At 35.4% G+C, this 144179-nt stretch overlaps 6 protein-coding genes across 6 annotated transcripts; 3 read left to right on the top strand and 3 right to left on the bottom strand.

Annotated features, from left to right (window-relative positions):
- Positions 1-49173: 49173 nt before the first annotated feature.
- fermt1 (FERM domain containing kindlin 1) lies at positions 49174-75230 on the top strand. The gene is made up of 15 exons (XM_006625936.3): positions 49174-49260; positions 55010-55167; positions 58444-58677; positions 63266-63409; positions 63834-64023; positions 64553-64655; positions 65598-65705; positions 66911-67042; positions 67923-67972; positions 68803-68927; positions 69735-69841; positions 70426-70650; positions 71227-71351; positions 73625-73766; positions 74828-75230. Exons 2-15 carry the CDS (start codon positions 55023-55025, stop codon positions 74999-75001), a joined length of 2004 nt encoding a protein of 667 aa, XP_006625999.2. The 5' UTR covers positions 49174-49260; positions 55010-55022; the 3' UTR covers positions 75002-75230.
- Positions 75231-79571: 4341 nt separating this feature from the next.
- On the top strand, positions 79572-87338 carry LOC102695832 (leucine-rich repeat neuronal protein 4). Its single transcript, XM_015351328.2, has 5 exons — positions 79572-80173; positions 80700-81351; positions 81925-82102; positions 82719-82832; positions 85318-87338. The coding sequence occupies exons 2-5, from the start codon at positions 80721-80723 to the stop codon at positions 86222-86224; spliced, it is 1830 nt and encodes a 609-aa protein (XP_015206814.1). The 5' UTR covers positions 79572-80173; positions 80700-80720; the 3' UTR covers positions 86225-87338.
- On the bottom strand, positions 86801-91886 carry crls1 (cardiolipin synthase 1). Its single transcript, XM_006625999.3, has 7 exons — positions 91009-91886; positions 90387-90524; positions 89896-90025; positions 89348-89433; positions 88959-89027; positions 87658-87749; positions 86801-87303 (listed from the first exon to the last, which is right to left on the bottom strand). The coding sequence occupies exons 1-7, from the start codon at positions 91687-91689 to the stop codon at positions 87213-87215; spliced, it is 1287 nt and encodes a 428-aa protein (XP_006626062.1). The 5' UTR covers positions 91690-91886; the 3' UTR covers positions 86801-87212.
- A 335-nt stretch (positions 91887-92221) lies between these two features.
- On the bottom strand, positions 92222-109071 carry mcm8 (minichromosome maintenance 8 homologous recombination repair factor). The gene is made up of 19 exons (XM_006626000.3): positions 108958-109071; positions 107360-107575; positions 107049-107144; positions 106681-106763; positions 104842-104991; positions 104193-104296; positions 103430-103628; positions 102519-102604; positions 100917-101065; positions 99541-99739; positions 99220-99250; positions 98674-98814; positions 97837-97978; positions 96710-96905; positions 95366-95585; positions 94948-95157; positions 94494-94570; positions 94051-94240; positions 92222-92889 (listed from the first exon to the last, which is right to left on the bottom strand). The coding sequence occupies exons 2-19, from the start codon at positions 107550-107552 to the stop codon at positions 92797-92799; spliced, it is 2559 nt and encodes an 852-aa protein (XP_006626063.1). The 5' UTR covers positions 107553-107575; positions 108958-109071; the 3' UTR covers positions 92222-92796.
- A 227-nt stretch (positions 109072-109298) lies between these two features.
- Positions 109299-118409, top strand: trmt6 (tRNA methyltransferase 6 non-catalytic subunit). Its single transcript, XM_006626001.3, has 11 exons — positions 109299-109538; positions 110061-110191; positions 110869-110978; positions 111335-111426; positions 111968-112051; positions 112697-112821; positions 113176-113513; positions 113902-113987; positions 115619-115721; positions 115808-115894; positions 117302-118409. Exons 1-11 carry the CDS (start codon positions 109429-109431, stop codon positions 117461-117463), a joined length of 1428 nt encoding a protein of 475 aa, XP_006626064.2. The 5' UTR covers positions 109299-109428; the 3' UTR covers positions 117464-118409.
- A 1486-nt stretch (positions 118410-119895) lies between these two features.
- Positions 119896-132727, bottom strand: chgb (chromogranin B). Its single transcript, XM_015349393.2, has 5 exons — positions 132485-132727; positions 131914-131960; positions 131700-131793; positions 126044-128199; positions 119896-120355 (listed from the first exon to the last, which is right to left on the bottom strand). Exons 1-5 carry the CDS (start codon positions 132528-132530, stop codon positions 120272-120274), a joined length of 2427 nt encoding a protein of 808 aa, XP_015204879.1. The 5' UTR covers positions 132531-132727; the 3' UTR covers positions 119896-120271.
- Positions 132728-144179: the final 11452 nt, after the last annotated feature.

The raw sequence follows: 144179 nt of genomic DNA, 5'->3' as shown, positions 1-144179 counted from the left end.
ATGGAATCGCGTATCTAAAGAATTTAATAACGGTATGATTATATTCGTGTACTGCGACAGGGCTGTGTAGGGCTGTTTCGCCTCCCTGTTCATGCGAGTTGTCTTGTAGCCTACTGGTCTACGTGCGTGACTAACAACGCATAGATTGTGTGTTCGAATCCAGCTGGTGTTGGACTTTTCTTTTAACAAACATTTCTTCGAAAAAATAGAATAGCGATATTATGGACAATCAATTGACTTTTATATTTCAAAATATCGCAACATGATCGATTCTAAGTCAATTTTGATAACAATGAATAGTCACCTTCTTCCCTTCTGACAGCGGTTCCTGCTTCTATTGTGTGTGTGTGCAACAGAGTAAATTTTTATAGAGAAATGGAGGCTGGACAGTATGAGTTACAATATAAACATTTATATTGATTTAAATCGTGTTCTGATTTAAATCGCAAACGCGTGTTTAATTATGTGTTTTTTAATCATAATCAGGCTAATGCATTTCTACATTTTCTGTATGAACCAGCTTAGAGGTTCATACAGAAAGACAGCTTGTGTTTAAATTGAGTGTAAGGTAATTTATGCTTCTAAAGACATGGTCAGCATTTATTATTGTACAGTGCTGTAATCGTTTTCTGTGCCTAGTCACATTATTTTATAGCGTTTTTATTGCCTTATTAAATCCGGTGGCGCTGTGTGTTTCCTGACTCCCATGTCACATGGTCTGTGATTGAATCCCATGGAATTATGACTTTATTTTTTAACAAATATTTCTTTGAAAAAATGAAACGTTTCCCTTGGTCAGAGATTAAATAAAACCTCACTCGCACCAAACAAATTTATATTTCTAAATATCACAACATGAACATGTGGTTATTTCGAAAACGTTTGTACGTGCTCCTTCTGACCATGTTACTGTTTACCGTTACTGACCATATTAAGTTTAAGTGCCTGTGGGCACTTTTCCTGTCCGTGGGGGGTGGACCGTCTTTCATTAGAAGGTTAGTCTGTTCTACTCTGAGAATGTAGGGGGGTGGGAAGTGCCCGCGGTCATTTAATTAGTATTAAAATCTTAGTTATCTTTCTAGTTCACAGGTTTGCATGCATAATTTAATTTTGAAAGCCACTGAGACATCAGGTACTACTGTTGTATTTATGAAAAAGAAACAAAACAAAAAACATACTAACAACTGTGCCATCCTACTCCTTAGTTTATACATTTTATTATTCATAAACAGTTAACATTGTTAGCAAAATATTTTGAATTATATTTAACCCTATTTTTTCTTTAGTTTTGTATTTAACTTATTATATGATAGTCAGACTTAATGTATATTTGAACAATGAAAATATATTTTTACAAGATTTTACATTAAGCACTTAAAATTAATATGGTTAATAATAGTAAACTGTAACATGCTGTAACAAGATCGGTTAAACTGCTAAGAAAATCCTTTCAGAGAAAATGTTTCAGGTGTGAAGAACAAACCTGTTCCCACACACCCTGCCCCCACTACCATTAGAATATACACAAACATTTTAGCGTTTCATTCTGAGCAGAAGACCCTCACACCTGAAGAGTGCTGGCTGTGACGAATTAAACCGGTTTTACAGGTTTCAATCACAGATTGGGACTCAGTAAAGTAACACACAGCGCCACTGGATTTGATAATACTGTACCTAACCAAAATCCGCAATATGGAAACAGAACCTGTGTAATTGTTGATAGATGATGTACTCGTAACATTTTTTCAAGACGAACTACAACATTTAAAAAATGTTTAGGGAGAAATGGAATACTGGTGTGTATTTTTTTCTTTTCATGATAGGTGTCGCATTTTAAATCATTTTCGTAGTTAGAAATTATGAAACGCCCTGTTAAAGGCAAGGAAGTTTTTATGCCCGTTGAAGTAAAACAAAATGCCTGACAAAGTATGGCTTGGACAGATTCCAAGTGCTTGTACAAATGTGCTAAAGAAATTATACTTTGAGTATACAGCTTGTCCAAAGTCATCCATTATTAATACTATTAGTAATATCTTCAGTAAAGGCTTTGATGCATAAATATTTCTGATAAAGGTAGGTTGTGTACTTTTGTCCAACTGAGCAATCTTGCTTTCATAAAATATACCAACATTTGAATGACTGATGATTAACATGCTGTAATACACAGTTCAAAATTAAAGGCTCGAATGCTGTACATGAGAGGTTAAGCTCCCCCTGGCGGTTTTACAAGGCGACGCCGGATAGCTAGTCACGTGACACACGTGATACCGCGTGATACCCCGGTGGGCGTGTCGCGGTATGCCGTGAAATACCTCACCCATTTTGAATGGCTGCATCTGTATAACCAAGTTAATTTACGAAACGGTCTAAATGAATGATATACTGAACGTATGTCCTCTTGATATGTGTAACACTTTGTAACTGATTGAATATATACCTTTTGTATTCTGATAACCCTCTCGATAAGATCTGTTAGGTTTACATGCATATTCTATGTATTAATAAATGTATCCTCGTGTATTAGTACCTGTGTGTGCGTTGTTTGAGTTATATCGCATGGTTGGATTCTAAAGCCCTCAAAAGAATCAACTTTGTGATTTACTGCTACAATTAATAATTGTCTCAGTAAATGCCCAAACCCTACAGAACTGGTGCCTTCAGAGAGCCACTATGATTACATATTTGGCGTCCCTGAACCGGTTTTCCCTACAGGAGAAATGGAATACTGGTATTTTTCCTTTAAAGTACCGATTCCTGGAATCTGACTGGCTGACACCCTTCTGAAGTGGTTCCATAAAATCTGGTATACGGAAAAGAAAGCATTGATAAATACAAGTGTCTTTTAATACACTCTTTGCTGTGCTCTTGAGGATCCTTGTGATATTTTGAGCTCTAGTTGAATGATAAGTGTCGCATTTTAAATCATTTTCGTAGTTAGAAATTATGAAACGCCCTGTTAAAAGCAAGGAAGTTTTTATGCCCGTTGAAGTAAAACAAAATGCCTGACAAAGTATGGCTTGGACAGATTCCAAGTGCTTGTAGAAATGTGCTAAAGAAATTATACTTTGAGTATACAGCTTGTCCAAAACCATCCATTATTAATACTATTAGTAATATCTTCAGTGAAGGCTTTGATGCATAAATATTTCTGATAAAGGTAGGTTGTGTTCTTTTGTCCAACTGAGCAATCTTGCTTTCATAAAATATTCCAACATTTTAATTACTGATGATTAACATGCTGTAATACACAGTTCAAAATTAAAAGCTCAAATGCTGTACATAAGAGGTTAAGCTCCCCCTGGCGTTTTTACAAGGTGACGCCGGATAGTTTCCGGCACAGCGTCAAATGACGCGTGATACCGCGACACGCCCACCGGGGTATGCCGCGAAATACCTCACCCATTTTGAATGGCTGCATCTGTAGTGTATTACTGAGACAGCAACATTTGTGAGGTCAAAGTTAGATACACATCAACAAAACGGACAATACTATTGCAAGATCCAAAATAATATATTTTAATTTTCAGATCAGTGAACATAACAATCAAATGAGGCTTAGTTGTAAATGTGACTAATACTGTCAGATAATACGACATCACTATAAGAAAAAAAAATACTGTCTTTTATTACTTCTACTACTCATTATTTTTATTTACATCTTTGTCTTCTTCACATTCTTTTCTGGGCCCAAACTATGCAGTTACAGATATATTTATACATTGACAGAATTGTTAATGATATTGTTTTGAATTACAAGTAGACAACTCCTGAACTTTTAAGTGAAGAGGATGTTTGTACAGTGTTTTTCTCTTTTATGCCCTGTGGGGATGATTAACTGATGTTAACCCAGTCCATGTTGTGTACTATTGCTTAAATGTTGAAAAATATGGCAGGCATGCAGAACAAAAGAGGTCAAAGGAGGTCAAAGGAAGAATTTAAAGAGCACAGGCATTTCGAAAGAATCGGTAACCACTTGAAGTGAGGACATACATGCAATAATTCCAATAGGCAGCTTAAGTGAGTGACCTTGCAACATCATTTGGAGGGTTCCAAGCTTCAAGGGGATATGTGTTCAGTTTGGGCTGTAATGCAAATGTGTTTTACTGTAAAAAAATTATGTAGACCTGATGAATATCAAAATGTGAGCATTCTAATCATCTTTGGCAAACATGCATGCCAAAAATACTGATAAACAGAACTGTGAATCTGATGTCCCCCTGTTTTTTTTTTATTTGTCTTATTCTCATCCACTGCAATAGAAAATAGAGGAATTCTTATTTTCATTACTACAGTTATACATAAAGCACTTTTTTTCCTCTTAGTGTTAAAGAACAAGAGGAACATCTATTTTCAAAAGTGTGACAGTTTATCTTTCTATCACTATTAATATTTTAATGTCACAGAATCTTCTTTTCCATTACTTTTCTTGTTATAGCACGAGAAAGGATATCAGAAAAAGCCTTTAACCCTGTAACTAAAAGACATTAACATTGTAACTTGCATAATTAACATTGTAACTTGCATTCTCTTTTCTTATAAAGGTGTGGAAAAATACAATCAGATAATATTAAACAAACAATACTACTCTATTGTATCCTTATTTATTATTTTAATGCTCAACAATTTGTATTTTGACTCTGGCCAGAATCATTAGTACTACGTATTTCAAATATTGCTTTCAAATAAAAACTTGTCAACTCAAGGCTGAGAAAAACAAAAACACAGAACAAGACCTATTATCTGCCAACTCAAGCAGCTGGAAAAATATTAATTGGCAACCGAGTTGCTCTTTAGTTGCTATTTAGAACCCTGTTCTGCTTTGTCGAATCTACACTCCTTCCAACACGTGTGCATTCTACTCAAGGAAGATTTATTATACAGCTGGTTATCTTAACTGGCTGTGTCTCCAAAACAAAACTAATTTTGCTGCCTATTATTAAAAAAACACAAGATCCTCAACTCCTTCACTATTTCTTCCCTTTTGTCAACAATATAGCATGGATACCAACAACATTGTATTACCTAACAACACATTCAAAATTATGCTGTTTTAATTATGAAATCATTTCATAATATTACTGTCATTTGGCTTATTAAATATAATACTGTGCACCGGAGGCATGTCTTTATGTGATGTCACTGCTGGGGTGCGTGCAGCCGTGTTTACATCTCTACATCAACAAAAAGCCTTAAGGTATTAATTTGTGAAATGATTCTTAATAAATAATAAACTTGACACCCAGGAGAAATAGGATCTGGGACTTGGTTTGACAGCTTATTGCTTACTTGGCTTACAACCTCATCAACCGGTCGTCGACTTCAGGTACAGGGTTTCGAATGAGCCCACAGCTTACCAGCTGGGGAAACTATTAACAGTTGGTCAGCACCACTGAAGTTATCCTACAATTTTTGGGGAAGCTAGTGGGCCATTGGGACTCCATATTGGTATCGTGAACATTTCTTTCCTCTGCACATTATAGTCGATTTATGTTTTTACATTCCACCTAGCATGCATCAACATGTAAAAATAAACATGAAGCTTAATAAAATACAACAGGAGTCAGAACCTCATGCTTTGCGGTACCGCTCAGGTGCTGCACATGCTGCTAGTGTAGACTGCAATAAGAGCATCAGACAGATGATAGAACCCATTAAAAAACTATAGATTAGGAGTTAGGGGCCCAGCCCAAGATTTCAGCTGATGATTCTTCAGCATGTCTATGTGTTCTACTTATTCTATGGAACACATTATTTGTCACCTGATTTTACTGAATAGGAAGTGCAGCTGTAGGTAAGTACATACTTGACAAAAAGTACTTACCTGCTTTCTGTTTCCTAATCAAGTTATGGTATGTCGCTGTGATTCAAACAACAATAATAATATGGTGGTGTGGTAGTTAGCACTGGTGCTTCACAGCTCAGGGGTGCTACAATTTCTTCTCATGTCATAAGACATACTGATACTGATACTGCTACAGTGCCAACCCCAACATCACTGGGGTACATCGTCAATGAAGGAGTGTCTTTTCAAACAATATTCCAATTTCAGTTGCTGAATCGTGCACTGAAAATGGAAGGCATATACTGTAGTTATTAAAAACTGTATCTGTTTTCCAACAATAAAGCAGTGTCGTCAGAAACAGTCTTGTGGTCAATTTTTGTTTCAAGCTGCAGCTAGCAGTTAAAATTCCTTATGTTTCATTGGTTTCAAATAAAGAAGGAGGGAAAAAGACATGGGCTGAATACTTGCAGCATGCAGCTAGGAACAACTTAAGATAGATTTTAGATGGATATAAAGATATAAACTTCTGACAGACTATTCTTTGCTTCCTAATTCTTTGATAATTACTGTTAACTTGCCTTTAGGCCTCAACTGAAGGAAAATGGTACCCATCTTTGCAACTTTATCTTTTTCATCAAGACAAATAAACCATGGTAAATTGTTACTGTGTTGTAACTGTTGTTACTGTTATTGTTACGACCTGCCAGCAGCCATATTGCTCTGCAACTCACAACTGGCAATCCACTGAAGCTAAGCAGGTGTGAGCTTGGTCAGTACCTGGATGGGACACCTCCTGGGAAAAAGGATGCTTCTGAAAGAGGTGTTAGTGGGGCCCTCACCCTGTGGTCCACGTGGGTCCTAATGCTCCAGTATAGTGACGGGGACACTATACTGTAAACAGGCTCCGTCCTTCAGATGAGACGTAAAACCAAGGTCCTGACTCTCTATGGTCATTAAAAATCCCAGGGCATTTCTCAAAAAGAGTAGGGGTGTAACCCCGGCGTCCTGGCCAAATTTCCCATTGGCCCTTACCAATCATGGCCTCCTAATAATCCCCATCTTGAATTGGCTTCATTACTCTGCTCTCCTCCCCACTGATAGCTGATGTGTGGTGAGCGTTCTGGCGCACTATGGCTGCCGTCGCATCATCCAGGTGGATGCTGCACATTGGTGGTGGTGGAGGGGAGTCCCCATTACCTGTAAAGTGCTTTGAGTGGAGTGTCTAGAAAAGCGCTATATATATAAGTATAAGTAATTATTATTATTACTGTGCATGCTAGTTAAGTATAAAAGATTACTGTTTCAGCTTTCCAACTGTGGCTTTGTGTAAAGCGCACTGGTGATTTCTGTCTCATTTTCCTTTCAGAGTGGCTACATCTCCCAATCATGTACCATCCCACTATATTTGTTGTTGCAAAGAACTAAATAAAACATGACATAACAAAGATGAAATATGTTGTTTTATTTTTAAATCCTTAATCTGGTAGATAACTTGATTGGTAATATTGTAAGTATTTGAGGAACTTGATAATATGTTTCTCTACACATCTGCCACTATGACATCCGGTGTATATGATTTTTCTTTTTCTGCCCAATTCTCATGACTATAGAAAAAAGTGAAGCGTGGATTAAAAGTACGAATTTAAAATAAACATAAATACAGTTCCCAGTGTTTTGGAGAAACATATACATTGGTGTATGTAAGAAAATGTGTAAGATTGTTTGTATGGAAGAAAAATTGTCAATAATTAATTCACATTAAATCTACTCTATTTGAATTTATTACTGATCTGTATCTGTTTGTTGTACCAAAATCCAGGGAGAGAACTGAGCCAGGAAAAAAATAATTCTAGGGATTTTTGTGCCTTTTCTGTGGTTCTTACAATAAGCTATTATTAAAAGATCAGCATTTGAACTATTAACATTTATATGTTTGGATATGCTGCGTTTTCTTCCGTCTGTTTTCAGTATTTGCTTGGCGGCTTGTGGTGAACCAGAGCCTAACCTAACAGGCCCAGTACACAAAGTGAGATTACACCTTGTATATGATACCAGTCTATCACAAGACACACATGCATTCACCCACACACGTACAAATTTAGAGAACAATTAACCTGCACAGTGTGTCTTTGGACTGCCGGAAGAAACTGGAGTATCCCAGAACAATGCATATTTTGCTTTAACTACTGGGTACTATGGATATGATATTATTTCTGCTTTTATTTATAAACTTCCTGGAGTGAATAAAATGAGATTCGGTTTCTCAGAGTGTAAATCACTATGGCTCTTTTGAATTCTTAGCCTGCTAATGTTTTGTACTGAAGGCACGTTCAGCATTCAAGAAGGTGTTGGTCTGCAAGTACAACATTCCTAAGGATTAACCACAATTAATTTTTAATCTGTTTTTTTTCCCGTGTGCTAAGCATTCCATTTAAGTTATTCAATTTACATATTTATGGTTTTAATACCCTATTACATTGCACACCCTACACAAAACATAATATTAACTCTAATCCTCTAATTAATGCTCTTTGCTAATTGGCACTCACTTTGCTTTCCATTAGGTTGAACTTTCCCTTGAAAGTTCAAGAAAGTTTTCTGAATTGATCTGGTACTCTTATTCATTTATTTATTTATTATACTTTGATTGTAAAACCTACAGCATGTGTGTGAAAATGTCTCAGGCTTCATTTGTTAGAGGTCTGGTTTTCCCTTTGCACTTATTAATGTTCATGTAATGACGTAAAGGGGAACTCAAGAGAATTTTAATTTAGGAGCTCTGTATCTTGTGTAACAATAGAAATAATAATAAGCATTTTCTTTGTCTGAACTGTGATCTTCAAACAAGATACAACACGAACAGTCGTGTAAAAGATGTGCGTCGATTCTTAAATACAACTTTCCATTTCCAGCATTTCCAATAACTGACCACTAACATAAAGAAATCTGAAACACATGGCAGGAGGAGACCGAGATTGAAAGCACATTGCAAAAAGCTATAGATTTTAAATGTTTAACTGCAGGTAAAATTAGACAGAAACTAACAGTTCTACTGTAAAATGGTTTAAATCCTGAACTGATCATTTAGAAAGCCATAAATTAATAATCTACAACACATTTATTTATTCAGTTATTTAATGTGCGAAGGTAGCGAGAGAAAAACAGCAGTGAGAATATGGAGACTAAGTGAAAATGTACTGTGGATTGCTATAATCTGACTTAAGAAGAGTGCTCTGCAGTTATTGTTTTACTCATTTTCAAACCTTTTCCTTTTTAAATTAGTGAAGAACATGTAAATACAACTATTTTTTTTAATAATCGTAAATAATGTACTGTATCACATATGAAGGGTTTAGGGATACAAGGAAGGGGGAATAGATGAAAATGAAAGTTTTTTTATTTTATGATAATATTTTGTACTGTTTACTTCCCCAAAATAAAATGTTTTGTTCTATTTTTCGTCTTAAAATAATCTGAATAAAGATACATTACTTAAATTGAATAAAAACTAAATTCGGCTAGAATTGACCAGACTTTACGCTGTAATTATTTTTTATAACAACTGTCTGAATGAAGAATGCACACTTTAATTAAAGATATAATCAAGCAATGTAAATGTACAGTACTACTGTTATTATTCAATACCTCCATGATATTTCTTTGTCATGTGACTCTGCAACACCTGCTTGATATTTCATCTCACCTCTTGCTGCCACCTTGCTCCAGGCCTCAGGCTTTAAGCTCTAAAGTCCAAAGCAAATGGCCAAAATAAATGAACAAATGCATGTGCAAAGTTACATTTTATAGTATATTTTCAGTCAAATGGAAGAGGTCTCCTTTCTGATTAGCATGTTATGCTACTGGCTCAGTTTAACTTGGAGCATTTCATATTATTGCATGGTAACAATTTTAGTGAGGGTAGGCGGAAGATTATGGCAAGAAAGAAAATAATTAAATACCTGATGATGATAATACATTGCTCCTGCTTCATTTAAGTTCCTCTGTAGGTCTAAACCATTAATAAGAGCAGTAATGGAGTGCTGAAGGCTTGGGTTCTGTTACTGTTCTGCTGCTACTACTTTGATGGTTCCAACTATATGCATCTTCGGTGCTCATTAAATATCATAAAGAACCATGATCTCAGTGCCTGACGTGGAATATGGGAACAAAGGACAGTGTGCTCCCCATACCACACTACTGGACTGGCTTTAAGGAATGTTTGTGACTGTAAATTAGGTCTGGTGTTCTCGTATTATGTTTAATATCATTTGTGCTGTTGGTTTCTGTTGTATGCAATTCCCTCCCAAATGTTTAGTTTTTTTTCCAGGGAGAGGAGAGAGATGCATTCTAGCTTTAAACTCACTGCTTCTCTGGATATCTGATTTAATATACTGTATAACAATGAGCTATCTCTATTGTAACACTATACACGTTATAATTTTATACATTTGATTTGTTCACAATTTAATAACATAAGCAATTACTGTGTAATAAATTTAAATTTAGACTTTCCATGCATAACACATTAAATAATGCAAAAATAAATTATGGAATGATGGAACATCAGGTAAGTAAAGAAAAAAACATTTATTTTCTGTTATACGTGTCAATACTTTTGACGAAAGTGTATTTTGGAGTAAATGTAAAATCTAAAATAACAATCAAGGTTTGTATTTCTAAACTGTTTTAATGTCTGAATTCTCTAGTCCTGACATTTATTACAAGGTGACAGCTCTTTGTAAGATTAGCATCATTAAAAACTGTGATAGACAATGCTTTAAGACATCAAGCTAATTGTAATGTACATCACGTTTTTCATAAAACAATTCTAATCTGATTAAATTGAATCATAAATACATTATTTATATTCAACTGTTTTAAATGTTAAACTTATTTTTAAAACTAAGGATGTTATGTTTTCTGATATTTTTCAGTCATGGATATTAATCTTTTGGTATATTAAAGTAACTAAAAAAAACTCATAAAAGTACAGTATACAATACAAATACAATATAAAAAAATCAGTAATATGAATGAAGAGGAAGAAAGCAGTCCCAATATATATGTACAGATTATATGCTAAGTATAGTAATACATACCATATTTTCTGTATGTATTGGGAATAACGTCTAAAAAGAATCAAGATTTTGTCTCTGTTGTAAAACTGCATAATATTTTTTTAAAAATATTATGATATGCTTCTGGAAATCAACAAAATCCTGATAATACTACTGTAAATTATTTCAGTTTTACCAAACTGGACCTTTTGGGGAATAGGGTTGCAGCACCATCTGCTGTTTAATATAGCCATTCAGTTATACTTTTCTGACCTTAAATGTATCTCACTCATGGAGCGATAATGATTTTATTATATTTCTGTATGTTAATGCCTTACAGCGGCAAGAACATGTCTGTGAACATTGGTTGGTTGATATTCTTGTATATTTGAGATGTAAAGCATAATTAGAACTTCACATTGAAAGATCAAAATAATCGGATTAAACATATAATACAAATATCAAAGGTATACCGAGTGTAATTTAACAAAATGATAGAAAGAAAAATATCCCAATGTGAATAAGTATGTGAACCTTTAAAATCAGTAGCAGCTCCTGGAGCCAACTTCATTGGTTATCAGTCGGTTGCCTCATCTTTTAGGAATTTTGGCCCATCTTGGCAGAACAACCAGTACTGGGTAGAGTCAGAGTGGCGGTGAATAGTTTTCATTTTTTGGACTATCTGTGGCAGTGGATAGAGCCCCAGATGATTTGAAATGGTTTTGTAACCCCCTTCAGATTGAAAAACTTGAATTACTGTTACCCAATAATGTAACCACCTTATTCTAATTACCCTCTTAATTGTGCTTAAGCAAACTAAGGAGTTCACTTATTATTTCGGATGCACTGAATATTATTATTTTTTCTACTTCATGCACCATTCTTTCTTAAAAGACAAACAAGGCTTTACTCTGGTGTGGCATGGTTCTTTGAAAAAAGACCAGTTTTGATTAAACACGATTATCTTGCTAAGAAATTATAATTCCCTAATTACATTGGAGGTTCTTTCTGAGCTTTGAACATTGATCAATTTTAGATATGCAATATATTAATGGAAAGGTTCGTGACTCACGGTCACATAGTGGGATTGTACTGCACCATTTTGGCCTTTTTCTGATTTCTGAATTTATAGTAATATTTTATGTCCAACATAGCTTTGAGGAAGGACCTTTTAGAAAGTAACATAATTAACATGCATTGTTAGTAATTTCAAGAAGAATAATTTCTGAAAGGAGGAATGAACAGAACAATAAAAGGGTCTTTCTAATCCTTTGTGCAAATAAGTAGATAACTCTCCAGTGAGCGATAGCGTCTCCCAGTTGAAACGCTATAACAGAGGTTAGTTTACATGCATGTTCTGAATGCACTCAAGATACTTCAACGAAGTCAAATAAAAAAAATCACCTTGGTCCTGTTTGTGTGCCCATGGACTGACCTTCTTGTGGATGGGCAGTCCTACTTCTCGCACATTCTCTCCCTTCTCACCTTTCACTTTTAACGTAATGAAAATAAAAGCTTATTGTGAAATATTTGTAAGTGTGGCATGACATTCTGATTTAGCCTCTGCATAGAGAAAAATTCTTAATGAATGAAAAAATACAGAAAAAATAGTCTTGTATTACAAACATGTATATACTTGTGTTCTACACAGTAGTGAGGCTCCTGACATGGCATGTATACCCCAACACACTTACAATCAGAGCACCTCATTTAGACCCTCCTATTCCCGTCCCTTATACAGATAAAATCCATCATTAAGTGTATTAGTATGTGTATGTGCTGTATGTAGTTTAAAGAAGTATGAAAACAGTAATACAGCAAATACAGTACTGTACAGTATACAAAATAGATAAAAAATAATAATAAAATTTAGGAACCAGTCACCATAATCCCCTAGTGCACAACAGCATAACAAATGTATTTTGAAATGATCAATTGTACATTTTTAAAAGAAAACTATGATTAAAAATAGCTTGCAGACACGTGTAGTAGTAACATTTAACCAATCAAGTTGCACTGTACATTTATTTATTTTTTTAAATTTTATAAATGTATTCTTGCTCTTACAAAATTTAAATATTATTATTAGATTATTCGTATGGAATTTTTATGAAATACTGATTCATGAAAATGTAGACCGATCACCTTAATCCATATTTCAAAAGTGAATATGATTTGTGCAGTATCCTCAGGGATTATGAATGAAATCGGCATAGTTTATAAAATAGTATTTAAATGTGTATGGCTACTTTGTTCATTTTAATTACTTTGGTTGGATAGAGCTCATTTGTATCGCCCCTCTGGGGATTTTTGTAGTCCTCTGACATGCATTTTATGTCTTAATGTAAACAGTGAAATGCACTTCTCTGTACCAGTTCCAGAAACTTCATTGACATCTATTAAGACTTAGTCTTTGAACATTTTTTTTTCATTTTGTGCAGTTAGCTAGATTTTCATATCCTGTTTAGTTAGTTAAAAATGACCAGTTTTTAAAACATGTACCGTGACTGAAACTACCGGCTTGATATCTAAAAGGAAGTGCACTTTATTTACTGTTGGTTCAGATATTTATTTATTTTTTATTTACATAGCCGAGGTCATCCTTTCAGAAGAAAGTTCAGGAGTTACTGCAAAACTCAAGGAGTGAAATTCATTCATTTCCATTCACCATTCAGAAAGAAAAAATGCAAACAATAATTAATAAAAACACAATATCTGACTTAATAATATTTTACTAAAGATACCTATGGTTACATAATGTTATTGGAACATACACCATGTAAAAATATATTCAAAAATTAACTTTGAACTTATATTTCTCATTTGTGAGTGAAGCTCAAAACTGAAATACTGGACTTTTGTTTGAGATTTGTATTGATTATGCAAGTTTTATAAATGGTGCCTTTTTCCCTCCACAGCTCAATGTAAGGTTTGTGAAACCTGGCTTAATATTTATCTAACCTTTTAAAGAGTTATTATACATGTATTTATATGATTAAATTGGTTCATATCTAAAATGTTTGAGAATATCTTTACTACAAATTACAGCCTGGTTTGATTTATAAATTAACTTAAGTGTTTATTTATTTTTGAGAAATATCAGTACACATATCAATTGTGTACTTACTATACTAATTTATAATTATAATGACAGAATGTTTACGACAAAATATATAGTGCATATTGTATTGACTTGATGCTTTTCCATTCAAATCCAATATTTGGGCTAAGTGCAGTATTTGATAAAAAAAAGTTCCATTCTCATTCTGAGGTATATACAGTACAATATATGGTGGCTTTTTCCCTTACCCCAAAAAACACATTTGTATAAAACAGAATTGTAAACTTTCAATTTTTTTCAAAGAAATCTATGTCAGTTAAGTGTTCAACCACTGCTGATTTGAATTGAATAATCGTGCACAACAATTTCCCTATTTTTATTGTTACTCATAGCTTTCTGTTTATTTATTAATATCTCACATCAGATGGAGAGCACTGACTCTCCAAGAGTAGAACTGATCACTTGTTCCCTCAGTCTGTTCTTTTCAACAGAGAAAAAGAAAAGAGAAAAACGGATCCTGCTTTCATTTTCTTTGTACAGTAATTGAATAACATCCTAAACCAATTTATATGGGTTTAGATGCAGTTTTAAAACTCTCTTCTGTCTCAAAAGGTCTTTCATTAAATCCTACAATGTGTTTCAATTTTGTTTCCTTTGTTTATCTTAGCATAGGAGGATGCAAAAATGAAATTAAAACATGAGTTACATGTTGTCTACTTTATGCTGCAGTATAGTAAATAAGAGCTTCCAAGAATTTTCTCTTTATACGAACATAAAAAACTGACTGGAAACTGAGACATTTTGCCCACCTGGCTCATTAATAATAATAGATCCATGGATCTCAACAAACCTATTTTGGCTATGTAGCTCCATCTAGACATTCACAACTCTTTGTGAACAGAAGTGCTTCCTTCCTGTTTTCAGTTTTTAAGTGTACCTTCCTATTATTGCCATTTGTGTTCTCGTATTTGTGTTTCACTGTTGATCTTTGAATCTGTTTTCAATGATTTCAGTCAATGCCCTTTTCTGCAGCTACCTATTGGAACGTTTCCACTTGCAAAACTATCACCAGGGAAAACAGCCCATGAAGGGTTGTCTAATTTCAGCCTGCACTATATGTGACCTTCCAGGTTTATAGCTTTTTCAGCTTTCCAGTGCTCACACATTGAACTCTAATGAAAAGCCTGAAACATGACTCTAAAGTTAGGCTATCAGCGTGCGTTTGCCTTACAGTAAATGTTATCGATCTCTGAGCCAAAACCAAGTACAGCAAAATACACCAATTAAGAGGAAAAATGATTAGCGGTATATGAAGTGAAGTCAGAGGTCTGAACTTTATGACAGCCCAGTCAAGTATGGATTGCTTCCAGCTCCTATGAAACACTAAATGTCACTTTATATCAGGCTTCTTATTGGTAAAGAAACTTGTGTTTGTATTTTAAAACACAGTTGTATTTTACCATCAAGTTGACTCAGCTGAAAAAGCAGGAAATGGTGATTAACCCATATTTGCGAACTGAGGTGCAGGTGCTGAATTGTGACAGGGTTCATTTCTCAAACATTAGGTGAAGGGGAGAGACAGAAACTTCAATTATTAGCACTGGGGCAGAAAAGGAACAGAACATAGAAGTGAACTTGGATATAACCTACATTTACATCAATCAATTTAAGCTATTTGATCAGAATACCTTTGGGACATTACAATACATTTAGTATGTGTTTATTAATAGTGTAAGAGAAAAACAAGTTAACCTTATGAACTTTGCCCCTTCTAAAATAGTTAACTTCAGAATTAGGTATAGCTTTGGTAAAGAAGTGAAATCATGGGAAAGGACTAAGCAGTTATTTTAATTCCTACTCCACTTAATGCCATACTATAATAAAATATAACAAGATTAAAAAGTAAAGAACTTGTTTTGATAGTCAAGTTAAACCAAAGTATGGTTTTGGTAGAATATGATCCATACTACACTAACTGTTTTGAGCTTATAGCTTGTGAAATGGCTATAATTTAAATGCAATATTTAACACAGATTTTTAACCTTAGGAAAGAATAAACAGTATTTAAACGAGATGTGATGGTTTGGAATAAGATATCTAGTTTTTGAAACTGATATCCTGGTTTGTTTAATAAAATGTCAGTATAACTATAATATCACGATAGCATATATTCTTATAACTTATATTCTTATCATAAAACAATGTGTTACTAATAAAACATGCTAAATAAAAATACATCTTTTGATATCTTCACATTTCAAATAGAAAGTTGACAGTCAAATATCTTAACCTTTTGAGCTCATCCATTTCACAACTTTCCTAGTTGCTAATTTTAGTACTTTTTTTTATTTAGTACATAACTGTAAAGTATTACACTTAATACAGGAAGGCTTTCCTGTCCACTAGAATCCTCCATCTCATTGAGGCTCTAATAAAAATATATGATATAACTAAAGAAAAAAATATTCAGTTTATAAATGATAATGTTTGTGTATCAAATGAATAAACAGTAGTCCACACAGACTTCATGCTTTTATTTAGAATTTTGTCAGATGTTACTTACATTAAATTGCTGCGAGTTATATAAAGGTTGAGAATCCCTTTGGTAGTGTATTTTTAGCATATTCCATATGATTCAAATATTTGTGTTATTTTAAATGAAAGTCTGTGACAGAAAGTAAGCATCAGCATGAAAGCTAAATTGTTACATACACTTACATCATTTTGACAGAAATCACTGTATAAACAGTATGTGGTTTAAGTGATATACTGTTAAACATCCTTTTCCTTGCAATGATATTTGAGAAGTGACCAGGGACCACAATCTGGATGTATATGGCAAAGCTGTAATGTGCTGATTAATGTCCCTTCATCTCTGACACATAACACATGGGTTATATTAGGTAAATGCTGAATGAACTGCTACGTGTCAGATTACTGTGCTATTAGGTGACCATGAGTCAGAGCTATCGGGAATGTTCTGCTGTTTATCCTGATATCAAAATAAATATTTTCAGATTATCTATGCCCTGGAATATCTGGCCAAAGGCATCTATGATTGTTTCTTTAATAATAATGAATTATTTCTTTAATAATAATTCAAACACCTTGAATCATTAAGCTCCTATTAAGATTAAAGATGTAGCCCAGGTCTTTCAGTTCTTATTGTGTATTCCATTTTTTATTGGAAGAAGGAAAAGTGATATAAAGTATCATCTAAATAACATTGTTTACCATTATGTACGCTGTTCCTGGTCAAGAATACAATATAATCTATTTACATTTGTATAGACTTATGCACTGTGTTCATGTAACCATTTTTCAATAAACAGTTTGTTTTTAAGGGATACAAATACTATCGGATATATGTATTTTATTAAGTTGTTGTACCTTTTTCATTAAATATGCATTTGTAAACTAGTGCCATGTTATTTTTTGTCATTTTCTAATCTGCAAAGTAGAACTATAAGAGATTTGTAATAGGAGAAAATATATTACGCAATTCACATATTACTCTCTTACTCCATTCTGTCAAAGAATACAATGATTAAAAATAATATGTTAAATTATTTGTATCGTTTAATATGGTTTTAGAAAAATGAGTGCCAAAATACACACCAGTGTCCTCCATAAAAGTCTCAAGCAAACCTGAACAGTTGTAAATAATAAACTAAAAAATAATAAAATAAAAAAAAAATAATAATAATAAAGTTGATCAAATATTCAAAAGTAAAATAAAAAAGGGATGAATCTGAAAAGAAATGGATTTATTCATTTACACATGGTCCAAAATATGTAGTTAGCATGGAACTATTTCAAACAATCCATGAAATACATTTAGAAATAATATTAGATTTATTCCAGTCACCACTGTTAAAGAAGGAAATATTATTCTAAGTCAAATGAACCACTTCTTTTTAACCACAGTCTTGTAACTTCAAATAAAATTGTTTCTGTGCATGTGTAGTTCATTGTAATATATTCATAAGAGATTGCCAAATACAAATTATTATAACTGCTGGTGCAAGTCTCGGTTCATTAAAGGCTAACATAACTGAAATGTTGCAACTTTTATATTCTGATTACATTGAGTATTAATGGATGTTTTGTGAAACAGAAGCATAATGGAATTAAGTTTGCAAGTAGTAAAAGAATTGTATTTGAAGTATTGAAATTTAAACACGCGTGTCTGTTTTTACATTGTCTGAGAAGACTAATCTTAATGTTCCCTAAAGCATTACACAATGGAATATTGTTTGACTGGTATTCTAATGACATATGAATAATAAAACTGCTCAGAAATTGCAAAGTGATAAACCTTACATACATAAGGTGTGAAACAAATTTTGAAATAATTGCTGTAGTGTCAACAAAGCGTGAAAGTAGACAGTCTAACATGCATTTCATTTTCTGGCACAGTGAGATGAAATGTAGGAGGCAGGTACTGTACATTTCCAGCTAGCATTTAGGGAAGATAGAGATGAGATCAGCTGAGGAAGTACAAGCCTCAAATCCTCAGCGCACCAAAGAGAAAATAAGCCCTTGTTGAATGGATGCAGATAGGTTTTTAGCCTGTTACACCTACTTTCTTCTGTTACATTTAATAAAATACTGGAGAATTTTGTTTTGTTTACTGGTTCTATTAATATATACCTTAGATTTGCCCCAAACTGCGAAACTTTAATTTGTATTAAGCTGGATGGTATGTTGAGTTATTTGTTACAGAACGCTACAGTATCAGCTTCGTGTTATGGGACAGACAGCTTGATCAGAATATCTCACATGTTCCAAATGAGATGATTCAATGATCCCTTCTTGCCCATGGGTGCTAATGTAGCTCAAGAATCATCCCATCTTCCACATGACGTTCTACCTGTCTTTTGTGCTGTTCTAAGGTTTTGTTTATGTCCCCAGGTCCAAGTAGTGTTAGAAAGGTGTCATGAGATCAAGGCCCCACAATCAAAGATGCTCCTCCACCCTAACCAATTTACCATGGCACAACTAATTAACCAATCTCCAGCTCCCTCTTTCTACCACACCTCCTGGGACCAGACTGCTTAAGCACACTTCATTAGGTTTCCAGTGCTCGGTATTGGGTTTCCTGAGAAGAGCTTTGTTCTTGCGTTCTCAGTAGGTTCTCCCTTTGTACACAATTGTTCTCGGACTTGGATATTGACTTGACTTCAATTTTGGATCATGGAAAACGGCCTTGGTTGCTTCTCCATTCCCCTGTGCAAGCATTACCGCATAACTCACCCTCCTACCGTGCCTGAAGAGTAGGGTCCAAATTATATAACTCATCTCCAGCTATACCGGCTGACAAAAGGATCTCTAATTTGTACCGATTTCAATGTGGTAATCAATACTAATTATTCCACGTGTAGCCTTAGTATTATATATCATTAGCATTATTAGTTTTGAATTGAGTTCTACTTTATTATTTACAGTATATAAGTACAGCATTATTTTCCACAAATTCAAAACCAGTTTTTCTTTTTGCAGTATTACAATAACGTCACTCCTGTCTGAGGTAACCCATTTCACTGCTTTTTGTTTTCTGCATTTGTCTTTCCTTCTTCTATGCCGACATTACCATCTCTTCATTTAAAACATCAGAAGTTACAATAAATTACTGGACTTCTAGACGGTTAAGTTCTGTGTTTTATACTGTAAATATATGCAATCTCCTAGAATAGTTTTCATTTAGATCCTTTTGATTTGACTTTGTTTTCCTTCAAATTTCCAAGCCACGTAAAATGCTTTCAAAGTCTAGATGTGATTTCCTTTTCTTTTTTTCCTGTTATGGTCAGTCAATGTTAAGGTATTGTAGAGACCATACCAGCACTTTCAATGAGTTTAGGTTGGCTCCTATGGTAAAATGGCCCCTTCTCGACCTTCTAAATGCCAGTAATGGTTTGGCAGTTTTCCTTGGTCTCCATCAAATGTAAATGTTTAATTTTCAGTTTTTCCAGAACATGCAGATTAAAACTCCCTTTCTGATGTGGATCTGGTGAATGAAGGATGGGGTGGCTGGGTTTTCCAACATAAATGCTGCACCAGTGTTGAAATCAATAAGGTATCACCTGGTGGAGGAATCATCCCAAGACTCCTTCACATGGTCCAGTTGGATGCTCTCTTTTGTTCAGTTTGGTCTATTGTTGATCTTGTATTGTATTGTCGGGTCCATCTCGTTTTTAAGTCTTGAAGTGAATATGTCAGGGAAGATTTTTTCCCTCGGATTCCTTGTTTCTTGTTTTTCTCAGCATGCATTTAGCTTTTTTAGCGTTTGTTTAGCATGTTTAAATATAATGGCTTGGTTTTCAGTCTTATATCACTTTTGATATAACTATGCACAGCCTAATTATTGAAAGACATCTCCAGACAAATAGGAAGATTTCAGCTTTTTGTATCATTGTTTCTAGTTGGGCACTGTTTCATTTTCACCCTTCATTTGAGCGATCCACTGTTACACATTTACACAGTTGTAGATTTTTTGGTTAAATTGTCAGCCTTTGGATTCCGGCGGTGCTCTTTAATAACTATATGCTCCACAAAGCTTTTGCAGACAGTGAATACATGATCTCAAAACAGCTTTTGAATTCTATGCAATCTTTAGCAGTTTTAAATAAGTACAGGTAACTTTTTTTTTACCAACACAATACAAAGACACTAATCTCTATGTGTCGGTTTAAAGTCACTTAGAGTTCCAAAAAACAAGCACTTGCTTTTTCCTTGTCTTCTATTCAGGCCCTTAGAGAGCTGTTTGAAAGCTTACACAGAGTATCTGCCTTCTGGCCTTCAGAAGGCCAGCTAGCAGATTCATCAACTGACTCAGAAGACCTCTGCTTCCTGCTTTTGTAATATTCACCTGACTAATCATCTTCCTGTGACTGATCAGGTGACTGATGGAAGAGGCATCTTATTCCCCAAAGGTTTCTGAAAGGAAGCCATTGTATGTTATGCAGATACCCCATTTTCACATCCATTCTTATAGTGTTATTACATTTTGGTGTTACAGTAATAAGTCAAATTTTTGTAGAGCCAATTTTTTGTAGAAGAGAAGCAAGGAATATAATTGTCTGGTGTGAGTGTATACCTAGAGTAGGTATGATGAAACTTGCCAAACTTCAAGTCAGTCTGTACAGCAGTTCAAAGATGATGACAGTATGCATCTTGCAAATAAAATTGCAGTCAGGCAGTAACTGTGGTGTATGTAGGAATGCTTTAGACCATTTAGATTATTTAGATCATTTCATCATATGTTAGACATGTTGTCACTATAATGATGCTGACTGCCTCTTAAATTGAAAGGGCAAACTTTTTGAGCAGGAGTGTGCAGTGATTCAGTTTATGGTCTATTGAGGTTATAAAAATTAATGTAGCAGCTTTTCATTGGATTGTTCCTGTGACAGCATTTCTTTTGTCAAGATTGCATTGTTTTTAAAGTTTCAATTCAATCAATGTAGCTATTTGTAACACTTTAAAAAGGTTTTTGAATATACTGCTCAAGCAACTATTTTTGTTTACATAGACGTTTTTGTCACACAGTGGCTTCCCTGTGTACAGGTAATACTGCAGACAGTACACCTGTCTAGTATGAGATTTACAGGCTGTCCAGTCTCTGAACACCAACTGTTTCAAAAGTGGAAAGAAGGAAAGAAAATAAATCTAACTTTCATGCCTAGAAGCCTAAAAGGTCTTACAATCACAATAGGCTTCCATTCACTGTCTGAAATAAATGCACAAAGAGGAAGTTTTTTCAATGATAGGGAAGGGCTTTAATTAAGTGGAAGCCTGTTTATTACTAAAAATGAATAACAAAGCTCTTTAACATTTTTAGAACTGATATGTTTGTCCATTTTACATAGCAAGCTGTTAAAATAATTTTATAAAGTACAAAGTCAGATATTCCCATGACTCAATTTTGTTTAATATTTTGGTTTAATATTTGTCCAAATTCAGAGGCATAGAAATTCAACTGCTAGTTATAAACAGGGTTACAAAAACAGTGAAAATCAGGATTTTATGGTTTAGTCAATAAGTGAAATAATAATTAATAACCCCTAACTTCTAATGGATTTCCAGCAATATAACTGAGGGGTTGGTATAATTAGAGGCACATGAATTCTTTGTTCTCTGGCACAGCTTTGGTGAAAGGAGTAATAATCCAGGCACACGTGGTTAAACAAATATTTATTACAATGACACAAGACACAAATTACACTACACACAACAAACAATTAACACACAAGTAACTCTATACACAGTATTTACAAACAAGGTGTTTCTGGTCACCCAGAAAAGCCCAGACTGCTACTAAGCTTTAAATTCTTAATACCTACATGGGCTAAATAACAGATGAGCTGCCATCTAAGTAAATACAATGCAACCTGCAGTTAAATCTTTCTCTCTGAACTCCAGATGCCACAATATAAATGGGACCCCATATCCCTATCCATATAAATGCACCCTTAGCAGGAAAGACATTTCTAACTGATCTTTTACCTAGGAAACGAAGGTTCCCTAAAAGCACAGAATAGCATGCTCTTCTCTTGCTAGTTTGAAATACTTAGCTCAAGTATAGGTTCAAATACTTAGTTTGGTTTGGATGATCATGAAGTAAGGTAGTCACCTGGTGCAAGCTTCAAGTTCCAACTCCTCCGGACTCTTTTTTTTTCTTCCATTCTCCCTGCTTCTTGTTTCTGCTCTCTCCCTCTCTCCTTGTGCTCTTAATGTGATCTTATGTTGTGTGTTTTTGTACTGTTCATTGATCTTTAACCCACAACTTACCTAGGTATACTAAGGTAAGCTTTACAATTTTTTTCTGTTCAGGGGCCCACCCAGTCCTCAGCAAACATCTTCTCTACTTTGAAGTCACTTCCAAGTGTCACAGACTAAAATCTAAGAGACACTTCTCGGTCACCTAAAGCTGTAACAGTTAAAAGATAAATGTGATTGCAAAAATATGGATTGGCTTATATTAATATGTTTATTGGTCTTAACTTGTACTTTTTGTGGATAACTTTACAGTAAAGATGAGGTTTATTAAAGTAAGCATGAGTTAGAAAGCTATTTCTATTTGGAGCAACGGGCATTCAATGTGCAGAATGTAGAATATGAGGGTATGAAGACGTTTATAATAAAATGCAATTTTAAGAAAATTTCCTTAAAAATTTCAGATTACATGAAGTATTACATTTAGGAAAAATAGAGGTGTTTGCAGTTGGAATTTACAGTATACAGTAGATTTCTGCCATTGATACTACAGTGTATCTTTGAACAGTAAAGTATAGTCTACTGACCTGTACTGTACATGAGATCACAAATTATTATAACCAATACTCTTGGTTTGCACTGCATTTGTATCACTGCCAATATTGGATGATGAGGTTTCAATACTGCCTTTCTTAGAAGAAAAAAATTGATAATAAAACAGAATTGAATAGCAAATAGCATGGCAGGTCACAAAAATACCGGGGTTTGACAACACATAACCAATTTCTTTTTGCAGGAAATTAGTTTATTACCTGGCCATTTGAAATCCTACAGAAATGACTACAGATCCCATATGGTAGATACTGGCTAAAGTTCAGATATGACAGCACCACACACAAACCATTCAATGGAGAAACAATGGTGGGAGAGTCGGACAAATGTTTATAAAAGGTCATAAAGTCAACAAGAAAAACAAACAGACTTTTTTAGTTTTCAATTTGAGGCAGATAACTGTAAATTTGTCCCCAATTTAACTAAATTCTCAAAGATCACTTTGTATTCTAGAACATGGATGAGTTAATATGGACATGAGAATACAGTAAAGAGCACTTTTCCTGCTTTTATGCCACAAATACAGTATATCATGACACCAGTACAATAACAGGAAACTTCATCAATTTCCCCAATTATTAAATACCATTTATAAAATTATTACCATATTTTGTTGTTGGCAGGTGGGTTTCCACATTTTTAAAACTAATAAGACCAGCTGTAGGTATCGTTTGCAGGAATATTCCTGTACATTTGTCTGCACATTTCTTTTTTTTTTAAAGTAAATGAAACAAGAACTCTTGACGTTTTAGGAAGCAGTTAATGGATATCATTAAGAATGATAGCCAAGTCCATAAATGTATTTCTGGCATTGTGGCATGCCAGAAAAAAATACTAATTAAGGCCATATTGTGGTTCGAAGGAGAAACTAAACTAACACCACCAGTTAATTGTTAAGTATTATAGTCTGTGGTTTTACTTCTCTCCAAAATGCAGATGTTCCTAATGATTAAAAAATACTGTTTGATTTGTATAAGAACACATGTGAGTACAACTGGCCAAATAACAGAAATGAGCCATTAAAGATTAATAGTATGAAAATAATTTAACTGTTGACTACATATTTAATAACAAGAACCTTAGTGCTATGTAACTCCCAAAATCAAGGATGATGCATGGTGTATGCATATTTTCAGAGGTTCCTCATAAAAGACACATGTACAGTAACTGCCTACAAAATGAAGAATACAGATAAGGAACAAATGCACAAATGTAATGATTTAATTAGTGGAGTACCACAGGGACCACAGAGATCTGTACTAGGATAACTGCTCCTCCTAGTTTATAACAACGATCTTGATTCTGTAAGAGTTAGTAATGTAGTCAACATACAGATGCAGCCATTCAAAGTGTGCGGTACAGACACGTACCGCAGGTAATTGGCTGCGGTGTCGCGTATCATGACGCAAGATGACGCGGTACGTGATTGGTTGACCGACAGGGGCACTCGTGGTCCGTTGGTCTGTCGTAGAAAGACTTACTGCAAACGTCTTTACTGTGCCCATTGTAGATGTTGAATTTTACCACTGAAGGGAAATCTTAGTAGCTGAGCATAAAAAGAATAGGAGCATACTGTAACGCGTGTGAAGGCCATAAACAATATTAATTTTGGAACATAAACATACAGTATATAGCTGGTCTTGGTACTTTAAAGAAAAAAATACACACCAGTATTCCATTTCTCCCTAAACATTTTAAGCTTCGAAGACTTTAACTAACGTGATACCGGAGTCAACAAGCATACTTTTAGAATTTGATTAATAGGGAATATAATATGGAATCGCATATCTAAAGAATTTAATAACGGTATGATTATATTCGTGTACTGCGACAGGGCTGTGTAGGGCTGTTTCGCCTCCCTGTTTATGCGAGTTGTCTTGTAGCCTACTGGTCTACGTACGTGACTAACAACGCACAGGTTGTGTGTTCGAATCCAGCTGGTGCTGGACTTTTCTTTTAACAAACATTTCTTCGAAAAAATAGAATAGCGATATTATGGACAGTCAATTGACTTTTATATTTAAAAATATCGTAACATGATCGATTCTAAGTCATTTTTGATAACAATGAATAGTCACCTTCTTCCCTTCTGACAGCGGTTCCTGCTTCTATTGTGTGTGTGTGCAACAGAGTAAATTTTTATAGAGAAATGGAGGCTGGACAGTATGCGTTACAATATAAACATTTATATTGATTTAAATCGTGTTCTGATTTAAATCGCAAACACGTGTTTAATTATGTGTTTTTTAATCATAATCAGGCTAATGCATTTCTACATTTTCTGTATGAACCAGCTTAGAGGTTCATACAGAAAGACAGCTTGTGTTTAAATTGAGTGTAAGGTAATTTATGCTTCTAAAGTCATGGTCAGCATTTATTATTGTACTGTGCTGTAAATTTTTTCTGTGCCTAGTCACATTATTTTATAGCGTTTTTATTGTGTTATTAAATCCGGTGGCGCTGTGTGTTAGTTTCCTGACTCCCATGTCACATGGTCTGTGATTGAATCCCATGGAACTATGACTTTATTTTTTAACAAATATTTCTTTGAAAAAATGAAACGTTTCCCTTGGTCAGAGATTAAATAAAACCTCACTCGCACCAAACAAATTTATATTTCTAAATATCACAACATGATCGAATTTAAGTCTTTTTAATAACAATGAATAGTCACCTATGCGTTACAAAATATACATTTATATTGATTTGAATCGCGTTTTGATTTAAATCGTAAACGCGTGTTTAAATATATGTGTTTAAAGGTGATATACTGTATAAAAGCGCTGATTCCTATGGAGTGTGTTCCGCCAGGGAAAATGATTTAAACTGCGACACTTATCATTCAACCAGAGCTCAAAATATCACAAGGATCCTCTAGAGCACAGCAAAGACTGTATTAAAAGAATCGCGTATCTCAAGAAATTAATAAGATATAATTATATTTGTGTAATTCGTATAATTATGTAATGCCAGCGAACTCTTGTTTTTATGTCCACTATAACAGACAATCTCCTTTGCTTTTAACCGAGCGTTTAATAATTTCCTAAAATGAAAATGATTTACTTTATTTCCCTCCCGGGATCAATAAAAGTATCTATCATCTGTCTAAACTATGGGACAGAATTCTGGGGTCTCCCCATACCAGAGATTATGGTAGGGCTTCAGAATGGTGATTGGCCAACCAACAAAAACAACCATATAAACATAATACCAACCAAAAACATAGATAATGACCACAATACAAAATCAAATATATTAAACCATTATACTCTCGCAAATTCCTCCAATTATCATAATTCCGCCCCTTATGCAAAACCAAACCCTCCTCCCATCCCAGTTTACCCTCTTTATCATCCTCAAAATCTACCTCGATTTTCAATTTAAAGCATTACTGCTTACTGGGTTTTTGAGGGGGGGGAGGTGTCCTTCGCTGGAAATCTCGCCTGCTTCCACTACTCAACCCCCTCTCTGCCGGAGTGCTGGCTGTGACGAATTAAACCGGTTTCACAGGTATTCAAAGTAGGAAGTACAGTGTTAAGTGGTAGCTGGGCTACTCCCTCAATAGAATCGCTTTAACATGCTAATGCGTTGGTTTAACAGTCCAGGAGTGGCAAGCTTCCAATGTCAACTCGACTCGATTGGAAGACAATGAACGTATTTTAGCCCTAAATGAATTAATAGCAAACATGGTTTACATAAAATACATTTTTCCAAGAAAGTTTATAATAATACGATCTATAGTTGAAATCTGAGCCTAAATATAAAGGAAAAGCATTTTCAGAGAGCAATCACGCTGTGTTTATGTAGAAAAAGCGATTAAGTTTATGAGCAATCTAATTACCTATTCGCTTAAAACGCTATATAAAATAAAGTTTATTTAGAGATGAACGATCATCGCAGTTTAAATAATTTTCGTAGGAGGGCTTGGACAGATTCCAAGTGCATTTTTGCAATTTATGTTGCAATTTAGAGCTTTCTGGCAAGAGGAGACACCCAAATTATAATGTAACATGTCACTGTTTGTGCATGAACAAAGTTATACTGCAATTTTCCTTAGATACGCGATTAAAAAAAAGTTTTTTTTGAATCCTCCGCGGAACACACTCCATAAGAATCAGCGCTTTTATACAGTATATCGCTTTTAAACACATATATTTAAACATGCGTTTACGATTTAAATCAAAACGCGATTCAAATCAATATAAATGTTTATTTTGTAACACATAGGTGACTATTCATTGTTATTAAAAAGACTTAAATTTGATCATGTTGTGATATTAAGAAATATACATTTGTTTGGTGCGAGTGAGGTTTTATTTAATCTCTGACCAAGGGAAACGTTTCATTTTTTCAAAGAAATGTTTGTTAAAAAATAAAGTCATAGTTCCATGGGATTCAATCACATTTATACATTTTAGAAACGTTTCATCCATACAAACACCACAAAACTATTCTCGATTGTATTTCTGAATGGTATGTTACACTTAGTTCACTGTTTTAAATACATCTAATTAAGAAAGTTAGGTGTTAGCATAAACTATTAGCAATAATATTAAATTTAGCACTGTAATAAGTTGTTGCACTTTCCTCCGCATCTTGTAAAAATATATTTTCATTGTTCAAATATACATTAAATCTGACTATCCTGCCATCCTGTGTGTGGGGTTTGCATGTTCTCTCTGGGTTACATGGTTTTTCTCCATATGTGTGATATGACTCCCTCTCGCACTCCAAAACATACTGGTAAGTTAATTGGTTTATGGGAAAACTGTCCCTGGTGTGTGTGTGTTTGTGTCTGTCTGTCCTGTGATGGACTGGCGCTATGTCCAGGGTGTATTCTGCCTTGTGTCCGTCGCTTACTGGGATAGGCTCCAAATCCTCTGTACTGGATAAAGAGATTAGAAATGGATGGAAGTAAAGGCACTGTGTGGATGGAACTATACACAGTGTTAGAAACCCACTATGAAATGGCAGCATCTCACTGAGAATAAAACATTTTATAGTGCTGGCTTAAGGAAACAGCCTTTCCACCTCTCTTGCACATCAGTATCCATACCTAGTTATTTAAACAAATTGCCTCTAATTATAAACATCTTAATATGCTGGCTCTGTGGATCCGCATCAGCTATGTTTGCCCATTCCTTCAATTCATGTGCATCCAACACACAGTTCAACGCTAGCATCTACACAAAATCATTTCAGTATCTATGTAAACATACAGTCTGTTAACTTCATCATCTTCATCAAAAGTATGCCTAACCCCATTAGGAAGTGTTTTTGTTATCAGTGTATTCCTCAGCTATTCCAAAATTATCTTCTTCTTACCAACATCTCTAGTCTTTTATCCTGCAATAACTCAGCCAACACTTAAATCTCCAAAAGCTGCTTGTGTTAATTTCTTGAAATCACAAATATCATGTGTAAATACTGGCCATGTAATACTCTGCATTGTGGAATAATAGTTTATTTTAAAGGGAACTAGAGAAACTAAGAACTAGAGAAATCAAGAAAGGCTTTTTTTTCTAGAATTAATAAATGCACATCCTGTTCACTGGGGAAATTAAATCCACACTGAGCAATCTTCAATATGTTCAGAATATGACAACGAGAATCCTATCAGGGATGCATTATACCTGTTTTCAAGTCCTTGCATTGCTTATCTATCAGGTTTCGAGTCAACTTCAAAATCCTCATCCTCATTCAGTACCTACAGTATATGGCTTATTATCTGTCTACTCCCCACCTTTGTCCGTCTGACTCTGGTCTTCTAGCTGTCCTCAAGAACATCTACATTCTGTGGGTGACAGGGTCTTCTCTAGCTGCACCCCAGAGCTCTCAATTTGTATTCCCAGTGATATCAGTCACGTACCCTGAGTGCATTTAAATCTAACCTCAGAACCTTTCTTTTCAGAAGACTTAGTGTCTGTATCTGCTTCATTTTCTAATTTTGGTAGCACCTCTAACTACTTGTCTTTCTTATATGTATTTACTTTGTAATCTGTGGTCCTTTTATCTGTTTTTATATCTACTGTATTGCTTTGAGATGCCACTTTTAAAGGTGATATATAAAATAAAGTTTTTTATAGTGACAAAGGCTAAACTTTCTTGGAAAAATGTATTTTATGTGTTGCGGAAAAAACTGACTTGCTTTAACAAAGTATGTTTACAAATCCTTTCACCTGGCAATCTACCTGAATGCCCAACTATCTGAGAAGCCCTCCATGAAACCATGGTTGCTATTAATTCATTTAGGGCTCATTGACAGAATTGCTGTTTTTTATGCATGCTAATTTTCTTAGTCCTCACTCTGTTTCATGTTTATAGATAAGACTTTATTGATCGTGAAGGGAAATTGATGTACATGTTCATGTACATGATGAACATGTTTGCATGTTCTTTTGTAACATACACCTTTTTGTGATTTTTTTTGTATATCTAAGCAAGTGTTCCTGCATCCCTCTTCTGCACTATAGTCATGGTTTTTTTCTGTTTTCTCCGTTTCTAAAACTTTTTGCTCATGTGCATTTTTGTATTTTTTTTTAATTATTGTACTTGACATGTGTAGCGGCAATGCTTGTTAATAAGACAGAATTAAGCGTTGGTATGCTCCTAAAAGAGGCCCCATCTCACCCTCCATCTCTGTGGTGCAGCCACAGAGAAAGAATTCATGCAGGCTGATTTAAGATGTTTTCTTTTGATAAGAAACAAGCTCCCAGACGGGGATGCAATTAGCTAAGCCTGGCTATCATGATCAATGGTCATCCATTGGCGCCTATCAGTCTAGGGAGTGCCGAATGGACATCTGGACTGCATTCCTAAGTGTCAAGAGTAAGTGACTTATATCTCACCTTGACCAACCAATCAGGGACTGGCAGGGCGTGGTAATACCACGTGGGTCTCCAATGCCCGCCAAACTCTCAACCAATCAGCACACATCTGGGTCTTGATCAAAAAGGGAGCGCAAGCTCAGTTCTGAGCTTTCCTTGGCCATTTTCGCGCATCCTCAGAGACAATCACGTGACAACTGCTGTTGTCTGCAAAAGGATTTGGACTTTGTTCTAAGCGCGAGGCCGAGGATCCCGTACGTACTCAGAATTCTACCAACGTGAATGCTCCGCTTGATCAACGGCAGCCTACAGTTGGACCCTCGTCGACAACCTGAATAGCTTATTCAGAAGCAGCGCTGGACCGGGAACGAACCAGCTTCTTCCCAGGAAAAAAAATGACTTGTGAGGACTCGCGGTCACACTCTGTGCATAGAGACTTTCTACTAGCCAGCCAGACTGCTGGTAGATCCCCTCGGAGCAACGACTGCCCTGCGCGCCGCAGTTAGATTCCTCCGCCCGTCCTACTCCGAGCTGCACCTTGACTGGTTGGCCGGTAGCCAGAGGACGCCGGGACAACGCCCATTGGACAACCGCTGGAACAGAGGCTGCAACAGAGCCTGTCAGCTGGTTTGGTGTTCGTGCCGGGAAATACCAAATCCATACACAGTGGATAAGTAAACCCCATGTTCTACATTGCATCTCGAGAATTCAATTGTACCTCAACACAAGTTGTTACCAATTTAATTCATGAGTAATGTATTTACTTCCGAGTTTAGAGTAACAGTGGGTAATAACACTGATTAGCGATTTGGTAACCGAACGATATATATTGACATATATTCTCTGTTATGTATCTCTTTGTGTTTGCATCTCTTCGAGATTATATACCTTGTATATTGATAACCCTCACAGTAAGGTCTGCCGCTCGTATCCAGGCAGACTAGTATATGTTTGGTGCACAGTTTATATTAATAAATGTATCTCGTGTATTGAACCCGTGTGTGTGCGTTGTTAGTTGTTCTGACGATTGATTTTCTAAAAGCCCCAACGAACAACCTCGTGGTTACTGCTACAATTAATAATTGTCTCAGTAAACCCATCAAACCACTACACATGACTTCATTCAGCCTTTCCTGAACGTCTATGACAGGCAGAGAGAGTGCTGTTTCTGGTGCGATCTTTTGCAGCTGACATTTCACTGTTTTAAATGAACAAGAAATTAGATTGCTCATAAATCACTTATCCTATATAAATACAGCGTAATTGCCCTCAGAAAATCCTCTTTTTCTTGTTCGTTTTAGAGACCTTGATCGAATCTGATTTTAGATGTCAGAAAGGATTTCTTTTCTCTGTATTTCCTACATTGCTTTGTCGAGATTTTAACTTTATATTTAGGCTCAGATTTCAACTATAAGTCGTACACTAATTAATAGCAGTAAATACTGATGTTTTGCTCCCTCTTACCACAAAAATATATATGTTTTGTAGCTGGGATGAACTTTATTTCGTACGCGTAGCTACTACCATTCAGAAACGAAGCAGTTAAAGATGGCGGCAAATCAGACACCCAGAGAGGGGGGGGGGTTTCTTCTCGCCTCCATAACTAAAATGCCAAATAGGAGTGGCTTAAGCGACATACACAGTCATGTAACTGACAGTTTGAGGTAGCCTATCGTGTAAATTTCGCTTTGTTGCTGATAGGTTAAGCTTTCGAAACTCTGCCCCAAAGTCATGTGACTGATTTTTCGCCCTGTTTCGTTGGTTAAACGCAGTGATCACAAGCACCACCATGGTAACTGGGATGTGTAGTTTTTAATTCCGTTTGAATTATAACTGTACGTACTGTCTTCATATTTGGCCAGGGCTTTAAAGAGAAGACGCGCCAAAAAATTTTGGTGCCGTCGTCTCCGCCTTAAAGGTACCCCCGTGCTGGAAGAATTTGACCTCGGAACGTTTGCCCAGCGTACTCCTAGGTACTGTAACTGTCATGTGGATAGTTTCACAAGAATCAGACAAAGGTTTAAGCATCGCTTGTTCTAGATAAAACTGCAAAAAAAACAAAACAACAACCCATAATGTACTTCTTTGCGGCTCTGTTTGCCCAAATCATATATTCACAACGTGAAATCTAGAAAATAATATTACGTAACCAAAATCCGCAATATGGAAACAGAACCTGTGTAATTGTTGATAGATGATGTACTCGTAACATTTTTACAAGACGAACTACAACATTTAAAAAATGACTTGTATGTACTTGATATCTCTAATCAATCCACGAGGACATTGTTAAAAGCAGAGTCCCAGCACAAAACGAAACTAAAACGCATACCGTTTTGCGCTTCTTATTAGTTGCTCAAAAGTAATTTGACCGTATGAAATGCATAATATAAACCTAGAAACATATACATGAGCAGTATTTACGCACTGTAGTATCGGTGTTAAGACATACCTCTAAAATACTATAAATCAAGTTAAAAATATCTCAAGACCGATTCTGGTCATAATGAAACCATGTTTCGTGTATGTTTTCTTTAAAGTACCGAGACCAGCCATATACTGTATGTTTATGTTCCAAAATTAATATAGTTTATGGCCTTCACACGCGTTGCAGTATGCTCCTATTCTTTTTATGCTCAGCTACTAAGATTTCCCTTCAGTGGTAAAATTAGATATGAATATTCAATACTTAAACGGGCACAGTTAAGACATTAAATATACATATACATACTGTATACAGTACAGTTTGCATACGGTAATATGTTTATGTTCCTAAATCAATCTCTTTTATGAGTATGTGAAAGGCATGGTGAATCACTGTACTTTGCATGATTGGAAACAAATGCGTGATTGCGAAATGCTGTGGTGTTACTTTTACAAAGATGGTCAATGAAAAAAAGAATGTTGACCAGTGCAATACTTTGAGTTTACACTTACAGCTTGTCCAAGGTCATTCATTTTTAATACTATTAGTAATATCTTGGTTAAAGACTGATGGCCACAGCTCAAACATGAGAGGTTGAGCTTTATTAGCTCCACCTTGCGGAAATTCTGGATACTATTATTTTGCTTGTCGTATTATAGGAGAATTTACGGTAACTAGCGGTATTTACCGGTAACTCGCGGTATTTACCGGTAGCTTGCGGTAGACTGCGTACAGCGTACCGGAAAATAATGCGGTATCGCCCATGCATTTTGAATGGCTGCATCTGTAGAAGGGTAAGCAAAAACTTCAAGCAGTTAATGAAATTCAACAAGATTTAGATAAAATTCAAGACTAGGGAGATGCCTAATGAATTAGATTTAATGTGGATGAGTGCAGGGTTTAACATGCAAGTAAATTGTGGATATTGAAGCAAAATGTGGTATCACTGTGGTATCTAACATATTTCTCCCAGCCAGAGAATCAAACCAGTGTTACAGATGATTTAAGACATTTATTTTACATGCCCTAGCAGCCAATTATGTTATTAAATGAAAGATAGTTTGATTGACTAGTCCTTGAACATTTGAATGTTACTTCATTCCTTTTTTGAAATGAATCCATGCTCTAGTTCAAGGTTTCTCAGTTCTTGGAATCTTCTACTGTATATCTTCTGGTTTTCATTTCAGTGGAATCTTTTAGAACCCTTTAAATGAACTATTTTTTGATTATTTTTAATGTTTTCATCTCTCAAAACAGATTTGGATTTATAAATTAGAAATAACTGCTTACCATATGTTCGGTTTCAAAACTCACTGTGTGTAGATACTCTATATCGTTTTGATAGTCAGTTGTCTTGAATTTAAGCCACTTATCCCATGTAATATCTGTCCTTCATTGATTTCCATACCGAAAACAGCTTGGTTTGTCCGCAGAAGGGTTACAATGCAATTTAAATTACATTAACAATCAATAAAATAGTTAATTTTCATCACACAGATTTGTGGTTAATGAGCACAGAAGTGAACTGTGTGCTATAGCTTCAACACTTCTTTTTCAAGGCATTTTTTAAAATAATTTTTAAACAGCGAGAAGATAAGAATAATTTCTTTAAGTCTCCAGGACTGAAAAGAGATTACTCTGATAAAGTTCCTTGGCAAACATACACATGCAGCAAGGTATTTCTTAAACCAGCATCTGAGTCAGTCCTAGAAAACATCAATTAAGAAATTGGCTACAATACGAGTACATAACTCAAGCAATTAGCTATTTGAAGTGAAAACTTTTATACAGTGAGTTTTATACATGAGCAGCCCTGAAGCACTTATGAGCTACTCCAGCTTGTTATACTGAGTGGTTCCCAACAATGGCTGTCACATTTTATTGAACAGCTGGCTTCCATTCAATGCCTACTACTTTCCCCTTTTTTGTTTGCTGTTTTTGAATCTCTAACTTTAGTTAAAATACACTACAAATGTTATTCATTGCTGTTGTTAAAAATAAAAAATGAGACAACTGTTTAGATATAATTTGAAAGTATGGTCAGTAGGTCTGAGTTGAGCTGAATTGGAATTTACCATAATCTTTACAAAGTCTTCTATAAGGTAATGGTGTGTACAATAAAGTCTCTGTTATACAAAACACATTAAATAAATATTGGAAAATATACCTTCCTAGATTGGCAAAAAAGGTGTGCTTCTTTTTAGAAACTACACAATGTACCTACCTGTGCAATGCAATGAAAGTGAATGACAGATCATTTTTAAGGTTATTTTTTCTCTCTCTCCAAAACAGTTGTCTGTGGCCGGGGGGATTTCAGAACCTTGTCAGATTGGTAGTTTTCAGGGAAGACAATACAAGTGGTGATCTTAAATTACTTGACACTGACGGACTAAAAATAAGATACCATGAGATTTTTTATTCAAAAGCTTGGATTGCATTTTGCTATGCCAGATGCTAAATGTATTATACAATTACTGCATTTGCCAGCATTCTGGGCTGAATGTTATGAGCTTTTTATAAGACATAAGGTGCTTAAACATCTTAGTATGTGGTATTCATTAACTTGTAAAACCTTTTTCTGGTTAAGCACATTTTTATATTGATAGAGTCACTATGGAATAACTGAATCAAACAATTAAAAGATTAGTAAATGAAAACAATATGAAAACCATTATACAGTTTAGAACACATTGTTGCAAAACAAAGAACCTATACAATGGTTCCATTCATATTTCAATTTTTGTTCTGGAAATACTACTTCAATGTTTTGAGCACCAGAAATATCCATGAGCAAGACTAATTAATTCCTCTTCACAAGAATGCTAAATATAAAGTTTAGTGTTACTATCCCAAGATAAATTGAAAATAATTCTTGTGTCTTTTTTGTACAGATGAGTTCACTATAAAAACAAGGACTGGTTATAACTGAGTTTTGAAACGAATACTCAAGGTTGACTATTAATGGAAGCAAATATAATTAAAGTTAATAATTTAAAAGTAAACCACACTGTTCGCTGAGACAGTAGAGACTTCATAGAGTTCACACACCCAGAGAAAATTGAACAGTTCACTTCCTATTGAGAGTACCGTATGCTAGCTCTGCATTATTTTTGCAGGTATTTATAGTCATAAATTTATTCCACAAGTAACTAGCATTTATCTGCTTATAATATTCCAGATTTAATTAAAACTGTGATCTGCTGCCAATTATTAATTCCAAATAATGTTAATTGATAATAAAATTCCATAAAGAAGAAGAAACCTTTGTTACTCAGAAAACACCCATTAAGTATATTGTTCAGAATATGCAATCTGTTGAAGAAACAAAAATGTTTTATTTAAAACCACTTCATAGGACCAGCCATTCTAAAAAGTAAAACTGCATGTTGAAAATTTTATTTGAAACTTGCTTTCAGTTAATTTATTATTCTGTCTCTTGGTTTGCCTGTTTTGCTGCCTAAGGTTTCCACCTTTCTGCTCTATTAATTCCTTTAACCTGAATGTACAGTGCAGAACGTCTTTGGTGAAGAAAATAATTCCTTCAAATCAGTTACTGAGAAAACAGGGAAACTGTGAAATGTTGGTTAACAAGATACTGTAAGCAATAGGAGTTCAAATAACAATTTAGAGTAACATAAATGAACAAGCCATTCCAGGGACAGCATGGTGGAGCAGTGATTAGGACTGCTGCCTTATAGTGCTGGAGCCCTGGGTTCCAATATCTGTATCACATTTCCACTTATTGCACAGGTTTAATCCCTCGTTCAAAGATATAGTGCTTGGTTAACTGGCTTCTGTAAATTGGCCCTGCTGCCGGCATGTGCATGTTGGTATCTGGGTGTGCTCTGCTATTGCCTGTCAGATAAGTTCTGACTCCCCACGACTCTGAATTGAATAAACTGGTGAGAGAATGGGTGGATAGGGCTATTTTACATAATAAATACAAATTGTTAAATCAGTATGTTACAAAATCAATTTAGTGTTCTTTTCATAGACATAATAGGTAAACCCTGTGTTTTATGATAGATGAGCTCACTTTACTCAATTACTATACATACTAACCAAAGAACATTATCCAGCCGCCAAAGAAAAAAAAATATTACACCAGATTAAGAGTCCTGAAGACTTAAAGATTTTTGTTATTCTAGAAAGGCTTGCCTATCCAGGTGCTCTTTCTGTTTTCCTCCCTGTCTGTAGAAGTGTCAGTGTGGGTGCTGGTGGGTGTGACTGGTGAGACGTGCTGCCAATACATAAGCTCTGGCTGTGAGGCAATCAGTGGTCACACAATCCAGGGGCGAGAGTCATTGTTAAAGGAGGGCTCACCGGTGGCCTGATACATATTTAATGAATAGGCCTTCTGTTTTCTGCAGACAATGCTTTAGGTGGAGAAATATGAGGCAGCTCCCACCATCTCTGCTCTCCTCCTGATAGCTGGTGTGTGGTGAGCGTTCTGGTGCACTATGGATGCCATCTCATCATCCAGTTGGATGCTGCACATTGGTGGTGGTGGAGGGGAGTCCCCATTACCTGTAGAGCTCTTTGAGTGGAGTGTGCAGAAAAGTGTTATATAAGTATAAGCAATTATTATAATTATAAATTATTATTATTAAGTTAGGTTGCTGTTGGAGTGGAGTGTATTACCATCTTACAATGCTGTAGCATTTGGATTATTTCATGTATTGTGTTACTAAAGGTGGTATATCCCAAACCTTTATTATACTTGTGTATTCTTACTTGCTGTTTATCCACACAACCTATAGGCTGCATTAGAATATAAATGGTGTATTTAACAGTATGTCTGTATATAAGGATGAAAAGAGAAGAAAAGAAACAAAACATTTCAGCTGTGGAGCCTTCTTCAGATGTGTTCTCCATGCATGGAACAAACCTTTACTTGTTCCTTTGCAGCCTACACATGCTGACGCAGCTACCTACTTGAACTACTTCTTTTCTGTATATAAATATGTTGCTTAGTTGCTTAGTTGTTGTCACAACCCCACATCTCTAATAAGCAATGCAGTCATGACTAACATGGAAAGCATCTCAAAACTGATACAATTCTGAGATCGATACCATATCATCCCAAGGCTCACCCCCTTATCTTTGAATGTACAGTACTGGAGTCTCTCTTTGCCAATTAGCCAAAAACAAGTATAGTCAACTAGGAAAGATACAGTGTGAAAAGGTGGTTGTGAAGACCTGGGATTCCTTGTGAGAGATCCAAGTGATCCAAGGACAGAATGCAGTCCTGATGAATGGGGATGTGACTACCCAAGCCATTCGGAAGATGTGACAGATCTGCAGGTTAGGAGCACATTTAATGGTGTATCTGGTCAGAAGACCATGTAAAGCCTTGACTCTGATAGAGAGATATATCCCATATAGTATATTCAGGTTTAAATATCTGGTGAACATGAGAGGTCCCTCGCTGTGCGGATGTGGGTGAACTGTGGTCTCACACATCAAACGAACGTTGTCTGTTACTCGGTACAAGTTTGGATCTAGGTACAGTCAATCATGTTCATCAATGATGAAGAAAGAGTCACAAGAATTGGAAGGTAGAGTGTATAAAAAGTACATACAGTATCATAATGTCCAGCAATGAAACTAAACAAAGCAGCTGTGGACACAGCTCCAGTTCTGTGGCACCTGTGGCAGGATTGAGTACTTTCCAGTCACCTGTTCGTGTAATGTAAACATTTTTGGCAGTCTGATGTGAGCCTTACTGAGACCTATGACAAGTTGAGTGTTAAGATGATAGAGTGACAAGTGACAAGCTGTGATAATGGCTGCTATAAATGTTATTTTCAAGGCTATGAACTGCAAAGACAATTGTGAGGTCATAGTGAGAAACATTAAACTGATGGAGAGGTGCAAGCACCACGACCCTTGAAGGAGCTGGGAGGTAATATAAGTGCCCACAGTCTCACTGCTAAAGCTATAATGGTGGGCTAAAATCAACTCAAAAACTTTCAGTGGGAAGGTGTATTAGCCATCATTGAAGAAAGAGTAGAGAATGATGAGGACCACAGAAATGGAACAAAAAGAAATAAAGGCTTATACAGTATGTGCAATAAATACTCCCACTTTAAAGAGTAATTGCATCTAGTAGCAGATGGATGTGGACCTAGTAACTAGTTTGAGAAGCTTTGGCATTTAGTGACCAAGCCCGGAGCTTCAAGAATTCTGGTTGAGGATGTGACATAGTGACCCTTACCTAGATTATAATAATAATAATTACTTACACTTATATAGCACTTTTCTGGGCACTCCACTCAAAGCGCTTTACAAGTAATGGGGACTTCCCTCCACCACCACCAATGTGCAGCATCCACCTGGATGATGTTATTAGTGAGGAGGAGAGAAGAGTAATTTAGCCAATTCATAGATGGGGATTATTAGGTGGCCATGATTGGTAAGGGCCAATGGGAAATTTGGCCAGGACGCTGGGGTTACACCCCTACTCTTTTCGAGAAATGCCCTGGGATTTTTAATGACCACAGAGAGTCAGGACCTCAGTTTTACATCTCATCCGAAGGACGGCACCTGTTTACAGTATAGTGTCCCCGTCACTATGCTGGGGCATTAAGACCCACACAGACCACAGGGTGAGCGCTCACTGCTGGCCCCACTAACACTTCTTCCAGCAGCAACCTTAGTTTTTCCCAGGAGGTCTCCTATCCAGGTACTGACCAAGCTCACACCCACTTAGCCTCAGTGGGTTGCCAGTTGTGAGTTGCAGGGTTATATGGCTGCTGGTGAATTATGAAAGATTAGCAGATGGCAGAAAAATTGTACATGGCTTTTCAGTCAGCAAAGGAAACCAGCAGCTCTTTGGGATTACTTAGGTCAGAAATAAAACACTGGCTGCCCATTTATGAAAAATTAGCCTCAGGAGGCATTGAGGTGTCTAGAGCCACTTACTCCCTCCTGAAGCATTTTGAAATCTGCTTCAGGCTCAGTTAGGCACTTGCTACTGATACTTTTTGCAAGGACTCTTTTGCTTTCTGTGACCTGCTGAGCAGGTAATAAAATAAGGTTTGAATGTGTGGTCTGGTGTGATGGGGGCATCATCCTGGGAGATTGTTTGCCCTGGGTGAGCCACAGGTACAAGTATGCCATGATCTACACTACCAAAGGAGCATATCAGTCATAGACAGTGGTTAGCAATTAGCTGACCACACTGAGAGATTGTTCTGAGTAGCAGGGTATGCACAGTTATGTTAACCATATAAGAACTTCAATATTTAACAGTGATTGGAAACACCTATTGTGGTCATTATGAAAGCCTCCATAAGAAAAAATGGGAAGGGGAAAGGACAGGAGGATAACAACAAGGAGACAACATTTGTTTCCATCAACCATCATCCTCATCATCACAACAAGATTATGTTATAAGAGAGTTTCCTCTTTCTGACTTTTTTTCCAGGTAATTTTGATGAGTGCTTAAAGAGTACAGAACTCTGATCCTTATTATTCAAGAGGCTGACAGTATTATTTATTAAGAAGTTCTGATTTGCTTTATTATATCCAAAAACCGAAATGTCTCTCTTCGTTTTGTGGTCGTGCTTAGTATAGGGAAATTTGTTCCCATTCATTGTTAAGCATCTATTTAAAAAGGGACATCCAGTCCTGGGTAGGATTTGTTTAGTTTAATAGAATGCCAATTCCCTCTTTGCCTTGATAAACATACCAAATTGGTTCTTCTTATTCTTTGAATTGTTACTAATTGTAATAATTCTAGAAGTTATGATTGTAATTTCTGTAAGCTCAATGCATTTTCTACATGGCTTATGGAAGGGCATCTGAATTCAGATTTTTTTTCTTTAAATGCACTTTATGTGCATTCTGAAAATCACCACATCGGCAAATGGCATAAATCACCATATTGGCAACTGAAATAAAACTGAATATAATCTTGGCTCAAAGAAAACTACAAAGTATTCAAATAAAATCTATCAATGCAACTGTTCGTGCTATCTCAAATAAATTAATAATGTGAGTGTGAAAGGATCAAGTTGGTAGGCAGTATCTAGCAATGCAACCATGCCATCTAGTGCTTTTATACATTACAAAACTTGTTTTTTCCTTACTTAGTTTGCTGTAGAAAAGTGATCACCAATCAATATAGAAATATAAAGTCCAATGAAAGTAATTTGAAATGACCATTAATCTAACTGTTCACCTCAAATAACTGGACTACGTTTGAGCACACTGAAGACCTTCATCACACATCTCAGCATAAATTTAGTCTTTCATGCAATGCTTTTGAAAAGCACAGGAAAAAGAGGATTGAAAGAGGATTGAACAAATGCTCATTACGATTGGGTTTTGGATTTAGTTCTCATCCAAAGGACTGAGTGCATGGTGGTTAGTTAGTTAGCTTGCTAAGGATAACACAGAAAGTCACTTGCAGATCTCGGGCTTGAACCTGAAACTCCCTGTTAAGTAACTATCAGGTTATCTTACTTGTTATGTTAATTGTTTCATTTTACATGTGTTTGTGTTACAATCATATAGCAAGTAAATTTAACTTATTTGACACATTGGGATACTCCTAAATATTTTTTTAAGTACGTCATGAGATTTTGATGATTCACAAGTAAAACCTTTCATAAGCATTGTCTCCTGTATATTTACCCTGCAGTCAGACTACTGTATAGCACTCATTCCCACATTGATGGATTACAATGTAGCAACGGAGTTTAGGTATCAATGTGGGATGTGGAAGCAGATGCAGTCTTAAAACCAGGGTGGAGGATGTAAAATGGTAGCGTGTAAAGGCTGAATTTAATCCACTGATAAATTACTAATTATTCCACTCCTACGTTACCTTAGGCACAAAGATTTTAATAATACACCTACACTATGTTTGTTACCAAACACAGGAAGCAGCAATGTTTTGTTTCAAGAGTAGTAGGCCTAGATCACTAGAAGCCCACATCTGACCACTGTTAGTACAGTCAGTGATGATAAATTCCTTGATAATTGCTTGCTCACAACCTTAAAGGTGCCAGCCATAATTATAGTAGTTAACAGAACTGGGTAACACCAGATCCACTTCTGGAATCATCTCAACAACGAAATGACCTCAGAGAGTCCAAATAAGGTAGACATACTCTACATTTCTTCAGTAAATTACAATTTTGTAAGCAGCAAACTTTCATTTCCTACTTTTTACTGTCTTTCCTATCCATTATTTGCTACCCATGACCAACATTTATTGTGTGCTAACATATTTTATGTTGATAAAAGCTGGACAGGTTGCATTAGTACAACTTCTGACGAATATTTCATAAACTTAGAAATTCCGTTTTCAACTTTATGTCAGAAGTAATTACTGTGTTTATTGTTATTTGTATTATTGTTGAAATAATCTTAATGGAGGTCATTGGAGGTCTAACTACAGAACAATCATACAAATAACAGTTTTCATGTGTTCTGTACTTACAGTAGCTGTTCAAAAGTAAAACAGACTACATCCTTTCTTTACAGCATTTGCCTCTGTTATTTTTTATGAATAACATAATCTTATTTTTCTAATTTCTCAATAATATGTTTTTTCAAAAGGACCTGAACTTATGCAATGAATGAAAAACTGTATGACACATCCTCTTGAAATGAACAACTACAGCTACATTGTCATCATTCAAGCCAAACCAAAAGTTACACTAATTCCTGGTGGGGTCTGGCATGACATGTTAGTGAGAACAACTCTGGCACTCAGCAATGAAAAGGTTCATAACCCCAGTTGTAGAGACTGAGTTCAGTTTTGAGGTAACATCTTGGTGCTGAAATGAAGGCTTTTTCTCAAAGGAAATAAAACAAATAGTTGAGCTCTGTAGCTTGAGGTTGAGTTATGAATTATGAAACTACACCTTGATTACAAGAACATGACCAACATAAATAAATCATTTGCACAAAATTGTATTCATAATTATGGACTATTACATTACTTCCTGAAATTATGAAACAATGACCTACAGTGAATAGCTAAACCATGGATCCAAGAGACCCTCTGAAAACATTATATTCTTTGAGGGTACTTACTAACCTGTCAAATCATCAAAGAATTAAGGGAGCCAACAACAACGTCTGTGTCCCTTTGGAGGAAACAAAAACACAAAAGGTGAAGAAAAGCACTCAGTAAAATACCTCAGGAGTTGTAGAAAAGTTTAAATGTCGACACACATGTACATTATTGATACAGTATATACTCTATATAGACTTAAAAAGATTCAAAGGCACAGCCAGTATGCCAAGAGTCATATTTCTTTGAAAAGCACAAGTACACATTATTGAGTCATGGACACATAGGAAGTGTAATATTACTTATCTTAGAAGATTCATAATTATGTATATTTTTATGTGTTTTATATGCTGTTATCCATTCATCCATTTTCTAATTACTTCTTCCAATTCAGGGTTGTGTGGAAGGTGGAGACCATCCCAGCAAGCCAGGGAATACCCTAGATATACCACCAGTCCATGTAATGTTATATTTATCCCTTCATCCAGGTTCTAACTTTTTTTTGTTTCCAATTCAGGGTCGTGTGAGAGCCAGAAACTATCCCACCAAGCAATGGCCGCAAGACAGGGTTCACTCTACATGGGACAGCAGTCCATTACAGGGTCAAACACTCAGACACAAACACACACATTGACACAAGGCCAATTTTCCCAGAAGCCAGTTCACCTTCCCGTATGTTTTTGGACAGTGGGAAAAAAACAACACAAATACAGGGAGATCATGCAATCTCCACAAAGAGAGCATCCCAGCAACCACCCCTATGAGGCAGCAGTGCTAACCACTATGACACCATATTATATTTATTTTAATCTAATGTTTATTTGTACTGTTTATATGATTTTTGTAAGCAAAACAAATTTCAGAGAAATCAGTTAGAAAAGTATTATTGTATCGTATCTTTGGATCTTGAAGATAAATGTTAGAATATTAGAGTGTTAATAAACTGAAAAGAAGCATTTGGTTGTTGAGCTCCCAAAATGAGGCATACAATCGGGTTAATCAAAGGGTGAGACTACATTTATTTAAAATGAAAAACTTGATACACTACAGCAGTTGCATATCAAAAGCTCTGAAATTGCAGTGATCATTACTTCCTATTACTTCCTATATTCACTAGAGGGCAGTACAATTTTCATTTAAAGATGAGAAATAAGCATACTAAAGACCAACAAATGCTTATATTTTAATACATGGCCAGTTTATGTCCTCTTTATTGCAAGAAAAAAATAAATAATCACAGTTTTACATGCAATGTACAGTGTCATCCATTCTGTACCAAAGAAATTGCTTGCAACTTCAGACTGAAGTCCTGTATTTTCCTCTTTACCACCATACCACCATATCATACGGTCTGTTTCTTAAAGTTTACTCCTTTGATATGAAATTCATTGAGACATTGGCATCCTTAATGTGTTCATTCCACTTATTCTAAACTCAAAGTAAAGTCTTGCTATATAAGTATGCAGTTTAATCAAATGAAAATTCAATTTTCCATTCTGCTGTCAGCTTTTAGAAGATGTTAAGCTCCTTTCCAGCTACTAGTTTTCAGTTATAATAGTTTTTTTACCTACATTAACAAAAAGTAGCATGTACATTGAATTACTAACACATGCAGCTTTAAAACCACATTGTACCAATTTAAATGAAATTTGTTTTCATACTGTAACCATTGTATTTTATAAGCTAGAGTGTCTAAATCAAATTTGCTGACATTGTTCTCATTCTCCCTTTCCTTTCGTATTTATACTGAATTTAATCGATGTGATGAAAAATCTATTTATATTTTTAGGTTAAGTTCAAGATTATATCTTTAGTATCATTTAGTAATTTTTCCTGTGTTTTTAAGGAAAGATTTTATGCCTGGTAAAAATATATGATGTGGTGGCCTGCCGAAAATTAGTTTAGGTTGAGTTTAAGGAGCTGACCAGGATTTCTTTAGTGATGGAGAGTGAAGAAAAATCCCTACTCACCAAGCAGATGAGAGAACTATGAGTTATGGAAGACTACCTTGTCTGGTATTGAATGGGGACCAGAGCCCCTCTGGTCAAGTCTCAGACTACAGATGGTGTGAGATCATTAATAACTTCTGTCATATTAGGATTACATTAATTAGGATTCCCAGAGCCTGATTGTTTAGGAAGGTCAGTCAAAGTATGTGGTTGAGTAGTACCATAAAGAAAAATAAAAAGAATTTTGAAGAAAATTAATGAATACATTAATTACATAATACATAAATACATTATTTGTTTAGAACTGATAGATCAATCATCTAGAAAAAGAAGTAAAATAGAAACTAAAAAAATAACACTGTAAATATAAACATTAGTTTGTACATGCATTTAAAAACATAAACTAGAATTCCATGTATCTTACTGCCTATATTTAATGCTTTCATTTTCGTTTTTAATTGCTACATTATTAAATGTTAATGCAATTGACTCTATACCAATAAAACGTAATATCTGGCTATAATGTGTTTTGTTTCCGCAATAAAATAGTACTTACTGTATGCAGGAGTATGCAAGAGCATGTTCATCTTTCACTGAGTGTAAATCCTCCATGTTCTATTTTCATTCATACGGAGTTTAAATACATTTAAATCCACCGAGCATTTATACTTCAAAGAGGTACAGTATAAAAATAACCTTCGGCATGTATGTTGAATGGATTTAAATATTTGGGGAAACTTCTATTATTATGAAACCTTCTCAAATAGACATAACAAAGACAGCAAGTGACAGAAATAATGGGAATTACCATTATTACCAGTGTGTGGCGCAATTGAGCTTTTGTTTGTCAAACTATTTTGTGTTTAACTATCTCTTTTGCAGTTTTACTTCTCCTTGTAGTGAAAATGTAGGAGTAAATGGGGTTTATTTTATTTTGTACAGGTTTGTACAGGTCTATAGCTCAGTTTGTTGCTCAGCAAATTAATGTCCCCAGAATGGTGAATACTCAAGTCCTAATCAGATATTTTAATCCAGCACTGGTTTGTAATCAGAGTGTATTTTAAACTACTACATAATCCCCTTTCTTTGCCACTTTGATTGATCATTTTGGTTCATATGAGTTATTAGCCAGCGCAGAAACTGCATCACATCTGGATACACATCTGGAATAAGTTAAGCAATTGTTTAGGAAATAATATTTTCAACTTCTACTGTACTTTTAACTAGTACTAAACTAGTAACTGGAGTGTTTTCAAATGTACAACTGGTCTTTTGAGTCTGTAGCACCAGTCCAGTCTTGCACTTCTCATTATATGAGATGTTTGGCAACTAGACCAGAGCCAATGTACAGTATTTTGTCAATTTTCACTCTCTCAAGCAAGCACATCATTTGTTCCCACCTTTTAATATTGTTTAATATTTTCAAAGCAAGTTCCCCTACTCTAACATTTTGGCATTGATCTCTCCTGCCACCTGGTCCTCTTTATCTGTCACGCCTTTTGCAGCCAGAGGGCGCTCCTACTCTGTCCCTAGTTTCCTGTGCTTTGCTGTCCTTCCAGTGTCTCTCTCTATGGGGCTATATATTTCTGGGTCAATTATTCCCCTTCGCTCAGCATTGACGTTTGGATGTCCTGAGACCCGCCTAGCACCAGGCCACCGCTCTGTCCATGGCCTGAGGGCACAGGTTTCTATACGGCATTTCCAGAACTCTTGCACTTCTGAGCCCGGACTAACTCCCTGTTCCGCCGCTTCGCATAGGGTCTTTTTCCGCTCTCCTGCCATTCTGACATCTGTGACATTATCACTGATGAACGTAACACCTTCCTTTCTCCCCTCTCCCCTCTCTCTCTACTGCAGTGTTCTTGCATAGTGACTTCAACATTCACCATTCTGGCTCAGCCAATAAGCTGTGCTATTTCTTCTGCTCGTCTCTTTTCCCCAACTCATACATCAGGTAGTCAACTGGACCCGATCTTTTTTCAACCTCCTCTCCCACCCACTCTGTCATCCCTTATGACTAGACTATAACACTATTTCATTTCCTTCCTTCTCACATTCCCCTTCATTGCTTATTCAGTGGCTTGCACTGTCACATTCTGTAGTAACTTTAGTTGTCAGTCTACCCTTAACTTTGCTTTTCCCACACTCTCCTATCTTACTCCTGCTGACTAATTCTCTAAGCATTATGTACTTTAAACGGCTACCTTCACCTTCTTCTATGTTCTTAAGTCATCTTCTGATTTCCTCTGCCCACTCACCTCTTACTATGCATTCCCCACCTTTTCCTATCCCTCTGGTACTCTACTTGGTACAAAGCAACACTCAGCTGAAAAAAAAACGTAAAAAAAAACGTAATTGCTCTCTGCTTTGGATTTTTGTTGCTCCATGCTCTCACACTACACTTTAGCACCTGTCATTTCTTATCTTTTCTTTTCATATGATAATCCATTACTACTGTCCCTCTGTTGGCCCATTCAAAACCCTTCGCCCACTCCTGTATCGTCAGAACAAGAACAAGAACGAGAACGAGAATGAGAACAAGCCAGCAGCCATATCACTCTGCAACTCACAACTGGCACCCAACTGAGGCTAAGCAGGTGTGATCCTGGACAGTACCTGGATGTGAGACCTCCTGGGAAAAACTAAGGTTGCTTCTGGAAGAGGTGTTAGTGAGGCCAGCAGGGGGCACCCACCCTGCGGTTCATGTGGGTCCTAATGCCCCAGTATAGTGACGGGGACACTATACTGTAAACAGGCGCCATCCTTTGGATGAGATGTAAAACCTAGGTCCTGACTCTCTGTGGTCAATAAAAATCCCTGGGCGTTTCTTTAAAAGAGTAGGGGTGTAACCCCGGTTCTGGCGCACTATGGCTGCCATACGATCATCCAGGTTGATGCTGCACTTTGGTGGTGGTGGAGGGGAGTCTCCATTACCTGTAAAGCGCTTTGAGTGGAGTGTCCAGAAAAAGCGCTCTATAAGTGTAAACTATTATTATTATTTAGTGGTACACCATCTCAAGTCATTATATTGTATCACATATGGCCATCAGGGTGTGTAAGAGACGGCTTACCAGAGCGGTGACGTCGCTGCCCTTCCCTGTGACAGTCTGCAACTTCCCTGTCTGCAACTGGCTGCTGGACTTTCTTATCGAGAGACCACAGGTGGTGCAGATAGGCAATAAAACATCAACACCACTCACCCTGAGCACTGGAACCCCACAAGGCTGCTGTCTGATGTGCTGTCCCCACAAGGCTGCTGTCTGAGGCTGTCTGAGGTTGTCCAAGGTTGTACTCCCTATTTACTCACGACTGCACAGCAAGACACAGCAACAACCGCATCATTAAGTTTGCAGATGACACCACTATAATAGGACTGATCAGTGATGATGACGAGTCCACTTACAGGGATGAAGTTGTACAGCTGCTTAGGTGGTGTCATAGCAATAACCTGGACTTGAACATAAAGAAAATGAAAGAGCTAATAGTGGACTTTCGGAGACACAGGCCATACACTCACAGCCCACTCAGTATTGATGGAACGGAAGTGGAAACAGTCACCAGCTTTAGGTTTTTGGGAATTCACATCTCTAAAGATCTAACCTGGACTGTGAACACTGACTCTATCATGAAGAAGGCTCAGCATCGCCTTTATTTCTTGACGTGCCTCAAGCGATGGGGGATGCCAATACATGTGTTGGTGAACTTCTACCGCTGCACCATCAAGAGCGTCCTCACCAACGGGATCACCGTGTGGTATGGCAACACCTCTTCGCGAGAAAGAAAGGCACTGCAGAGAATGGTCAATATGGCCCAGAAGATCATCGGCTGCAGTCTCACCGAGATTAAACAGCTCTATGAGGACCGCTGCCGTGGTAGAATTCTGGCCATCACAGAGGACAGTCACCACCCCGGGCATGAGCTCTTCACCCCACTGCCCTCAGGCAAGAGATATAAGAGCATACGGACACTTACCACTAATTTCTTCAATAGCTTCTATCCACAAGCAGTGAGACTGGCGAACACATTTAGCCATCCCCCTCGGACCACACCTACAACATCACCATCTACCTCTTTATGATTTCTTATCTATTGCACATCTCCAGTCATTGTTTACACGTCTGTATTGTTTACATTCAAACTGTCTACATGTTTACTTGCACATTGTCTATTGTTGGTTTGTACATTGTCTTGATGCACTGTTTGCAGTTTGTTTTGTTTTTTACACTTGTTTTACAATCGAGAGACTTCTGAAAGTAAGAATTCCATTGTACCAGTACCGGTTACATATGGCAATAAAGTTCAAGTTCAAGTTCAGTAGAGAGATCTCTCTTTGGCTCACTGGGCTGGGTCCCTGTTGAGTGATGTGGGAGTCCCAGGTTTGAGCCCCTGACAGTGGGGGGCTGACCTAATGCAGCAAGGGTGCCCACCTGAACCCCTGTTGTGTTACAATAAAATAAAACAAAAGAAGTAAGAATACACAAAATAGTGCTGTGAATTAAAATAAAAGTGACAGAATTGAAAACTGCATACTGACTCTCTGTGATCTTTTAGGCTGAGAGGTTTTTTCACAGTCTTAATTACGTTTATTCTCTAATAAAAAACAATATCTGACGTGGTTACAAGAACAGCACCTAACTATATTATTAATGTGGTTTTAAAAAAAATCTTTGAAGGCTGTGTGAGTTACCTGCCTACAGTCATACAAGCTGGGCGGGTGCTTACTCAATAGTGTCTGAGAACTTTTCACTTCTTAACTAGAACTCAAAGATCGCTCTGCTGGGAGGGGGACGCTCGATACTCAGGTGAGTTTTGTAGTGTATTATTTAGTTTGCCTTTAAGGTTAATCCCGTTCTATTCTTTTTTAGTCGCTGGTTCCAATCCAAAGATACAACTTTGTTTTTCCATAGGTATTACTACGTTTTCTTTATGATTTTTAATACTATGCACATCGGAAAACACCTGAACGTACTGCAGTGTTAAAACAATGCAAAAATACATTGGGCTTTGTCCTACAGAGGTACACAGATCGATCTTCCTTTATTAATTATAAATTATCCTACTGATACAGCCCTTCGTAATAATAATAATATCTCATTAAAAGGTATTTATAATTTCCATTAAGGTATTGAACATTAACTGTATGATGCCTCGTGTGCTTTTAAAGTTTGTCATCAAAACAAAGTTTGTCCAGAAAAGCGCTATATAAGTGTAAGCAATTATTATTATTATTATCAACTTGCAGAACAGGTAGGTACTGTGTTAGTTTCTCCCCTGACGTAAAAAAGCTTTGAACACGATCTGAGGTTACAAAGAATAATTTTAGTATGGGGGTTCCAAATGGTGGGGCTATTTTTGTTCATGTTAACGTGATATGTTTTTTGTAATCACGGTCAACGTCTGTTTCATCGCGATGCACGGGGATTCGTAATCTTTTGCGGTTTCTTCCTCTATTAATATGATGCCGTGCTTCTCAAGTACCAACTTGAACAGCAAGTAATAAAATAAAACAGCGATATGTTTTCTTCTCCTACGAAGTTAGAAACGATCGATCTGGACTGTAGATATAAATAATATATAGATACAACTGTGTAAACCATTTAAGAAAACCAATCATTTCCCATTTACATTATGTGAAAAAATGTTAAAGTTTATTATATGAAGAGCATTAAAATAAGTTTAAAAACAGTATAGATGTAAAGTATAAAAGACTGGTTATGATCGCTTACCTCCCATACACTATACAGAAAACAGCTTTTATAGTTTTTATAGTTTTAGTTTATAGTCAAATGGGTAGAGTCAGAAAAAGATTTTCTTTTGTCTTTTTAAGGTGCCTATAGGCTGGGTTTGTTCTCTGAATAGGGTGTGTACCTATGACTTTTGTTTTCCCTCCAGGCCTAGATTTTTTTAAACAATCCTACTCTCTATAGAAGCCCTGCAGTGGTAAAAAGGGCTCCGCCCTGACTAACAGGGTAGATGCAAACTTTTTTTAACCTTTAAAGAACTTTATACAAACACATTTTAAAAATGTGACCTAAATATATTCAATTTTTTTCTTTAGGTATTGCTTTTTTATTGCATCATGCAGTAATCTACTGTTTTCAGGCGTTTTAACTTTTTATTTTGTGCCTTAAACAATAGAAAGAAAAGCACCAAAACATGTCTACAAACTCTGCCCACTATAATATTATACGCCATATTAGTCAGTCCACTGTTGTCATAAAGGTATGTTACAGCAAGAGTTTCTGTTCTTGCTTTTGAATTTGGTTACTTTTATGCAATATTTGCTAATGTAGAGAAAATATTATTCATTATACAAGTATATTGGTATGTTTGCAGCTGGTTCGTCTCTAATTACACTTGTTGTAGTGTAAGGTTGATTTAAGCGAAGATTTTGTGTAGGACTCCATAATACCTCATACCGAGTGTTAGTTGCTCAGTTAATGTTAACCCATGAATCACACTGCCAAGTTTTGGAAAACAAGACACACACCTTAAGACCTGTGATTTTTCACCATGACATAATGACAGTATGTTCAGTCATGTGGCTGCAGTGTAGTGAGTACATACTGTATGCAGCATCAGGAAATTCAAACCTCTTAGCTAGCCATAAGACTATAACAAGTACAGTACACTTTTGGTGAATACGTTTCAAAGGTGACTACAGTGACTACCCTAGAGTCTTTGCCTACTGGAAGCTTATTGTCTGTGTGTAATAAAATACTCTTTTTGCCATTTGTTTGGATTCTCAGTGAGATGGTGTCTTGACTCTCTAAGTGCAGGTAGCAAACTGTACTGATTATTTTTAAAAATCTTCTATTCATTTGACATTCCTCATCAAAATCTGTTTTGTCACTGAGCTGAAGTTTATAATGTACTTTTTTAAATGTGGTGTTCACAATAACTTCAGCAGCTTTAAAACCGATACATTATTACTATTAGCATTCTTTTAAATTTTAAGATATTGTTAAAATGTGAACAGTTATAGTTACATAATATAATTAACTTAAATTTAATCCAATACCTTCTTTCTGTATTTCTCTTAGAATTCAAATACTATATATGTGTGGAAAACGTTGTCAGAGAAACAAAGTGCAAACAACTACTGAAGTGAATAAAACTGTGGGTATCAAACTTTCAAAAATTGCAATAAAGAAAATGCAGAAAATGGAAAGGCCAGTTGGATACCACAGCATCTGCAGCCTAAACAGTTTCAACTATAACCTGACCAAGTCTAATATTTACAGTTCTCAGGTACGGCTTTTAGCATTTTGTAGAGTGGAGACAAGAACGACTTAACATTTAGATTGATTTGAAACAACTGATGTGATTTGCTGTAAATTCACAGTATAGACAAGGTCAAAGTTCAGACTTGATAAGGCCTATTTGCAATCTTTGTACAATCTGTGGAACATTCATTTTTTAAGTGGTTATCATTTATTATTTCTTAAAAAATATATCTTTAGGTTAAGGTGGTTAATTTACAGTTGCTGGAGTTTCATGCAACATTTATAATATGCATTATTAATAAAATCAAATTATTCTAAACAAATTATTATTTGTAGATTTTATTTAGCTTCAGAATAAAATTCAAACATTACAGTACACGCTAATATTGATGGTTTTTGTATATCATTTTACCCAGATTTCTCCTTAATTTTCCCATTTTCAGATTTCCAGAGGTATTAATGTTAATAAAACAGTTGCATGGCCTAGAAAGAATTAGAAATGCGTCAAAGGCCCATATTAAGAAGTGTGAAGAAAGTTTCACTGGAATTTAAACTCATCTTGTAAACATTTAAGTTTCTGTATATGAACTGTTCAAATCGGCCACATTAGCATAAAATCCATTCTTCTATAGTTGTAGATGGAACAATACTTCTCACCATTTTTGATACAGCTCTGTGTACTCTTTGAGGACATTGGGGGTCATGTAATTGAAACACCTATCTAACATTATAGTAAATGTAAATGGCTGCTAAAAGCATCTGTGTAGCATGGAAAGAAATCATATTCAAAGAATCTGTATTATGTGGTTTTTAAAACAATATGTATATTATGGTTTAGCTGCTCTTTGAAGACTGTGGAAATGGTAAGAAAGAATAAACGTAGGTCATTCCATTGTGAAATGCTTGCCTCAAGTTATTCATGTTGCCACATGTTTGCAATTCCTCTGCTAGATCTACATGTTCTTGTTTCTTTAAAAAATGAAGCTTGCTATTTCTTCAAGTTGTTCTGTACATACTTTAGATTATTCTATTTTTTATCTACCAATTGATTCAAATTACAAGGAAAAAGTATTTGTCACATTGTAGAGGAATGGAAAGATTTAGATTTTACATACAGTTTTGTAGTATTTTATAAATAATGTAAGGGATTCATGTTTTTAATGATTAGAGGAAAGAACATTTACAGAACATACAGTAAATGATTTATTTTTCTCTATTTTTAATTAAATATTAATGATCAAAAAAAGGTTCATTTCTAAAATTACTGCTGCATAGTAAATGTACTGTACATGAACTGTGACACCAATATTTTACAAATTGTCTAAATGTACCTTTGGTGCAGAAAACGAATATACAGTACATATTTTAAAAGACAAATGAGCCCCCTCCATAAAGGAAATCACATTGCTTGTTACTTTTTCTTTAGCAGTGTTTCAACTTTAGTACAGATGGACATATTCATCCTTATCAAATAATGGGTGTGCTCACTAATAAAAAAATAATCACTAATTAACAATTTAAAAATGCCTTTTTTAGACTATGTAAAGGGGATATTATGATATTAATGATAGTTCACAGTAAATGGGAATATATTTTTTGAATTTCAAATACTCTTCTCAATTTATTTGTTTTTATTCTTCTTATTCCTATATTTATTATTATAGTATTATTAGTTAGCTTTGTTTATTGTAACATAAAATAAAGTATTAGCAATTTCAAATCACTTCATATTTACATCATAGCACCCAATTACTGCATCCTATATTTGATGTTTGGGGTTGTTATACAGTATGTAAAGTAATTCAGTTTTACTATTCAGGCAAATCATAGGTTTTGCCAGGTATTAAAGGGCAGACAGAGTCTTAACCAGACAGCCTTTTAACTGTGGTATATTTACTGTGGTATTATGATGATGATGATGATGATGATGATGATGATGATACAGCAGTGGGAGAAGGGTTTTGATTTTATTGGAGTGTCAAGGGGCTCTTTAGTAATAGGACCTTTGCATTTCTTAATGTGTGTCTGTGATTAAGATTCTGGAATGATAAACGAGCTAGTCAAGTTTAGAGTTCATACTATAATAGGTGGATTAACACAAACAATCACAGTAATGGATACAAACAGAGCATATGATGTGGTATATTCAGATCCTCGTAAGATTTATTCTGAAATTACAGATTTAATTAAATGCATTATTGCATTATTATGCGGAAATTCAAGAAATATAATATTAGAATACCACTGGGATCTGTATTACGACAACTGCTCTACCAGATGACCTAAATCTATACAGTACCATACATAAAAAAATTAAAACTAAACTTAAGAAAGGGAAGCAATTAAAAGGCAAACAGAGTGTCAGGATATATATATATATTTATGGGTTAAATTAAATTGTACAATGACTATTAAGACCTCATTTATTCCAAGTGCATTGTATAATTATATATTTCAAGACCTGCATATAGCATTGAATAATTTTAATGCTAATATTGTCCAAGGAGTAAACAGTCTCATAGCAAGCACAGATGTTGTTGTTCATTTCAGCACAAACAGCGTTGCCGTAGACAGCACTATCAGTTCAAATTCAACTTAAAGAGTAAGACTAAATCAGTGGTTTTCTCAGGAATCCTCCCACGCTATGCAAAGGAAATGTTCATGTTAATCTGTTAACACTACAGACAGATGAGGATATGGTGTGTTATAGAAGTGTTCAACCTTCTTGGCTACTGGAAGCCTTTCCAGTGAAATTGGCATCTGTTCAGGTGACATAATTTGAATCATTGGAACATGGACAACAGAAAGTTAATATTTAACTAAGGATGAAGTTTTGTACATTATAAAACAAACAGAGCTTTCAGGAACAGGAAGTTAACACAGAATCAAGAATCTTAGAATCCATATAGGTCAGAATGATAAAAAAAACATCCAAAGGGCATAGTGTCAGGAGTATGCCACAGACCTCTACATTCAGATTTAAATTCAAATGTCATATCATGAAATTAGGAATATAATGTAAAAAAAGAAGTGGTTGTTGGAGATTTTAATTTTCCTCACATAGCCTTGGAAATAAAATCAGCAATATCAGTAGCTGAAACATGAAATTAAAGACATGGTGAACTCCTTCTATGTTTCTAAGTACTTATGTATTGACCTAGTCTTTTTAAACTGTAATGACAGATTGGGGTAACAGGTGAGAGAACCATTATGGAACTGTGATATTGATTTGGTGTGTTTTGAAATATATTTTAATGTTTACAGATAGAGAGGTCAAAAAACAAGTTTAGAATTTCATTAAATTTCTTTCATTTCATTTTCACAGGTCATCACTGAGAATGATTACTGCTGCAGAATATGGAAACACATCCTGGGAGCTCACTGTGCAGATTGATCACGATGAAACAAAAACGGATTATAAACTGAGGGTGAAGGGAGATCTTCATATTGGTGGACTGATGCTGAAATTGGTGGAGAAAATCCGTAAGTGACCTTTTCATTCTCTTTTGGAAGATGAACTGCTACATGAAGTGGAAGATCTTTGGTAGGCTTGTGAGAAAGTAAGAAAGGTTTCAAATGAGTGGCCATTCTGGCTTTCTTGTTTCTGTGGTGTTAATCATCCATGTTTTGAGTGAACCTTATTTGCAATGAAAAGGTGAAAAATACTTTTAAATTAATGGAGTCAATTGAAGTAACAATGAAATGTAAGAAGCATAATATAATGAGGAGTGCATTGGCGGTTCGGTGGTTAGCATTGATACCTGACGCTCTGGCTTCAATTCCTGGGGTGCTATCTGTGTGGAGTTTGTATGTTCTCTCTGTGTTTCACCTGGGTACTCCAGTTTCTTCCCATAGTCCAAAAACATCCTGGTAGATGGCAGAAAGTTGATCCTGGTATGTGATAAAAAGGTTAGAAAAAAGATGGAATAATTTGGATGTTTTTTTTCTTCTTTATACAATAGCAATAACACAGTACCTTAAATTAAATGAGTCTGTTGTAAAGTCATAATCACCAACAGACAAGGTGAAACATCCAATGGTTCTTATCATGCTGGTGGGTAATTCCCAAATCATAGATTCATATTGTATGTTTTGAAATATAATTAAATGTGTACAGAAAGGGGTCAAAACACATGTTTAGAGTTTCATTAAATGTAATTAATTTCTTTCCCACACTCATGTTAATATAGTTTTAGATCTTGGGGTATAATAAAGTTTAAGTAGATGTACATTACACTTGAATAAATGACGGAAACTGTGGGTATTTATTACAAAGTATATACAGGTAAAGAGACTGAGTATATACTGTATGAAGAAGTTGAGCATATTATATACACTGTATATAAAATGGGTTTAAGAACTAAGACAACTATGGTTCAGCCCCCTCACTTAACTCTGCGTCAGCTTTTTAATTTATCACAGTAAGATTGTGTAATGTGAAACGTCTGTTATCAAACATCCAGTGCCTCCTACTGACAAACTAAACATTTTTAGTCATCACATACAGTAACTGTACTGTACCCAGTGCCAGACTGGTGCACTCTTCAAGAAATGAGCTGCTGTTATCCAGCAACAAAGTGACTAAGTGACACCTTGGAGGCGTGTAGTGAGTGTAAAAGACTGTATTAATGATATCAGTATGGTGATAGCATGTGTGAACAAATCTAAAAACTGACTAAAACTATGATACCTCATTTTCTTGAAATTATTTAGTACATTTAAAACCATTTAAATTCAACACAGTCCTAGAAATCTGTCACAAAAATGTTTACTGTACCTCCTTTTCTATGCTGATTACTACTGATGTACAGTATTCATGCTTATGTCTGAACGTGAATAAATCGGAGCTGTTGATATCCTAGGGCTGTTGTGACATGATTACACAGTAAAACCACGTAACCTCAGGATTGTAACAGCTAATGAATAGTTCCAAACAGAAACCACTTTGTTTTTGGAGACTTGCAATCTACAATTGTAGATCATGTTGCAACTTCATACTAATACATTGCTGACTGTTATCTATATTGATCACTACAGAAGACTGTACTAATACATTAGATACCTTAAAGGTAAATGTTTCTAACTGCTATGCTGTGTTTTATTTTCCTTCATTTTAAAGCAGCATAAATGATTAATTTGAAATCATTAGGTTTAGTTAAATCAATTTATGTTTTAAATGTTTAAGATGTGATAATGGGAATAAAAATTAGTCTCAGCTTTTGTTTGTATTCTACTAAACCTCATGCAATGACCAGGCATATTGTTTCTTTTTTTTTTTTTTAGACTAGAGATTAGGTTGAAAGTTTTATGTCCCTTATTTTGGTTTTTGTTTGGGTGTCTGTCTGTTTTGAAATACCTGGTAGTTATGCTGTCTTCATATGCCCAATTTCACATATGAGTAAGAGCTGAATCGTCATTTGGGAGTTGTAGGCTCAGGGATTTTCTCAAGCCTTGTCAATTTTACTCAGGATAATTTCTAGGACTGATTACTTGATATTAGTCATTATCTATATACCACAGACCTATGTCTTATATCATGTTTTTGTTCCTACTGAAACAAAACAAAGCATTTGTGATGAAGTACTATTTTACTTTAAAATATTTGAAAAGTACAAATACAAATAAGTAAACTTTCTGAAGTGGTCCTTCAAATATTTAGATCAGAAGGCCATAGCAATATACTCCTGAGTTTTTGACATTTCTTGTCTAACCAGTCATTGTGAATTTATTTTCAATGCACACTGCACCTTTCCTCTCCTTAGTCTACTTTTTCTTATTGCCTTATATAGTGTGATATTACTTATAGGTGAATATAAGCATTTAGAGTCTAGTCAGATAAAGTATATAAAATACTTGCATGAGGAGTTTGTCCTGGGATTTAAGTTATTCTATTAGCAAAGCATATTTACATCTGTATACTCCCAGGTATTGCTTTAGTAGAAGTCATGCTGATACATGCTTATGTATATGATTATTGATTTGCTTTCCTTGTATTTAGAATTCAAGCAAGATGAGTCAACGGAAACTTTAATAGTGTTAAGTGCACCTCTATGCTTGAGTTCATACCTGCAGTATCTAACAAACTGGTCTTGCTCATACAAAAACAAGCATGTACTGTATATAAAAACAAAGTATTTTGCAATGTTTGCTCACCTCCTGTTAAGAGGATGTGACACAGACTGAATACTAAGTCCCAGATATAGTATTCGAAATACTTTCATGAGTAGTTTTTCCTGGTATTTAAGGTATTCACACACACAACACAGACTGAATGACACAGACTGATTGCTAATCTGAATCACTATACAGTCATAATCTGAATATTGACTAAGTTCATCCATTCATTTTTTACCGCTTTATCCATTACAGGGTAGCAGAGGAACTGGAGCCTATCCTGGCAAGTAATGGGCACAAGGCACAATATCTATGACAGTCCATCACAGGGCACACACAGACACAGGCATGCACACACTCACACCTAGGGACAGTTTTCACAGAAACTTAATAACCTACCACTATGTCTTTGGACAGGAAACTGAAAAATTCATGCAAACAAAGGGAGAATTTCATGCAGATAACACACCGGGTCCAGAATTGAACATAGGACCCCAGGACTGTGTGGCAGCAATGCTAACTACTTCACCACTATGCCAACTGCAGTCTATCACAGATAGAAAAAAGTTAAATGAATAAGTCGTACCAATAAAACAATGGAGCGATACTTTTTTTCACACCTTTTCTCATTGCTTTGGCGCGTAGAGATTCCCCGAGACTGGTCTGACTATGCTCTGTGGTGGGAACAGAAGAACTGCTGGCTGTTGAAAACCCACTGGACATTGGACAAGTATGGCGTCCAGGCAGACGCTAAACTCCTTTACACACCTCAGCACAAGCCTCTGCGACTGCAGCTTCCCAACATGAAGACTGTGAAACTGACTGTCAGCTACTCCGCTGTGGTCTTCAAGACAGTCACTGAAATCTGCAGAGCACTCAGTAAGCCAAGAGTTTTTTTTTCTACCTTTTGATTTAATATAAAAAAGAAAACTCTTCATTGGAAACTCAGTATTTAAAAAAAATATTTAATTAACTGAGTCAATAAAAATGTAGCTTTTATTTGACTCAACATTAATACAAAAAAAATCAGTGGGTGGTTGATTATTTTTGTGGATGTAACTTATACTGACACCATCTTAAATGTCAGTCACTATAAATTTGTGTTTCAGGCCATCTACTGTACATATTATTCCATTACAATCCATAGACAGTGCAGTGCCCTGGTTGTGACAAATCTTCTCCTTCTTGTTCTTTATGATCAGAGCATTGTAAATGCCTTCATTTATTTATGTGAAGAGGTTCAATACTCCTTCTACTGATACAGTATTCACCTCAAAATAATTTAGTAAGGTGTTTAATCTGATTGGTTTAGAGAAAGTTTGAGATAACATGGTGGAAAGATTTTGCTAGGGAGTTAATTTGTTGCTGTTCACTTTGAAAATGTAGTACTATGTACAACAAGATTAAAAACAGCTACATTTTATCACTGAAAAGCTGCAAAACTAAATTTTATCATACTGTAAACTGTTCTGTAGTTTTGAGCAATTTAAACCCATAACCCTTCCCTCCACTAACAGGGAAATCTCATTAGAGTAACAAAGAACAGAGCTGAGAAGAACTTTAGCAGCTGCTTTACTGATTATGCGTTTTACTCAGATAATAAAAAATAAAACAATGCTCTAAACATTTTAGAGAAAATCTTAACCTTCTAGCTTTTTATTATAATTATTGTCAAATTATCAAGATATTCCACATTTGCTGCCAAAGGTGCAGATCATACTTCCAGCTCTCTATGCTGTAAGTCTTGAAACAAGATGATGGATGTAGTTACAGCTACAAAACAATTATTAAAATTCTTAACATGGCAGTGAAGTCACCATATTGACATTTCTATGTGCTTAACTGAAATGTGGTTTTGTCAGCCTGGAAATTAAGCAGTGCTACTTTCAGAACAAAATTCAAATAAAGTTTTTCTGTTCTAGCAGTTCTACACAGTGGTTATCAAGTAGCATGACTCTCGTAAACAACTTCAGCACCTCCTTTTATGTTCTGTGCAGTATAAGCTTGAATGTGGAGGCTACATGATAGACTTAATTCTCTGAGTTGCTGCTAAGTGACAACATGTGGTCAAACATGTAAATTGAGGTTTAGGTTGAAGCTCTCGAGTACTACTCTGTGTTACTCTGCCTTCTATAGAACTGACCCCATTAGCATAACAAGCCTTATTCACTTCTTTTTCACAGCTTTTGCCTTTACTTAATCAATAGAGGAATTACATTGAATGGATGCCATGGCCAACTTATTATAGATCTAGCTGGCAGCTACATGTATTATGTTATACTTTTTATTAGAGTAAATGATATTTTTGCATCACATAAATAAGAGCAATACTTAATTTGTAATGCATTTAATAAAACATACTTTATCTTTGGATGAGATATGAGTACTTCAATGCTCAATATATATTAAATGATCAATGAAAATTCAAGTTCCTTACTTTAAAACCATAACATTTCAGATGTGAACAGTTTAATGGAATTGAAAATTAATTTGAATTGAACATATCCAAATTAATTTTGAGAAACTGGCTTAATCATTTACTTACTGGTAAAAGACTTAACTTGAGTCAGTTCAGCAACAAATACAAGCCTACAAAACACTATTTACAGAAGAAAAAATAACGTGTCTTCTGCCTGTGGGTTGCTAGGGTCCATCTTTTGCTCTTTTTCTCTTATTGGTAAATGAGTCCAGATACATGGTTAGCATGGTCACCCTCAGTCAGGTTCACTCATTATACCTCCTCCTGATACCTAAAAGTAACATCTTTTAGTTCAAGAAAAATAAATAAATTTTTTCTTTTCTTGTAAGTAAATGATCACAGCTACAATTCTGTTCAACAGCAGTATTCCTCTTTCTCCTGCAACTTGAAGCAGAAGGTTGTATTTCAACACTGTAATTGCATGTTTCTCACACATAACTGACACTTGAGGTGCAAGCATAAAGCTTAGTCATCAGTTGAATACTTTTTAAGTCTCTCTTGTTACAATAGCAGGGTTCATGCACTTAGATGGAATTCAGACAGTCCATAGTTTTAAAAGTATGGTTTCCTCCTGATAGATGTGTATGAAAACACCTATTATAAAGAGTAGTTCTTGAGTACAGTATGTTTTGTGCCTATCATTATAGGCTTTGGAAACATGTTGATCACCCATTTAAAGACTGTTCAATGTTTATTTCTCAAAAATCCAGCTTTAGGTAATTTTTTAACCAATGTTGTCTGGATTGAAAGAAAAAAAATCAAGCACAGTGAACAAGATCTTGAATTATTGAAATACGTAATGCCTATCATTTTACTTACTCAGTGTTTTTTTCATGTCAGTGATTATCTGCAGTTTAGGAGGTATTTATTCTTTGAGTTGCACCCATATCACAGAATTAGCTGAAGTTGTTAATATCTTCCACTCCTAATAAATAAGGTTTAAAAAAAGTGAAAGGTGAAAGTTGAGTGATGCTCTATAATGAACCATTTTTTAAAGTTGTTTTTCAAGTGCCACAGCCAGCTGCCATATCATGTTTGGGGAACAAAAAAACCAAAGATCCCAGTCCGTTTAATTTATTTTTTATTTTCATAGCTGTCTTCCAGAATTAAGAACTTAAGAATTAAGAATAATAAGTAATATTATTCCAGAATATTAAAAAAAGAAAAATTAGAGGGATATATTAGGCATATATCCAACTTATTGTTGAATTCTGTAGTAAACTATTTCATTTAATTACTTTTAGTAAATTTGATGTCTGACTGAAGTGTACAGTATGCATGTCACCACATTACATTAAACTTAAATACTTTTGCAGACACAGTATGACCAACTTGAAGCAGTACCTGTCATATGCAGCTGGTCATAGACTGAACACTTACAATGCGTTTATGCATTGACAGCTTGCATGAGAGCATACCGTAGGTTTAAAGGGCTGTGTATAAAATGGGAGAACAAAAATTAAATATTGATTGCTTTGAGCTATGGAAATGAAAAATATTTCCAAGAGACTGATCTTGATATGTTAAAATAAGGATAGAATTCGTATCAGGTTCAGCTAAAATATTAAGGTGGCCATAAACCAGCGGGTAGAACTCTGGAGAAGAGATGCCCTGGGACACTGCATGATGGAGAATGGTATGGAATGACAGAACAGTTTAATTTTGCTGTTTTTGGTTACATTAGCTCTGTGTAACTGTGTGTGTATAAATGTAGGGAACTCGCAAGAACTGTGTGAGATAAAGGAAGGGGGTCATTTCTTCTTTGGTTTTCTGACTGTTGCAAGCAGTGAAGGGGACCACAACATCACTGTCCAGTGTTATAGATACCATTTTCTGGTAATGTCCCTCAGATATCTTTGCACATTGAAAGACTGGACTATAGATGGAATCTGTAGGAATCAAAAAGGAATCAAGATTTGTTTATAACAACAACAAAAACAACAATAAAGCCTGGCTCTGTCCAAGCTCTAGCTAAAACTTCTTTAGATTTTTCTCTACAAACACAATGGGGCAGTGGAGTTGTTTACTGGTTCCAGAACAGACGTCTCTCTCTGAGACCAATACGACACACAAAGTCCTTGGAGTCATGGATTGTTTGCCTCCCTCTTTATTCCGGCATCCCTCCAGATTCCAGTCCGGATTGTTCTGGATCGAATGCCAGTTCATCACGGGGCTGACAAACCGACACAAAGACAAACATGCACACACTCATAATTAGGGCCAATTTTACCAGAAGTCAATCAACCTACCAGTATGTTTTTGTACTGTGGGTGGAAACAGGAGCGCCTAGAGGAAACCCACACGAACACAGGGAAAACAGTCTAACTCAACACAGGTAGTACTCCATGTCAGGAAATTGAATCCTACGCCCCAGCACTGTGAGGCAGCAATACTAACCACTGTGCCACCATGCTGTCCAAGAGAGATACACCTGTGTTCTAAATAAAACACAATACAACCCAAAGTTAAATCTCCCCTTCTGATCTGGATGTTCTCAAAGTGAAAGGGACAAATTAGTGATGCATCCTAAGAATGTCTTTAGCTTGGGAATTCCTTACAAAGGAAATCAGAGTTTCCAAATTTAAGAGAAGTCACAGCCCTATTTAATTGTTTACTCCATATAAGCATTAAAATATTAGAAATTCAAGTGGGCTACACTGTAACTCAGAAGTCACTGAAATGTGCCCATAAGTCTTTTGACAAATCATGTGCTTAGCTGTTAACCCCACATGAATTCTCAACTAACCCACTGATCTAAGAAACAATTTCAGTGAGGCCTTTTAAAACAAAATCAGGTCTGTTTCATAAGTTATACAGTATATAAATGGAAACCTGAATGTGAATTGAACTATAAATTAGTTTTAATTATTTAATCTCTCTTTTCACCATTGTTGCAACAGTGAGACTAATGCTAAATTCCTATCTCTTATATTATACAGTTCATTTGCAGTCTATTTCTGACTATTCTCTGAATATTTGCTCTCTCAGATATCAGGAGACCAGAGGAACTATCCTTGTTAAAGTCTCCAGATGATGCAATGAAAAAGAAAAAGAAAAAAGACAAGCAGAAAGATACAATTATTGAAGAAATTTTGGATATGGATGGCTTAAACATATCAGCAGGAAATACAGGTAGTATTGCTTGCATGGGATTGATTTATCAACTCAAAACAGAAGCACAACTTTTCAATGATATAAAATGAATAGTGTAACATGTACCTAAAATTTGCATGCAGCACTGCTTTCAGCACTGCTCAGTTCTTTGTTTTTAAGTAGCCTTGAGGACAAAATTCCATGTAAAGATGTCGAGATAAACAGTAAACAAAGGGTATTAGTTTCTTGTTTCCTCTTGCAGGATAAAGGTCACCAGCTGAACTACATAATTTGTAACAAAAGTTGATGATTTCAATCACTAATATCAGGGCCTTTGAGTTAAGCCATTTTACAAATGTTCATAAAGAGCAGATGCAATTTTGTTATTCTTCCATATCAATTTATGTTTAATTAGGACACAAGGATAAAACTGACTGAAATCAAACATCTTTGTCCTCTGCAGCTAGTCCTGGACTCTATAGTAAAACAATGATACCAACATATGACCCAGAGAATGGCACCCCTGCTTCAGCAACAAGCCTTTGGTTCGGAGACAATCCTTTAACTGTCAGCCAGCCAAACCTGCAACATGATGAGCTCATCAAAATGTACCAGCCTCTACAGCTAGTTGACAAGGCAATCATGAACTCAGGGTAAGAAAGTGTATGTTGAACAGGCATTGTATGTAGCTTAGCCTTGGTCTTAAAAACAACATCAGTGTTTTTTAGCTAAAGAAAATGGAAGTGGAAATCAGTGAAACTTCATCACTTAAAAATTAATCACTTCAATTGTTTTTACAAAACCTAATTATGGGACAATGGAGACATAATTTGGATTAGTGTTGTTAGCTGAGTGAATGACAAGATAAGACAACTGAACAGTCCCATTAGGTGGAGGGAGCTTATGCAAGGTTCATGGTGTGGTGAAGGGAATGTTAATGATAAATACCCTGAAAAGAAAGTGATTTGTTGATTAGAAATATTTATGTTTAATCAGGGCTGACCAGTGATTTGTCTTAGATTGTAAAGTTACATTTTGAGCTCTAGGATTGAGGTGGAAATACTGTATCATCCATTTCTAAGACAGTGTTTTTTCTCCAAAGTATGTTTCATTATTGCATCCAGGCATTACCTGTGTCTTTCTTTTCTCTTTGTCAGTTTTATATTATTTTGTTGTTCACAGGTGGTTGGACTCCTCTCGTTCCCTCATGGAACAAGACATCCATGAGGGTGACAAGCTGTTGTTGCGCTTCAAATATCACTGCTTCTTTGACCTCAACCCAAAAGTAAATGATCTTGGCAACATCCATTTTCCTCATAACATGGGCTTAGAATTTGGAGCTTCTGATCGTGTTATATACTGTATACAAATATACTGTTGTCATAGTGTTATAGAAACTTTCTATTTGATTGTAATAGTAGTCAAACAAGATTACCTTAAAGCAGAAGCTCAAATGTGTAGTTTTGAGTAGAGTTTGGTATAATTACATTTTGAATAATAGCATATTGTTTTTTTCTTTACAAAATTAGGCAGTGGTACATCATTTTACACTAAAGAGGAAGTGTTAGAATGAAGCAGCAGATATATAATGTGGTGAAAGAAAGTAGGGAAAAGAACATTGCTTCCTTTACCTACTGAAAGGAACTTATTGTTCTTTAAAAGAACTTTGCTGACACTAAGTAGCACCTGTGATTGCAGTCTTGCAGCTTTTTGTAATGTATGCCTGGCCAGATCTCAGACAGATATACTAACTAGCATAATGACTGTAGAACATATATGCTGATTGGCTGGGCAATCAGTTAGTTAGACACCAGAGGCATATGAAAAATGTGAGACACTAATTTTTAGTTAATATTTAAGGGAGCCATAATGTTTATTTTACTTGTTTTATGTTAAAATACAGAATACATTACAATGATTTTATTTTTCAGCTAAATTTACTAATTCAGGTTTGCCTCATTTATTCATATACTGTACAGGCTTGTACAGTATGTGATCTCGCATTTGTTTTGCTAGAATACTGTGCATTCTAAGAAATCAAAACAAATTGTTGTAACCTACAAAAAAAAGAGAAAACAGCACAGACAACATAGTGTGGTAGAATGTGAAGAGAGAAATTCTGTGAACTTGTTCTTTGGAAGATTATATTCACAAAACACCCTTCTTAGCTTGAATAAAGAAAAATGCTTGATGTCAGGTGAATGTTAATCTTTGTCTTTCTTTCCAGTATGATGCTGTCAGAATAAACCAGATATATGAACAGGCAAGGTGGGCCATTCTCTTGGAGGAAATTGACTGCACTGAGGAAGAAATGCTGATATTTGCAGCCCTGCAGGTACAGGCTTGACCACAGCTGCAGAACCAGTTCTATTTGGCTTTCGAGGGGGGAGGGAGTGCATGTTGTGACAAGAATATAATAAAACAGAAACATATTAACCGAGCTGAGGATAGGTGTCAGGTTTCAGTTTCCACTGGGAAAATGCATCAGTCTGAAAACTCTGCTTTTGGAGGAACTTCAATACAGGGCGAGGTACAAACACTTACAAATAAAAAAAATATATGTATCTTTGGCAGAGATCCATTAAGTATTAAAGCACAAAGAATTTTACAGTACAAGTTTCAAGTAATCAAATTATACCAGACTGATACTGTATTTTTAAATATACCCGCCTTCACTGAATATCATTAACAGTTATACAGTAGTATAACATAAAGGTAGATTCCTATTTTATTTGATCATTTTAATAGCAAAATATAAGTAAATCTCTCTAACCAGCTGCAGATGTATAAATATTAGGGCAACTATCTACATTTACTTTTGAAATTACATTTTCATAGCACGACGACATAAAATAAATGTTTGACTGTCATTTTAGAAAGAGTATTCAGAAAACTCCTCCTATTGTTCCTATGTCCTTTTTTAGTATTACCATTATTCAGTTTCTTAATAGATTGAAAATACATTGTTGTTTTTGACTCTAGATCTCACGAGATTTTGGTACTGTTCTTTCAAAACCAGGGTCTATTCATTCACCAAACTGCTTATTCCTGATAACCAAGGGTTGTTTAATCCCAGAGCCTATTTTAACATAGGGTGCAAGGCAGTACCACACCCTTCATGGGATCCCTGTCTGATGCAGGGATACACATAAACATGTAGACAGGAATGAGTAAAGGATGCCAGTTTACCTAGATAGAATTGCAGCAGTGCTAGTCTGGAAGATGAGAGGAAACCGGAGCACACAGTGAAATTCCAATAGAGTATTGGACAAAAATGCAATTTGAACCAATGACTCAAGGGTTGTGAGGCAGCAGTCCTAACTGCCACAGCACCTAAAAACAGGCTGTTTAATTACTGTTCATTGTCAGTCCAAGTTCAGAATCAGAGTTTTTAAAAGCAGTCTTGGCCACAAATTTACAAATCTATCCTAAAAAACACAAGATTGAGAGTAAACACTGAAAAGCCCAAATTTGTACAGGAAAAAGGCTTTCTGTGTCGTCGGGCTGTGCTACTATAAAGATAATTTTCATTACTTTCAGTACCATATAAGCAAGCTGACAATGTCATCTGAACCACTGAATTCCTCAAAAGAGCCTGACGAGGATGAAGTAGAAGCTGCCCTTACCAGTTTGGAAGTGACACTTGAGGGAGGAAATTCAGACAGAATCCTGGTATGGTTCCGAGCAGCGATAACTGTGTTGTAATTCTTGTAACATCATTTAAGTTCCTTCACTCTAGTCCCATAACCAAAGATAGCTGTGAAGGAAAGTGGTACCAAAGCTTCTCTGTATTGGGGCAAAATAGTGGAATGGGCTTGTTGACTCTTGGCAATAAACCCCAGGTATACAATTTTTATATAGTCAGGCCTAACCTGCAGGTCTGGATGGTAGAAGGCCATCAGTGCACCTGTTGAAAGCTCCACACAGAGGGCAGAAATGGAATTCAATACTCTAGACTCTAGAGTCTCTAGAGCTATGAGGCAACAATACTGTCCTCAGTGAAGTTAGTAAAGTTAAAATAACTAGATTCATATACCGAAGTGTGTAAAACTGTTATTCTGAACTAATTTGTATTCAGTTTTTAATTATTTCAAAAGCATGAAAAACACTTTTAAGAAATACATTTTTTAAAACTCCTTTAGACATTCTAGGTATTAATGAAAACAAGAATAGTAAAGGAGCTTAAGAGACTGCACTGGGAAATATTATTCACATAAACTGTCATTAGATTTACTTGTATTTTAAATTTAGTTGATGTTTGGTATCCAAAGCAACAAATAAACCAAAACAGTCTGAAATTAAAGAACTTAACAGATAAAACCCTGTGGTTAGACAGGTCCTGGGGCTATTATACTATTAGGATTCTTATGTTTATAGTTCTTGGTACTGTACATGTAAAACCTGTTTCCATATTAATAAACCATTAATAATCTTACTTTTCATGTTTTATTTTTTAAATTTATTTTAAATAAATAAAATACTGAATTACTTGATTTTTCTCAGTGTACTGGTGTATATATTGCATATTTGAAAAATTTCTTATTTATTTTAGGAGGACATCACAGATATCCCAAAGCTTGCAGACACCCTTAAATTGTTTAGGTATGTGTGGGAAACCTTTTTCAGAAAGTTAAGGGATACCAAGAACAGAAAAAAATCAATTGATAAGCACAACTCTTAAGTGTTTTATTTTTAATAAAGTGAGTTCAGTTCTAGACTCTTGAGTCAATTAAACAAATTGATAGTGTTGGACCTTTTCATTTTCAAGTCACAAAAGTATTGGGGCAGTTTACTTTTTTTAGTTACATGTTAATTACTCTGTAATTAGGCACTCATAAAATAGCTTTGAACATCACCTGTCTTTAAAGGCAGTGTTTGTAATTCTTTAAGTTACATTTTGAATTAAATTGGCAATTTTGATGCTGAAAGCATACCCCTGTCAGACCAATAGCAAAAAAGTGGGTAAACTAAAATCAACAATTTGGAATACACTGCAGAAGAATGAAACCATCAGACCCAATCAGCTAACGATGGCTAAACCAAGAAAGACATCTTTAAAAACCTCGTTGCACAGTTCTTGTGTTATGACAGCATAATTCTTAAATTGCATCCTGATACTCAAGTGTCTCCTAAGTTGACAATATATACATATCTTTATGAGAATGTTTTACGGCAGTTGTATAAACATCATTCAAGTACGTTGCAAATCTTCTTTTCTAAGCTTGAACTCGTGACTGTATTTTGAATTTTGAAAAGTGGTAAGAAGTTATCACTACGTCGTTAAATCTTACTATTTTGGATGGCCTCATAGCCCCACCTAGAGGATCTTTAAAGGAATTATGCATATTTTTCTGTCTGTCCTATTACGTTTGCCTGGTCTTTATATTTTAAGTACTTTCCAAGACTGACATATGTTTTTTTTTATATTTCAGACCTAAAAGGCTGACACTGAAACCATATAAAGAGTACTGGTTTGTTTTTAAAGACACCACAATATCATACTACAAGAATAAGGAATCAGCCACTGCAGAGCCCATTGAGCAGTTCCATCTCAGAGGTATGGCTATAAGATTTGGTTTTGCACACTGACTGCTATCACACACTTGACAAGTAGATGAGGATTATCCTGATTTAAAAAACTAGGAGGTTGATGCTGGTTAAATCAATTTGGCGTTGAATTTAAAAAAAATCAATATGTCATAAGGAGGATAATTTTCACAATTAATAGAAATATTTGAAGTGTCCATTGGATCGGCTATGAATCATGTGTCAGTCTGAACATACTCCCATGTTACAGTATGCTCACACCAAAGTCCAGAGACAATATGCCGTAAGCACAATGGAGAGTGTGTTCTCTGCCCTTCATCACAGACCTTGGTTTTTAGATATCAAGCCACCAAACTATGATAATGCTTTCAGTACAATGATAGCAGACATTGTAGTTCAAGTAGGTAGGTACTTAACACACCTGAAGAAGGTGATTATTTTCTTTTCTTTCCAGCATTGAATAAAACTTTACTTGTTTCTTAGCAGACATTTTGTCTGGTATATAGGAGACCATATCCAGTGCAACATTGAGCATCACTGATAAATGCTAAATCAAGGGGTGAGGGGTCATTCCAGATACTGACATTTGACTATAAATTCTGAAGGTGTAACAAACATGGGGAGCTGTTTCTAACTCCCCATAAACGTGCTACAGGAGGAGAGAGTTAAGTATACAGTAAACAATGTACTTGTATATAGAGGCACAGAAAGATAGTTATTAAAGGAGAGGGGCAGACAATGAGAGAATGAGGGTTATTACTGTCTGACTTTTCAAGAAATCTTTCTTTTAATGTTTTGTTATTTAAACTTTACACAGGTTGTGAAGTTGTTCCCGACGTAAATGTCTCAGACAAAAAGTTTGGAATAAAGCTCCTACTTCCTGTTGCTGATGGCATTAATGAAGTGTACATTCGATGTGAAAATGTAAGCTTATTACTTAAATCTTTTGATTAAATAAGCAGGTATTTTTTTACCCATCAGAGGTACAGAGTTACACACATTTTGTTCAGTGCCAAATTACAGGGACAGAGGGTTTTGAGATATACTGCATGGAAGCCACTATAGCATTTCTTGGACAGACATTTGTTAAGAAACCTCATCACAGTACCAAAACCAGTTAACAAGAGTTAACCCCATGAGGGTGTGACAGTGAACCTGTTGCATTCCAGTAGTTCGGTGAAACCCTAATTAAGGCACAGAAATGGCATGATTTGCATAGTGAATTTTACAAGAGTAACCTTTTGGAAGGACATGTCTGTTGGAACCCCTTCCCTTTTAATGAAGGATGAGACAGGGAGCAGATGCGAGGACAAAGGTGAGATGCAGGGAGAGATACACAAGCGAAATGTGCAAATAAAACTCAAAAGAGTAGGAAAGAAATGCTATTTGTAGGTACTGGGTGAGATTAAGGTTTGGCCAACTACCAGACGTTTGTATAAACTACATCAATTTAAATGCCATAGGTTTTTGCAGGCATGATAATCTAATATATATATATGTTTGTGAAGGAAACCCAGTACGCAAAGTGGAAAGCTGCGTGCATTCTCGCTTCGAAAGGGAAGACTATGGCTTACAGCTCCTACAGGAGTGAAGTCCGCAACATTCAGTCCTTTCTGCAGATGAAAAACCTGGCAACTCCCTCTGGACAGACGTCCCTCGACCCTGAAACCATGGAAATGAATTCGGAGTGCTTTGTGTCTCCCAGATATGGAAAAAAGTACAAATCCAAACAGGTATGACTGGACCTCTAGGGATGTAAAGTTAATAAATATTAAATTCAGCAAGGGAAGAATTGTTAATACATTACTGAAGTTAGCAAGAAATCTGAGTTCTGGAATATGATTACTAAAATCACATTGTTTAATTTAATTGAATCAAGCTAAAAAAACACATCAAGTACCATGATTTTTTTCTCTTGTAGAAATTAAAAATAGTTTGTTACTGCTCCTGAAGTTCACAATTAAACCTCCTGTAAAATAATAAATTCAGTCCTCACATTTTACATAAAAACATCTTTCAAAATTAATTTGTTTATCTCTAATTGAAGTTAAATCTATATATATATATTCTTCACATTGCTTGCCAGGAAAGGCTCCATCTCCCCTCTGGCCCTATATCCAATGAAGCAGATAGATAATGAATGAGTGGATATGTTTATATGAGTCCTTTAACGAGCATATCCCAAGCAACTTCCTAATGCTAAAGTTTGTCAAAAACACCTTTCATGTACTTCTTCCTTGTAACAATACATGCTACTCTTTACCAATAACTGTAACCTTGTCTAATTAAATCATTTTTGTTTTGAAAAGCTTTCAGCCCGAATCCTGGAGGCCCATCAGAATGTTGCTCAGTTATCTCTCATGGAAGCCAAGATGCGCTTTATTCAAGCTTGGCAGTCCCTGCCAGAGTTTGGCATTAAATACTACATTGTAAGGTAATAGTGTACTACAGCAAATTACCTTAAGAAGTGGTTATCACATGTTATTTATAATGACAACACATTCTGTCATATAACAATTCTGTCAGTCCTTACGCAGAGACATACTGTTTCTTTAATGATTTCTAAATAGAAGATGACTACTTGCTTTCTAACCCCTCTACTTTGTCAAGGATAAGCATAACTAACAATTTCCACTCCTTTTTTTCAGTACTATAACTTTTGAGTGATGACAAGCCTAGTACATAATTTTGTGTAAGAAGTGAGTCGGTTGCAGTGGTTGTGATTGCAAAAGACTGCTCTTGATAAGGAAGCAATGACCCAACCTACCATATCTGCAGTATACAGACTAGATTTTTAGAAGGTCAGATTCAGTGTGAAATTCAGGAGCACTCCTTGTCCTCCTCCAACAAGTGTTTTTTTTGTAGATTGTATTGTTATATATAAAAATACCAGTCATTACTTTTTTAGTCAAAATGGCCTCCTCTTATTTGTAACCTTTCTTAAGTTCTTACTTGTAGGTCACATACAGTATAAATCCCAGTCTCACCTGTGTTGGCCTGTGAATAATAATTTTCTCTGGTACAGTTGGTGTCCTTCAGTGTTATAAACTGATTTGTCTTTGTGTTCTTGCAGCAGATTGTTATACAGCACATATACATTTATAAACAGCTGTTTAGGGTTCATCAAAAGGTCCAATTCTTAATCATTTTATTTGCTTTCCCTTATTTCCCAGTTTGGAAATTTGCTTTGCAGGCAGGTAAAAGACAGAACACAATGCATAATACATTTCACACAACATGAACCCATTAACAAGAAACATAAATGCATAAGATGAGAAAACTGAATTGGCAGCTTTAAGTAATCCTCACAATTTAGAAAGACAAATGAAATTGGGTCATCAGTGTGTGAGATACCTATGAGATAGGAGACAGACTTAAATATTCTATGCAACTTAAAAACTTTTTAACCTCCTCTAAATACATATAGACATATATACAGTACATAGTTCAGGTGGGTAGCTTCATCAGCATGCATAGGCTGCAAAGAAACAAGTAATAGGTTTATTCCATGCTGAAAAAAATAAGAAAGAAAACACAACGTTTCAGCCGTGGAGCCTTCTTTAGGCTCACAACTGAAGAAGGCTCCACGGCCAAAACAAGTTTTCTTTCTTCTTTTTTTCAGCATGGAATAAACCTATTACTCGTTCCTATACAGTACATATGTAGATATAAAGAAAAACACGAGATGGAGGAGTTTTACTTTGAAGATGCAATGTGCATTTCACTGAGTGATGGTGTTAAAATGTAACAAACAGGACGTCTGATTTACAGTTCATCTGATGAGGTAAAAATATAGACTTACATAGCACTTTTCTGAACACTCCACTGAAAGCACTTTACGGGTAATGGGGACTCCCCTCCACCACCACCAATGTACAGCATACGCCTGGATGATGCGATGGCAGCCATGGTTATCCCTATTTTCTTTTTTTTTCTTCAAATTTGAAATGTTATTTGCATAAATTCTGTGTTTAAAAAAGACGTTGTAAGTTACATATAACATTACAAGTAAATTTTAAAGTGTGATAAACAGCCATGGATTTTTTATCCATTTTCTAATTACCCATCAATACAAAAATTGTTTGATATGCCTGGAATACTTTTTTTACATGATGATTTTATGGACAAAACTGTGGCGTGGTGTTAAGGGTTGTTTTTGGGTACGAAATTTAATTCCAAATTCAGTTTGGACACAGGGAGAGTTTATGAGCTCTCCCTGATTCTTTGTGAACTTTCTTCAGGTGCTCTGGTGTCCGCAATATTGTTCCATTTAATTGGGATTTCTAAACTGATCACTTTAAGTAACTTTGTATAGGTCCCCCTATGATGGAGTGGAATACCATCCAGAATGTAGTCAATGCTGAATTAGGCTTCTGCTTACCACAATCAAAAATATAAAGGAATTCCAAAAGATAGGTGGTTTCATCCACATTGGTGTGTAATCTAGGGATAACAGTGAATTGTCATTTTAATTATGTTAATTATTTTAAGTTTCATTTTTATGTTTCAATATTTCACTGCCACATGACAATGTAGTATGTTTCCTCGTCTAACCTAGGGTACAGAAATGGATCAACTCAAGCCACAAATATGAATGGTTTCTGTAACATTCGGGTAATGAATATTAATAGCATTTGGTTTTCATCTTTGAAGTATTTCTAAAATAAATTCAGTGACTGTTTTTTTTTGTAATGTTGGATGCCTTAGGTTTCGAGGAAGCAAAAAAGATGAGATACTTGGAATTTCCTACAATCGACTCATACGTATAGACATGTCAACAGGGCTTCCAATTACAACATGGAGATTTTCCAATATGAAGCAATGGAATGTGAACTGGGAGATTCGGCAGGTACAGTACAGTGCCAAATGCATATTAGCATACTAGCTACTCTACATCTGAGGAAAGTGCCAAATATTATTTAAAAAGGAAATTAATATTTAATTATTCTAATATAGGCTACTGTATCTTTCACTTGAAATAAACTAAATATTAGTTTAAATGTTGCAGGACTTTTTCCTGCAACATTTCATACCCAAGGATGAGATTAGTTGTGAAGAGAGGATACAATTTTTGAAAAATCTGAATTTTATAAACAAATACAATGAAAATTGTGGTGATTTCCTATTTTTGTAGCCCAGAATTGGTATGAGGAAATTCAAAAGTATTTGATACTGTATATTGTTTTGTTTTTTGCATCGACCAACATTTTGAAAGTTAGTTTTTGAAATGGTGTAGTTAGAATGGAAGTTTGAAAAAAACATAATTTTCTAATTGAAAAATTATCAGTTAGATGTTTGGTGTTGAACCGTTTGTTACTATTCATAGGCTTTGTGTGTGTTTAACTGTTTTCTGCCTACAGAATACAAAGGACATGAAGTCAGCTACAAGAAAAGTAGTTATACAGTAACACGTCCAGTGACAGACAAATTACAAAAAATTACATTTATGGTGGTTTTTAATGTTTTAGCATGGCCTTGTGGAAGGATGAAAATAAAGGATGTTTACTATTTTCTTGAAGACTGAATTAGTTTAATGCAGCTTGTAAAAGTGAATAATTAATCAGATGTGTTATGGGCCCATTATGTGCACATTATATGCAAATTCTGTTCTTAAAAGAGAACATAGCAGTGTGCTGATGAAGGCTGTTGAAGTTTATTTTGAGGTTTTCTAGATTAGATATTGTTAGGTTTCCTGTCCATTTTAATGGTTAATTATTTAGGTTTTAGTGGTTAATTTGTAAGGAATTTGTTGAAGAATATAGTGAATATACTGAATTCTGAATGAGTGTCATTTAATGATTCATGGAGCCCAAAACAATGTCATAAAAAACATTATACAGCAGTATAAATTGTACCTAAGTAAGTTAAACAAGATTAATACTTAATTTACTTTTTTTTTTCATTTTCCAGGTGACCATTGATTTCGACCAGAATGTGTCTATTGCATTTTCCTGTCAGAGTTGTGACTGTAAGGTGGTACATGAATATATAGGAGGATATATATTCTTGTCAACCAGATCCAAGGACCAGAATGAAACCTTAGATGAAGAATTGTTCCACAAACTAACTGGTGGTCAGGAATAAGCCTGTATAAGCCTGTGATTTTAAAAGGCTCGTACTTGCTACAGGTCTCCCAGAGCTCAAATTCATATTTGAATCTGAAGTACAGTGGAAATGTGGTACAAAAATGTGATATAAAACTTCAATTTCTGTCTAGTTTCCAGCAAAATAAATGTCAGCACCTACCATTTTGCTAAATAAATAAAAGATGTAGCAAACAACGCAATTCAATAAACTGAGGAACTTACTTTTACCCATGAATCTTTCTTACCACATTCAAACTCTGAACCTGTTTTTTTCCTATCACGTATTAATATAACATTTCATGTTTTTTTTTTTAATTGACACATAATAAGACCATTCTTTTCATGCTAATTCTACAAAAAATACTGATAGTGCTGGTGGACTATAATACTAAACAATACTTGGTTGCATCTTCTGGTGTTGCTTCATAAACTTAGAATCAGCATCAATGCTTTAAGATTAATATTTCCATTTCACAATTGATTTGATTATTTTTTCTTCAGGTTGCCACTAATTGTAGTTCTTTAAGTTTATATAGGCAAGCTAGAGAAGCTCCCTAGGACACCAAGCTAAATGAAGCATCAAATTTGAGGAAAAAATTTAAAAATAATGTAAGAAAAGTAAAACATATTTCAAAAATAGAAATACTGTAACAAATGGCATTATTTCAGTTCACATGTAGGTATTTTATTCCTAGACAATTCTGAGAGATTGTGCTCAAATCAAGACAATAAGACCTGAATTGTGCCCTGCATTCTGTCACTCCATTCCACAAGGGTACATCACTACTGCTTCTCGCCTGCACTACCGCCTGTGTTACTACCATAGAGCGGATACACAGAGTTATTGTCTTTCAACATTATAAATCCAGAATGTGAGTATGTTTAAGCATTATTAAACTGAGCTACAGGATATTGGGGTGCATAATTATGAACTTTTCTATCTTATAACTGGTTACTTGTAGTAAGAAGTAAGGTTCATTGATTAATTAGTCATGTATTTATCAACATTCATTTGATAATATTGTTTCCACTTAAGAGGTCTAAAACAATGGGTAGAAACTGAGTACTGTATGTACAGTAGCTGTATTTGGGCTAAGAGAGAGGATCAAAAGGAAGCTTCTTGAGAGTTGGTCTGGTTACTCATAATGAAGAATACACGTTTAACACGCATTAAGAGAGCATAAAAAATGAGAGAGAGTGGTCAGGGAAAGGAGATAAAGACAGACAGGGAAGGAAAGGTGCAGCAGGACCAAGTGACAACCTTGTTTTGTAAATTGAACCTTGATAAAGACAGCTTACTGTCCTGTTATTTAAGGAAATTCTAAGTCCCTTTACTGTGAGTTTAACAAGCTCAAAACATTCCCTCCTAATTTTGTGACGCATTTTTTTTAGAATAGAAACATTAATTAGTGAAGAGAGATTTACCACTGGGCAAATTCTGGCAATATGACACATTCAGAAACAAACGCTCTTTCAAATGGCCTTTCCAAGTTCAAATTTGTGACTTCACTCATTTTACAATACAACAACCTTTTTGAGATAAACCTCAGAAGTAAGCAGCTTCAGGAAAATAACTTGAAAAATATCCTCTGCTATTCAAAACTAGGAGCAAACTACATTCTAGAAGAATTCAGAAGTGAGGAAACGTTCAAAAGAAGGTCGAGGGCATTTGCTTACTGTATTGAGCCAGCCCAGTGTAGCTTTGGCCTTTTTTCATGCTGAAAGGTGAATTTCTCAGTCTCAGTTTTATGTCTGAAGCAAGTTTTCCTCTTAAGATTTGACAGTAGTTTGCTCCATTTATGTCCAAATCCTATTTGACAAGCTTCTCGGTACCTGCTAATAAGAAGACATATTACATAATGCTTCTTGAGTTTGCATCAGATGCAATGCTTTGCATTTAGACCAAAAAGTTCTAATGTCTGATGTCTGAGCACATCACCTTTTGCCACATATTTGCAGTATCACTTTGTTGAAAAGCCCTTGAGGTACTCGAGATGTCTTTATAGTTCCATAAAACCCCTTTTGTAGAGTGACCATGGACATTTTCTCTCATCTCACCTATTAAGCTGCGTAACCTTCAAAGCTGCCTTTGGCATCCTTACCCAGTTGCCTCCCTTGACTGCTCATTTTGGAGGAGCAGTCTGATCTAGGCAACATCTGGGTGTCTTCTACTGTACTTCTTAATGATTGACTTCACCTTGCTTTTAGAGATTAAGGTTCGTTAAAATGTTTAATACCCTTTACCTTATCTGTAATATTATTCAGCTTTATCCTTGAGTTATTTAAAGATCTTTAGTCTTTCAGATTGAATCTTCACTTGAAATTCATTCCTTGATTCATGGACCTTACAGAGATATGTGTATTTATTCTGAAATCATGTAAACCATTGTTAATGCACACTGACAGAGACCAACTAATTGTGTGGCTCTTAAGGTTGACTTTTTTGCACCTATTTTGCATCTATTTTCTTCATTTTGGTTCTTACTTTAAATATGTGGAGTAGATAGGGTACATAAATATTGCTACTTCAAAATGACTTCAAGTTTTAAAGCAACAAAATTTGAAAACTGTGGAAGGGTCCAAATTCATTTGCAGGTCACAAAGAGTAAAAGCATCTGTCCAGAGAAGAGATTCTGCTATTTTTTTACTTTGTATGGACAGTGTACCTGTGTTTACCGAAACTAGATTAGGTCAGGTATCTGGGTCCTTGGTTTGCTCTGTGATAATGATAATGTCTCCAGCCTGATACCTGCAGGCATCAGGTATCTTTCTAAGTGGCAGCAGTGTCAACACTCTTCCTACTAACTAATCTCTGCTGTTATAGATCTGGGTTTACAGCATACGATAAATAAATAATTGGTTTTGCAAACTATGCTCTAGAATTTAAGGAAAAAGTATTCAGATTTTAAAAAAATATCTTGAAAAATAATTTTGAAAAACAGCATTCTGTAGGTCTATAAGCTAATATTTTTCCAATATATTGTTCAAATTTTATGGTGACATCCCATCATGACTGAATGCCAAATAATTCATTCTTGAAAAGGATAACAACCAATCTTCAATAAGAAATCAATAAGATTGTATTTATTAAATTGTAAGCAATAAATGTGAACTTGCCATCAGTATAATCAGGTAGTAGTAATTTTTACAGTTATTTTAGGAGTGTTATATTCCCCATTAAGGTGGTTTAAATTTGATAATAGGAGAAGTATGTCAGGGGTATTCCTTACGAGATAAGATAGAGTTCTACTGTTGACATTTCACATTCCATACATTTTCAAGGAAACAAAGAATGTTTTTTGAAGACTGATTTGAGACTTTTGTCTATACTGTGTAGTAATATTTTGAATCTAACTTCCCCATCTACATGGTGTCATCTGGTCTCTGTCAGTAAAGGTTTGAAAGTTGTCTCGATTGTATAAAAAACAATGCTCTGTTAGTCTGGCAATTTGTAACTTTAATGTACAATGATCTTTTTCTTTGCAAAATAATGCATTAAATGCTTAGATTAACTGCATTCTGAATATATGTTTTGTATGGATGTTTTGGTTGGTTTAAGTGTGGTATGTGTGTGTGTGTGGGGGGGGGGATAGGGTATAAGGGAATCTATCTGGGAAAATGTTAGTTTTTCTTGTAACCATAGAGACTGAGAGTTTCTTGACTGGTGCAAGCTAGTGCTGGGTACAGCCAGTGGTGTGTGAAAATTCCATAGATTTACATTGCGTTAGTCGTATTATTATAAATGGCCATTCTTAACTTTTCCCTGGCATTCTTATCTTTATCCAAGTAAAATCTGAATTAAGTTTTTAAAGGGATACATGAAATGGGTTATTCAGATAATATGTTCAGTAACTGTATGATAATTTTTCAGCTTATTTGTTTCTCTTTCTGTCCTGTATACAAAAAAAGGTGTTTTAATTGTGTTCTTAATCCTTTTTTTGTGTGCATTAATTGTGCTTAATACAAAGAGAATGCTTACAATGTACAATATTTTAACATCCTTCTCTACATGTTGACATCTTAAAAGTTTTTTAGAAAGTCATACACAACTCCCAAACTCTATTTGCTAAAGTTTGATGAAGTTTGATTTTCATTTCCTTAATTTCTGAGATTGTCCCTCCTCACCCAGAGCTATTTCTGAACACTTGAGAGTTGCCATTAAATGCTTAACTGCATTAAATATTTATCAAAACCTTTTATCAAAACAAAAAGCAAGGTGCAAAAAACATGAAAGATGAAAATCAAAATTGACTGTAAATGCATCAAAGAGAATTTAATAAGGATCATATGCAAATATGCACTGCCTTTTCAAATGATAGTTATCTGGACAATCACTGTATAAAAGAAACATAGGACATTTGAAATGTATTTTGAAATGTAAATTTCTCAAATGCAACATACTGTATGAATTGTTTTGTGGCCTTCCCCTGTCCCCCTGCTAGCAGTTACATATTTCCATAGTAATATGGTGTTCCATAGCAAAGGGGGTGAATAATTATGCAGTTATTTCTGGTATTATATTTATATTTAATTTACGAGGATCTGGAAAATTTTGTTTTCACTTTGACATTATAGAATATTTTGTGTTGATCAATGACAAGAAGTTCCCAGTAAATAAATTATGATTCTAAATTGAAATACAATAAAATATGAAAAAGTCCAAGGGAGGTGAATACTTATAGCCACTGTACACATTCTGTACATCCTGAACCTGAAACAGGTGTACCACTTTTGTCCATTCAATCAGAATTGTTTCCAACCTTCTCTTTTTCTTTATTTTCAAGGTCATTACACACATGGGTTATGATGTGTGGAATGTCATTGACAACAGAAAGAAAACACATACATACTTAGCATTTCAAAGGGTTTTGTATTTATGACTGGGTGTGAAAAACAGTTTTAATGTTACACAAAGCTCATGAACATTTTTATTACTATAAGGATATCTTAGGTAAAACTGAGTTGATGATCTCAGCTTTTTACTGAAAAAGAACTGATAAGTTTACTCCCTTCAGCTGTTAGATAACAGCAACATGACCCTACACTCGGCCCTCCCCCTCCTTTTTGGTATGTTAAGAGACAAAGTGGAGTCAGAACCTTTTAATATTACAAGTAAGAGCATACCAGTTGCTTCAAAGGAAAAACACCTACCGATTTCATTTGGATTCTGGTGAGTACCATTAATTACAACATTTACAATTTATCTAAAGATGGATTAGACAAAGATGGAATTACTTGATTTACACTGTTGAACAGTAAAGACTGAATAAAATAGACAAAAGATGTGACGATCCACAGCTAAAATCTTTAAAAAATTGTGGTCAAAGACAAAATGGAAGGCTACAGTTAAGGTCTAATTACATGCCTTGTGATTTTTTTTTTACAGTCCTTATTTTGTATGTTAAATTATTAAATTGTATTCAAGACGCGTGACTTTTTAACAAACAAACTTAAAAAGCAGGGTTGGCAAAGCCCAAGAAATAATAAACCTTATGTGGTTTCTTCCTTAGTTGTATTCCCCCTAACAAATATCCAGTAATATAAAGATAACAAAAACTGTATTATACTACTTTTAAGTTCTAAATTGATTTTATTGTCTATCTTGGTACAATGATATGTTGTAAACTTTTACTGTATTTTAATAAAATTGCTGCACTAAAATGCAAAATAAAATAACAAAACTTGTTTTATTTCAGGACGCATAAAGAACAAATAAAATGCTTCTGATACTAGGATGTGTTTTGACCACCTGTATAGTTTGGAAAACTGAAAGCAAAATAACAAATAATCAGATTTCTAATTTCATGAACACAGAAAACAACAACCTGATAATAGATCTCTCTCATAAAAACTTATACAACCTTTCCTGTGGGATATTAAGCGATCTTAAAATTGAAATTCTAAACATATCAAATAACAACATAATAGAGATTCCACCCTGTTTACCACCCACTTTAAAAACACTGGACTTGAGCAGAAATAATATTTTGTACTTAACAGACCACAGTTTGCAAAACCTCACACACTTGCACAACCTGATACTCCATGGTAATGATATAAAAGAAGTTTTTCTGAAACAAGTGGTGAACCTGGAATTGTTAGATCTTAGCTACAACAGACTACAGGCATTTCCACATGCACCACAATGGCCCAAGCTGCAATATTTATCTGTTGCACGAAATGCAATTGGCACCGTGAATCTCCGAGACTTGGAGGCTATGCCAATTCTGAAGCACCTTGACCTGTCACAAAATGATTTTAATTTGAACTTCTCTGGAGGATCCAATATCTCTACAGGAATCATCAGGGAGCTTGTCATGAGTGATACCAATATTACTATTGTAAAAGGCAAGTGTGATTTTATTTTAAAGTAAAAATGTTTTTTGCATACCTATTTTGGGTGCATGTGTAATGGTTTATTGTATAAACCATAAAAAAATATCGTATTAATCTTTTTGTTTAAAAAAATAAATTATAAGCCTATTTTTATGTTTTAGCATCACATACTCAAGTATAAAGTAATTCAAAATATTTGAAAGTCACTAAAATGAAACAAGGAGTATTTAAACCTACTTATGGGATTAGTTGTTTTTAATGCCTCTCAAGAACTAGATTCAAAGACCAATCATATTAAAGTTATCTGCACCTATCCACTGTTCATATGGCATAATATATTTCTTTGTTCGAGTAATGTATATAGAGTTGACTATTACAGAATATTTCAAATTAGCTTCAGATATAGCTATTATTGTCAAATTGCTCTTTTATTTGCATGTTTTTGGGAAATTTAAAATAATCTAAAAGTTGTAGCAGGAGTTGTGTATTTCTGTAAATTAAATCATTTTAATTTGTGCAATAGACGGACACTGTTCTTTGATATCAGGTTCCAATTCCTAAAACAAACTTTTTTTTTATTTGCAGATGATCCGTGGTGCACATTTTTCAAGAATGTAGAACAACTCTATTTAAGAAATAAAAATATTTCAGATTTTCCTAAAGACTGTATGCCCAAATTAAAGATGATACATTCTGAGGAGTCACCCTTAGCAATGAAAATAGATTATTCCCAAAACGACAAAGCAATAGAATTATCCCTCAGGTAAGATACTGATAACATATCAGAAATAAAAACTTTAATTTAAAAGTGCTTATTGTTTCTACAATAGTATACAAAAGGTTAGGTTTTATACAACAGAAAGGCCTTAATAACATGTTATTAAAAAATAGCTTGTAATATTTAAATTCTGAAATGCACATTAAAAGAATGCAAGTTCATTAAGTCGTCTGTCTTGCCAAACTAATCAATGTCATTATGGTCAATTCCAGATTAGGTGACCCATGTTAAAAGATAATTTAAGCATGTTGTTTTGCAAAACAATTAATATCTCAGACACAATGTAGATAATTAGGACCTCAATTAGACGTTTCATAAAATATGTGTACTCAGTGTTATACTGTATACATTCAAAATAGCACATTGTGTTGTGTATAAGCAGATTTATATTACAATGTGGCCTGTTTATTGGTTTAAGAACATGACTACTGAATCACTAGGATTGATTACCTTAGCCTCAAGGATGTCATAAGATACATGTTAAGTGCATTGGCTACAATTAAAATATTAAAGTTAGCAAAACTACTAATGTACATATGTAATTAAAAAGGATTGTAATACATTTAAATGTATTGTTTATGTTCAATGTACTATTTTTCAGTTGTGATCAATCAATACTGAACACATCCGTTACAAATAATATTATTGAGCCTACAAGTGGCAATGACAGTATAGCTCTAAGAAAACTCTGCCTTCTGAATCCTACATTGAAAAGGTAAGCTTTATAATAATTCAAATACAAACAAAAACAGCTGACAGTTGTGAGAATAAGTTTGTGAACCCTTAAAATTTATACGGATTTCTGCATGAATGGCTCCTAAAATGTGATCTGATCTTCATCTAAGTCATAATAATAAAGACAGTTTTATTTAACAAACAACATTTTACATTGCCATAACTTTATTGAACAAATGGTTTAAACATTCAAGGTCATTGACGGAAAAAGTATGCGAACCGTTATATTTAGTAACTAATGGAACCTCCTTTACTGGCAATAACCTCAACCAAACACTTTCTGTAGCTGCTGATCAGACCTGCGCAGCGGTTAGCAGGTATTTTGGCACATTCCTTTATATAAAACTGTTTCAGTTCATGTATATTTTTGGGATGTCTTGCTGTCACGGTGGACCGGACTTCAGAGGATTGGGATCCTATGCCAAATCGGGGGGCGAAGGCATAATCGGAGTGAAGCGTAGAGTCGAATTGCCCGGGATCTACACTAGTAAACATGGGTTGGGAACGTACAAGTACGGAGCTCAGGGAGGAGACCTCAATCGTAAGCAAGGAAAGGAAGACTAGTGAGGGTTTAAATAGTGCTGAGAAGATTGGTGCGTGAACGTTTGGGGAGAGAAGAGCTCATGGGAATGCGGGAGCGCTTGCAAGCGTGAGTGCAATTCGTGACGCTTGTTTGAATGACCTGCTTCAGATCACACCACAGCACTGTGGCTCAGGATCTGTGCCTGTGGCTGGAAGGTTGCTAGTTCAAATCCTGCGGCCGGCAGAGGAATCCTAAGGCCCTTACCCCAGCTGCTCCAGGGGTGCCATATAAATGGCTGACCCTGCGCTCTGACCCCAAGCTTCTCTCCCTGTCTGTGTGTCTCATGGAGAGCAAGCTGGGGAATGCGAAAAGACAAATTCCTAATGCAAGAAACTGTAAATGGATAATAAAGTGATCTTATCTTATCAATGGTTTGAGGTCAGGGCTCTGACTTGGCCATTCTAAAATATGGAATTTCTTCTGTTTTAGCCACTCTGTTGTTGATTTACCCCTGTGTTGTCGATCGTCATGTTGCATAACTCAACTTCTTTAGAGTTATAGATCGTATACAGACACCCTGACATTCTGGTGTAGAATTTCCTGATACAACTTGGAATTGGTCCCTAAATGATTGCAAGCCATCCAGGCCCTGAGTCAGCAAAGCAGCCCCACAGTCAGCAAAGCAGCCCCACATCATTATACTCCCTCCACCGTGCTTCAGTTGCGATGAGCTTTTGGCGTTGCTATACAGTGTTTTGTTTTTTCCAAACACAACGCTGTGTACATTTATCAAAAAGTTAAACTTTTGTCTCATCTGTCCACAAAACATTGACCCAGAACTGTTGTGGAACATCCAAGTGGTCTTTAGCAAACTCGAGACAGGCAGCAAAGTTTTTTTGGAGAGCAGTGGTTTCCTCTGTGGTAACCTCGTTCAGTGTTTGTCTTATGGTACACACATGAACACAGACATTACTGCAATTACTTAGCTGTCACTCTAGGGTTCTTTGTCACCTGTTTGAGGATTATATGGCCACTCCTAGGGAAGGTAGCAATGGTGCTCCAGTTCTAGTCTTATGGGCTTCAACAATTCTTCTTCTGAGGTCCCTTGAAATCTTTTGATTGGGCCATATTGCACTTCAACAGAACTCTGTTGTGAAGAGCAGGTAACCAAAATTGTGGGATTTTTAAATGGCAAACCCACACCTGAATTGATTGGAACAGCTGACTCACTGATTGGAATACCTGACTCCAATTGCATACTTTCACATACTTTTTCCATCAGTGATCATGATTGTTTAACCTATTTGTTCAATAAAGACATGACAATGTAAAATGTTGTGTGTGTTGTTAAATAAAACAGGCTTTATTTATTATTATGACTTAGATGTAGATAAGATCACATTTTAGAAGCCATTCATGCAGAAATCCAGATAATTCCAAAGGGTTCACAAACTTTTTCTCACAACCATAAGTAGTTATATTCAACTTTGTTGTGAGAAATGTTAGTAGAAATAGTAGTATTTCATGAACACGCACTGTACAAATCGAACCACATGGGACAAATTTCATAGACAACAACTTTACAGAAGATCCTGCATCAGTTGGTGTATTTGGTTTACACCTTATGTTCCTCATGGTTTCGTCTGTACTGTATGTGTGCCAGCTTTCACCACACTGTCGTCTAAGTGGGTCAACTACATTCAAGAACCTTCTGAAAGAGTCTTTTATAATAGGCTCTATTTCAAGGGAAAAAATGTTTATAAATGGTTAAAAAACAACATTTGTCTGAAACACCATGGTCAATTTTTAACCATATCAACAATGTAACCATTTAAACAATGTATACTAAAAACTTCTTATTTTTGTAAAATTCTTTGCATGTGTATATATGTATATTTGTATGCTGTCATCTGTTTATCTCATGGATTAATTACATTTTCAGGTACAGCGCATCAACAAATGTCTCAATTCCAAGTGTGCATCAAACAACTGTAGTTACATCTCCCACCACAGCTCACTATACTACAGAACATAAATCCTGGACTACGCATCAATCCCCCATTTTAATGAATATACCTGCATCAACAGTCCACACAGAAAGGACAATCACCTCATCAGCCTCAGATTTAAAAAGAACCACCATCAAAAGCCCACCGCAAATAAAGCCGACTCAGAAAATGGCAACTATACCAATTTTTAAACAAGATTTTCTGGATTATAATGACTACTCACATGAAGCTGAGCCCGAGACCTACTTAGGCAGGAAAGAATGTAATTATGATCGATGTAGGCACCTCCAACGGCCTTGCTCAGAACTTGCCCGAATTCACAATTGTTTATGCCCAGGTTTATCACAAGAAACAGTCCGTCCCGATCCTCCGACAATGGCAGAGGTATCCAGGATTACACACAAGTCTGCAGAAATTCAGTGGTGTGCACCTTACTCTGTTGTAGATGAGTACCAGCTGAAGATCAAGCAGGAAGGAAAAGTTAATACAATTAAAAGCATCAGCCCCATGTTTAGAAAGTTGACCGTTTATGAGCTGTTGGCAGGCAAGGCATACAACATTTGCGTTTTAGCAAAGAACAAAGCAGGTGTTTCAAATGAGCACTGTACGACATTCACAACTGACATGGACAATATTGCTTTTGTTTATGCCTTAGCCAGTGTGGCTGGACTTCTACTGGTTGTTGTGATTGTACAGGCTATCTGCATATGTAAACTTTGCAAAAAGCTACCTCCGCCTGCTGAAACAGCATTTCTTGCCAGTTTAGTCTCCATCTCCAATCCAGCATTCTGTGACTTTGAAGAGAAACAGGCTACATCAGCACCCATTTTCAAGACATAGAAAACATTGCCTCAAGGGTAGAAAGAAAAACTGGAAATGTCCAAGAATTGTTGAAAGTCATTACAACAACACAAAGTCATTATTGTATAAGGTTAATTAAAATTCAGTTCCATTCAGTGATATTTTCCATGATTATATTTTCCATCAATAACGTTTTTTTCATTACCGTCAAAGTGTATAACATTTTTTCTTGACTGCACTGTGTTTTGATCCTTATGAATCACTGACATACTTATCAACATATTGCATAAGTGAAGTATCACAATCTTTAACTATTTTCTAAAACCAAATAAGTTTAATTATTCTTACCATATTTGACATTGCTGCCTCTTATATAGAGGACATGACTTTTCCAAGTTCAATGTAAAGATCTTGCGTTTGTGTGGAATGACTGGTATTCAGAAGTCTTTTGTTTTGGAAAATTCAATCGGAGTATTATATTCCTGTTTAATATTTCAACACATGCAGTGTAAAAGCATCCGATATACCACTGACAGCAATTCTTAAATGTGTGCAACAGTATTTTAAGCTTTATCCTCCTTATAACTGCATCAACACATAGAAAAGACAGACAAGTTTTGTGATTGTCTATTTTTTTAATTATTTATGTCAGAAAATTTTCAGATTCCTCATGATATAAACATTTAAAAATGTTTAGGTGTTCATGATGAGGCTTCCATAAGAGAGGCTGAATCTTAACTGAATATAAAACATGTCCCAAGTTTATGTGACATTTTGAAAATTTTACAATTTTAAGTGCACATCAACTTCAGTTGATCGGAACTTAAATTCCCTTGTGATTGGTGTGATTCAGTAAAGTGTAAATCAACTGTCAGTTACAGATATAGCACAGAAATTCCATAATTGTTTTCCTTGAAAAGTACAATTTCCAAAGTTTAGATAATATTTGCATTGATCATCAAAAAAAAAACTGTAATGAATCACATAATTCTGCTTTAGTGTTGAAGTACAGTGTTTCTGCCAAAAATTATTTTGTATTGTTTAACACTTGGACAGTCTTTTTACCATAGTGGTAATAGCTGTATGCAGATGCTGTTGTTGTGAGTCCTGTAATATACCTGAAAAATAAAAATAAATAAATGGTGATTCTGTGGATCCATGTTACTCAGTTTTTCCAGGTGATCTGATATAATTATATCAAACAAATGCTGATCAGAATCTTTCTATTCTACATAAAGAAAATCTAAAATCATACTTAAATGTTGACTTCTTCATCTTAATCCACAGCATTCTCTTATTACAAAATGCTACAGTCACTCAATGATAAATACAGCTGGAAATTCTGTTACAGATTTCTTATTTCTTACTATATCTTATCCCTGAATCCTGCTTATTTTACAACAAGTGAGGTCTATAATATTTATAAACACGGTTCCTGTACGACAAACCTGCATTATACTGCATGTACTTACCACAGAGCCTGAAGGAATATGCTGTCCACATAGTGAAAGACAGGTGCAGCTAAAGACGCAGCCACTAGAGCCAGCTGGACCGCAGTGTTCACCTGCAAAGCAACATAAAAACACGGCACAATTCCTGACTCTCACAAACCTTCCACGTCTTATTACATTTCAATATGAAACACTCAAGAGATACTTCAAGAAAAAATGTCAGTGAGAGAAATAAAACAAAAACCTATTTACCATATTGACTGTGAGGTAATAGGAGAGTAGAGCTTAAATTAAATAGATAGCTATCTGAAAAGCACATAGACCAATATATGTGGAATAATCTATTGTACAGATTATTTATATAATTAGCTTAATCTATTTTAAACTATATACTTTTCAGTATCTACTTTATTTACAGATTTATATAAATACTATACTTTATGCAGTTTAATCTATTTATAATGGATGTCAAATTACCTAAAATAATTAATATTTCATTCCTCACTATTATTGTTCACTATTAATGCTTTATGATTTGCAGGAACATCACAAAAGATGGTAACAATCAAAAACAAAAAGCTTACACCGCTCCTAAGTGAGACCTTTAGATGATACTTTTGACAAATCAGCTCTCAGATTACATTCTCCATTTCTCATAGAACATGCCTCCAAAAAATATTCAATTTCTAAATTTAGAATAAACTAGTTCTCACTTTAATATGCTTAATTGTGGCTAGCAAACCAGTACATCTTTATAGCAATCGAGAAAATGTACATTGCGCATACCAGGTGCATGCTTAGGAAAAACTTTAAAAAACAAATGAATAAATTGCTTAAAAAAATTACAAATCATGTTATTCTAATACATTTACCCCTAAAAAAGGAAAATATATTGATATTACTTATTAAAATGAATGGCATTCAAAAGGCTGGTAGACTAAAAGGACTAAAAGGCGTGTGATCGATTTTCCACACCATTCATCACCCACCAGTAAAAACACTCTTCATTTCACATTTTACATTAAACTGAATTGTTTTACTCGAAAAAAACATTTAATTTAAAAGTATGTATTTTTGTAAAATTATATAAATATTTTGCAGGTAAAAATGTGTGCCACTGTTTTTGGCAGTTCAATCTCTTGCTGGGAGTGGTCCTGAAAGGCACCTCTACTCCCATGTACATACATTCCTATGAGGAATTAAGATTTAATTCACATTTTTTTTTAAATAATGTGGCATTTTTCAGGAATTGACTCCCCGCATGAATTAAGAACTACCTGTACATTGGTTCACTGTTCTGCTTAGTTAATAAAGAGTCTTACCTTACTAATAAATGTTGGCTTCAACTGAGCAGTAGCATAACATGGGTTGAAGTACTTACTAATGGTTCTCTGTATTTCAAGAAAAATGAAATAAAATGATTTATATCTTGCACTGCATGAGTACAAAAAAGCATCAAGGTAAAAAGTGACAAAAAGGCATTCAAGGTCTTTTCTAACTGTAATATAACAAAAATAAACTTAGAACAAAAATAAAATGACAAAATGTTTATAGATATCTTAATAGTGATTACCACTGACAGCAAGATATTAAAAGCAAATTGCATCTCAATGTTATTTTTTAATATCTTAACAATAATAGAATTCTCACAAAGCATTTATATATAATCTAGGCTGCTACTGTACATAATTATATTTGTTTAGTTACTTACTGGAGGTGGGACAGTTTTGTATCGGACATAAAAAACAGCTGCAATCAAAGCAATGTCTCTTGAAATAACCATTGCAGTCAGTGGAGCTGAAAAAGAATATGATGCACATCTAATTGACCACATACTGCAAAGCATATACAGTACCTCTTTAGGAACAAGTTTATTTCATTCTGAAAAGAGAAGAAAAAAAAACATATTTCAGCTGTGGAGCCTTCCTCAGGTGTCATCAGAAGAGGGCTCCACAGCTGAAACATTCTTTTTTTCTTCTTTTTTTCAGCATGGAATAAACTTCTACTTGTTCATTTGCAGCCTAAGCATGCCGATGCAGCTACCTACTTGAACTACTATACACCTCTTTAATTTACTAGATCCCAAAGATGCCCCCTTTTTAATGTATTTCAATTATCAATGGTAAAAGACAGCTTAAACACGTATTGAAATAATTTGTTTCTATTAACACCTGAACTTTCACTCATGACACATAGCATTCTAATATTCTTTGACAACTATTTCTGATGCTGACCAAACAACATTCTTGTTCTACTTACCTGGAATGAGATGCGCATAAGTCAAGCTGATATACAGAACACTGATGAGAATTTTATCTGCCAGTGGGTCAAGAGCACTGCCCAAAGCAGATTTCTGACTGGCCCAGTTACGTGCAATGTAGCCATCCAGCTTTGAAGAAAATACATTGAGCAAAGTTATGTCTGTCCTTCAAAAACACTTCAAATAAAGACTAAAAATAAAACCAAAATGAAAAACTAAATAACTGTTTTTTTTGCATGTGTAACAACCTTTTATCTCAGTGTGATTGTTCTGTCGAGTGTAAGGTGTTCTGTCTGGCTTAAATTGAGCTAAATCACATTGTTGCTTTTAAACAACTTTATTCATACACTTTACTGGAAGCTACTTTGTAGCTAATCTAATTTGTATAATTAATTTTCAAATGTGCAGCAAAATGGTGGAGCCACTTATTAATAAGTACAAAACTGTAAAACCTAAAATACATATGTGCTTCTCCAAATATTTAACTCACCAGGTCTGTCACTCCAGCCAAAACAAAAAGGCAGAGAGATAAATTGAAATCCTTCTCCACAATCAGGTACCCCAGAACTGGAGACAATCCAATTCTTGCCATGCACAGGAAATTTGGAATCGTCCATGGGTTTTCATACTAAACAAATAAAAAACGTGTGTTGCTTTAACATTAAAATAGATTTCCTTTGAAGCAAACGCAAAAGGTTTTTACAAAAATCTGCTCATTTACTTTTTGCCCCATAATGAAAAGATTAACAACATAAAAGCAGTGTATATATTAACACAATAATATAGAATTTCACCAGAAAAAAACAATAATGTTAGCCAGTTTCTAACATGTATCGAATACGGAGCAGATCCAAGTGGTGCCGCTTCTGTTATTTACAGTAAAAAAGCTTCCGACGTTTCTTCATCACCTTGGCTTAAGTGACAAAAGTTTGCTACAGTGGCCCACTGACACACAGCCGACTCTAGCAGTGTACATGAAGACCGTCACCCGTCGATCAGTATTTGAGTAGCAACCTACCCCTTATACAAAGTTGAATAACAACTGACTTCCCTGCTTCATCAAACTACAGACGCTTCTGTCCTTTACAGCCAACACTCCCAGCCGCACCTACCAGCTCTTTAAAATTAGACAATCCTTCGGGTCGAGACAGGGTCTTCTCCTCTGCGTTAGGAGACGATTCGTTCCCACTCCGCTTCTCTTTTGACAGGCTATGATTGCCATCTCCTGGGGGCTTCCCAGAAGTAGTACTGCTGTAGCCCCTACCGCATTGAGGTACACCTGAGCCCCCCAAGGTTGCATTTGTGCGGAAGACAGGTTCAAGTTTTGTAGAAAGGAAAGTCAAACGGGAGTATTTCATACTATGTTCCCAACATCCTTTCAGCCTACCGTCAATAGCTGTGTTTCCCTGAGTTTGAAAAGAAAAACTATTTTGTTGTGTTGGGTGCACAGCAATTGGCAGAGCAGAAGCTGAACTATCCTTACGCACAACACAACGTCCCGTATTAAAAGTTGACCTGAGAACAAGCAGCCCGTCTGTAAAGCACTCTTCAAAGTTTAGCGACTGTCCACGGGAAGATAGCGGGGCTTTCAACCTTTGGAAGCATTTCCTTTCTGTCTTTGTGTGCTTTATGAATGTTTTCTGTTCCGAAGTTGCCGGCGATGCTTTCATAACGTTTGTCGTGCTCCACAATCCACAAGACAGAGCTACAGCACTGTATCTGTCCACTAAGGGACTAAGTACATGTCCTTTTGCACATGTTATCAAGTTACTTTTACAATAAGCCGAAAGCATCGCAAAAACAACTTACACCAAGCTTTGCAATAGATTAAAATGCAATGGTACGAACGCTAAAATCCCTAAACCCCTGCAACCACATGTGTACAATTTACAGCCCCGATAATAAAATCTTCACATTTTCGTTTAACAGAACTAATCCCATCCACCCTCTTTCTAGCCTGTGCCACCTTGCCGCATTCCGTTTTGACAATTTTACGACAGTCGTTCCAGCAGTACGCTTTGAAGCTTCGCTGCGCGTTAGTGTTGTCCCCTGGCTCAGTGCTGCGAGGTTGCTGTGAACGTCATAAAATTGTTCGATAGTCATAAAAATAATAGGAATGCAGTCAGAAATCTGGGATTATGAAGTGATAGCTCTTATATTTTGTTTACTTTTCTTACAGGTATTTTAACTTTTATTCTGATCCAGAAAATAAAATGCTGTATATCTGTAGTGCAGTGAGATCAGACCGTACAGTATGTATCCACATATTGTATATTACACTTAAGGGGTTTGAGAGTAGCGAAGCGATGTACATTTTAGGAGCAAGAACTCGTATTTATACTACACATGGTTCAATAAATGCTTAACTTTTAGATACATTATTTAAATCACACGTTTAATATTAAATATGCACTTCAACGCTTTAAGAATGTTATGTTGTATTATAAAGCACTCCAATAAATTGCTCCATTACTGTGCAGCATATAATGTTCACATATTTAAAGATAATCCACACTGCTATGAATACTGAAGATAAATATACAAAACAGAAGCATTAAAACAGTGTTAGCTCTTTAAGAACTGTATTTGTAAACACCACAATCAACAAATATAACACTTCGAAAAGAAATAAATACACACAATTTAAAACATAACATAATCCAGAAAATAGTGTGACACTTAAAGGATTACGTAAACCAAGTTTTGATGGAAAGAAAATCAGATATCATACAGCTTCATCTAAATGAATGCATTAGAAAGGACAAACTTTAGAAGCACTAGAGTAACTTTATTTTAAAACTATTTTGAGAGTTTAATTATGAAAACATTAATTACAAGTCCTGTCTGAGGCGTTCTACATCTGCGATGTAATATGTTGCATTTTAGACATGAAACTCCATTTAAATTGTTTGAAGTTCATACATTTTTGGTCCTTTTTTCAGCAAGTATCCTTGTTCATTCAAGGAACTGATAAACCCTTCAAAATCTGCCACCTATGGAACAAAAAATGGGAACTGCATTAAAGGTGCTGCTGTGCAATTCTTCAGAAAATACAAAAATACATATTGCACAAATTGGACTATAAGAGAAATCTATTGCTGCTAGAAACATACACAAAGCAGGTACTTTGATTTTTAGCACATGTATTTCTAAACAAATTTTAGTCTGGATTTGCCTATAGAATAAAACAAATTAAAGCTTTGTTACAGAACAAAGTATAAAATGAATGCTGTGAAAATGTTTTTTGTAAATCAATATTTTCATATAAATGTCCTTTTCTTTTTAATCTTTAATTTTTACACACCCATAAACTAATTTAAAAGACAGACAACAGTAACACATTGGCTATGCATTTTTACATGACTTTTTTTTTTTTAATAAGGGAAAGTGGTGGCATGATGGTGCATTAGTTAGTATTGCTGCTTTGCACTGCTGGGGCCTTGGGTTCAATTCTGGACCTGGACCTGAAATTGCATGTTCTCTCCATGTTCATGTGGGTTTCTAAGCAACACAGACCACTATGGACACTTGTGGGTATGTGGGTGCTGTTGGTGAGGGACATGCCTTTTTTCCAATTGGCATTGAACCTCTGGTACAGGGTAATGTTATGGTGCCTATAATGTGTTAAAAGATTAAAAAGGCTTGGAAGTGGGTGGGTAGGAGGATCTGTCTACCCCTACTCAACTGTGTGAATTTGTGGTGTTTGTAGCTGCAAGTTGTGTGAAAAACTGAAAAGATTGTGTCCATTCTATGGCCAAATCAGGGGGTGTGTAAGGAAAAATAAAATAAAAGTTTTCTTTTTAAACTTTCAGCAGTGAGTCAGTTTAACAATATATCTTCGTATCAGAGGGTGTTTTCATTTTTATGGCCACTAAATCTTTCCTGTGTGATACTTGCACTTGTTAATGCTGCCACATCGTGTACTTTTCTTTTACTACTTTGTCTTCTGTGTAACAAGGGTATTAGACTCTTTGCCAGGTCATCATTGTATGTAAAAATGTGTTCTTGACTGATGCATCCTATAATAATAAAAATTATGTTGTGTAACAATCCTACATTGTTAAGGATCAGACATCTTAACAAATACTCCTTGTTTTGCAGGATAAATGTGTAAAAAACACATTTCAAATGGATGTCCGCGTACAGTATCTTACCTGTATATGCAGCTCCTTAGCAATTTGGCGCAGCTGCTGGACATCAAACATGGTCTTGTAGGTCCGTTCTGCTATCTGGTTAAGCCCGGTCACAAATTTCTTTGCTTGTGATCTATTGCTCATTCCAGAGCCAAGCTGCGAGCGATCAAAATCCAAGCGACCAAATTCATCTGAATAGGTGTCCAGTAAGCTGTAGAATTCACCATTTAAATATGTATAAATAATCATTTTAGAGATAAAGGGAATACAAATTGTATGATTTGACTTTTAAAAAAAGGCTTTATAAATCAAAACCAGAAATTAAAACTGGGACACAGAGCCAATTGGCCCTTGAAATTTTTTTTACCAGAAGGCTATTTATTATTTGTTTGAAATGACAAAAGTCTGGTCCGTGGCTTCCAAAAAACAGTTAGGCTAAAAAAATGCAGACCATAAAAACCCACCTGTGTTTCATTATCTCAACAACATCTTCTGCATCTGTTTTTGTAGCCTTCTCTCGAAGTTCCAGTCTCGCTCTTGCCTTAAAATAATTCAATGTTATACAGTATGTCAAGGTGTGCAGTAAGTACCTCACACAGTACATATTTTTTTAAGTCTAAATGTTTAAAAGATAATAATACCTTGTTTATTGTTTACACACACTACTACCAGATACACAATAAAAAGGTTAAACTCTACTTCCAAGTAACCTGCAAATAGTTAAAAAAGATAAAACTGCTCAGGAAAATATAGCAAAGATGAAAATGACTCCAAAAGATAAGTCACATCATAAAACCATTACATATGTTTTCCATCATCAAGTATAAGCTGTAAACACTGAATAATTGTGACAACAAAGTTTCAACATCTTTAAAAAACACCATTTCAACCAGTGGCTTTATGTCATATGCCTTTTACCTCAGTCAGCCGTATAAGCGACTCCAGCTGCCTAGTGGTGATGGGAATGCTATCTGTTCCATATTTCTGCTTTCGCAGCTCCAGGTAAAACTCCTGCAGTACCTGAGCTGCTTCTCCAGTCAAAGTGGGGTGGACATAGTGTCGAGCATAACCCACATATTTTCTCAACATCTGGTGAGGGATGGGTTTAAAGCTTTCTCCAGGTTGGACCTGCAAGTCATTCAGGAGTAAATATCTTAACACAAACATATGGTTGTTTTTTTTGTTATAAACTCTCATGTAGAGTCCAACATTTTTGAAACAAAATGTATCAAAGAGACGAAGCAAAATAAAGTAAGTGATATTAAAGGCGCCCTAAAATGTTTAACTCTTATGCTGTTGTACAATGCTTTCATATACATTATATAAACAAAGTCACCTTTAACTTCTCTGATAAAGGTTTATCAGGGAACAAATCCAAAGCAGAAGTGTTTACATCCTGCGATCTGTTCCTTGTGACAGTGGCACTGCTAAGAACCTCTTTCTTCCCTGACCGCATAGCCATGACATGTTCAGACAGCATGTGGTCATGATCTTCATTTGGGGTGTCCAACAGAATGAATACCAAGTCAAACCTGGACAGCAGCGCACTCCCCATTCTGCAAAACATTCAAAATGTAATTGAATGCAAACACAGAAAGCATCACACAATCATAATGTTACAGTTGAAAGGTCATAAAATTTCAAGACAAGAGTTTCAGTTTGCATATTGCAGCTGAGCTTACAGACGGGTAAACAGTGGATCAAAGGGAATGTTCTGGTGAATTACCCTGCTTAGTCATGATAAAGAATAAACATTAAACACACAGAAAGACATCAAAAGAAGGCAAAGGAGAGGTACTGTAGGAAGAACAGAGACAGAGACAAGAAAGGAAGTAAGTTTATGTCAGGTGAGAGAACCTTGTTCTAATCAGTCTTGGTTACTGTCTAAGTAATTCTAACCTTGTTTAAGAGAGCTTTATTATGGGAATTTCTGATTTCCTTTCTTGTGGACTCCTTTTGCTTAAACATTCTTTTCTAGTAGGTGATGCCTTTTGAAATAGGGAGATAAGATTCCCATTCACTTTTGGGCATCCAGGTTATAGGAAGGGAGTTTTATATTGGATTGCAGGTTACAGCATTAGCATTCTGGGTTTTCTGGGTCTGAAATACATAGTCCTCTGAGATGCCTTTGTTTGTAAATAGTGTAGCTATTTTTGCTTTATTGCTTATTGTTATTTTTTAAGGTTGTGTTATTATGTTGTTACTAAATATCTGTTTGTCATAATTTGCCTCTGAATTATTACTTTTTTTACCAGAGCTGTCATTGTTGACATTGGGGTTAATTGTATTTATTTTATTTTCAGCTCTCGATTCTGTATATTTTCTTATTCCCAACAACAACAAAAATTTTGTAACAAATATATGATACTGTGCTTATGTAAGTTTAAGGTCACTGTCATTTATTGCAAGATGTTTTTAGTGCTGCTCCTCCCGAAGTGTAAGGAAAAGATAAGATGTTGATATTGGAAACATCAAGACACAACTTAAATCCAAGTGATAGTGCTTGTTTATTACATGTCCCTGAAATAAGGTACGTTAATCAAAACAGAAGATGCAAAACTATAAAAGTTCAGTTTTAACTGAATTTATAATAACCTTGCTGTTCTTTTTTAATGGTGGATGTTTAAAAATGGTGGATATCTAAACAAAACCTTTCTTAAATGGATTGTTATGTGCATACTTCAGATTCTCGGAGACAGTTTTGGCTCTGTTGTAGTGTCCTCCAACAGGGTTTGCAGCTGCAATAATTGAGGTTCGTGCTGGTAAACTGCAAACAATCCCCGCCTTAGCCAGGCTGATGCTCTGCTGTTCCATGGCTTCAAGCAGGGCTTGGTGCTGGTTCCCCATCTTATCAAATTCATCAATACAACAAAGACCTAAATAAAGCAGAAATACAATGTAGAAATGAGTATGCTGATACATAAAATATTTTTTTTCTACATTTGTCTAAGGAAATTAAAAAAAATAAATGCAAAAAAACTTTCCGTATTACAAAAGGATAATTGTAAGCATTAATCTTGTTTAATAGCTATATTATGGCTTAAAACTGTCATCTGCCTTGTCTTGAATTCTAAATCTTGAATTCCCTTTGCAGGTTCTACAGTGTTTTCTAACTGGTCTATTTTAGTACCATCTGACAACTCCATAAGTGTTTAATTATACCTGAATCTGAATCTTAAAACATTCACATAAATTAAGTTACATTACATTGAAGGCTTTCGAGCTGCAATTTAAGAATTAACTTTTTATTAGGAAATGTATTAAAAGCCTTCAGAGATTATAAATGTACTGTTTGTTGTATGTTGTGTCCACTATTATCATTTATTGTTCGGAGAACACTGACAAGTTAGTGGAGCTTTTTCTAAATCATGCTGATTCTATCCTAGAGTTTTATTTTCATATACATGATCTATTAAGTCCTAATTGTTTCAATAACCTTGGAAGTAATAGACAATGTAGTCTATAATTGATTATTTTTTTATATTTTATTATGGAGAGGCACTGTCAGAAAGTTTTCAGTCAATGGGTATTACTCCTGCTTTTACCAACTGTTGCAAGAGTTCTGTTAACAGTTAACAGTTCTGTCTATGAACATCTTGATCCATCGAGTAGAAATTTAACCAAAGACTAATTCAGTGAGAACTCAGAGCAGCACTTGCTGTATGTATTAATTACACCCATCCCTACATCTCTCAAATTTATTTTCAATATTTTTTTAAACGGAGGAGTAACCTACCACACAAACTCTTACTATTAAGAAATCATAACAAAGATTAAAGATAATTAAGTCTAATTAAATTTACACACCTTGATCTCCAAGTACCAGTGCTCCAGCTTCTAGAGCATAATCCCCAGATCCGCTGTCTCGGGATAAAGTCACTGTGAGGCCTGAGGTAGTTGTAGTATTACCACACACATAAACACCACGTGGTGCAACGTTGCAAACAGCCTGAAGCAAATTAGTGAGAATGCATGGTTAAACTAGCAATCACCATTTAATCTATCATCTCTGAATATTTATCATGTACAGAAAAAACTGATTTTGATCTAGCCTGAGAGATCAGGGTGAGTAAGCTAATTATACCCAAAGATGTGTGATACATATTTTTACTTTCATTCAAAAGGCTTTTTTAGACAGGTGCATTAAACAGCAAATACACAATGATAATAAGCAATCAGTGTTAAATCAGAACTGTTTTTATCCCAAAAAATACAGTGTTATTTTGACATCTGGCCCAACAATGTTATTGAAGCAGATATCCTGGGGGAACCTTCAAGAATTGGCTGGATGAGATTCTCAGTTTAATTACTGTAGGTACAAGCAACCCATCCACCCATTTTCTTACCACTTCATCTAATGTAGGGTTGCAAGGGGGCCCTAGCCAGTCTTGCCAAGCAAAAGGTGCAGGGTGGGGACACAGACACAAATATGCACATACTCAGAGGGTCAATTTTCTTAGAAGCCAATTAACCCACTAGTTATAAGTAACACTCCACTATAATATTACAGTTGCAGAGCATACATTACAATTTAGACATTTATAAAACAGATTAGATTAAGCATTTATTCTGCACTGGAAATCTAAACAAGACTGGAATAAATGCATTGTTCTTTTAGGTAAAATTTCCGAGCTTTTTGCGTACCTGTAACATTTGACTTTTACCCAGACCAGGGTCTCCTACAACAAGAACATGAGGGTTTCCTCTTATTGATATCCGATTCTTATCATCCACATACTTTTGACAGCCCCCAAATAAGGCCAATATCAACCCTGCTTTCACCAGCTGAAAACAAACAAAAACAATATATGTGGGTTATCTGAAGTACTCAAAATAATTTATAAAGTTATTCAAAATAATATTTTATTCCACAGATAATGCATTTAATATTTTTTGCAGAAAACCATAAGGAGTTAACCAGGTAATTACAGTAATACATCTAGCATTTCTGTATCATGTATTTGCATAATGTACTGTACTATTTCATTCTCAGTCGATATGTAATAAATGTGACAAATACATATTGTTTGTTTCTTCAATTAAATTAAAATTAAAAAAAGATACAAAATAATGTATCTATGGGCAATATTATATACTCAATGATATTCAATGATATTATATACATGTAATATTATAAATAATACTGGATTCTTAAAAATATTTTTGAACATATTTACAAAATCAACTCACCACATGGCCGTAAATGGCTGGACACAATGAGCTAAAAAAGAAAATAGCATCATCAGGGAATTATTCTTGATTATGATTATTCTTATATAAGGAAAACTCTTGGGTTATTAAGTTTAACACAGTAATTCACAATGTACTTCTTTCTTACTGTGGGTGTTAGGACAGTGTTTACCATAAAAAACTGAAATAACCAATTTAAAGGTTAAAGTCTCTTTCTAACTTTTCAGAACATTACTACTGTATTATTATAAAGTATTGTAATTATGCTGAATCACTTGTTAGTAAACAAATAAGTACATATTAGAAAAAAAATATCCTTACTTGACCATGACTTTTAAAAGCTTTTCTTCAGCTTGAATCTTCTGAATGGTCTGAAGGTCATTGAAAGAGAATTCTATTAATGCTCCCTGGCTCTCAGACTCCATCATATCTTTTTCTTTCTGCCCTTTGGAGTTGCTGATGGAGTTAGCATCAATGTACAACAGAAACATGCATTTATCTTTTTTATGCTTTGCAACTCCTGTGGGCATAGAAAGAACACAACAAATGATACATACTGATTAGTAGTCAAATCAACTCAAGATGGTAAATGTTTACATTGTGAAGAGCCAAAGTAAATTGTCCACATCTAAACAGCATTATTAGCAAGCTTTAATAACATTTCTCATGCGCTGAACCTACTCTGATGATAGATTGCCCATGACCAATTACTAGTAATACATTCATGCTCATTTGAAAACAACAAATGCATATCAGCTAAGGCAGATTTTCCCATGGTATCATTACAACAAGTCTGTTTTGAAAAATTAGCACTATCCCTATACATGCGTTATGCTTGAAAACCATCATGTAATATAATTACTGAATTGATTGCATTGCTTTTACTGTTTCCTTCTTAATGTCTTCTATGATATCATTTTACCCATCGGGAAGCAGATTCATCTTGCATGGAGACGAAAGAAATGTATGGAAAAAAAACATGAGTAGCTTGAGTAATAAAACAAGAACTAGATTTAAATATATATTTTCATTTATAAATTGCATACAATGACAGTATGCACACAGATGGGATCTGAGATCTTCTGAGGCTTGGAATCCTTTTAGAATTGTGTTTTTTATTTATCTGTTTTATACGAGATGAAAATTACTTATCAGTTTGGCCATGTTATGGGACTCTCGACATACGAGATGAGCAAACATCCATAAATATGGCTTTCATATAAACCATTATATACAGTTTATTATATTCTACACATATATATGAGAATACAAGAATTCTAAATAATATTTTAGCAGTTTTAAATTTAATATCTAGGGAACTCCAGGATATTAAAGAAGGTCTCTGAATCCTTCCCAGATGTCCCCTAGGGAAATATTTTTGCCCTAAATGATACAGTCAGGTTTCTGCTGCTTCTTCCCGATTATTTCAATGATGACAATATCAGTGTTCTCAAAAGAAAAATCCCTTGATGACTTTGTAAAAGATTCAATGTCTGTGCCTTTTTTAAAGCCTTTCAAATATTGCAATGGAATGTATATCAGCCATTCCACATTGAGGAAGAATGATTGGCACCTCATCTTTGACACAAACGTCAAGCAAATTATGCTGAACAAACCCTGAACTCTTACAGTGAAATACCAATTAGAAATGTGTAGTAGCAGTTAATGAAAAACAGCCACCTGAAACTAGAACTAACCTTCCTCGCTAGACACCTTGACAATCCCTGTGATGGTCACGGTGTCCCCTGGGACACAGCTGTCCACAAGGCCCTGAGAAAGTTCGCATTCAATGGTCCGAGGTATTCGTCCAGCTTCTCTCTGGTCATCTGACATTAACTCTTGAACCCTGAAGAGAACATGGATGTTTCAGAATCACTTAGGCAATACATAAAAAACGAAACCTCTTTTTCAGGGGATCTTGTCAAAGCTGAGAGAAAAACAAAATTTTGTTATTGTTATTTTTGAAAAATATTGTTAGTTTATTGTTGACATGAACAAGCCTTTTACTGACTATATTTTTAATTTGTAGTATAGCTGGGTTAATCGGAAATTACACATTTCATTTATCAGAATAGGTAAAATTTTTGGTACATTTTGTTCCATAATGCAGTGTTTCCTAGGAACATAACTATCTCGTTATAGCAGAAATGGCTATATAGTCTAAGTGATGCACTGTGTTGACTGTGATGCACCAGATGTAACGTTTTGCATTTAGACAAAAAACCCTCATAAAATGTGATACTTGTTACTATCCATCCATTTTCTAACCATTTCATGCAACTCAGGTTCAAAGGATAGCCAGATAGCCGGATAGCCTATCCTGTCAAGCAATGCACAAAAAGGCAGCATACAACCTGGATGGGACACCGATCCATAATAGGGCACACACAGACACAGACACACGTACACTCATACCTGGGCCAATTTTCCGAAAAGCCAGTTAGCCTACCAGTATGTCTTAGAAATGTGGTAGAACATCAGAGCCACATGTGGGTGCAGACCCACATGAACACAGAGAGAACATACAAACTCAGATAGTGCCTCAGGTCTAGAATTGAACCTTGGGCCCCAGACCTGTGAGGCAGCAATGTTAACCACTGTGTTGTAAATGTTTAATACTTGTAGATGTATTTTGTTTCAATAAACTAAAATTTTAATTTCAACAAAGCACAACTAAAGTATTTTAAGAAAGTAAAGCAAAACCTGCATTGAACTTAATATAATTTCCAGGTTCTTTTACAAATGTTGAAGTTGTATTGTTTGAAAACACCTTTCGTGTTCTGAAAGCCACTGAGTTTCTAAGAAAAGAATGTGGCACAAATATACTGATTTCTCTGCAATTTATAAGGATATGCACAGTTACAATCAATTAATCAATGCCCAACCAATTACTGTAGCTACTAACTACCAAATGGGCCAAATGTAAACTTTCTAAGTTCTTTAAATGAATGTTGTCTGCCATCCTGCACCTATTGAGTTTTAATTTAAATTAGCACAGTAATTATAGTACAAATTTCCCTATAAGTTACAAAAATAACTAACTGCCATTTATTTAATGGCACTTCCTATCTCTTAACCTCTGAAGCCCTATATTGCCATTTGCAGTATCATTTAAACAATGATTTCCATAATACTGTGATTAATGGAAGAGGTTTCCTTGAAAGATTTTTAATACATTTACATTATCAAATTTGCTAATTCAAAGCACGACAGCAAACAAAGCATTTGTGCTTCACACTTTGATGTTTACTTCTATTTACATTTTCTTTGTGCCAAACCACAAAAAATAATAGGCTTACTTAATAGTCTGCCAGTCCACTGTTAGTGTTAAAGGTGAACTTCTGTTTGGCGTGAATGATCGACTGCGACAATCTGGCCCCGGACACTGAGTATAAAAGAACAGACATTTTAAAACAAAGCTGAAAGAACAAGACCAAAATAAAAAGATTTGTGGGCTTATCATTCTTGGAGCCTCAAGAGAAAATTAGAATAAATTTTCTAAAAATAATTAAATGATAAAATCACATAATTTCCCCCCACCTTGCATCTTATTTTGAACTTCACATTACTTTGAAGTACAAGAGCAGTTTATGATATTGTCGGAAACCAAACTTCCTTTTTTTACATGTGTCATTTTTAGATGACATTAACTGTAAATATTTTGATAGCATATAATTGTATATGAAAATAAAAATACTCAATGTCCAGTAATTCATGTATTTGCACAGCATGAATGCTTTAGTAATATTTTGTATTACTAATATTACCATTACTATTAATATTACAATTGTAACTTTTTCTACAATATATGGCAAATATTGCTGTCAGTGGAGGCCTAGCACTACTAGGTTTGTTGAGCAATATACATTATTCTTTAGAGGACCAAGAGATGGTGACAGATAACTTCAGAAGAAAGCTTGCCCACTACCTCTCAAACATGGTTTTCGGTAAATAAAATAATTTATTACACCATATAGGTCATCACACCCTGTTTTTAGTTCTCCTGGGCCTTGCTACAGCAATATGTTCAATTGTCTTTCATACAGCCGAACAATTCCTGAAGAAGTATTCTCACAAACCATTTCAATGAAATGATGTCTGAAGGAACGTGAAGAAAGAGAAGATTAAATTATAAATTATAAGCCATTTCATGGAGAAATAAGACTTTGATAGAAAACCTAAACCATTTTAGTTTTGATGAAACCACTACCTTGGTAGGTACAGTGAACTTGCCATCAGGGAGTTCAAGGCTCTGGATGTATCCACATGTGTTGCAGGTGAAAGCCATCTTTGTGCAGAGTGGCTTGATATTACTGACTCTCACTACAGTTCCCCGAAGAGCTACATATTTGCCATACAGGTTAGCGCGGAGGTTCTTCAGAGGTGTTAGTGGCTCGTAGTTGTAAATCCTAAAACAATAAGCACATTAATGCACAAAGGGAGGTTGTTTTTTCCTCCTTATCCTAGTATCCGTTTTAATGGATATTTATATGTATACAATAAATAAAATATAAAAGTAAAAATTTCAGGTTTAAACGATTTCAGCTTGTACATGTTAAAAAAAAAGATTTCATTTCTAAAAATAAGAATGGATGACAGAATTTTTAAAAGTCCCTTTTGACAGGGCCAATTTCATCCTTTCACTGAAGAAAGAAGGAAAACAAATGAGTTGTTTCTAAGACTTTAGTACTTCTGTTTATTATAGTCCTTATTGTAATATCCATGTTCAATATCACCAAGGAACAGTTCTTAAAAGCACATAAAATGTGTACTGAAGAAATACCTGTTACATATTGCATACGTATTTAGCACTTGGAATAAGAAAATCAGTGGTAAACTCAAGAGTGCTACATTGAAGGAACCTTATACCAAAGAACATTCAAAAGCAACACACAATTAATATTATAGCATATTATAATGACTACAGCTGCCAAATACTAAAAACAGAAAACTTGTACAGTATTTTTTATTACCTGGCATGGATATATGGCATATTGACAATAGGTGGTACACCACTGGGAAGCCCTTCTTGTTCCTGCAATTCTGTGGCATGTCGCTCCAGATCCTTTGTTAACACCTGGAAAATAGTGAGAAAACATTAAGTCAATCTGAGAAAATATGTCAATATATCCAGATGAATGACCCTTAGTAATTCCTATTTAGCTGCTTATATTAAAGCATTTCATTGCACATTTCATTGACAAATAACTGAACTGAACTACATTTTTATTTAATATTGCAGGACAGTTTCATTTAGATACTATATACAGATGAATACCACTTTTAAAATCAATCTCCATAGTTTCCAGAAGCTGTTAAACAAATCTGCCATTAATTATCAGATTTATAATCTAAGTTTATGTGGTAGCTGGATGTTTTCATTTAATGCAGACCTTGGTCTTTTACAATTACCACTTAAAAAACACAATTAGATATTACATTTTAAGTTTGAAGTAACAAGTTTAGAAATAACCTTTCATGTTTCACAGACAGATCCTTTGTTAACATGACCCATCGTATTTTAATATGTCACATTTCATAAATGTTAAGACTAAAACACAGATAAGATTAGTATTTTAACAGTGAGTGGGGCATCTCCTTGAAATGTGTAGGAATGCATACCTGATGCACTGCCAAACCCAGGCAGTCCAATGTTTTCTCTGGCATATCTCTGAGCTCTGCTGCTAAATTGGGGATTGCTTCTGTGATATTTTTGTCCTGCACAAGATCTTTGAAATCCACCAGAATGCTGCCTTTCCTTTCAATTTCATCCTGTTAATAAACAAAAGGAAAAAAAAAAGTTTTCCTACAAAAAGTGAGACATTCCATAATCCCGAATCAAGACACATAACAAAGTGATTCATTAAATTGGTCTAGCAAAGGATGTTGAAAAGATTCTATATTTGATAACCACAGTATATTTATAAGCCAGTGAGGATTCAATTTAATCACTACAAATATTTCCCCCTTTTGGGGGTCTCCTTAATGGCTCAATCAGTAGTAGCATATACTTAAACAAGAGCAGGCAGAGCTCATCAATTATGGGTTAGAGACCCATGTCTTGTCAATAGTTAACTGCGAGTGGGATTTCCTAAGCAGCTGAGACTAGGGCAGGATTAGCTGGCCAGGGTTCTCTTGGCTTTTTGCAAGACAGATGCTTGCAAGCATGTGGTGCTATCAGTGAGAGTGACACTGTGATATTGCCTGTCCTTCCTCCTCCGCATTCCCCATCTGTACTACACACTGCCAGAATCTCACTTTATCTTTTAGCATTTTAAGCGGCCGGTCTCCCACCACCATACTATTGTGCCCCCTCCAGGATCCAGCTCTCTCGCACCGCATAGCTTTTGGGGAAAGTGCAGGTCTTCCTATAATCTCTTCTCTCCCACACAGTTCTCTTCATACTTGTCACACTTGGCACTGAAGCACTCTTACCTCTCAAGAGCAAGCACTTGCAAAAACAAAACCTGCGATAACAACACAACAGCAGCCAGTTTGCTATTTCCTTTCTATCTTAGAGACTCCACGATTGTTCTTAAGGCACAAGCAGTAGCCGAGATTCAATCTGTGAGATCTAGGCCACTCTCTCTTTTCCGCGTACAAAAGATATGCTATTACCTTGCCAGGAGATGCCCCACTCCTCCAAGTGCAAACGATTCCAGTTGGCTCAGGCCCAGCAGGCTAACCCTGCTCTTCAATAATGTACTTCATTCCAACTGGGCCATGTGAATGAGCTATCACACAGAAGTCTGTTCCAAATGTTTGATGGCCCTCAGTATAAACTAATTTATGCATTCCTCAAGCTACCTTGTAGCCCACTGATGTTCCACAGTCCTGTAACCCAGTCACACCCATCATTAGCAAAAACTCCCCACTGAAGCTATCACTCTCTCTCCAACTTTGCTGAAGCCTAGACAGAGACCGAATCCCTTTCCTCCCATCCCACCTTATAAACCAGAAGAGTGGCTAATTTCATACGAAGCCTATCCGATAGTTCCTTTCCCTCGTGTGAAATCCCAGCCATATATAATTCTGCAGTTTTTCTCATTAACGGACGGCTCAAGGACACAACTTTGGTCCTGGGTTTTAAGCCAAAATGGTGGCTTTCTCAAGGAGCTACTTCTCACTACATCACAGAGAGATCTCCGATCGGCACTGCACCTCTAGTAAGGGGCTTCATAGCCATTGAGATGTTAAAAGGCAATTGGTTTGAAGATATGTATAGGAGGGATCTGCTTATGGTTCCTCATTCCTTCCTACCATTCATAGTTACAAGCAGATGTGTGGAAAATACTCTGTTCCAATCTTGGGATTTCAAAAATAAATTGTGATTTTAATTTTAAAAAAAAAACATTGTTTTGTTATATATATATTTTTTTTCAGTGTTTGCCTACTTGAAAGCCAATATCTGTTGCACAAAGATCTAGAAAACAGTCACAACCAAAAAAGAAAACTCTTCACCTTGTCATAAAGTTCAATTCTGGCAATGCAATACCGTTCAAAGGCCTGAATCTTCTGTACGTATGGTGAGCTCTCACTGTAACCTAAAAAACATTCAAAAATCATGCAAAGTTTATATAAAATTACAACATTTAAAACTGTGTAAAGAATTTAAACCCCCGATAATAACTATATTGTTGTACAATATTTTGAGGATGCTTATTTAATTATAACTTCTTCCAGTGACAAATTGGTTGATTTTTCTTCTGAAACCACTTTAAAACTCTTGTAGACTCTGTATACAAAAGGCCACCCAAAATTGACTTCTCAGTTCAATGGCCATTGGTTTTATGACACCAAGAATATTAAACCACTCTGTTACTTTTTACCTTCGGAAAAATAAAGTTTCCATCCTTTATAGCGGCAAGCCGGGTCCAGTGTGCTCTGTGTCATTCGAGACTGTGTATTCTGTACACCACCTGGCTCTAAAACAAAGAGAGAACAGTCCCACTAAAAGCTCCTTTCCAAAGCTGTACTTAAAGGCACTGAATAAATAATACTATAAATGTATAAACTAAGAATATAAAACACAATATTACAATGGAGATCAAGAAGGAAAAGTGGAGATTTTTCTGTTTCACACTTCTCTTTACGTCCCTTACCACCAGGTGAATATAGAACAACATGACAGCAAGAGTACCTGCGTCTCTGTTGGCTCTCGGACCGATGCCACCTTCTCGCCAAGGCCTTCCCCTCCAGCTCCCACTTTGTCCTCCTCCTCCTCTCCCGTAACTCCAGGCTCCAGCACCCCGCCAACTGCTTCCTGCCCCTCCTCTGTAGCCTCTCTGCCCCCCTCCCCTCCAGGTTCCCCTGCCTCTCCAGTCTCCACTCATTCTAAAAACCTTGCATTCAGATTCTGAAAATGGAAGGACAGAAGAAAACAAGGCTTAGGAGAGAGAGGGGAGTGTTCACTAGGTACTGCTCATTTGATTGTTAGTCTAGTTGTCTCAAAATCCCATCCAGCCTTTTATTAAAAGATCTCAGAGTCTCAACTTGTGAGTTTATTCTAGATCATCGTTAATCTATTCTTATACAGAACAATTTACTAATTACTGTCCTAAATGCATCTCTTCTTATCTTCCTCATGTGGAACATTCTCTATTGTTAATTACATTTAAAGTAATTTTTTGGGACTATGGCATTTATGGATTTCAAACAACAAAACCTTTCAATGTCAATATTTCAAAGATTTCTAGATTGACTGTCAATATTTGTCAAAAATGTGGTCTTGGCATAAGTGGCATTAAAACCACTAATTCTAGGCATACAATTCAAAACCAGAGAATGGGCAAGGAATTAAAACAATTTTCAGAAAAACAGCCTCCTTTCTAAAATGAGGGATGTAATGATCCAAGGCTTTAAACCCATCAATAGACTTAATTGCTATTCAATTGCTCTGGCTTCACTGTTTAATACTTTTAACCAGACCTACTGAGGTAATTCATTGACACTTAGAAAGTAAAAGTACTTATTGCATCAGTAAATCATTTTGAATGTTTTGGAACTGTAAATCAGGTTACTATTGTTGTGTGGTAATAATTTGATGTATTATATTCAAAAAAGATTAATAAGCCTATCTCACTGTACTGCACAGCCTTTTCATTTGTTGTATTCATTAAAACAATATATGTTTGTATCCAGTTTGTGAATTTCTTATAACTTAAAAATTTCTTCAAATAATAAGAAGCCTATCACCTATCTTTAGGAATTAACAAAAACTTTAAAACCTCTTTGAAAACTTTAAAAATTCTCAAGTCAGCAACTTGAGTTAGGATCCAAGGGAACAGGGTCACTGTTACTTCGTATTCACTGGGATAAAAAAGACGGGAATGGATTATCATTATCATTGCCCCAAAACAGACGAATTATATTAACTTTTAAATTAACATTACGCCTTTGCTAAATTTAACAATTCTCAAATGTCACAGAGAAATAACCAAATGCCCCAGAAAAGCAGTGGGTCTACACGTAGCAAATATTAAAATATTTTGTTAACACCACAATAGGTATGACTTTGTGTACTAAAACTACTACTACTACTACTACTACTACTAATAATAATAATAATAATAATAATAATAATAATAATAATAATAATAATAATAATAATGCAGTTATTTAAGAATTCAAGGTGAAGCCAGTCATGCAAGAACAATTTCAAAACAAGAACAGTAAATAAAACATTACAAACAACAAACTGAGCAAGCGCGATTCATGATTTTGAAAAAGGGAACTTACACTTTACAAACTGTCAGCCGGCTGTTATAACTTTCAAAGCTTCTATGAAAATCAAATTTAGACATAAGTGAATAGTATTGATAAACTGATCAAACGTGCAGCTTCTGTTGACATTTTCAGGTTTGGCGCGGTAAATGCGTCACTACCGTTTCCTACTAATTTCAGAGCTCAATAATGAAAAAAAAAACAGTTTGCAGTAATTTTATAGGAAACATATCGGTCTTATCAGCAGCAATAATGAGTGATTATATAATAATAAGTAGGTATATTCTATTCGTTATATTTTGAGTCTGCGATCTGTTAATATGCCTGTATGTGTTGCTTATCTGTGGCTGTTTACTTTTCCTTAATTCGAGAGGAAGTACTCACACACGTGGGTAAGTGTCTTAGCAAGGCAAGCAAGAGGGAGTCCCAAGCTTCCAAAAAAATATCTAGCATCATTACATCGCTGAATTGTGGAGTTTCTTGGCGATGGAGGAAAATGGGGAAGCTGTTAATGCTCAGTGGACAATTAAAGAAGGCGATCACGTTGTGCTGAAACGAGAAGATGTTTTTAAAGCGGTACAAGTACAAAAAAAGAGGTAACAATCGTCTGTTTGATCCAATTCAAATACTTATCCCTTGTGTAACTCGTAATACAATGTGGTTTTATCTACATTCTTGCTTATTACCTTTCTATTTTACTATCATGCGAAGTTATAAATATGTTTTTCTATTACCGCAATTCATATTTGATATCCAGTATTTTAGAAACGGTTTCAAATATCAGAGCGTCCCTGTTTTAGGAATGTGTTACGCTCATACCTTATATAATGATTGAACTATTGTGTGTCGACGTCGATATTTAGGAAGCGTTGCCTTATTGCATCATTTCGCCTCCTAACCCTAATGTTAAAAATAAACGTTTTTATATTTTCCTCAGCATTATTTTGCTATGCTCGCCTTTTCTCAGTCTGGATTGCAAACAAAATTTAGAACACACGTAGAAATAAACCTTAGGTATGGTATTGAATCAATGCCTCATTTGATGTTTTGTCATAATATGTCTGTCTGTTGTTTATTTTATGCCTTTGCTTAACTTTATGTTGACTTTCTTGATATAGAAAAATAATTTTTGAAAAGCAGTGGTTCTTCCTTGATAACGCTATTGGTGAATTGTATGGAACTAATTTTGAAGTTGCTTCTGGTGGAACGCTTCAGCCAAGAAAAGTGAAACATGAAGAAAACCCTCAAGGTATTACAACATATGTTATGATATGTAGAAGCTTTGTATGTATGTGCCCCCAAACTTTTCTTTAATAGTGTGCATTGAGGGACTTTTGTTACCTCCCTTATGCTGAAACTCAGTTTCCCTTTGGGATCAATAGTCTTATCTGTCTAAACTAATGTTCCACATTGTATATAGTACAGTGGTATCATATATGGTATTGGTATTGTATATGATACAGACAGTTCTATCCAGTTTGCCAAGTAAAATAATGTTTAGAGCTCACTGGATGAGTCAAGATACCCATGTAATTTATGTTAGTTGGCATTAAGTATGTCATTTATGTATATTGGATATTCCAGTCATATAAGGAGATTGCTTCCATTCTTAGTCCTTGACAAATAAGTAACATGCTGTACTCGATATTTTTAAAATCCAGATTTTTATCAGTGTAATTTAAGGATCAAATAAATTCAGGTTATGACTCACCACTGACATAGATGCTAAACTCCTGCAGAATTATTTTGTTTAGGAACCTGGTGAACACAAAGGAATATGCATGCATGTGTAATAAGGAACACTTCAGTGATCAAAGCTTAGAATACAATCATACTTTGGAAAAGAAAAGGGTGAAATCCTAACCATATTGAACAGAGTTTTGATGTATCTTGTGATCCACCCTTAATTTGTGATTTTATTTACAGAGACCAAGGAAGCAGGGATGGACAACAGAAATATAGTGGATGATGGAAGATCCCAGAAACTTACCAGAGATGATATTGAAACTTTAAAAGAGCAAGGCTTAAAGGGAAAGGTACATCACTTAGTGTTGTCTATTGCGTGATTGAATCCTTAATTATGTTATGTTGTGTTTGATATTGAATTTTCTTTAGTGTGATGTAAAAGAGTATTATATTTTGTTAATCATGTGTAGTGAAGCCTTCTGTCCTGAAAAATATGTTGTGTTCATAAAAATGACAAACTAGGGATCCAGACTGTACATCTTCCAGGCTTGTGAAGGAGTATTTGCTTGTGTGATATTTGCCTATATCAGGATAGTGGGAGCAGGAACATTTGGAGCTTAAATTATCTGATTTTGTTTTTTCACATCTGACTGGCACATAAGCAACGTACATTGTATAATGTTGTTTGTTTTTGTTGAACCTTCAGGAGATTGTGCAGCAGCTTATAGAAAACAGCACAACTTTCAGAGATAAAACTGAATTTGCACAGGAGAAATACATCAAGAAAAAAAAGAAAAAGTAGGTTTTTTTAAAACACAAAGGTTATATATTATGAAGGTACAGTTTTAAGTGATTGTATAGAAATATTTTCTGTATGCTGGAAAATACTGTAATTATGTATTTTATCCATATGAGGAATGCAGAATTTTGCACACTATTTGCCCCTGAGTTTTACTATCTGATGTTATTTCAGCCTTAGTTATATAACGTAAGACTGAATAAGATTACCATTATGAATATTTTCATATCTTTCTCTAAATTTACTAGAAATGATGGAATAAATGTCTAATCCTAAAATATATTGGATTAAAAGTTAACAGCTTTTATTTCACTTGGATCATTGCTTGCCTAGAATTGTTTTTGTCAGTGAAGTTTAAAAATCAAATTGACATTGAGAAGTCAATAATAGCACATTTGTATATTTTGCTCCTTTATTATTTTTTACTTACTTAAATCTCGCCATCAGACGTACTCTTGACAAGTAACAGTATGCAGCCAGGTGAAGGCCTGTTTTGATTTGTTAAATGAAAATAGATGAAGGAGCATTGTTATTTTACAGGTATGAAAGTGATATAACTGTTCTGAAGCCTTCTACTCGTATTCTAGCATTGATGTATCATGGTAGAGAACCTGGAAAAATATGGTAAGTTGATGTCTACCAAAATAATAGTTAATAACGAAAGCAGTTTTTTAGGTGTTATACTTATGAACTTGTTCAAAGAAGAAAAACTGTAAAACTGTTATCCTTATTAATAAACCTGTGTATTCATTAATACTCAAATGTTCAGTTATTAATTCTAGTACACAGTACTAATATTCTTTGCAACAAAAATTAATGTTTTCAAACCAGTATGCTTAAAATTATCTACAGAATAGATAGTGAAAATCATGTTTTGAATGTGTGCATGTTCTGAAAAGGAAAATAGTTGTTTCACATTAGAATATCCAGTATATGATTATGAAAGGATAACAAACATTGGATAGTGAGGACAACTGCCATGTGTCACTCTAGTTTTCCCTTAATTTGATTTTTTTATAACTGTTCTCCTTAACAGTCTTTTTCTTGGTAAGAAAAATACTATTTTTAGAATTCTTTTTTTAAGAATAACAAGTCAGTTCTTTAAGACTTGCGAGAATTCAGTTTCTACATGATGTACGTTTTTTAGCTTATACATTACATAGTGGTATATTGTTTGTCATTTATTTTACCATTTGCCTCAGAATTATAATCGGGGTGACTTGGTTTTTTTAAGCTTAGTTTTTAATTTCTGCTTTTCTTTTCTTGTAGCCATTTACGTTATGACACTCTGGCACAGATGTTAACTCTAGGGAACATCCATGCAGGCAGCAAAGTGATAGTGTTTGATACTTGTGCTGGGCTAGTTCTGGGAGCAGTCATGGAAAGAATGGGAGGTATGATGTCCACATTGTCTGATCAGAAATGTGCATAAAATACAGATTGATATATTTTGTACAACTCCTTTTAGAGTTGTCTGTCAGTCTTATGAGAAACAAACACGTTATTAATAAAAATTATGTGTTCAATATTCAATGTCTTCCAGCTTTAAAGATGTCACCTGTCTTTAAAATACTGTATATTACTGACTCTTCCTAAGTGTATGTACTGAGATTTTGGATATTGAATTAGATACTAGGGTTTTTGCAAGAACGTTATGCTGGTGTTTTAAATGTTTTGTTTTTTTGTCATATATCATAGTTGACTAATAAATGTTATTCCTGTTTTGCCATAATCTTGTGTTTTTGCAGGCTATGGGTCAGTAATACAAATGTATCCTGGGGGAGGGCCAGTCAGAGCTGCTACAGATAGCTTTGGCTTTCCTGCGCACTTTTATCAAACACTTCATGAGTTTCCCCTCGCTAAAGTGAATGCCCTACTGGCTGGAGCTCTCTCCCTGGAATCTGAAGAGAAAAGTGGTTTGGAAGATAGCAGTACAGGGGCGAGAGAGTTGCCCCAAAAAACTGTATCCGAAGCAGTAGAGAGAGAGGCAGAGCACAGCAGCCCAGATGTAGAAGCTATTGTGGTTACCAGTGAGGGACCAGAAGACAAATCAAAAGCAGAAAGAGAAAACCAGAGAGAGCTCAGAGTAAGCTTTGTTCCTCAAATAACATTTGAAATTTAACACAGAGAAAAAGTCATAAAATACTAAAAGGATGAATCTTTTAAATGATGCTTGATGATAGCTACAGTGTAAAACCTCAAATAAAAACTGCAAAATACAAATTGAACCACTTGTGGACTTTTTGTTCGACAGATATTTCTTCTGCTCAGAAGCAACCTGCCAAGTGCTAGAAAATGGACTGTGATATAGTTTTTGACACGGTCCTCAAGTATTACCTCCTCTGTTTCAAGTCTTCTATTTGAAGATAATCTGCTAATCAGCCTTTTAAGGATGTTTTAAATATAGGTGTTAAATTGACATTGGTTTAAAAATGGTTGTTTGCTCTTGTTCCACAAACACTATTTTTTTTAAGGTTCAAGAAAAGAAAATTAAACTTGAAGAAAAAAGAAAGAGACTTTTGGCTGCTGCCTCTTTGTTAGAAGGAAGAAATGCAGATGGGTGAGTTACAGTTTTTTATTTCAGCTCTTTTGCATACAATTGATTCTGTACACCCTTATTGCTCATTTATTGGGCATACAAACAATATTTTTTCTTTTCAGCTATGCTGCACATGAAACAATTTCTAACATAGGAATAAATGTTTTTTTTTCATAAACCGAGTGAAATGGTTAATGTATATTTTACAACCTGTTCTTCGTTAAATATTGTGGTGGCCCACATAAGTAAATCATAAAGAGAATAATTATATCTATTTATTGGAACTGTAGAAACAAGTGAATAAGACTGTAATGGTACAATAAGGAGGCTGCTAGGATGTAATTACAACACGAAGGCAATTGGAGAAGCTCAGACTATTGGATTCTTAATTAAGGGAATTACGACTATTGTATTCTTAATTAATGGAATTACCCTGCTTTGATAGGAAATGTAAAATATAAAAAACGGGATTAAGATTTTGAATAACTAGAAAGTGGGTGGATAAACTGGCTCTGAAGGCAGTGAGAAAGGAATAAAAGATATAAACAGAATCCATTACAAGATAGCTGCTAGTTCTGGTGAGGATCATGACCGACCAGAGCCTATCCCAGAAGCCATTTTGAGCGAAGCAGGACTGAAAGCTCGTGTTTTTTGCCGTGCAATCAAAGGACAAGCAAGAAAGGAATAGCTTAGAATAGCCAGTCAGATTTGAGAGGTGTGAGAAAACCTCTACTAATGCAGGGAGAATATGCAAACTCTACACAGAAGGCACCCCATTTTGGAATCCAAGCCAGGATCCAAGAGCTTTGATGCAGGAGTCCATAGCATCACACCACTTCACCACCCCTATAGAATAACTAAAATAGTGTAAAGTGTTAATAAAGATATTCATAACAGAGTATATTGTGGTATGTTGTACAAACAGGCGATTCCTTCATATTTTAATAAGGAAAACTACTTTACAGCATGTCTTACTTGAGGAGTTACTTTTTTGATAAGCGCTCAGGAAGTGTTGAGCTGGTGCTACACTTGCTTGGGTGTCGCAGTAATAAATAATGCTTTTGATCCAAGTTGTGTGGTTTGAGCTAGAACAGCTGGCCCCAGGATACACATCTAATGTTTTCAAAGCAGAAGGAGGTATGAGTCTGTATGATAATTCTCTGAAGAGCCCTTTTGTACTTCAGCTACAATGTCTGTATGTTGGCTGTATAAGCTGGGGGAAAAAGTGTAAATCAATCTGATTTCTCCTAACCTGAACTAGCCTCCACTAATTTGCATTTGACATAATGATAGATTCTTGTTAAAAATTGTTACACTTTTCTGCTTGGACATCCCTTGAGTCAGTATTTGACACTTATGATGAAGTTGACAAAATGTACAGAAAAGAGTGCAATGAGCTTGTTTGAATGTGGTACCTTGGGAGTGGACACCACAGTTTTAACAATGGGTCCCTCCCTTAAAGAGTGGTTCCTTTCTGCTCTTTCCCTCAGTGCAAACCTTGGAGTCAGAAGTTCAAAGTTATCAAAGTCATGTTCTTGTCCTTAGGTTCTGAATTAGTTATACCATTTGCCTCCAGTTTGCCAACTGGCAAAGTCGCAATGCGTTGTTGTCAAATAGTTTATTTTTTCATTTCTTACCTTCTTTTCCTACAGGTTGATCATAGCCAGTAGGTTTCATCCGTGCCCTGTGGTCCTTTCTTTATTGAAATTTGTGGCTCCATCTCGACCTTTTGTAATATACTGCCAGTATAAAGAGGTATTTACTATTCTTCTTCTTCTTTTATTTTATCTTTGCTTCCTAAGCGCTTAAAACTAATCTCTCTTTTATAATTTTGGATTTAGCCTTTAATTGAATGCTACACAAAGCTCAGGGAGCAAGGTGGAGCGATCAGTCTCAGGTTGTCAGAAACCTGGCTCAGGCATTATCAGGTAAGCTTCCCAAATTTTGCTTTCGTCAAAAAGAGGAAAAAGGTGTATGTAGTATCCTCAATAATGTTGTGAGCTAGGCTTGATAGGCAATTGGTTGTTCAATTTCTTGTCTGTTTCAACACCTTTTGAAGCCATATGTTGAGCTGTTTGCAGTATTAATTTGTGCTAAATTAATTTGTATTTTCTTGGCTTTGTTATTTTATTTGCTAATAAACTCTCTAAAATATTCCCACCTTTTAGAATAATTTTTGGATTTCCACCGAATTGTCCAGGGCCTAGTACATAAGGCCCTTCTTGCTTTACCAGTCTTTTTCTAAGACAGAGACGCAATGCCCAAATCTTGCAACGCTACTCCTCAGTTGACCTCATAGCCAGCAACAAACACGATTCAAAGGGATTGTTGGCCTTAGTTCTTCTGGTTCATTATCTATTTCTGAGTTGGTGAGGAATAGTGTAAGTTAAGGGTGAGAAGAATTTATCCTGCAGGCCAGGTTTGGCCCACTTGACAGTTGCAGATGGAGCCATCGATAAGGATTCAATTCACGTCTTGTCTGAGCCTGCATGGCCTACACTGATGATGCAAGAGCACTTGGTGATGTTACTGTATTGGTCTTGCACACACAGTACTCTGAAGTTCTGTATCTCTGTCAATTTGCGGTCTTCCTGTTTGATATGTCACTTATCAGGTTAGACAGGGACATGTAGTTGCATGAAAACAATGTGGGGAAAAAAATTGATCCCACAAGGCCTATACACACTCTTCTTCAAGATTTGGAGGAAACCTCAGTGACTAAACTCCTGGTGGTTACACAGAAACTGTACTAAGTCTTTTTTTTTTATGATCTTGATAGGACATTTTGACATAGTAATAAGAGCCTTGTAATTATGTTATCAACAAAATAATAATAGTGTGGTTCGAGAGAAGGGAAATGTCAGATTTCTATTCATTTTTACAAAGAAATATACATCGGCATTTGTACAATAGAAAACTCTTGCCAAAGAGCGATAGTAATAATTGGAAGTTAATTTTTTGCCATTTTTGTCATTTATAATATTTAGTAAATCGAGTGTTTTGAATTTTCAGAGCACTGTCACACAATTTACCTTTAACCTTGCCCTATGCCTAAGGTTAATTAAAAAATAAACTAGTAGAGAGATGCTTTATTGTAGAAAAAGGCCAGCTCAAAACATCAATGAGTAGTACAATGTAATTGGTGTGTTTAGTATCATTTATGGTATGGATGATTTATCTAATCGAATCTGGCCAGCCATAGCAGGTGTGTTTATCATCTCTGTTGTAAATGAGTGCGTTTTTCTAACAAATGTGATTGGAGAACACTGCCACTTGCAGTAGCGTATGAGCATAGTTCCATTAATCTATTGACACTATTTTTCTTTATGTTAAAGATTTTGCCGAACAGAACTCACCCCAAGCTGTTGATGAGTGGAGGAGGTGGATATCTTTTGTCAGGAACCACAGTTGTCATGGATACTGCCAAATCTTTGGGACCTCAGAGAGTGGAAGAGCCGGCACCTAAGCGGCAGAAACTTGAAGAGGCCGATGTTTGACTGCAGAAGCATGATGTCCAGCTCTTTTCTTCAGACGTATAAAAAAAATATTTCGAGAGTGAGGCATGTATCATTTTGGTGCTTTTAAAATACTGTGTTGGAGTGCTGAAGGATGCAACAAAAATATTTTTAGAAATTTGCTTTGTTTTGTGTGGCTTCTCTCCGTCATGAGGCAGTGAAGCTATATTCAGCCTTTTGTATTCAAAAGTGGGCTTAGAATTATGATTACCTAAAAACCATTACTGAACTTTTTCTAAAAGTTTATTTCAAAGTAAGTGCCAAGCAAGAAATCAAAAACTCTACTAGAGCAAACATGAGCTGTTAGCCAAGAGACCTATCTGTATATATTTCAATAAAGTACTATAGAAAAATGTGTTTTTGTTTATATTTTCAAGAACAATGTATGTATAAAGGGAGTAATTTAAATGTACATGTATTGTTAGGAATACAGAGAGAAGTACAGCTTCTACATATTTTACTTTTAATAACATCTGTTCTACCCTCTAGGGTGAATTTAAATAAATTTCTAATGTTGAAACATTTATTTTGAATGAGAAAAAATATTGGGACAGAAGGTCAGGTTGAGTAATTGGGTAGTGAGAAAAGGGTTATGACCATCCTTTCAACTTGTCTCACCTTGACTTTGATGACTTTGAGGTACCATTTCTGAGCCAATTTAACTTGAAAGAAGCTACAAAATAGCCACATTTAACACTGCACTTGAGTGGAAAATGATTTCCTTCTGTGTTGTATAAAAAGGCAGAATACAGTACTTATGTGCTTCTGTCCCCTCATCCATGGAGCATTATTTTATTGTCAATAAGCAATACTTGCCTTGGCTATGAAAAGCTGTCATAAGTATAAGACTTGGATGTGGTGAAGGCTTGGTGTTTTAAATGTCATCCGATTTTTCAAAAGTAGTGCAAATAAAATGAATTGTGTGATATTTCTCAGCTCTTTTTCATTGTGCCTTGTAATAGAAAATGGGAACTGTAATGTAATTCAGAAATATAATTAAGGATCCCATTGCCTAGGGTTTTGATTAAATTTAGGTTTGATAAGCTGCAGGCTCTTACAGGTAGTGTACCCATAGAGGGCTTTTTTAAATAATAATGTAAAGCTGCAACTGTTTATGAGCATTAAATTTCAAATAAGTAAAAACATATGCCCAACTTTAATGCAAGATATGATATGCAAGGCTGTTAATCTGGAAATGTGTAATACAGTTTGTAAGCAACCAGACTTATTTCTCTTTCACTATATTTATATTTCTTATTTCTGTAATGAATCAATCCTGAATTGTTACATTTATGTGTTTCATTGTTCAGTATTGCAAGCACACCCTCCGTAAGCTTTTAACACATTACAATCGCATCAGTGAAAGAGCATATTTAGGACACCCATGTGTCAATTCATAAACACAGCACAGGACAAATGAATCAAAGATCACACCTCTGTGAGGCAAAGATGAATACTAAAGGTAGCTGTGTATGATACTGAATTTGTAATGTGTTTATAGCGTCCAGTGATATAATGGAATTTATGGAATTTAAAGACTGGTTATTTGACTTGTCTTAAGCTTTGTCAAGTGTGTTCTTTCAGTGATGGATCTACATATTTTGATGTATGTGATACATCAACAATACACCAATTTTCCATTCTATGTATATTTTTTGGACACTGTTTTAAAAATAGTTTCACTACTTTGATCTAACAATAATGCAATTAACCCCATCACACCCAAGCATATATGCATGCTACATGATTAGGTAAATTGAATGAGAAGAAACTAAACTGAATGAATGTGTGACTTCTTAAATTAAAGATTATGGGGCAAAACTGTTCAAGGCATGGACCAGCTAAGGTGAAATATTCAACAAGCAAAACTTAAGGTATCAATAAAGTATGGCTAACATCTCTTTACAGTAAGCTATAGGAAGTTATAAAAATGGTAATGATCAAAAATAGTTTTAGATAGATAATACTTTATTAATCCCATAAGGAAATTTATAATAACATTGGGTATAATAACAAAAGGTATTAAAGTATGCTGTTCGGTGAACAACATTTTAGCTGTAGATCCCTGTTAAAAGATGTAATATCTAACTTTTGATCTCATCTGTGAATATTAGTAAATCTAATGATTTGTAACTGATTACAACAGAAAATTGTCCACAATGGTATGCCCTGACAAGCTGAATGATGATGCAGCTTGAAGAAAAGCAAAAAAAGTAAAAATCTAAAAATGCAGTGCTTTTGACATTAGTTTTTATTTTGTTGTGCACAGAGGGGCAGAGGGACTTTAAACTGCTTTTGATTAATTTAATGGCAGCACATAAATGACTGTCAAGCCTTGAAAACTCCCTCCATGAGTGATAGTTAAATATTTAGACAAAGATTAACTGTGAAAAGAGAAAAGCCACAATAGAGCATTCATTTGGTCCCAGAAAGTTGGATTTTATTGTATGCAAAAAAAACATACCTCAAGAACAGAAACAGTAATGTCATTTCAGAACAATGATAATATATATATAGTACACAGTTTGGTCAAATGTATCTATTTTGTTCTAAACAATTCCCATGCCAGTTATCTTGAAATAACATAAAAACCGCACAATACAAATAGCTCCAACAGTGTATTTGAATCACTATTGAAGTGGATTATAAAGGCTTCTTTGAATTAAGCAACATTTCTTCACTTAAGTGGAAATTACAATAACACTGCAGGTTAATAAGTAATTTTTAACCAGCACTAGTTCATGTTCAGCAGTACACAGGTTGACAGGAGCTCTCTTCTGCTTTCTCATCTTAGCCTCTTCGGTTTTCATGCAGCTTCTCTGCAATTTTCTGCAGCTCCAGATCCATTGCTGCCAAGTTCTCAAGCTCCTTCTCCTTGGAATAAATTAGACAGCAATATTTGTTATCTGTTTTTCTTTCCTATATCATTTTTCACTATAGGGGAATGTATGTGATATAGATCTTGTAAGCTTAAAATGACATTGTTGTCCAGTTAAGTAAATAATTATTCAAATTGACTAAAACCTGCCTTATGCCTAGTCTAAGCTTTGCAGTGAGGTATATAGTGTATTGAAACTGATTTTGCATAAGAGCAATAGCATGGTATTGAAAGCTGTGTTCATAAATGTGCATATCTATGGTGCAGCTGTTATATGACTTGTACTGCACATTTGCCATCCACCTCATACGAGCACAAATGCAGCAGCTTCCGTTTAATTTTCTCAACTGTGAGAAACTATGGCTGTAACCCAAGACAATCTGACTAGATTATCTAGTAAACTGGACAGCTGTGGGTTGAAAAGACACCCCCATTCCTGATCTTATTGGATAGCTATCTTGAATTTGATTAAAGTTATCAATTTGCAATAGATTTCAAACTAAAACTTAATTCTTATGAGATTTTAAATACTGGGATAATAGGATAATATTTATACTGTATTTTAAAATATTAAGTAATTCCCAAACCTGGTCTTATTGGACTGCCATGTTTACTGGTTTTCATTTTCAACCAAATTCTAAATCACTAGTGCTAATTCATGCCTTTAATTGTGTTGCATGCTTGTTTTGACTTTTGCTTTGCCTGTTTTATTTTGCCTGTTTCTTATTCCTGAGTGTCAAAAATACAACAGCTATCAATAGGCAATTATAATGAACAGACACAGGTGCAAGTGACAATGTAACAAAAAATTCACAATGAGCACTGTGTTGACTATACACAGGTCCATTAGTTAATTTTATAACCAGTTCATCCTTTGCATAATCGCAGGGGAGCCTGAGCCTGTCATGGTCAGCAACAGGATTACGGCAGGATAGACCCTGGCAAAACCTAGTTTCCAGGTTGGGCACATACAGACATACATATGCACACACTCACAACAATGGCAGTTTTACCAGAAGCCAATTAACCTACTAGTATATCTTTGGATTGTGGGAGAGAACATACACATTCCATGTACTGTAGATAGCATTCCAGGAATTGAACTCAGCAATGCTAACCACTGACAACTGCCAAAAGCTAACCACTGACATAACCACTGCAACACCGCGCTGCCCTGCGTAGGTCCAGTTGGATGCAAATGAATGCATCAAATTCATAGTGACTTATTTTGCAAATTATAAATCAATTACGAATCCAGTTCAACAATTTGCGAATTCAGTGAAACATTGGGAAAATTGAAATGAGCATTCCCCAAGACCCAAAGTAGGGAACCTCTGCTGTATAACTCAGTGTTGTTCAGCAATTGATTTTTTTTTATTCCTAAAGCCAAATGTTTCTACAAATCCTAAAATGGAATACATCAGCCCACATCTAAACAATTTCCCATTGAAAAACAATTGCAAATCTCCAAAACCTCTTTCAAGTTGGAGTTAAAAATATTCCCCTCAATAAGGCAGTTATAGAACAAAGCTAGCATTTGCATTGCACAGCATTTCTCATAGACTGTACATTATACATTTCTCTTTGGTCTATGTGCTGAGACTGCTTAATTATGCTGTAATTAGTGTGACTGTCACTGAATAGGAGACTCCTACTGGAACATTCCAAGAAGGAAATGAAAAGTGTGTTGTCTTACGGTCCCAATGGTAAAGGATTAGAGCTCTCATCCTTTGATCAAAGAGCAAACAAGTCAGCTGTGCACCTTCTTTTCATTTTTATAACCTTGTTTTATAATTTAATGCTTTCTTTCACAGAACTACCAATGGAATAAAAAAAGATACAATCTGCCATCAAAAGGTTGAATACTGCAAGTCCCTGGGAGCCAAATAGTTTGAGGTCTAATTACAATAATGGGGCTCAGAGCCACAGTTTAATAATCTGCTGAGAAGTCAATGCATTCTACCTGCTCTCTTTGCCTGACTCCCACAATATTACACATTTCTAAACGATATTGCTTTCAGAACAACAACAATAATAATACAATTTTAATCATGGTTGCTTTTTAATAAATTCTAAGCAATGGACAACGGCATGCATAATAATACAAAACAGAAGCAATAAAGGGTTATAAAAATCCAGCAAATTACCTTTGTGAAGTAAGGAGAAAGCTGAAGCATGCCTTATTAAAAAGATCTATAAATCTAAAAGGTCTATACACATTGCAGAATGTCTAATAAGTTTGGGTAATGAGTTTCTCAGAGGCAGTGTTTCACATGAAAGCACTATATTTCCCATGGCATGGAGCCTCCTTCATCTTTCGTAGATTAAGAAAACTAAATCACCAGATCCCAATCCCAATTGCTGCTGGACTATAACTAAACATCCTTATATCAATATGCAGTGACAGATATGCAGAGCAAGGGTCTTACCCGATTAATGTTATGCAGGTGGAAGAAAGCTAGAAGATGCTCTTCAAATGATAACACGTGGTCCAAAAGACACCATAATTCCTAATTTACATCAGTTTGATTCCACCACTGTCAGCAACAGCACATTTAAGTCAGCAATTTTACAAAGCTGATATTTGAAGCTCATGACCGTAAACTAAACAGGGACAAGACTGAATTTAGGAACATTCTGTTGCTTCCATATCATATCAGACAGACACCTGTGAAGTGCAGAAAGTGCAGCTGCAGTATCTGATTTAGTATACAAATAAATCTAAGTGTCATCAGAATAGACTAGAAGGCAGTCTGTAATCACTTAAAAGTAAAGGTCCCAGCACAGAGCCTTTTGGAACACCCTGAGTAAGTGGACAACATCAGATACAGTGCCTTGCGAAAGTATTCGGCCCCCTTGAACTTTTCAACCTTTTGCCACATTTCAGGCTTCAAACATAAAGATATAAATTTTTTATTTTATGTGAAGAATCACCAACAAGTGGGACACAATTGTGAAGTGGAACGAAATCTATTGGATTTTTGAAACTTTTTTAACTAATAAAAAAATGAAAAGTGGGGCGTGCAAAATTATTCGGCCCCTTTACTTTCAGTGCAGCAAACTCACTCCAGAAGTTCAGCGAGGATCTCTGAATGATCCCATGTTGTCCTAAATGACTGATGGTGATAAATAGAATCCACCTGTGTGTAATCAAGTCTCTGTATAAATGCACCTGCTCTGTGATAGTCTCAAGGTTCTGTTGAAAGCGCAGAGAGCATCATGAAGACCAAGGAACACACCAGGCAGGTCCGTAATACTGTTGTGGAGAAGTTTAAAGCCGGATTTGGATACAAAAAGATTTCCCAAGCTTCAAACATCCCAAGGAGCACTGTGCGATCATCTTGAAATGGAAGGAGTATCAGACCACTGCAAATCTACCAAGACCTGGCCGTCCCTCTAAACTTTCAGCTCAGACAAGGAGAAGACTGATCAGAGATGCAGCCAAGAGGCCCATGATCACTCTGGATGAACTGCAGAGAACTACAGCTGAGGTGGGAGAGTCTGTCCATAGGACAACAATCAGTCTTACACTGTACAAATCTGGCCTTTATGGAAGAGTGGCAAGAAGAAAGCCATTTCTCAAAGATATCCATAAAAAGTCTCGTCTAAAGTTTGCCACAAGCCACCTGGGAGACACCCCAAACATGTGGAGGTGCTCTGGTCAGATGAAACCAAAATTGAACTTTTTGGCCACAATGCAAAACGATATGTTTGGCGTAAAAGCAACACAGCTCATCACCCTCAACACACCATCCCCACTGTCAAACATGGTGGTGGCAGCATCATGGTTTGGGCCTGCTTTTCTTCAGCAGGGACAGGGAAGATGGTTAAAATTGAGGGGAAGATGGATGCAGCCAAATACAGGACCATTCTGGATGAAAACCTGTTGGAGTCTGCAAAAGACCTGAAACTGGGACGGAGATTTATCTTCCAACAAGACAATGATCCCAAACATACAGCAAAATCTACAAAGGAATGGTTCACAAATAAACGTATCCAGGTGTTTGAATGGCCAAGTCAAAGTCCAGACCTGAATCCAATCGAGAATCTGTGGAAAGAGCTGAAAACTGCTGTTCAGAAACGCTCTCCATCCAACCTCACTGAGCTCGAGCTGTTTTGCAAGGAAGAATGGGCAAGAATTTCAGTCTCTCGATGTGCAAAACTGATAGAGACATACACCAAGCGACTTGCAGCTGTAATCGCAGCAAAAGGTGGCTCTACAAAGTATTAACGCAAGGGGGCCGAATAATTTTGCACGCCCCACTTTTCATTTTTTTTATTAGTTAAAAAAGTTTCAAAAATCCAATAGATTTCGTTCCACTTCACAATTGTGTCCCACTTGTTGGTGATTCTTCACATAAAATAAAAAATTTATATCTTTATGTTTGAAGCCTGAAATGTGGCAAAAGGTTGAAAAGTTCAAGGGGGCCGAAAACTTTCGCAAGGCACTGTATATATACAGTATAAGTTACAGTTTATGAATTGACAAAATAAGAACTAATCCAACAAAAGGAATTATCATATATCAACATCATTCTTTTGTTTCCTCTTTTTATGATTTCGAAATTGATTATTCTTGAATAGTTAACTTTATATTGGCAAATGCTCCACTTAAAGAATTCCCAATATGGGAATTATATATATATAGATTTCAAATGATAATTCCTACACCACCATTACTAATTGCCACAACAGATTGGTTTTCATCTTCATAATTTCATTTAGTTAAATTGTGCTTAAAATGTTTAGTATTTTATAAGGATGTTGCATGGTTTCAGGTGTTGCTACTTCACACCTTCATTCCCTGTTACTTTCTCAGTAAAGTCTTCATTGTTGGGTTTTGGATGAATTTCTTATATTAAATGTAGCAAAAATACTAAATAATTAGAGGCAAATGAAATGGTAAGGGGAGATTATGCATAAGACAGTTTCCTGACACTAGAGGTCCAAGAATCAAGACTAATGACTTACATGCAGTAAACTATAGCATTTATGCTGGTACTAGCTGCAAACTTAGTAACAAATATTGTGCAATGTCGTAGTACTCAATTCAGTCGATAGCCCAGTGGGAGAGCTTGACAGTCCAGGTTCAAGCACTTCAATTGTTTAACCAACTTGCAAGTTCAGTCATAAAAATCAGAGTAGCGGGTACAGATCCAATGAGTGCACAAATTCTTTTCTCTACAGAAGAGCAATTGTGCCTTCTATTAGTGAATGCATCTTAAAAGAAGAAAAAAACTAATATTTCTACAATGAAAAGTTTTTTATCATGAGCAATATAGCAAATGTGTTTTGATAGACTTAGTTACCTTAAACCTACTGTATCTACTTAACTAAATCAGTACAATAGATGAGACAATATCCTATTACATCTTGGTTCTAAAACTAGTAATACTGGTAATAACATTGCTAGTGCCATTGAATAATTACCCTTATTAATTATATTTTCTGTACATTTTAGAAATGTTTTTTTTTATTTTAAAGTTGAAATCTCCATTTCCTTTCTGTTTTACACCCTACCACTGAGGTGCTGCTAAATAATCACTGTCGTCATATTCAGAATTCCTACGTATTCCTACATACTTCATCATACCCAGAATTCCTATGTATAAATCAATTACACTTTTATACTAATGAAATATGTTTTGTGGTAGCAGTAGTCAAATAAATTTAAAAAATGTTACCTCTTCTGGGGTGAGAGGTCTTTGATGAAGGCTTCTCTTCTTTTCCTCAGCCTCAGAAAGCTCAGGAAGTTCTCCTGCTTTTTTGTAGTTCAGTAACTTGGCTAGTTCATCCATCCTATGACTTGGATAGGGCCTTTTCTCCTTGAAGTGATGAGGAAAGGCATAATTCATTTTCTCCTCATAAACCTGATGTCCATAGTCCATGTCTGCTTGCCTCTTGTCCCACCAATCTTCTTCAGTTCCTGGGTACTGACGCCTCTCTACCAGATGTCGTTTTTCTTCTTCATTTTCAAGGCTGTCCTCTCTCAGGCCATTTCTTTTCTCATAACTTCTCTTCCACCATGCTGGGTGATAGTATCCACGGTACTCCCAAGGAGACCTTTTCTCAAACCTGTCTTCTTCCTCGCTCACAAGCTGTTGCTCTTCTTGGTTTCGTTTCTGCTCCTCAAGAAATCTTAAAGTTTGTTCTTTTTTGTCTTCTTCCTCATCTTCACTTTGGGGTCTTTTATACTCACTGTGATGCCTTTTCTCTGTCTCTTCCATGTAATGTCTCTTTTCAGATGGTTGACGCCACTCTTTCAGCTCCTTATCCTCTTCAAGATTGTGCCTTTTAAATTCTTCTTCTTTGCTGTCCTCATAATGGTGCCTCTTTTCTTCTCTACCTTGTGGTTCCTCTTCCTCTTCACTTTCTTCTGAAAGGTAACGTTTTTCCTCATCTTCAAAATCTTCAGCATTTTTCTTTGCTTCTGCACTATGCCATTTTTCCTCAGTGTCTAAAAAAGGCTTTTCTTTGAGATGTCTTTTCTCCTCCTTGTCTCGTTCCTCTGCATAGGGGTTGTTGGCTTGTCTGTGATGTGTTTCTTCTTCACTTTCTTCAGACGACTGTCTTTTCCCATGGTGCTTTTTATCTTCTCTGCTGTCTTTGAAGTATCCTCTCTTGTTTCCATGGTGTATTTTTTCATTTTCCTCACTCTCTTCTATACTGTGTCTTTTTTCTTCCAAGTATTTCTTATTTCTTTCTGGTTCCTCCAAAAAGTGTCTTTTCTCAGTGCTGTGGTGTCTCTTCTCTTCCTCTTCCTCTTCCTCTACTCCCACTTCTTCTGAATGGTATCTCTTATATTTAGAGTGATGTTTATCTTCCTCCTGCTCCCCACTGTGCTTTCTGTCAAAGCTATGGTATCTTTTGCTCTCTTGGCTATCTTTGTAATGGTGTCTCTTTTCTTCATGGTGGTGTTTATCTACCTCTTCTTCACTATCATCCCACATGGGTCTCTTATCTTCAATATGATATCTTTTAACCTCCTCTGAGTGGTGTCTCTTTGCCCCATGATGGCGTTTCTCCTCCTGCTCCTCACTTTCTTCTAAGGACTGCCTCTTCTCCTCACTGTTGTGCTTCTTCTCTTCATTGTCTCCCCAGTGATGCCTTTTCTCTGTCACATGTTGTGTACTTTCTGCATAGTCATGTCTTCGGTCTTCCCAGTGTTCATCACCCCTTAAATCCCTCTTCTCCTCTTCGTAATGCTTGTGTTCGTCCCCTGTATAATGCCTTTTCTCCTCTGAGTGAAACTCCTCATCCTCTAACTCTTCACTTGTTCTTTCACTGGAGGAATCACTGTTCTTTTTGTGCTTTCTGTGGTAATGCTTGTGGCCTCCATATCGGCGCTTTTCCCTCTCTTCACTGTCTTCTGTCTCCTCTGATCTTTTCAGGTGGTGGGCCTCATGGGCACTTTCATCCTCATATTCCTCATCACTCCTTTGACTCGGCATGTAGTGAGAGCTTTTACTGTCTTCCTCACTCAATCCTTGAGAATCCTCCTCACTTCTGTGCTTTTTGTCTGCTAGCCAACTGTGGTGGCTGCGTTTGGAAAATTCATCATCATTTTCTTCTCCACTCTCTGAAATGTGCCTTTTGTCCTCGAAATTGTGATGCTTGTTTTCCTCCTGTCTCCTGACTATTTCCTCACTTCTTTTGTCTCCTGTTACATAGTTCTTTTCCTTGTGGTTTTCCTCATGGAGGCTCCTTTTTTCCTCAGGTTCTACTTCTTTGATTTCTTCTTGGTGTGTTTGCAAGTGCTCTTCAGGCTCTGGACTATGGAACCCATCAAAATGAACAACCTCTTCATTGCTTTTCTTTTCTGCTATTTCATGTTTTGAACCTAAATGGGCACATAAAGGAAGCCTTTTGTAAGTGTCCAAGCAACAGAGAATGGAGGAAAATTACATACAGTCGTCATATGTTTAGCACAATTGAAAATCTGTTGTGAATCAAAAATGGAACTTACACAAAGTTAGCTCTCTTTGCTTAGGATACAGTTTACTACTACAGAATTTTTGGCCTTATTTATCAATTTAATATTTAATATGTGTTATTTTTATGTTTGACTAATTTTCATTAAAAGAGCTTCTTTGAAGAAAATATAAAATGAGTTGGTTGTATGAAATGTGCTGAAATTCTTAACAGGGGCTTAGAATTACTGGCATGATTTGGACTAGTTTTACTTATAGTTAACGTTATGATGTCTTGTTTAGGATTTATTTTTAAAAGGTATTGAGAAAAAATGTTTACTTTTTTTTAGATTTTTTTTAAAAAAATCTAAAAAGTAGATGAGCCACAGGTTTTAGTCGGTTCTAAATTTAACTTTGATATTTAAAGCAAATGAAATAAGAGCATCCTTTAACATTCTGAAAGAGAAGCCGATGAAGTGTTGCAAACACTAAAGCTGTGAAGCATTTAATAACATTTAAAAGAGCTCAGCAGGAGCAGGAGGCCATTAGGCACAGCAGATGAGGAGTGGAACTATATTCAGAGAGTTTGTGTAACTGCAGTAGATGAGGAGTGTGTGGGTGAGGAACATATGGGAAACCAAGAAATAGAGATGAGTGGTGGCAGAACAAAGAGGTACAGGGGTTTAAGTAGAAGGCGGAGGCAAGAAAGAGAACTGGAATGAACAATACAAAAGAGTGAAGAGTTCACAAGAGCTCATAGAGTGAAAAAAACATTAAGGAAAGTGAAACAAGACTCCAATGTAGAGCTGCATGTGGAGCTGAAAAATCAAATAGATACAGTCTGGAAGATGCTGTATGGTTTGACACAGAGCAGGCAGCAAGGAAAAGAAGATGGAAAGAGGGAATGACAAAGATGGAGCAAGTAGCTGGGTCAAGTGATGTCCTGCCTGATATGATTAAATTGCTGGGGGTGAAACATTGTGGATTGACTGGCTAGAGTCACCTAATTAAGTTGGAAGGAGACAATAATACTAGAAAGCTAAGGTGTGTCAATTCTAATACACTTATATAAGAAGAAGAGGATCATTTACTGTATAACAACAGTAACGAAGAGGTCTGAAAGAATAAAAGCCAGTAGAAGTTCAGCTGAGAGAAGAGTAGTCTGGATTCTGAAAATGAAGTGGCAAACCTGACTCACAACTTCATAAGACAATTCTAGCATATAGTTTGTGAGCATTGTGCTTCATGACTACATTTTACGTGAGATTTGAGAGTGGGATCTTCACCAGTTTAAACAGTCATAAAGTCTTGGAGTTCTTTGCAGCTATTAGAATTAGGGTATTCTTTTATGACAATATCATAACAACGGTCCGAACATTGCTCAGAGTCATAGGAGACAAACACTGGAGATACATAAATTACTTCTCTCTTATGTGAGAGTGAATATTGCAATATAACTTGTAATACACAGCCTCATTTTAACTATTCTGCCAATACAATATCATGAATGTGGAAAAAGAGGCATGAAACAGAAAATACATCTCAGTCTAACAGCATTCCTAAGACAAAATAGAATACCATTAAAAATGTATTTTATGTGAAGCAAAAGCAATTTAGATGAACATTAATGGTTTATGCATCCATCTGATTTGTAAATCAGCACAATTTCTTTAGCTAAAATACGATCTCATATTTTATTGTACTGTATATACTACATTGGAAGTAGATACATGCCTGAGATGGAAATGGCACAGACAATTTTATTATATCTTTCAAGTTCAGTGATCATATTTCTCATTGTTTTCATTCATGCCCTGGAATTCCAAATATTTCTCAGAACATTATGAAAAAAACTGCCCAAGAATAAACAACACCCTTGGTGACCTCTGCTGCTTTTGTAGAAACACCACGTTGAATTATGATATTCATTTAGCACCAAGCAATTGATATAATTCATAATGACAGCACACTATGGTTTTAAGAAAATGTTTTGATTCAATATTACTTGAAGGTCTTAGAGATGCAGTTTTTAGAAATATTAACTATGATTAGCATTCAAACATATCAACAGTTTTAAGATACTAGGGTTTTGTGCCTACATTCTAAAATGTGTGCCTTATTTATAAATACAAAAACACATGAGTCTCAGAAGCCTTGCGAAATTGCTTTAAGCACTTTCCAAATTATTATTATAACTCTGGTTTCCCCCCCTCTGACTCTTGTATGCAACCCTTACTGAAGATATAGGCTGCCTGGACGTGTCAGTGGACTTGGGACCAGCTCATGATCCAAGTGATATCAGTCTAAATAATAGGCTCCCATGAGGGGTAAAGATGTTCATTTTCTAAAAGCACTGGTTGATGTGTGAAAAAGTACAGAAGACCATAGAAACTGATGTTACGAATATATTATTGATTAAATTGATAGTTTCTTAGAAATGCGTCTCACTCAAAAAGAATACCGTAGTGTCAAGAAGGTCCTAACACTGGGTAAATAATGGAATTGCTTGAAATATTGCTTTATTTTGCTGTTTAGATGTTTAGAATACAATGATCTGTAATCTGTTAGTGCTTGTTCACTCAGGATAAGCTGAGCTTGTTAAATAAATAATTTAATTATATGTTTTTGACGATACCAGGAGACTACAGACAACATTTTCCTATTATTATTTTTTCTATGTCATGCCCACATACATAATACCAGATTTGTTAATAATCACTTAATGATTTTAAATAGAGTAGATACAGTATATAAATACATAACATGGGACTATTATGAAGAATAAGATATGTAAGTGAGATTTCTATCAAATTGCTAACACACAACTAGCCCCAGCTAAAACCATTTTATACTTCATCTAGTGCAATTGACATATAGTATACAGTCAATACAATGTGCAAATCAAAGTTAGTAACACATCCAGAGCAGAGCACTACACAAATTACAGTAATCTGTCTGGAAGCTAGTGTGAGTTCTCTGGGAGATTTAATGCAGTGGAAATGCAAGACAAGGTACAAATGCATCTCACATTTGGAGTGCAAGACTTGAGCTGTCTGGGATATATACAATTAGACCATTTTAGACATAGAATTTTGGACATATTAATATTTCTGCATATCACTGCTCCTAAACACTACTTTAGTTATTTGTATAAAGAAATGGTTCTATAAAATAATAATGCAGCAGAAGAATGAATGATAAAGACAATTGGTGTATGATACTTGTTCTATAAATCCATATAAACAGCTCATATAAATATTTAAGGACTAATATTTTAATACAAATTGAATTCAACATTCTTAATTTCTCACACATTGGCAAGTCCAAAAGGTGCTATCGAAAACGTTTGTTCGCATTACAACTTCAATTCAATTAAGTTCATTTGATTGCTGAAGTTTCAAATAACGAGTCAAAGCTGTTCTGAACTTACCCGTTTTAATAATTTCTTTGCATTCTGGATCGACAGGAGCAGCGTTTGGTTTTGAAAGTGCGTTGGAAATTACTTCGGCAATGCAACGAGTGACCTAAAATTAAATACAAATATATTCGTTATTTAATATATTCCTGTTTTAGCAGCAGGAGTACAAGTCCTGTTTTTTTAAGAATTCCTTAGATTATGAAGTTTAAGAGGAATGAAAACATACCAAATCCTCCTTCTTTCTTTCTTTCTCGATAGGCACAGATGAGATATCTGTCAAGCACAAATTAAAAAACATGTTTAAAATTAACCTATACATTTATGATAGCCCTAAAAGTGGTTATACCACTATCACTGACACTGCTTCTGCTACTGCTTCTGTAACTACCGCGGCTACTGTAAGGAAAGAGATTGTGCTATTGTAATACGTTTTGTAAGGTTTAACCTACATTTTGTAAACTATATATTATCCTGTTCTTATACAATCCATCTTCAGCATGCAGTAGCAAAAGTGCCATAAATGTAAAAATGTAAAAAGGTACAAGCTTAATATGGAATCGTGATAAGCAAAACAAACACACATTTATATATATATATAAATTAAATAACACAATTCTTTTGGTGTACAAAAGGTATTTCAACTTTGAATCTCATCTACGCGAGCTGCACCATATCTCTAAAATAACCCTTGAACATGTCTGCTGTCCACGGTGCTGAAAGCACGATACTCCTTTTCAATACGCATGAAGTCGAAAGGAAGTTTTAATACGAATGGAACTATAAGTCTGCTTTCCTACCTCCGAGGAAAGAAACCGCAAGAAAAACAAGAATCATAAGCTTCATTATGATAAAGTGCTGCAACTCTTATTTTTCGCAGGATATTATTGTTGTTGTTTTCCCCGATGTTATCAGTGCTAAGCGAGTAAATAAGTCAGACGCGACACTAGTCAACTGCGTCGTCTTCCACCGAAGGCTTTACATCGAGGGTCTCCTGCTCACTACAGCAGGCAGGCTCCTTCTGCTTTGATATAAACAGGGGGGAGGCACATGAAACAAGCTACTGCTTGAAAAGGCGTGGGAGGCTTCTCTTTTACTCGTGACCTGCGTCATTAACCCCCCCCCCCCCCCCTCACCCCCAGGAAAGTGCTCTTCCATATTCAAATCTTCACCAAGAATACGCATAAATAATATTCTATCGTTGAACTTCATGCGTTGTATCGAAATATTAAACCCGTTTCCATTATTTTCTTTTTTTCGGTTGAGTTGTAAATTACAGCTTTTTATATTTTTTAAAAGTAAAATAAATTAATTAGTAATTTATTTGGTGTATAGAATACAAAAAGAGAGATCATACTTATATAATAATGTTAGGTTTTGTGGCAAATAGACTTGAAACGAAACGCCAAATGTTACGTTAAAAACGTAAGGAAATGTTGAATTGAGAAAAAACGTAGTTACTTCGAATACTTATCAATCACAGATTTATTAATAGCACTAAGGCTTTTTTAATATTTCCTCAAATGTATTTATTTAGATCGCAGTGAAACACTATCAGCATGCAGAAAAGGAGTGAGGCAGCAGAAGTTTTCTATTTCGGAATTTTGAATTTTGTACAAGGAGAATCTGGAGTTTGATATGCTGGCATATACCGTGAATTTTAGTAGAATGTCATGTTTCTAAATACTTATTATACACAGTACCCCACTGAACTAGAGATAAATATGATCTATTTGTAGGAGTGACCTATTGTGTCCAAAGTAATGGGAATAGTTCAACAAATGGTGAGTCCCCAAATGCCTGAGAACTGTAAAGAACCTGCAGACTGAGTCTTTCCATAATTATGCTGTGCTATGGGAAATTAGAATGATATAAGCAACTGCACAAGAGATACAGTATGGCTGTTGGTGCAAGTGTCTCGGTCAGCTGCATCACTGAATACCTGGCTAATGTATCAATTTAGCAGTCTCCAAGGTTTACAGGCAAATAAATACACCACCAATAGGAAGTGGAATTCCAGAATACCAGAATTCCACTACCTACTGTATGCCTCAAACAGAGCTGTGTCAACTGCTGTGGCTTGAATGGTTTCATAGTTTCACAGACATTTGTGAACACGCAGCAAAACATCTTTTTATACTGGCTGCTCGACTGATCCACTATTAGCAGAAATTTCTAATGTCATCAAACCTGCAAACTGGAAACATACAGTATATAAATATGAGTGTATGAGTTGCTGCACATTTAGTCTTGACAAAGGTCATGAAGATACTTTATAGAAGTCATTTTTGCTAAAATAGTGCATGGACATGGAATTTAAGAACCAATGATAAAACCTAAAAACCATGAATAACATGCATGGAATAAAATGGTGGTGATATAAATTTATCCATAATTAAAACAAGGCCTTGTATTTAAAATGAAACAATGTGAAAATTGAACAATGTGGTGAAGATTATTTTTGCTTTCTTATATCAATATTTATGGAAATCCGATACTATATTTCATAAAAAGAGAAAAAAGATTCCATAATTATGCCTCCTTTCTGTTGTGAAAGGTGTTTGATTGATTTCTGCAGATTAAGATTAAGATTTTCATTCTAATCTAGAACTATATATAATAACTATATATATTAATAACTGCTACATTTATAGCTGCATATGCAAAACATTTGATTTTTGGAATTAATGTGACTATATTTCTATAAGGTTTCAAATAACAAACTCTGATTTGTACACATTAACGCTATATTCTGTGATTTATTGTTAAGTAGGATTGTTAATTAATTTTTCATTATCCAGCTGTGAGCCTAATTGTTTGGAATTTAAAATGTCATTAACATTGTATGTAGAGTGGTTTAGTGTAGAAATAACATCAATATTTTGCACCCTGTTCCTGCTTTTTGTTGTATGTAATCAGCTTCTGACAATATTCAAATCAGTTTCTTTGAGGTGTTGCATTTCTTTCCCATGTGAAGTCAAAGATGAATAAACCTAGATCACAATTACAATTTTTGAAGATGTAACAGAAGCAGTAAATTGCAGTGTCTTTATTATTTTAAAACTGCAAATAGGACTATCATTGTGTTCCATCAGGTAGATAATTAAGACAGGATAGCTTTACTGAACATTTATAAATATTTGATTGCCATGAAATACCATTACAATGCATATTACGGTATATATGTATAGGGATTGCAACTAACACCATAAATTATTTTTAATCCCACATTTACAAAGGTATAAAATGTCCTAAATTCAGGCACCGACTGGCACAGGCATCGGTGATCAGTAGTATTTACAGGATTGAGGGTCAATCTGTAAATACAACAGAAATATATTAAAAGAAGATTAATACAAAATAAAATTGGGCTTACTGAAAAAAGAAATACATACAACATGCATTGCAAATACATACACGTACGGTGTGTGGGGAAAAACTATGCATGTAGAATGATGTCTTGAATGATTAATGCTCAATTTAGACTTTTGATTTACTTATTTTAATTATTAACCTGTTCTGTCTCGGTGTTCATAGCAGCATTGGGCCAGACTGAAATAAGACATTTTTTGGGGTGCCTGCAAAACTCATATTTCCGTTTTCAGTTTTCAATAATTCAACTATGCTGTAACAGATTAGAAAAATCCATTTCATGAAGGATTCTGAACAATCAGTAAGCTCAAGTGGTAAATTAAAAGACTCATAACTTCAAGATTCAATATTTTGTTGGAATTTAGCAGCACATATTATTTCATGGTAGATTTCCACTGCATTGCAATTCACACTAGAAGACAAAGAGTTATAGTAACACTTAGAAGCCCCTCAGCAGTATTTCTGACTGCAGTATTCAAAACAATATAAATAATATATAACAGAAGGGAAAGCAGTAGATTTAATTTGATTTTATATGCTAAGTATTACAGAAAAACTTTTAAACAACATCATTATACACATATATAGATTTTGAAGATGAATAATTGTGAATGTTCTCAAGCTAAATTTGTTTTAATTTTAAATTTTTTAATAATTCTAATTTTAAAAAAAGATTTCAGCAAAATGGTTCTGCCCCACTATATTAGAAATAAAGTTTTTTTTGACCATATGCTATTCATATATTTATCTATGAATTGGCTTCTTTACTCTGCTCTCCTCCCCTCTGATAGCTGACGTGTGTTGAGCGTTCTGGTGCGCTATGGCTGCTGTCGCATCATCCAGGTGGATGCTGCACATTGGTGGTGGTGGAGGGGATCCCCATTACCTGTAAAGCGCTTTGAGTGGAGTGTCCAGAAAAGCGTTATATAAGTGTAAGCAATTATTAGTTATTATTATTATTTAGTGGCATAATTAACCATATACTTCACAGGCATATAAAACAGCTATAATTGTACCTTTTCTCTGATAAACTGATTAAATCTTGTAGATCACTCATTCATATTGATGCGTCATTATGCCAGATAAACATGTGTTAAACATGATATTGATTTATTTTTATTAATACTGTCATGAACTATGTCAAGAATTCACACACAGATATGAACTACACTGTATACTCAGGGCACTTCAAAACTTATCATGTGAAAAAATCTTATCATTCAGGTATCTGAAGATATTAAAAAGTAATAACTGTAGCAGGAAGAGACACCAAATAAGATGTCCATATATACCTGTGAATACAGGAGCTGTTAGGAGGAATAAAGAAACTAACTTTCTACACAGCTAATGTTCCTAAGTAATCAATATAATGATATCCCTTTCACTGTGAGTAAATTGAATGGGCAGACATTAAAAAAAACAATTGCAAATTATACCAAAAATTTCACTTTGTGGTACTGGTGCTTTCAGAAAGTACACTGTGCTAAACAAGACAACACAAAGAGATGTGCTGGATTTGTGGAATTGAAAGCCTCCAGGGTTTTTAGTTTCATGACAAATTGAAGACACAGTCACAGCAGTTGTCTGTCTAGAAAAGGTCAGACTTGACAGGATAAATAAACCTGCTTTTAAATTATCCCACAATCAAACAGATTGCATGAGATTGAAACCAGTACTCCTTTATATATCATAGTCTTGCTATGCTCTTTACTTTAATAATGTAGAGAAATTATAAGGAAATTGATGTTTAATAAATATTCTTAATCCTGTATGTATTGCAATTAAATGCTACAAATTATTATTACATTTATAACTTATTATCTCCACAAACATAATCTTTAGACTGGAGTTTCCAGATCCCAATCCTGGTCGCTCACAGGTGGCTGATGGCTCAGTATCTTCTGATTTTTTTGTTCTACTCTTAAATGTTAGAGGTTTCTTGCTGTTTGTAATTTAAAATCTCCAGCATTTGAGAAGCAAACAACTTGCACAGGTTCCAAATCAAGTAAACTGTTAATACAGTTAATGAATTAAAGAGTTTAACTAATTAAAAAGCACAGCTAGTACACAAATCAGCATGTGTGTGATTCCTCAGAGCTAGGATTGAAAGCCCCAGGTTTAGATATGAAATGTATCACCCATAATGATGGGAAATTCTATTACAACTTTTAAGCTATAAGTGTAGAGCAGTTCTCCTTTTATTCCACTGGAAATTCCAATCACCACAAAACCTGATTTCCATCTTGTTTCAGGCCAAGAGAACAGAGATTCACAAGTTCAAGGTATGAGCTGCAGGGCCAGACGCTTCCTTATATAACTGTGTTGATATACCAGCTGGAGGGTGGATAATGCCCACTAATAATGCCAAATCTCCTGGTTGTCAAGCCACAATCTCCAGGCTTATTATATTAAAACAAACCTGATGATTTTCAAATAGTAAAAAAAAAGTTAAGAAAAAAGTTTAAAATATATTTGTAAACTTCCATCACCTTTTCATAAGTCTCTTTTCAAGGCAACATGGCTCCTATAAGAAAGATGGAAGTATTAACTGTAAGATTTTCTTTGCAAAAGGAAATGATAAAACACTAGGTAGTGATTTAGAACATGGCAGGCATGTTTGCCCATGGTGGCACATTCTTGCCACGCAGCACTGGGGTGTTGGGATCATTATCTCCATGTTTGTGGGGGTTTTCTCCGGGTGCTCTGGTTTTCTCAACAGTCCAAAAACATTCTAGTAGGTTAACTGACTTCTGGGAAAATTGGCGGTGGTGAGTGTGTCTGTGTTTTTGTCTGCCCCGAGATCCCATCCAGGGTGTACCCTGCCTTGCAGCCACTGCTTGCTGAGATAGGCTCCAGCTCTGCTGCACCCCTGAATTAGATGAATCGGTAAGAAAATGGATGGATTGATTAAGAACATAAGATACAGTAGGTTACAAGCAAGAGGAGCCTGCCATTTAGCCCATCTGGCAGTAAGTAGTGTAATGGGAGCCAGTTCAGGCTCCCGCAAAAGTGTAGTTCAGGACCCTATGCAGATGGTATAATCCGGAAGTAAGTGGAGAATGACATCAGGGGAGGAGACGAGGAGGATCAGGAGGGGTTGACAGAAAGAGGGGCGTAACTACGGCGATCTGGTGCTCGGGGGATATGGTGATGGCAAACAAGTTCAGGCAGTCCAAAAGGGGGAATCCGAGGCACAGTCCAAAGTCCAAAACCCTGGGATCCATCGAAGACAAAACAAACACAGTTAAAATCCGGAACAGGATCCGGAACAGGGACAGTGAATAAAACCAGGATAATGAGGCCAGGCGCTCTGAGCCCCAGTCTCAGATGGTCTGGACGCCATGATGAAACCCATGCCATTGGGACTCTCCTGGACCCGCTGGTAAGCAGGCTTCCGGGTGTCCATCTCCCAATGCTGAGCCAGGAATAGTGAGAGCACCAGGATTAAATAAGGAGACAGAACAGGGGGCAGGTGCATGTTATCAACTAAAATACGAAAGGGCTGGAGCGCCCTTAAGAGGAGGGATTAAGATCGTGACAAAGTAGTTAATTGACCCAAAAGTATCATCTAGTGATTTCTTGAAAGATGGCAGGGTATCAGCTTCAACATGGTTGGGTGGCTTGTTCCATATTGCCACACCCTTGGAGTAGAAAAGTGCCACCAGTTTTTGGGTTTAAAATGCACTTTCAAGTTATGCTTTTTAATCTGTGATTCTGTTCATTTTTAATAAGGCTGCTGGGCTGACATTGTCAATGCCTTTAAGTAATTTGATTATCTGTATCAGGCCTCCTCATAATTTTCTCTGCTCAAGACTGAAAAAGTATATTTCTTTTTCCTTTTCTGTAGGACATGTCCTTAAGCCCAAGAATATATCTGCTTGCTTTTCTCTGGATGTATTCAACAGCAGCAATACCTTTTCTAAACTTGTAAATGAGGCCTTACTAGTGCAATACACAAATTTCACATTACATCCTATGATTTGAATTCTACACCTTTGATTATATACCCTTACATTTTGTTTGCCTTTTTAATTGCTTCCCGACATCTAGAATGATGTCAACATAAACATCTAAGTGTTTTTCAAAAGCATTAGCTTCATAAGAACTAGATCAGAACTTCCCATTTTGTATTTGCAGTTAATGTATTTACTACATGCGTGCAAAACCTCATAGTTGTCTATATTAAATGTCATCTGCCAGGTGTTAACACAGTCTTGAATTTTAACTACACCTTTTTGAATTTTTGTTTTTTCTACATCGTTTGCTAGTCTTTCTCTCTCTCATCCTAGCATTAATCCCGCATCAGCAGGGTCCACTTGTCGGCACGCCCGTCTCAATTTGGTGGTTTGAACCAAATCTTTGAGCTGACGTTGCCATTAAATGCAACCGAGAATACTCCAAAAGGCGCATCGCTCTGCCTGCCGTCGGAGGGGGGGAGGAGAACAAAGTAATGTAGCCAATTCATAGAGGCGGATTATTAGGAGGCATAGGAAATTTGGCCAGGACGCTGGGGTTACACCCCTACTCTTTTCGAGAAACACCCTGGGATTTTTGATGACCACAGAGAGTCAGGACCTTGGTTTTACGTCTCATCCGAAAGACAGCGCTTGTTTACAGTATAGTGTTGTTTGCTAATCTTTCTAATTTGGTATTATCCAAAATTATGACTGGTTTGTGAACTCAACCAGAATCTAGATCATTTATATAAATTAAGAAGATCAGTTGTCCTATTACAGTGCCCCATGGTACTCAAGTAATTATATTACTCCAATTTGAGTACTCACTCCTTATCTCTAGCCTCTGTTTTCTATCTAATAACTAATTCACAATCCAGACACTTTTCCCTGGACATCTACCACCTGTAATTTGAGAATTAATCATTTATGGGTATCTTTATTATACCTTTTCTGAAAATCTAAATACACCATATCATGTGCTCTGTGCTCTATTCCCATTACTACTGTTGTTTGTTCAAAGAACTGTAACCCTTTATTTAGGTACAGTAAGAACTACCTTTTCTAAATGTTGACTATTTGCAGTTATACTATTTCCATACAAATGATCCTCTACTTTTGTTCTAATAATTGTTTCCATAACCATACATATAATAGATGTGATATTGGTCTATAGTTACTTGTTCATATTTCTCATATTTATAATGGGTACTACTCATGTATGAAGCAATTGATTGAAGAGTTTGCATCAATGGCTTCTGAATAACATATCATGTTTCCTTAAGTACAATTTCTTAGTTTCCATCAGACCCTGGAGATGTAAACTCCTGCTGAATTTACATGCTAAACTCTAATCTAACCTTCATGCTTGCTTTAGCACAGATGCTTCTCCCTCTCTGTACTAAACTCCCATCTTCTGTACCAAACTCCCTGATAAGGAAGGAATGTTTTAATTGCTTTCTGAGTCCTTGAGCTTCTTGAGAAAGTACCTCAAAGACAAGAGGTGGGGGGGGGGGGGTGAAGAGAAATTGTACATAAACTGTGTAGAGCCATATCCCCTTTGAACTACTATAACAATGGTCCTTGTCGTGGTTCCTTGTATGCATACGATAAAGCTTGGCTTGGCGAATGGACACCTCAGGATCGAATCTCTTGGTTTCTACATTCATGACAGTTTCTTTGCTTTTGTAATACTTGAAAGACCTTTTTAATGACATCATTGTGTACCAGTGTTTATAATTCATTGTATTCTTTTTCTTTTACTTGATCCTGTTTTTGATTATTTTTCCCTAATATTTTTAATTGATTTGTTGAAATATGCAGGATTCCTTTTTGTAGCTTTTGATTTACTCACTTTTGGGATACATTTAGTTGTTTATAAAGACAAGATCCATACAAGTATTTCTTTTTGTCAGTGCTCTCATAAACGGAATCAGAAAGCTATCATTAACCATGTCTTCCATTTCAGTGTATTGCTGATACTCCTATGGGTCTTTTTCAGTCTATGTTGGGAACATTGAAAAGTACTTTCATTAAAACAACTTCTCCTCTTCAATCTTTCAGTTGAAGATCTATAGAGTACTCCTAATACTTTGTTAGGGAACATTTTTAATTAGACTGATCCATATAGTTTTAGAAACTCTTAATTTCTCTCCTGTCTCTCTGAGAACATTATGCAGTTGCTAATGATACATTCCACTCCATCAATTTTTGTGGGCCATGATTTTGTGATTCCCAAAATGTTACAATTGCCTGCTAGTGTATTAGCCTCTAAATAGTCAAATTTGTTTTCTAATGCTCCAGACATTCAGGTACTAACATTTAATTACCAGATCTTATGTTCTATTTTCCCCTTTGGTTCTCCCTTAGTCTTTGCAGTCTGAAGCCTGTTTTTCCACTTTCTTTGGTTTGTCCCTCATTTCATTCTAGTTTAAATGTCTTTGAATTACATTATGGATTCTTTATGCCAAGGCGATTGATACCTGTCTCATTTTGGTGTACTGTAGTCTGTCACATCAGTACAGACAGCTTCTGCTATGGAAAGGTTTTCAGTGGTGAAGTCAGCTGAAGCTTTCTTTTGCTCTCAACCATGTGTTGTGGACACAGATTAACATAAGAAGTTGTTCACCTTTTACCCAGTCTGGGTAGGATTCCTGCCAAAATCAATCTGTTTAAATATGTTCTTCAGTTTCTTGCCAAGTTGTATGAATTTGCCCTGGATGTACAGTACAGTGTGCTGTTTATTCCAATGTCATTTCTTCCCACATGGACAACAACAACTAGGTCTTTGCCTGCCTAAACTAGGAATCTGTCAACTCTATAAACAATATCAGTTGCCTTAGCTTCAGAGAGATAGCAACCTGTTGTTGTCTTTACACTAATACTATTTAATACTGAACTTTGACCTTCTGCTGCCTGGGCTTGTTGTTCTTCTTACTTAATAGACATCCTCCTTAGTGAACACTTGAGAAATACTCATTTAGTACATTTAGCATATCTTAATTGCAGTGTTTTGAAGAATGGGGTCTCCAATACCCCAATTTCTCATTTTGGATTTTTAGTCAAGACAAGTAATCAAGTTTTCTGATCAGTGATGGAAGTCTCTTGGCTTTGAGCTTCCATGTCTGGTTCCATGTCCTGGAGTGGAACAAATGTGTTTGATGGTGTGATGCTGCATGGTATTTCTTAAATGCATTGGTGGATTTTTTTCAGTCCATTTCTCTTTGTCGTTCCACAGACAATCTATGCTTGGAAGCCTTCAAGTGCCTTTACTTCATTGTACAGTCTATTAGCCCTTTCTTTCTTTGATTTTGTGGAAGTTACCACACAGGTAGCTAAGCTACACTATGGCAAACAAAAAAGATGGACTTGAGCTTTCTGCCTTGAAATATAAATTATTAGGGACATACAGTACTAACAATAATTTTATATCATCAGATACATCAAACGTTATTTAAGGCAGGGCCTGAACATTTTTTTAAAGTTAAATCTCCTAGGAAAAATAATTATTGTACTAGGAGTGGTGTTGTTTTACCAGTAGGTGTTATTTTTCCATCTGGAGCAGAAATTGCACATTTTTGCACAAAAATGGTGACAGGGGACATAGTGCTGTAGGAGGTATTGGCTTTCAGATGAGTTCTTAACTTGTTATAAAACTAGAAGAATCAGGCTTATAACTAATTCCTGTCCAGATTTCTTTTGTCTAAGATACCTGAATATTTCTCTTTAGATTAAATGACTAAATAATTCTAAATACATTCACCTTTTCTAGTTACTTCAGAGCAAGCTGTAGAGTTCCTGTGTAGATGTAAAGACTTGTTGTTTCCACATCTCACCATGCTTAATCAAAGTAACATGCAAAGTATGACCACACAGAACAGTTCAACCTTCTGAAATATGTTTTACAATGCATTATGATTGTTGTCAGGTAGATTTGCTTCATAGTTTTTTATGGTTTGCATGGTCTTTCAGTCACTTCACATGTACAGTACGTTGAGGTTTTTGTAAGGGTTGAGTTCGTAAAATGAGTACAGATATTATGTAAATAAATTAAGAACCTTGTAAATTCAAACTGAGGCCATACAGGAAAAGGTTCATGTAAATTACAAGTGAATATATAATATTTATTATTAGAATATAATACTATTAAATATACAATTACATTACACATTGTTTTCTGTGTTGTGTTGGTATGAAGCCATATTACTTAAACAAATAGAACATTATTTGTTAAGATGTTCTCCACCCAAAGGACATCCACCAATGAGAGACCTGCAGGGTGGGTACTAGGATTATACTTAACATAGATAACATCCTAGACCAATCATCAATTATGACGTTGCACATTAAAAGTTAACACCCAACTAATTTTCATTGATTAACTCACTGGAGGCTTCCACTATATGTCTATAGAGCTGCATGTTATTTTAGGTTGTTGGATTTGATTTAAAGGTATACATTAAGATATGAATAAATGTGACCCTCACATTTTCTGGAATTCGATTACTTATTTTTGACAAATATGTCTTCGCTCTGTACAATACAATTATGATTACATATGGAAAGAAAGTGGATGCTTCCATGTTACATGAATCACATAGAACAAAATTTTAACAGAATGAATAAGCATGAAGTGGCTGCTTCCTCTGCTCCTAAAAATAAAATGTTGGGTGGTTTAGTTTTGTGCCACAGATTCTCCACTCTCTGTTTCACGTATTGGGAGTAATGTGGATAATTTATTTTAATTGTTTAATCAAGAGACACATTATCCACTCCATGACACCTATTATGTGTTGCTTTTGGTGTCTATTTAATTGGGGTTTAAATACATCTGGAGAGGACTCTATATTACTGTATACAGTATATGCACTCTATATGATAAAGCCATTGTACAGTATATCCTAATAAAATGGTCGATTTGAGAATAAATTAATGCATTGTGCAGTTCTGCATGCATTAATGTATTTACTAAGCATGATTATACTCATATCTAGATATCAACCCATTCATGCCAGTAAAGAAAGATACTTAGAGTCTCAAGGGCTGCATAAAGTTGTTATTTATACTATGAAACTAGAAATGCAATTATCTGACATTTTTGCTATCTTGGATCTGTGGTGATCAATTTAATATTGATCTGTTATAAACAAAAATGCATATTAAACACAAT

This window comes from Lepisosteus oculatus, chromosome 2 (assembly GCF_040954835.1).
Source record: "Lepisosteus oculatus isolate fLepOcu1 chromosome 2, fLepOcu1.hap2, whole genome shotgun sequence".
NCBI classification, from domain to species: domain Eukaryota; kingdom Metazoa; phylum Chordata; class Actinopteri; order Semionotiformes; family Lepisosteidae; genus Lepisosteus; species Lepisosteus oculatus.
The sequence above is the reverse complement of the archived record's forward strand: the minus strand, read 5'-3'. Positions and strand labels throughout refer to the sequence as shown.

What these genes read in the sequence shown, in the direction of transcription:
- fermt1 (XM_006625936.3), top strand. Translation starts at nt 55,023, where the DNA reads ATGATTACTGCTGCAGAATATGGAAACACATCCTGGGAGCTCACTGTG. An exon ending in GAAATTCAGACAGAATCCTG is followed by an intron (nt 67,043 to 67,922) that starts GTATGGTTCCGA and finishes TATTTATTTTAG; the next exon opens with GAGGACATCACAGATATCCC. An exon ending in ATTAAATACTACATTGTAAG is followed by an intron (nt 71,352 to 73,624) that starts GTAATAGTGTAC and finishes TGGATGCCTTAG; the next exon opens with GTTTCGAGGAAGCAAAAAAG.
- LOC102695832 (XM_015351328.2), top strand. Translation starts at nt 80,721, where the DNA reads ATGCTTCTGATACTAGGATGTGTTTTGACCACCTGTATAGTTTGGAAA. An exon ending in CAATATTACTATTGTAAAAG is followed by an intron (nt 81,352 to 81,924) that starts GCAAGTGTGATT and finishes TTTTATTTGCAG; the next exon opens with ATGATCCGTGGTGCACATTT. An exon ending in GCAATAGAATTATCCCTCAG is followed by an intron (nt 82,103 to 82,718) that starts GTAAGATACTGA and finishes ACTATTTTTCAG; the next exon opens with TTGTGATCAATCAATACTGA.
- crls1 (XM_006625999.3), bottom strand. Translation starts at nt 91,689, where the DNA reads ATGCTTTCGGCTTATTGTAAAAGTAACTTGATAACATGTGCAAAAGGA. An exon ending in TTATGCGCATCTCATTCCAG is followed by an intron (nt 89,434 to 89,895) that starts GTAAGTAGAACA and finishes ATTCTTTTTCAG; the next exon opens with CTCCACTGACTGCAATGGTT. An exon ending in ACAAAACTGTCCCACCTCCA is followed by an intron (nt 89,028 to 89,347) that starts GTAAGTAACTAA and finishes CTTGAAATACAG; the next exon opens with AGAACCATTAGTAAGTACTT.
- mcm8 (XM_006626000.3), bottom strand. Translation starts at nt 107,552, where the DNA reads ATGAGTGGAGACTGGAGAGGCAGGGGAACCTGGAGGGGAGGGGGGCAG. An exon ending in ATGCCATATATCCATGCCAG is followed by an intron (nt 103,629 to 104,192) that starts GTAATAAAAAAT and finishes TTATTGTTTTAG; the next exon opens with GATTTACAACTACGAGCCAC. An exon ending in AGTTCACTGTACCTACCAAG is followed by an intron (nt 102,605 to 103,429) that starts GTAGTGGTTTCA and finishes TTTTATACTCAG; the next exon opens with TGTCCGGGGCCAGATTGTCG.
- trmt6 (XM_006626001.3), top strand. Translation starts at nt 109,429, where the DNA reads ATGGAGGAAAATGGGGAAGCTGTTAATGCTCAGTGGACAATTAAAGAA. An exon ending in AGCAAGGCTTAAAGGGAAAG is followed by an intron (nt 110,979 to 111,334) that starts GTACATCACTTA and finishes TTGAACCTTCAG; the next exon opens with GAGATTGTGCAGCAGCTTAT. An exon ending in AAAACCAGAGAGAGCTCAGA is followed by an intron (nt 113,514 to 113,901) that starts GTAAGCTTTGTT and finishes ATTTTTTTTAAG; the next exon opens with GTTCAAGAAAAGAAAATTAA.
- chgb (XM_015349393.2), bottom strand. Translation starts at nt 132,530, where the DNA reads ATGAAGCTTATGATTCTTGTTTTTCTTGCGGTTTCTTTCCTCGGAG. An exon ending in AAAGAAAGAAGGAGGATTTG is followed by an intron (nt 131,794 to 131,913) that starts GTATGTTTTCAT and finishes ATTTAATTTTAG; the next exon opens with GTCACTCGTTGCATTGCCGA. An exon ending in CAAAGAAATTATTAAAACGG is followed by an intron (nt 128,200 to 131,699) that starts GTAAGTTCAGAA and finishes GTGCCCATTTAG; the next exon opens with GTTCAAAACATGAAATAGCA.